Consider the following 144,179-nt stretch of genomic DNA (forward strand, 5'->3'; position numbering starts at 1 on the left):
GCAGACATCTTGCTGGTTACAGAGAGCTCCTCAGAGGAGGATTCAGAGACTGATGACCAGTCCTATTTCCCCCCTGAGGTCTATGCTCAAACTTGGCAGGGTTATATTACCCATGTCATGCATGTTGTCTTGCATTGCTTAGTTTTTACATCATATATGGATTGCCATCTGCTTACTTGCTTACTATATAAATCATATATTGGAATTATATCATGCCATCATGTTTACATAGTACATACATATCATCTATCCGAATTATGGCATGGCAACCCATTTAATAAAGACATCATATAGTTATATCCTGTTTAGGGTTTACAGTCATCATATTTTGAATTATGCCATTCTATCCGTGAATGTATGTGAATTATGGCATGCCAACCTATTTAATAAACACATTATATAGTTATGTCATGTCATCCTATTTACATAGTCTCATATTTTGAACTGTGTCTTTCCATCTTTTTTAGTTAGCCATCATAATGTGAAATTGTGTCATGCTATCCTGTTTAGTTAGCCATCATATATGTGAAATTGTGTCATACTATCATGTTTGGTTAGACAACATAAATATGAATTATTTCATGCCCTCTTTTATTCCCCACTATCCATTGCACCTGTCTATCATACAATGTCTATACTTTCAATTACTTTTCTTGTTTATCAGCCATTTCAATTGGAGAGCGTGATGGCAGTATCTAAGGGAGTAACAACACGGTCTTCAGAAAAGATAGTGATAGCAGTTGATGCAGATAGAACCACGGTTGTACTTTCCCAAGGACCAGATCCACCACACATAACCCAGACTCTCGCAGATTGTACCCCTACCCAGTTGGACAGAGAACTAGCTACACCCCTTCTAACCCCAACCCCGGCAGATAGTAACCCAGCTCCAATTGACACAGCACCGTCTCCACCATAGAGCACAAACACGAGCAGTTAGTAAGGGAACTGCAGTGCCCAAAGCACGTGGACCACCACTCCGAATCCCAACTCAACCCTTAAAGGAGAAGAAGATTTGTTCTCAGGTCAGTTTCTGTAGCTATGGTTCATACTCCTTTGCTCTTGCATTACTGTATTTACTCATACCAACTATTTTCAAATTTGAAGGATGGAATTGAAACTCCAATGGCGCAACAGGTATGTTTTAAACCTGTTTCTTTAACTGGTTTGCTGTTGTAACCTGCTCTATGTTGATTTCAGTTTCAATTGAATAAACAGTTATGTTCTCATGTCATGCACATTACAAGTGTTGTTATTGCTCTATAGTTACCCACACTTATATTCTGTGTATTCTGCTTTGTCTTGAACAAATATTATTTGAACTGTGTCTTTATCTTGATTTGGCAACAAAAACTAGAATGATATAGACAATAAAGTGACCATCGTACATAGATATATGTTTGTTTCATGCTGTTATCCTGTCCACTTTACTACTGAACTCATTTACCAAAATGAGTTTCATATACAACATGGTAAACATGTGATGTGTCTGCTTGTTTCTCTTTTAGAATGGGGAAAAAATATTGAAGAACAGTACTGCGTTATCCAATGGTAAAGGAAGTAATGCAGATAAGGTTCAAGATAGTGAGACATCCCTATTGGTCTCCAAGAAAGCTGATAAAAACTATCTTGATGACAGTGAGGGAACCCAAAAGTCCTGTCTTGATGTAGTGTTCAAGTTACTGGCCACTACTGCTGGCACAAGCTCTTCGAACTCGCTGCCTGAATCAGTTCGTCTTCTTGAGTCTCAACTTCAAGTTGAAAGACATCGATCAGATGTGCTGCGACAGGAAGCTGAAGGACTGAGGAAGTCCCTGCAGAATTCAGATGCATATTTTCTGGTGCAACAGCAAGCGCTAGAGGATTTAAGCGCCAAACAAGAGAAAGTTAATAAGCTTGCTAAGCATCTTGCCAGCATTATGGGTACCCAGGATATTGTTTCTTGAGATCTTCTGAAGTGGTTTCAGTTCTGGATTTGTTTTGCTGTGGCGTTTATTTGTGTTGGTCGCCAACTTTGACAACCAGTGTATATGATATGCTGCTTTGTTCCCTATATTTGCACTGGTGGCGAACTTTGATGCCTAGTGGATGTAATATGTGTAATAGCCATGATAGCCTAGCGTTAGTTGCTTGCTTATTTATTTCCTTGTTGTCTTGTTTATTTGTTTGCTTGTAGTCATTGCAGTTCTTTTTCCGGGGTTAGCTAGTGGCTGCAATAACCTATTTTTTAAAACTAGGCCACAATAACCATGGGCTAATATTTACTGTAGTGACACTGGGCCTCCTACTGGCCATAGAAACAATGGGCCTTCTACGGGCCGTAGAAACAATGGGCCTTCTACGGGCCGTATCATCAATGGGCCTTACACGGGACGTATGATCGATTGGCCAAACATGGGCCAAACAGACCGCATTATGGCCGTAAACGGGCTAGAGTTGGAATCGTCTGTTCATGGGCTGACCTTAACGGGCCATCTTTAATAGGCCATATTTGATGACGCTATGAAAATGGCCCAACGTATTAACGGACCACAAACGGGTCGACTGCAACCACGGGCTGAATTTGGCCCACAAGCAGAAAATGACAGTAACGGGCCGTTAAGTAAACGAATGCTGGAAATGAGCCCAAGAATAAATGGGCTCTGAGAAGGCCGAAAGATAACATGGGCTGGAAATGGCCCAACGGAATAACGGGCCGTTAATGGGTATAAAGTGATACGCCGTTCATTACGGACCAGTTTCACCACGGGTCGTTAATGGGTGTAAAGTGATACACTGTTCATTACGGGCCAGTTTCACCACAGGCCGTTAATAGGCCAAGAGTTACATAGGGCCTCATATGGGACGAAAGACGTCATGGGCCATATATGGGATAGAAGTGAAAATGGGCTGGAATCATATTGGGTGGCCCAGATGATGCTACTGGGCCTAATTCAGATAGGGCGTAACGGGCCTTGGGTTAGCGGGCTGTAAATGGGCTATATGCGAACAGCCGTTAACAGGCTTTACATGGGCCGGCCCACCACCTTTTGACCAAGTCAAATGGGCCGGCCTTTTCACATGAATGGGCCTCTGTTGGGCCGTGCCACGTGTCGACGTATCATAGGCGCCTTCTGTCCAATGAGTGGATGACATCTATCCCAACGATGAGCTAACACGTGTTTCCTCCAGCCAATGATGATTTTACACATGGAAAATCCCCATTGGCCGGGCTGTTAACGGGTTATCCGATCCAAAACCCGACCCGATAGCTTAACGGCATTCCGTTATGGTGGAAGCCATGTGTCGGTCTCCCTTGACAAAAGCACTTCTGTGACGTGGGGTTTATCGTCATGGAAGTGGACACTTCCGTGATGATAATTTTGGTAATGTCATGGAACACTTCTACGACAGCACATGTATGACTATCTTGATTCTGTCATAAAATCATCATGGATGTACATGCATGACAGAAAATGCGACCTACTGTGACAAACACGTATCATCATGGAAATATATTTTTTTGTAGTGCGATTACATAGAAGGATCATAAAGCAAAACTCACAACTAGATCATACTAAGAACTTTTATTCTACTAGATCAAAATATTATCAAAAGGATCGAACTAAGAAAAGCGGTAAATATAAAAGTGATGGTGATACGGTACCGGGGCACTCCCCCAAGCTTGGCAGTTGCCAAGGGGAGTGCCCATACCCATGTGATTATGTCTCCTTCTTTGTTGGTGAAGAGGGTGTTGGTTTTGTTGATGCCGTAGGCTTCTTCCTTAATTTGTGCTTGAGGATAGAATTTTGACCCCTTAGGTCATCGATCTCCTGCTCAAGGCTTAATAACTTCTTGCATAATTCCTATTTGTTTTCCTGCAAAAGGCGAAAAGGGATAAACTCGATCTTAGGTTTCTTTGCTCTATCAAGGAGGCTTGACTTTTTGAACTCCACATGCATGTCCCCAAGTTGGGGTAATGGGACTTCATCTTCATTTGAGCTCGTCTCCTCCCTTCCCTTGGGTTCATAGTCCTCTTCTTCTTCCGTAGTCCAACCACAATGCTCCATGGCCCCATAGACCTTAGGATCTACAAGATAATCAGCCACATAGCTTTCTCCTTCCAAATCCTGGGATGACATATTGCTCTAATCTGCAGCAGGGACAACTCGAAACAAAGATAGAGGATGTCTGCGTGATACGGTGGTCAAAACCTTCGGAAGGTTATATAATGAATTTTTACCGACCAAAATATGTAACATGCAAGAAAACAGAGTCCGTAGAGCACACAAGGTGCCCACGAGGTAGGGGGCGCGCCCTCCACCCTTGTGGAGCCCTCGTGTCCTTCCCGGACTGCTTCTTATTTTTCTATTTTCTAAATATTCTAAAACGTAAGAAAATTGCCATTAGAACTGTTTTGGAGTCAGTTTACTTACCGTACCACATACCTATTCCTTTTCGGAGTCTGAAACGTTTCGGAAAGTGTCCCTTATGTATTCCTCCGGGGTTACAGTTTCGATAACATTGGTTTCAACATTTATAGGATTACCTGAGATATAATGTTTAATTCTTTGACCGTTCACCACCTTTGGATTTGTGCCTTCGAAGTTGTTGATTTTTATGGCACCGGAACGATAGACCTCCTCGATGACGTAAGGACCTTCCCATTTAGAGAGAAGTTTTCCTGCAAAAAATCTTAAACGAGAGTTGTATAGCAATACATAATCACCTACATTAAACTCACGCTTTTGTATTCTTTTTCATGCCATCTTTTAACTTTTTCTTTAAATAATTTGGCATTCTCGTAGGCTTGGGTTCTCCATTCATCGAGTGAGGTAATGTCAAATAACCTCTTCTCACCAGCAAGTTTGAAATCATAATTGAGCTCTTTAATAGCCCAATAAGCCTTATGTTCTAGTTCGAGAGGTAAGTGACATGCTTTTCCATAGACCATTTTATACGAAGACATACCCATAGGATTTTTAGAAGCAGTTCTATAGGCCCATAATGCATCATCAAGTTTCTTGGACCAATTCTTTCTAGATCTATTAACAGTCTTTTGCAAAATTAATTTGAGCTCTCTATTACTCAATTCTACTTGACCACTGTACTGTGGGTGATAAGGAGATGCAATTATATGATTAACATCGTATTTAGCAAGCATTTTATGGAAATCACCATGAATAAAATGTGAACCACCATCAGTCATTAAATATCTAGGGACTCCAAACCATGGAAAAATAACTTCTTTAAGCATCTTAATAGAGGTGTTATGATCAGCACTACTAGTTGGAATAGTGTAACGCCCTCGATGCGGCTATATCTCCCATGTGTCGAAGCATGACTTAGAGGCATAACCGCATTGAAATCAATGTCGCAAGAGAGGTCATCTTCGCAAACAACCCATGTAATACAATAAGGGAAAAGATACATAGTTGGCTTACAATCGCCACTTCACACAAATACATGAATAAAGCATTACATTCATCCAAATACACTCAAGGTCCGACTACGGAACCAAAATAAAAGAAGACTACCCCAAGAGCTACACAGATCCCCGATCTTCCCAACTGGGCTCCACTACTGATCAACTGGAAACGAAACAACATAACCAACACGATCTTCATCGAGCTCCTCCTTGAGCTTGGTTGCGTCACCTGCACGGTATCATCAGCACCTACAACCTGGTTTTGGAAGTATCTATGAGTCACGGTGACTCAGCAATCTCACACCCTCGCGATCAAGACTATTTAAGCTTATAGGAAGGGTAACAGGTATGAGGTGGAGCTGCAGCAAGCGACTAGCATATTTGGTGGCTAAGCATACGGAAATGAGAGCGAGAAGAGAAGGCAAAGCACGATACGATGAACTATGATCAAGAAGTGATCCTAGAACAACCTACGTCAAGCATAACTCCAACACCGTGTTCACTTCCCGGACCCCGCCGAGAAGAGACCATCACGGTTACATACGCGGTTGATGCATTTTAATTAAGATAAACTTTAGGTTTTCTACAACCGGACATTAACAAATTCCCATCTACCCATAACCACGGGCACGGCTATCGAAAGTTCAAATCCCTGCAGGGGTGTTCCAACTTAGCCCATCACAAGCTCTCACGGTCAACGAAGGATATTCCTTCTCCCAAGAAAATCCGATCAGACTCGGCATCCCGGTTACAAGACATCCTCGACAATGGTAAAACAAGTCCAGCAAGACCACCTGATGCGCCGACATCCCGATAAGAGCTGCACATATCTCGTTCTCAGGGCACACCGGATAAGCAATCCGTACAACTAAAACTAGCCCTCGAGTTTCCCCGAGGTGGCGCTGCAAGGGGCTCTAGTTTGGACCAACACTTAGACAAGCACTGGCCCGGGGGGTTAAAATAAGATGACCCTCGGGATGTGCGACTCCCAAGGGAAAAAGGCTAGGTGGCGAATGGTAAAACCAAGGTTGGGCCTTGCTGGAGGAGTTTTATTCAAGGCGAACTGTCAAGGGTTCCCATTATAACCCAACTGTGTAAGGAACGCAAAATCCGGGAACATAACACCGATATGACGGAAACTAGGGCGGCAAGAGTGGAACAAAACACCAGGCATGAGGCCGAGCCTTCCACCCTTTACCAAGTATATAGATGCATTAATTAAAATAAGAGATATTGTGATATCCCAACAATAATATCCATGTTCCAACATGGAACAAACTCCAATCTTCACCTGCAACTAACAACGCTATAAGAGGGGCTGAGCAAAGCGGTAACATAGCCAAACAATGGTTTGCTAGGATAAGGTGGGTTAGAGGTTTGGCTTAACAATATGGGAGGCATGATAAGCAAGTGGTAGGTATCGCAACATAGTCATAGCAAAAGAGCGAGCAACTAGCAAGCAAAGATAGAAGTGATTTCGAGGGTATGGTCATCTTTCCTGAAATCCCGCAAGGAAGAAGAACGAGTCCATGAAGAAGACGAACGGACGTAGTCGAACGGATCCTCACAAACGCGACATTATTGGAACTAACCCGAAGAAGCAACACCGGAAAGAAGCAAACAACATAGTAAAAAACCATCACATAAACATGGCATGATGCACAACCAAGTATGATGCATGTCCGGTTTAATGAAGCATGGCATGGCAACGTGCAACAAACAACACTACAAATTAAGTGGAGCTCAATATGCCACGGAGTTGCATATTGAAGAAAACACCACATGACTTATTTAGTTCTCTCTCGTTAGGTACTCAACAATATTAAATGTTGGTTAACATGGCAAGGGGTGAAGCAAAAGATAACTACCTATCTAGGCAAGTTTAAATGAGGCCGGAACAACAAAACAACATTTCTGGAAAAACCTCATATGCATATATTAGGTTTGGTATTGTTCTGTCCTAAACACAATTTTTGAGTTGTTAAACATGCAAAGCAAGTAAACCATGTTAAACTAGGCATTTTTCTACCCCATTTACATATAAAGTTTATTAAATTTGGAGTTACGGTTATTAAGTTATGAATTAAATCATTTTACATGGCAATATGGCAAAGTATATGCAAACATCATTTTTAAACATTTCAAACATGCAAGAAAGTTGGATATTATTATCCTACACAAAATTCTAAGCAACTTTCATATTAAGTTAGTTTTAAAATGATGCACCATTTGTGAGTAATGAAATGCATGAAGTCTAGGGGGCTTCCTATAAAACTGGTTTTTCACTGGAAAAATACTAAAAATGCAGATCTAAAAAAACAGGAACTGGGCCGAAACAGGGGGCGACAGGGCGCTAACCATGGGCCTTGGCCCGGAACTGTGGAGAGGAGGAGGCAGGCCGGGACGCTGGGCCTTGGGGAGGCGCTAGCCTCACGCGTGCGCGCTGGGCCTAGCGAAGAGGAAGATGCGGTCAACGCAGCGGTTGCCTCACTCGTCCTCCTCGCACACAGAGACGAGCGGGAGGAGCAGAAGCAGGGCAGGACGGCGGCAGGGGACTTGGTCCCGGGCGGCGATTGCGCGGATCCGACGAGGACGGCGAGAACCAAGGCGAGGAAGGGAATCGAGCAGGCGAGGTCAACGCGGCAAGAGGGGCGTGTCTTCGGCCTCGTTCGCGTGCAGAAGCAGGGGAGGCAGCGCACGATGCAGAGGCTGGACGGCGGCCACACTTGGCGTGAACTCTGGCAAGGAAGCGTCAGATCGAGGCGGAGAAGAGCAGATCCGATCGGTCCCGTACGGTTTCGACGAAAGAAGTGGCGGGGGGGACTTGAAGCTTGGCGCTGCATCGCTCGAAGAAATCCTCATGGTGAAGAAAAGCAGGGAACATGGCGACGACGAGCTCCTCGGAAAGCGCGGGCAGGACACCGGTTGATCCTTGGGGCCTCCATGGACGACTCTGTCGTGAGGGAAATTGGCGCCAGGGCGAAGTCTTAGGCGACGGACGGTGACGAGGAGGTCGTCCCTGGCGTCGGCCTCCTGTGAAGGTGAGCGAGAGAGAGAGAGAGAGAGAGAGAGAGAGAGAGAGAGAGATCGTGAGACGAGAGGGAGATGGAGAGGAAAAAAAAGGAAAGGGCGGGGGAACGGCCTGGCAGTGGTGGTTCCGGTAGAACTCCGGTGAGGTCGCCGGCCGGTGGTGGCGCGCGGGGTCGAGCGATGCTCTTGGGCGGAGGCAGTTGGATGGATGGATCGATGGAATAAGTGGCTGGTTGGCTCGGCGCTGAAAACAAAGAGAAAGAAGATTGCAGCGGCAGCGATGGGACAGGCTGCCTAAAATCTAGGGTTAGGCTGCTTATATAGGTAGGTTGGTTAGGTTAGGGGCTACTCGGTCCCTCCGATCCGAATCAGACGGACGGAAAAAAAATATGATAGGAGGACCAATTAGCAAAACGGAGACGTTTTGTAGATGTTTGGGGTTGATCCGAATCCAACGGTGACGACTGTCCGGGTCGGGTTCGGGACAGCTTCGGACACACGCGAGGGGTCGAAGCACTGTGCAAAGAAGGGTAGGCATGGGCCTAGGTGGATTTTGGAGAGCGGGTTGGGCTGAGAGAAGAGGCGAGAGATGCAGCCCGGCAGGGTTTCCGGAGACCGAAAACATCCGACGATTGACCAGCTATACTGCCGCTATAGTTTAACGGTTGGGCTATCAAACGAACTCCGAAAGCGATGAAACTTAGCAGGCGGCCTACTAACACTATAACAACACCGCGTGCCAACTTTCAACCCAATCCGAGAACATTTTCCGGCCACTTATAAAATAATATTTCGGAGGTGCCGCGAGCGCGTGCAAGTGTGTCTGGGCTCAGAACGGACAACGGACGGAACTGGGGAACCCGAACGGATGCAAGTTTGAAAACATGATGATGCAATGCACATGATGACATGACAAGATGCAACACGCAAGCCAATCACATGGCAACAACAATGAATAACTGGAAGACACCTGGCGCAACGGTCTCGGGGCGTGACAACACTCCACCACTACGAGAGGATCTCGTCCCAAGATCTAGAATGGCACCGGAGGGAAAACGGAAGAGAAAGATAAGAGGTAAAACTAAGTTGCTTCTTTGACAAATGAGTGAAACCACGAACCTTGAGAGGTTGAACAAATAGAAAGAAAGAAAGCAACGAAGAAGAACAAAATTGAAAGCACTCCGGTAGGGAAGAGTAACAAGGAAGAACAAATTTTGGCAGCACTCCGGTTGAAAAGTGATAAGGAACTTGATTAGATATAAAGAACTTGAGCAGAGGGCACAACACTCCGGTTAAATGGATAAGCATGAAAAGAACAAGATCCTGACAAAAAAACAAGAAGGGTTGAAGAGAGCAACATCACAATGCCTCTGGACGGAAGAAATAGAAGATAGATACTTGAAATAAAGGAATGGAGAAGAAAATGCCAATTTCTGCCACACTTGAGCTTGAAAAGGCATCCTTAGGAGAATGGTTGAATGGAGTTGTTGGAAAATTGACAACGAAAACAAAAGGCTGCTTGTGGGCTTATGAAAACATCTCAACACTTAAGGTGAAATTCTGCCACTAACGAAAACAAGATTGGATTGCTATCAACACTTATGAGAAGCTTATTTCACCAGTAGGGTAAGTGAAGAACTTGGGTCATTTATAAGAACCATAATAGCAACAATCCTTAGGGAAGGCTTAAGGTGAAATATAACCCAAGATAACTCCAAAGAAGAGATTGATTGGTTGAGAAGAAGTCTTGAGCGAAGAGAAAATGATGGATTTAGATATGTCACTCTTGAAAACTTGTGAATCATGAAACACGAAGGGAAATTATCAACAATGACATAACACCACCTCAAAAGATACGGTAGAAAGAATTGCACTTCGAAATGCAAGATGAAGAATGCTTGAACTCCTCTGAAAAGAATCTCGATGAACACTTCGAGAAGGAATTAAATCCTTGATGAACCATCATGTAGAGCCTCCATGAAGAACTCCGGTAATAAAAGAAACAATCAATTCGAAATGAATGAGAAGTAGAAAGCACAAGGTGAATACTTGCAATGATTAAATGGAGCTTCATGATGATGAGAGCTTGGAGCTCTGGGAAAAAGAAAAGATAAAGCATTTCGAACCGAGAATGTGATATGAAGAACCTCCGGAATAAGGAATTGAATTTACTCGATGAAACAAGGATAAGAATTACATTATGCTTATCCTTCACCAATTAAATTGATAACAATCAATGGATTGCATACACTTATTCTCGTCAAAAGGATTAAGATAGATATAGCGCCAACTTGAGAAAGTCTTCAACGAATCACTAGTCGGGTTGAAACAACGAATAAATTGATATGATGAACGAAGGAAGACAAAATCTTGGAAGAACCACCATAAGAATTAAAAATGAACGAAGTAAAGGGATGAATCACCGGAAAGAATTGGAAAACGAATGACGATACTTGATGGGATTTAGATACAAGTGAACGAAGAGATCATGAACTGATTAGATAATATTTGAGTGATGCACCGATAAGATTTGGAGAATGATAGCTGAAAGCTGAGATGAATACTTCTGGGATGATGGCCTCTGGAGAAATCAAACTGAAAAATACTCCTGAATTACTCCGGAAGGATGAAAAGAATATCTCACAATCGAAAACAATTATGAGAGGATGGCAACAAGCTAGCACCATGAATCTTGAGGAGAATGGAGCAAGATATGGAGGAAAAATTCTTCTTCGGTCTTCAATGTTGAGAATGACGACGAGAAACACCGTCATGAATTGTTGAGGCACTCCGGAATGAAAATTAGAAAGGTTGAACCAACGATGAAAAGAATTTGACAGAACTTGGAGAAACCATCTGACTAAAGATAATTCATTCTTACGTCAAACTTTAAAAGATTTGAGAATAGCTCCGGTAAAAATTAGAAGAGTCAGGTAAGATCCTGGAAAAAAACCTATGGGTTAAGGCCCACTCAAAAGAAACACCGTTGAACGATTACTTAGGAAGAGATAATGCACGGGTAAGATTTAGATGACTTGAATGAGATAACAACCTTGAGATATCTTGAACACTCCGGAACGATTGAATAGCGAGAAGTGGGTGATTAAGAGGTGCACCAGCATGAGAAAGCATTTGAAACGAGGAAAAGGGATATGATCAACAAATCTTGATTTTAAACCACCGGAGAAGAAAAATAATGAATAATGATGAACTAGTAGAACATCTTCATGAGAACCACCGGGTAAGAATATTGACGGAAAAGAATGGAGAGGCTTCATATTCATAAGATAGATACTTGATAAAGAAATCCGAGTCCTCGAAGAAAAAGGGTGGGAGGGTGGGAAAACAAAGGCAACTTGGGATGGATGAAACAATCACCGTTGAGAAGAAATGATAATTGATCTTGCTGATGTTGAAATGAACGGATCCGCTTGAAGAGAAACACACCGGTTGAAAAGGATTGACATGACAATCTCGATGATCAAGAGGGATTAGTATTCACATAGAAATATGAGAACACCATTTAGGAGAGGTATGGAATCAACACTTGACATTGAAGCAGCTCAAAAACCACAACTCAAAACAAAACAAAGGATTGGCTTGCAGAATAAGCCGGAACAAACATATGATAGATATTTCGTCCGAAGTTTTTGTGGTGGGGCCCACACGGGCTCGATCGTACAGCACCATCATGTACAAGGCAGTGCACATGACATACGAAGCGTCCCCGAGTCAGCATAGCCAAGGACTCTTTAAGACGCAACGAGACCACTGTAAAACCAACCGTGGATAGGCGGACCACTAGACGTCGAACCCCAATTTCATATCATACATCTGTCGGAAAGATATCCTAAGAGCTACTTGAATTCCCACTTATAAACTCCTAAAACATTCCGGTTATGCAATCAGGTGTTGGGGATACAGGGGAAGCATAATATCTCACCCAAAACTAGCAAATCCTACATCCAGCTGTATCCATGCTTCAACACATAACCAAGAAACCTTCGGAAATCGTTTACCTCAACCTTCGAAAAGCATCTGTTATACGAGTTATGGAAATACTCCCGAACTCCCGCCCCAGTACTGGGTGGCGTCGAGGTTATCTCACCAACAACTGCATAAAAGAGATTTTCGATGTCGGTGAAACTCAGGTATTCCAGAACTGCAACGCTGAAATTGTGACGACAACACCTCGAAGCTCAACTCCCCGGGACACTGGCACAACCCCTAAATGTCAGGAGGCACCAAGAACAATGTCTCGTCACAAAACCATCGGAATGATTCCAAGATACCCGCGTGATCCTAAATTTTTTTAATGAAATTTGAGAAGAGAAGAGTCAAAACTCTACGTCAGGATGCCTCACTAGAGCGACGAAGGGACCGAGGAGTAAAAAGAATCCTACTCTCCGATATATTGATGTAGGGTAGGAACCCTAGTGGCCCGATCTTTCACGAAAGGAGCGGATCCCGCGAAGAACACAATGAACGCGAAGAGGGGAACGAGGAAAAAATGGGGGAAATCACAAGAGGAACACTCAAACTAACAAGAACAAGTCACACATGTGCTAGATCCTCGGGTACATAGAATGATACACGAATCCACGGACAACTAAGGGCGATACAAAAGGGGTAGCCGGTTCTTCTCCGAGAGGAGGTCTTGAATCCACAAGGGGATCTTCCCGTAAAGGGGTCTTGAATCCAAGGTGGATCTTCTCCGTAGAGGGGCCGCGGTCTCTCTCATGGAGTAGATCCGATATGGATGAGCAAAGCTCTATCTCTCAATGAGCTAAACCAATGCTAACCCTAGAAAGTTGTACGGGATAGAGTATATATAGTCTAGGTGATGAAAGGGTACACGGGCCTCGGCCCAAGTGGCTGCGCGCAGGCAGGGCCGGAAGTTCCGGGCGCCGGAGATTCCGCGGAGGGTCCAGCCTAATCAGAGAGTTGGCGCGGTGGAGAGGTGCTGGCGTCCGGGGGCCGGAGGTTCCGGGCGCCGGAAGGTCCGGGATGGGGTCCGGGCTAACCCGAGAGTTGGCACGCCTGGGCTGGTCAAAGTCATCGGCGGCCGGAAGCTCCGGGTCGGCCGGAAGGTCCGGGGGCCGGAAGTTCCGGGCTGTCCAGAGTGTTGACGCCTGTCTCTTCTTCTACAGTCCTCAGCTCCGAGTCTTGAGCGTTGTACCTGGTGACACATAGTATCTCAGACTTTGGCAGTAGCCATGTCTCACTTGAAGTGGGGGGAAACTCAAGTAGGAGTGATGTCACCTCGGATTGAATAGCACGTGCCCTAGCCCTTGTGATTGGTCCACTTGGAGCTTGGATAGTTGAGGTGGCATCCATGTGGATGGTCGTGGGATGCTCCGCATCATCTCCCCTCCCTTGGGGAAGATCCGTCCTCGGATCGAGTTCTTCATCACCATGGAAGGGAGAGAGATCTTTGATGTTGAAGATGTCGCTCACGTTGTATTTGTCCTGTGGGAGGTCGATCTTGTAAGCGTTGTCGTTGTAGCGTGCGAGCACCTTGAAGGGTCCATCGGCTCGAGGTCGAAGCTTAGACTTGCGTTCTTGTGGAAAGCGCTCCTTGCGAAGGTGTAGCCACACGAGATCACCAATGTTGAAGACCATAGGTTGCTTGTTGACGTTGAGCTTGGTCGCAAGGCGTTGTACTTGGCGCTCGATGGTGTTTCTTGTATCTTCATGCACCTTCTTGATATGGGTCGCTCGTGCACTTGCGTCCAAATTGATTCGCTCTTGGGGTGGTAGAGGTAGAATATCCAATGGTGACAAAGGGTTGAATCCGTAGACAACCTCGAAAGGGGACTTGCCGGTTGTTGAGTGTCTTGCTTGGTTGTAGGCGAACTCGGCGATGGGTAGACACTCCTCCCACTCCTTGATGTTCTTCTTGATGAGTACTCGAAGTAGAGCAGAGAGTGTGCAGTTTGTCACCTCCGTTTGGCCGTCGGTGTGAGGATGGTATGCCGTGGAGAAGAGTAGATTGATTCCGAGCTTGGCGCATAGGGTCTTCCAAAAGTAGCTAAGGAACTTGACGCCGCGGTCCGAGATGATAGTCTTTGGCACACCATGTAGACGCAATATTTCCCTACAAAAGAGATTAGCCACATGTGAAGCATCGTCTATCTTGTTACAAGGAATAAAGTGTGCCATTTTTGAGAAATGGTCCACAACGACAAATATGGAATCTTTCCCATTGCGAGTCCTAGGCAAACCAGGTACAAAGTCCATGCTAATGTCTTCCCAAGGTTGGTATGGAATCGGTAAAGGCATATAGAGACCATGAGATTGAGCTTTGGACTTAGCTTTGCGACATGTAGAACACCAGTTGGTGAAACGATTGACGTCCCGAAACATCTTTGGCCAAAAGTAGCTCTTCGAGAGCGTGGCGAACGTCTTGTCGCGTCCGAAGTGTCCTATTAAGCCTCCTCCATGAGATTCCTGCAAAAGCAACAAACGAAGCGAGGACTCAGGAATGCAAAGTTTGTTAGCTCTCATAAGGTAGCCATCTTTGATGTAATAGCGTTCCCAAGATGTATTCGACAAACACTTGTCATAAGGAATGGCAAAAGTTGTATCATGCTCATGTAAGTCTTTGATATTCTCGAAGCCAATGACATCTAACTCAAGTTGCATGACAAGCATGCAAATGCGGGAAAGAGCATCCGCTACTATGTTTTATTTACCTTTGATGTACTTGATGACATATGGAAAAGACTCAATAAATTCACTCCATTTAGCATGACGCTTGTTCAACTTAGTTTGTCCCTTAAGATACTTGAGAGTCTCATGATCGGTATGAATGATAAACTCATGGGGACGAAGGTAGTGTTCCCATTCATGCAAAACGCGGACTAAAGCATATAGCTCTTTGTCATAGATGGGGTAGTTGAGTTGCGCTCCGGAAAGTTTCTCACTAAAGTAAGCTATGGGGCGCTTCTCTTGCGTTAACACACCTCCTATGCCATTACCACTAGCATCACAATGAATTTCAAAAGGTTTGTCGAAGTTGGGTAAAGAAAGCACGGGAGCATGACTAAGCAAATTCTTAAGCTCATTGAATGTGGTATCTTGTGATGGTCCCCAAACAAAAGGCGCATTCTTCTTGCTCAAAGCATGCAAAGGCGAAGCAATGGTGCTAAAATCCTTTACAAAGCGACGATAGAAACCCGCAAGGCCAAGGAAACTACGCACTTGATGCAAGTTGGTTGGTTGCAGCCAAGTCTTAATAGCATTGATCTTGGACTCATCTACATGAACACCCTTAGAAGAGACAACAAATCCTAAGAAAATGAGCTTATCAACACCAAAAAGGCATTTCTCCATATTAGCATAGAGACGCTCTTTCCTAAGAGTTTGCAAAACGGTGCGGACATGGGTGACATGCTCTTGGATAGATTTGCTAAACACAAGAATATCATGAAAGTAGACGACAACAAATATACCAATGTAAGGGCGAAAGACATGATTCATGAGGCGCATAAAAGTGCCCGGTGCTTCCGAAAGACCCATAGGCATGACTAACCACTCATACAAACCAAACTTGGTTTTGAAGGCGGTTTTCCATTCATCACCCTCTTGTATGCGGATTTGGTAGTAACCACTCTTAAGATCAATTTTGGAAAATATAGTGGCACCGCTAAGCTCATCAAGCATATCATCTAGGCGTGGAATGGGATACCTATAACGAATGGTGATAGCATTGATAGGTCTACAATCGGAGCACATGCGAAAACTACCGTCACGTTTTGGCACAAGAATGACCGGAACGGCACAAGGGCTCAAACTTTCACGCACATGTCCATGGTCTATGAGATGTTTTACTTGCCTTTGAATTTCTTTGGTTTCTTCGGGGTTGACGCGGTAGGGAGCTTTGTTTGGAAGTGGTGCTCCGGGGATGAGGTCGATTCGGTGCTCAATGCCTCATAGAGGAGGTAGTCCCGGAGGTAGCTCATCGCGGAAAAAATTTTGAAATTTCTGCAAAAGACAAGACAACACTAGAGGAAGAGTGTGAGAGGTGTTAGTTTGTGGTGCATTGTCCTTGCACACGATGACGTAGTGTAGGACACTAGATGGGTTCTCACACACTTCTCTCATCTCACGTTTGGTGGCAAATAGAACTAAGTTCTTGTTTTCGCTCATCGTGGAGGCACTCAATTTGGGCTTGTGGCACTCACTCTCTTTTTGGTGGCTCACTCTCTCACCATTCTCTCCATGATGGGTGGTATGCTTGTCAGCGATCACTTGACTTGGCGACATTGGACGGAGGACGTACTCCTTGCCCTTCATCTTGAAGATGTAGTGGTTCGTACGACCGTTGTGGATGAGTCCTCTATCGAATTGCCATGGCCGTCCAAGGAGAAGATGACAAACGGTCATTGGAACAACGTCGCACTCCAAGGTGTCTTCTTAGGCGCCGATCTTGAAGGAGACTTGTACTCGGTGCTCGACTTGGATGGTGCCGGAGTCACTAAGCCATTGCACTTTGTATGGATGTGGATGCTTTGTCTTGGGCAATTGGAGCTTGGAGCAAAGTTCTTCACTTGCGAGATTGTGACAACTCCCTCCATCGATGATGACCTTGACGGATCGTCCATTGATGCCGCGGCCTTGGTGTGGAATATGTGGCATCGTTGGTCTTCTTCTTGGTGATGTTGGAGAGTCAAGACTTTTGAGACAACAAGTGCGGGACTTGAGTCTTCATCACAAAAGACTTGTTCTTCTTCATTGTTCACTTGGCGGTGCATGGCGACTTGCTCAAGTGCTTCCATTTCACCTTCACTCATGGAGTCATAAGTGCCATCGTCGTTGAAGACCATGGTCCGCTTGTTGGTGCACTCATAGGACTTGTGGCCTCGGCCTCCGCAAGTGAAACACTTGAAGGAACTCGTCTTGACGGTCTCATCGGTTGGGGTTGATGATGATGAAGCTCTCGGCTTGAAGTTGCCCGTAGTAGGGTTGCTTGTAGTTGGCGAAGCTTTCTTGGAAGTCGACTTGTCGATGTTGGAAGTAGAAGGTCTTGTAGTCGGTGTTGGAGTCGTTGAAGCTTGGTTATTTGAGAAGTCATAGGACTTGGATGAGAACTTGGCGTATTTGAAATCATCTTGCACTTGGCGTTCCGCTTTGGTAGCTTGGTGCACTAGCTCGATGAGATTTGAGTATGGTTGGAAGTCGGCGATCTTCTTGATAGGATGATTGAGTCCATTCAAGAAACGTGCCATTGTTTGCTCATCATCTTCCGTGACATTGGCTCGTATCATGGCAATCTCCATATCCTTGTAGTACTCTTCAATGCTCTTGGTTCCTTGCTTGAGTTGTTGGAGTTTCTTGAAGAGGTCGCGGTTGTAGTAGGTAGGCACGAAGCGTGCTCTCATGACATTCTTCATTTGTGCCCAAGTAGTGATGGGTGGTTCACCTCTTGCCTCATGGCGCTCTATGATTTGTTCCCACCAAATGAGGACATAGTCTTGGAACTCAAGGGATGCCATCGCGATCTTCTTCTCTTCTTCATAATTGTGCAAACGGAAGATCTTGTCAACTTTCAATGCCCATGAAAGGTATTCTTCGGGATCGTTGCTTCCGTTGAACTTGGGCATGGTGAACTTGAGCTTTCCGTAGCGTTGCTCTTCATTGTGTTGGGGTCGGGGATGATGACGCCCATGTTGTAGATGATTGTTCAACTTGTGGTGCTCTTGTCGCGGAGGGTTGTCAACCTCGTGTTGCTCTTGTCGCGGAGGATTCCCATTGTTTTCATGCTCCTGATGAACTTGATGGTCTTGGCAAGCTTGTGGAAGAGCGCGTCGAGCTCGAGGAGGAATTAGACGATGCATGCGAGCTTGAAGTCGTCGTTCATGAATTTCTTCGTGAAGTGCTTCCTCTTCTTCACGGGCTTGACGGCCTCGGTCGGCAACGGCTCGACTCGCATCGCGTAGAGCTTGTTGCGCCTCAAGTGCTTGAGCGTCACGGAGTTGTTGTTCTTTACGTTGAGCCTTGGCATCTTGTGCATTTAGGTGTAGATGCGCGCGTTCTTCCTCTTCATGTTGGCGTTGTAGTTGTCGTTCTCGAGCTAGCGCAAAGGCTTCTTCGGCTTGACGTCGTCGGTGCTCTTGAGAGTCGGTGTCCCGACGTGGATTGAGGTTTGCTTGACGGTCGATGCGCGCGGCTCGACGAAGAGTGTTCGATGTCGGTGTACTTGAGCCGGAGAGGGTAAAGTCGGAATGGCGACTTGAACAACTCCTTCTTGAAGTGGAAGAAGAGCGGTTCAGCAACAAAGCACAAATCTCGTCCATCCTTGCGTCATTCTCTTGCTTGTGATCGTCGAGCTTGTGGTCAAAGTAGTCCCATGTACGTTGCTCGGAAAGTCGTAAGTCGGCGGCAAGGTTGTCGATGCGTTCACTCATAGCTTGTTGCTCTTGATGCAAAGCACGTTGTGCACCAAAGAGGTGACTCTTGGTGACGAAGGAGTTCATGTCGTCGTCTTGCTCCATGAAGAGTGGGTTGGTAGAAGTACTTGGCCTATCCATCATTCCAAGACAAATGTGAGTGGTAGAAAGAGAAGAACGAGTACCAAATGTACCTTGACCGAAGTTGAAAGTGGATCGAGGATCACTCCAATGTAGGACAAGGAAATAGCACAATTGGTACGAGTTCTTGTCGGTTTCTCACACCTACACAAGTAAAAGCTTTTGGTGGAGCTTGGTTAGGATGGTGGCACAAAATTTGATGTAATTGTAAGTGAGGTTCAATAATGTTGGAAAAGATTCGCAAGATGCAATGTAACAAGTAGACCAAGCATATAAGGTACACGGAAACACACATGCAAAAAGATAAGTGGGGTTGTGCAACCAAGGGTGAGCCAAAATGTGGAATCCACGAAAATGATCTTGTTGCACAACACTAGAGAGACGCTAGCACGATTGCACGATAGGCGGATACAAGAACTTGTGCACAACCTACTTAGAAAATGTAACGACTTTTATCCCAAATACTTTGTATGCAAGGTGTTGTTATGATATGATCCAAGATGATCGAGTATGACAATCTTAATGTTGTATGATGCTATGGTTCTTGCTTAAAAGCTCTTTGCTTATCCTTCCTCTTTGCTTAAAAGCTTGTTTGGCTCTTTGATGTTTGAGCTCTTTTCTCATGCAATCCTTGACGAACCAAGATAGCAAGTGAGTATGCGATGACAACTTTGTGACACAAGAGATGATACCAATATAGGCAACAATGATGTATGTATGCTATGGGAAGTATGATCACTAATGTGCACAAGTCTTGTTGCCGGCAATACTCAATGGCTAGTCTCGATGGGTAAGCAACGCAAAGGAGTAAGGCTATGATGGCTATCAATGTAATGGCAAGAGTGATATGTCCAATACCAAAATGAGGTTACCGGTCTTGCTTCCGGTATGGTGTCAAAATGGTGGCATGAATACCAAGTCGTAGTCGAGGTGGTCGTTGTTGATGACGCATCCGTGGCGAAAATGAGCAGCGGTGATGTCGATGTCGAACCGTACCTAGATAGCCGAAACACAAAAGGATACGGTACCGCAACTCAAATTCTCAAACCTCAAAGTAGCAATTGTGTCGGAGAGCTTCCAAAAATAGTTGGGTTATGCGGAAATGGTGGAGGTATGCGGAAGTATATATGGTATATGGTGAGCACCGGAACAAAATTTGGTGGAATTTGGGCGGAGATGTGGAAGTAGTGCAAACTTTCTGTCGAAGCCGGAAGTTCCGGGCAAGATGGAGGGTCCGGGGTCCGGAGGTTCCGGGGAAGGCTGGAAGGTCCGGGGGCCGGAATGTCCGGGCTGGACCGGAAGTTCCGGTGGTCGGGATTCTGCCAAGAACAGAGACATGGGGATCGTGGATTTGGGCGGAAAAACTTGGGGAAAAGCCCAAATCCGAAGGGGAAAAAGAAGAAATTGGAGGAAAAGAAGGTGGGGAGGCTAGATCTACGAGCCACACACAAACTTCACGGATCAAAACCAACAAAATCACAACACACGAACAAATCACAAAAAAAATTGGGGCTATTTTTGGTGGGGATTTTCGGATTAGGACGAAAAACAACAAAATTAGGCTAGAAACAAAACGGGGAGGCTCCGAAATCGTGATCAATGTGGCTCTGATACCAAGATGATGTAGGGTAGGAACCCTGGTGGCCCGATCTTTCACGGAAGTAGCGGATCCCGCGAAGAACACGATGAACACGAAGAGGGTAACGAGGAAAAAAACAGGGGAAATCACAAGGGGAAACACAAGAGGAACACTCAAACTAACAAGAACAAGTCACACATGTGCTAGATCCTCGGGTACATAGAACGATACACGAATCCACGGACAACTAAGGACGATACAAAAGGGGTAGCCGGTTCTTCTTCGAGAGGAGGTCTTGAATCCACAAGGGGATCTTCCCATAAAGGGGTCTTGAATCCAAGGTGGATCTTCTCCGTAGAGGGGCCGCGGTCTCTCTCGTGGAGTAGATCCAATATGGATGAGCAAAGCTCTATCTCTCCATGAGATAAACCAATGCTAACCCTAGAAAGTTGTACGGGATAGAGTATATATAGTCTAGGTGACGAAAGGGTACACGGGCCTCGGCCCAAGTGGCTGCGCGCAGGCAGGGCCGGAAGTTCCGGGCACCGGAGGTTCCGGGGAGGGTCCGGCCTAACCAGAGAGTAGGCGCGGTGGAGAGGTGCTGGCGTCCGGGGGCCAGAAGGTCCGGGCAGGCCGGAGGTTCCGGGCGCCGGAAGGTCCGGGACGGGGTCCGGGCTAACCCGAGAGTTGGCACGCCTGGGCTGGTTGAAGTCATCGGCGGCCGGAAGCTCTGGGTCGGCCTGAAGGTCCGGGGGCCGGAAGTTCCGGGCTCTGACCGGAAGTTCCGGGCTGTCTAGAGTGTTGACGCCTGTCTCTTCTTCTACAGTCCTCAGCTCCGAGTCTGGAGCGTTGTACCTGGTGACACATAGTATCTCGGACTTAGGCAGTAGCCATGTCTCACTTGAAGTGGGGGAAAACTCAAGTAGGAGTGATGTCGCCTCGGATTGAATAGCGCGTGCCCTAGCCGTTGTCAATGGTCCACTTGGAGCTTGGATAGTTGAGGTGGCGTCCATGTGGATGGTCGTGGGATGCTCCGCATCATATATATATAATCCTAAATGACTCCAAACATTTTTCTAGACTCAACAACGCCAGCGATTCGATCAACCAGGGGGCTCCTAAGGTCGGGGAAGGCTCTGATTACCAACTTGTAACGCCCTCGATGCGGCTATATCTCCCACGTGTCGAAGCACAACTTAGAGGCATAACCGCATTGAAAGCAATGTCGCAAGAGAGGTAATCTTCGCAAACAACCCATGTAATACAATAAGGGTAAAGATACATAGTTGGCTTACAATCGCCACTTCACACAAATACATGAATAAAGCATTACATTCATCCAAATACACTCAAGGTCCGACTACGGAACCAAAATAAAAGAAGACTACCCCAAGAGCTACACAGATCCCCGATCTTCCCAACTGGGCTCCACTACTGATCAACTGGAAACGAAACAACATAACCAACACTATCTTCATCGAGCTCCTCCTTGAGCTTGGTTGCGTCACCTGCACGGTATCATCGGCACCTACAACCTGGTTTTGGAAGTATCTATGAGTCACGGTGACTCAGCAATCTCACACCCTCGCGATCAAGACTATTTAAGCTTATAGGAAGGGTAACAGGTATGAGGTGGAGCTGCAGCAAGCGACTAGCATATTTGGTGGCTAAGCATACGCAAATGAGAGCGAGAAGAGAAGGCAAAGCATGATCGATGAACTATGATCAAGAAGTGATCCTAGAACAACCTACGTCAAGCATAACTCCAACACCGTGTTCACTTCCCGGACCCGCCGAGAAGAGACCATCACGGTTGCATACGCGGTTGATGCATTTTAATTAAGATAAACTTTAGGTTTTCTACAACCGGACATTAACAAATTCCCATCTACCCATAACCGCGGGCAAGACTTTCGAAAGTTCAAATCCCTGCAGGGGTGTTCCAACTTAGCCCATCACAAGCTCTCACGGTCAACGAATGATATTCCTTCTCCCAAGACAATCCGATCAGACTCGGCATCCTGGTTACAAGACATCCTCGACAATGGTAAAACAAGTCCAGCAAGACCACCCGATGCGCCGACATCCCGATAGGAGCTGCACATATGTCGTTCTCAGGGCACACCGGATAAGCAATCCGTACAACTAAAACCAGCCCTCGAGTTTCCCCGAGGTGGCGCCGCAAGGGGCTCTAGTTTGGACCAACACTTAGACAAGCACTGGCCCGGGGGGTTAAAATAAGATGACCCTCAGGATGCGCGACTCCCAAGGGAAAAAGGCTAGGTGGCGAATGGTAAAACCAAGGTTGGGCCTTGCTGGAGGAGTTTTATTCAAGGCGAACTGTCAAGGGGTTCCCATTATAACCCAACCATGTAAGGAACGCAAAATCCGGGAACATAACACCGATATGATGGAAACTAGGGCGGCAAGAGTGGAACAAAACACCAGGCATAAGGCCGAGCCTTCCACTCTTTACCAAGTATATAGATGCATTAATTAAAATAAGAGATATCGTGATATCCTAACAATAATATCCATGTTCCAACATGGAACAAACTCCAATCTTCACCTGCAACTAACAACGCTATAAGAGGGGCTGAGCAAAGCGGTAACATAGCCAAACAATGGTTTGCTAGGACAAGGTGGGTTAGAGGTTTGGCTTAACAATATGGGAGGCATGATAAGCAAGTGGTAGGTATCGCAGCATAGGCATAGCAAAAGAGCGAGCAACTAGCAAGCAAAGATAGAAGTGATTTCGAGGGTATGGTCATCTTGCCTGAAATCCCGCAAGGAAGAAGAACGAGTCCATGAAGAAGACAAACAGACGTAGTCGAACGGATGCTCACAAACGCGACGTTATCGGAACTAACCCGAAGAAGCAACACCGGAAAGAAGCAAACAACATAGTAAACAACCATCACATAAACATGGCATGATGCACAACCAAGTATGATGCATGTCCGGTTTAATGAAGCATGGCATGGCAACGTGCAACAAACAACATTACAAATTAAGTGGAGCTCAATATGCCACGTAGTTAGCATGGCAAGGGGTGAAGCAAAAGATAACTACCTATCTAGGCAAGTTTAAATGAGGCCAGAACAACAAAACAACATTTCTGGAAAAACCTCATATGCATATATTAGGTTTGGTATTGTTCTGTCCTAAACACAATTTTTGAGTTGTTAAACATCCAAAGCAAGTACACCATGTTAAACTAGGCATTTTTCCACCCCATTTACATATAAAGTTTATTAAATTTGGAGTTACGATTATTAAGTTATGAATTAAATCATTTTACATGGCAATATGGCAAAGTATATGCAAACATCATTTTTAAACATTTCAAACATGCAAGAAAGTTGGATATTATTATCCTACACAAAATTCTAAGCAACTTTCATATTAAGTTTTTTTAAAATGATGCACCATTTGTAAGTAATGAAATGCATGAAGTCTAGGGGGCTTCCTATAAAACTGGTTTTTCTCTGGAAACATACTAAAAACGCAGATATAAAAAAACAGGAACTGGGCCGAATAGGGGGCGGCTGGGCGCTCACCATGGGCCTTGGCCCGGAACTGTGGAGAGGAGGAGGCAAGCCGGGACGCTGGGCCTTGGGGAGGCGCTGGCCTCACGCGTGCGCGCTGGGCCTCGCGGAGAGGAAGATGCGGTCAACGCAGCGGTTGCCTCGCTCGTCCTCCTCGCGCACAGAGACGAGCGGGAGGAGCAAAAGCAGGGCACGATGGCGGCAGGGGACTTGCTCCAGGGCTGCGGTTGCGCGGATCCGGCGAGGACGGCGAGAACCAAGGCGAGGAAGGTAATCGAGCGGGCGAGGTCAACGCGGCAAGAGGGGCGTGTCTTCGGCCTCGTTCACGTGCAGAAGTAGGGGAGGCAGCACACGATGCAGAGGCTGGACGGCGGCCGGACTTGGCGCGAACTCCGGCAAGGAAGCGTCAGATCGAGGCGGAGAAGTGCAGATCCGGTCGGTCCCGTCTGGTTCCTACGAAAGAAGTGGGGGGGGACTTGAAGCTTGGCGCTGCATCGCTCGAAGAAATCCTCATGGTGAAGAAAAGCAGGGAACATGGCGACGACGAGCTCCTCGAAAAGCGCAGGAAGGACACCGATTGATCCTTGGGGCCTCCACGGACGACTCTGTCGCGAGGGAAATTGGCGCCGGGGCAAAGTCTCAGGCGACGGACGGTGACGAGGAGGTCGTCCCTGGCGTCGGCCTTCTGTGAAGGTGAGAGAGAGAGAGATCGTGAGACGGGAGGGAGATGGAGAGGGAAAAAAGGGAAGGGTAGGGGAACGGCCTGGCAGTGGTGGTTCCGGTAGAACTCCGGTGAGGTCACCGGCCGGTGGTGGCGCGCGGGGTTGAGCGAGGCTCTTGGGCGGAGGCGGTTGGATGGATGGATCGATGGAATAAGTGGCTGGTTGGCTTGGCGGTGAAAACAAAGAGAAAGAAGATTGCGGCGGCGACGATGGGACAGGCTGCCTAAAATCTAGGGTTATGCTGCTTATATAGGTAGGTTGGTTAGGTTAGGGGCTACTCGGTCCCTCCGATCCGAATCGGACGGACGGAAAAATATATGATAGGAAGACCAATTAACAAAACGGAGATGTTTTGTAGATGTTTGGGGTTGATCCGGATCCAATGGTGACGGTTGTCCGGGTCGGGTTCGGGACAACTTCGGACACACGCGAGGGGTCGAAGCACTGTGCAAAGAAGGGTAGGCATGGGCCTAGGTGGATTGTGGAGAGCGGGTTGGGCTGAGAGAAGAGGGGAGAGATGCAGCCCGGCAGGGTTTCCGGAGACCGAAAACGTCCGACGATTGACCGGCTATGCTGCCGCTATAGTTTAACGGTTGGGCTACCAAACGAACTCCGAAAGCGATGAAACTTGGCAAGCGACCTACTAACACTATAACAACACCGCATGCCAACTTTCAACCCAATCCGAGAACATTTTCCGGCCACTTATAAAATAATATTTTGGAGGTGCCGCGGGCGCGTGCAAGTGTGTCTGGGCTCAGAACGGACAACGGACGGAACTGGGGAACCCGAATGGATGCAAGTTTGAAAACATGATGATGCAATGCACATGGTGACATGACAAGATGCAACACGCAAGCAAATCACATGGCAACAACAACGAATAACTGGAAGACACCTGGCGCAACGGTCTCGGGGCGTTACAAATAGCTTCTACCCACTTAGTAACGTAATCAACAGCAACTAAAATATGTGTGTATCCATTGGAGGTAGGAAAATGTCCCATATAATCAAAGCCCCAAACATCAAATGGTTCAATAACAAGTGAATAATTCCTAGGCATTTCTTGACGTCTACTAATATTACCAATTCTTTGACATTCATCACAAGATACAACAAACTTACGGGCATCCTTGAAGGGAGTAGGCCAATAAAAACCGGATTGCAATACCTTATGTGCAGTTCTATCTCTAGCGTGGTGTCCTCCATAAGCTTCAGAGTGGCACTTGCGTAGGATCTGTTCCTAGTCATGCTCAGGCACACAACGTCTAATAACACCATCTACTCCTTTTTTTATAAATATGTGGGTCATCCCAAAGGTAATGTCTCAAATCATAGAAAAACTTTTTCTTTTGCTGGTATGTGAAACTAGGTGGTATGAATTTAGCAAAAATATAATTAGCATAATCATCATACCATGGAGCAGTACGAGAAGCATTTATGACATTTAATTGTTCATCAGGAAAGCTATCATCAATAGGTAGTGGGTCATCAAGAACATTCTCTAGCCTAGACAAGTTGTCTGCAATAGGGTTCTCAGCTCCCTTTCTATCAATAATATGCAAATCAAATTCTTGTAGCAAGAGAACCCATCTAATAAGTCTAGGTTTAGCATCTTTCTTTTCCATAAGATATTTAATAGCAGCATGATCCGTGTGAATAGTTACTTTAGAATCAACAATATAAGGTCTAAACTTATCACATGCAAATACAACTGCTAAGAATTCCTTTTCAGTAGTAGCATAATTTCTTTGAGCATTGTCTAGAGTTTTACTAGCATATTGAATAACATTTAATTTCTTATCAACTCTTTGCCCTAGAACAGCACCTACAGCATAATCACTAGCATCACACATAATTTCAAAGGGTAAATTCCAACCGGGTGGCTGAACAATAGGTGTAGAGATCAATGCTTTCTTAAGTATTTCAAATGCTTCTACGCAATCATCATAAAAAACAAATGGTATATCTTTTTGTAATAAATTAGTCAGAGGCTGAGAAATTTTTGAGAAGTCCTTAATGAACCTCCTATAAAAACCGGCGTGACCAAGGAAACTTCTTATACCTTTGATGTCCTTGGGACATGGCATCTTTTCAATAGCATCAACCTTAGATTTATTAACTTCAATACCTCTTTCAGAAACTTTATGCCCCAAGACAATACCTTAATTAACCATAAATTGGCACTTCTCCCAATTCAAGACAAGGTTAGTTTCTTGACATCTTGCAAAACTCGATCAAGGTTGCTCAAGCAATCATCAAAAGAGGATCCATAGACGGAGAAATCGTCCATCAAAACCTCACAAATCTTTTCACAAAAGTCAGAGAATATAGCCATCATGCATCTTTGGAAGGTAGCAGGTGCATTACATAAACCAAAAGGCATACGTCTATAAGCAAAAGTATTGAACGGGCAAGTAAAAGTGGTCTTATATTGATCATCAGCTGACACAGGTATTTGAGAGAAACCAGAATAACCATCTAGAAAGCAAAAATGTGTATGTTTGGATAATCTTTCTAGCATTTAATCAATAAAAGGTAAGGGTGATGATATTTTTTAATAGCCTTATTTAATTTGCAGAAATCAATTACCGTCCTATAACCTGTAATAATTCTTTGCGGAATCAATTCATCTTTATCATTAGGAACGACAGTAATACCTCCCCTTTTAGGGACACAATGGACAGGACTTACCCACTAACTATCAGCAACGGGATAAATTATACCTGCCTCAAGAAGCTTTAGTATTTCCTTTCTTACCACTTCTTTCATCTTAGGATTCAGCCGTCGTTGGTGATCACGAACTGGTTTGGCATCTTTCTCTGAATTTATTTTGTGTTGACATAGTGTGGGACTAATGCCCTTAAGATCATCGAGAGTATATCCAATAGCAGCACGGTGCTTCTTCAGAGTTTTCAATAATCTCTCTTCTTCATGCTCTGAAAGGTTAGCACTAATAATAACAGGATATATCTTTTTCTCATCATGATAAGCATATTTACGAGTATCAGGTAACGGTTTGAGCTCAAACACGGGATCACCCTTGGGTGGAGGAGGATCCCCTAGGATTTCGACAGGCAAATCGTGTTTCAGGATGGGTTCCTGTTTAAAGAATACTTCATCTATTTCCCTTCTTTCATTCATATACATATCATTTTCATGGTCTAGCAAATATTGTTCTAAAGGATCACTAGGAGGTACGGCAATAGAAGAAAGACCAATAATTTCATCTTTACTAGGAAATTCTTCTTCACGGTGTTGTCTATGAAATTTAAAGAAATTAAACTCATGAGACATATCACCTAAACCAATAGTAACAACATCCTTTTCGCAATCTATCCTAGCATTAACTGTGTTCAAGAAGGGTCTACCAAATATAATGGGACAAAAGCTATCTTGTGGCGAACTAAGAACGAGAAAATCAGCAGGATATTTAGTTTTCCCACACAAGACTTCAACATCTCTAACAATTCCAATTGGTGAAATAGTATCTCTTTTGGCAAGTTTAATTGTGACATCAATATCTTCTATCTCAGCAGGTGCAATATCATGCATAATTTCTTTGTATAAGTCATGAGGTATAGCACTAGCACTGGCACCCATATCACATAAGCCATGATAACAATGATATCCTATTTTAACAGAAATAGCAGGCATGCCTACCACGGGTCTATGTTTATCTTTAGCACAAGGTTTAGCAATTCTAGCAGTCTCATCACAAAAATGAATAACATGCCCATCAATATTATCAGACAAGAGATCTTTAACAATAGCAATATTAGGTTCAACTTTAACTTGCTCAGGAGGTGTATAAGTTCTAATATTGCTTTTACGAACCACGGCTGAAGCTTTAGCATGATCTTTTATCGTAACAGGAAAAGGTGGTTTCTCAACATAAGCAGTAGGAACAATAGGATCATTATAAGTGACAGTCTTTTCTTCGACTTTAATAGGTGCAGTTACTTTTACTTCTATGGGAGGATGATATTTAAACCACTTCTCCCTAGGGAGATCAACATGAGTAGCAAAAGATTCATAGAAAGAAGCTACTATTTCAGAGTCAAGTCCATATTTAGTGCTAAATTTACGGAAAACATCGGTATCCATAAAATATTTAACACAATCAAACTTAGGTGTCATACCTGACTCCTTACCTTCGTCGAGGTCCCAATCTTCAGAGTTGCGTTTAATTCTTTCCAATAAATCCCATTTGAATTTAATAGTCTTCATCATAAAAGAGCCAGCACAAGAAGTATCGAGCATGGTGCAATTGTTATCAGAAAGCCGAGCATATAAATTTTGAATAATTATTTCTCTTGGAAGCTCATGATTGGGGCATGAATATAACATTTATTTAAGCCTCCCCCAAGCTTGAGCGATGCTTTCTCCTTCGCGAGGCCAAAAATTATATATATAATTGCGATCATGATGAACAAGATGCATAGGATAAAACTTCTGATGAAATTCCAATTTCAATCGTTTGTAGTTCCATGATCCCATATCATCACATAGCCTATACCATGTCAATGCATCTCCCTTCAAAGATAAAGGGAAGACCTTCTTATTAATAACATCATCGGGCACACCTGAAAGCTTAAATAATCCAAAAACTTCATCCACATATATTAGGTGCTCATCAGGATGCATTGTTCCGTCTCCTGCAAAAGGATTAGCTAGCAGTTTTTCTATCATACCCGAAGGAACCTCAAAGTAGACATTTTCATTTTCAGTAGGTTCAATAGTTTGAGGAGCAACTCTTTGCTCTACTGGTCAGGGTGAAGATACCCCGAACAAGCCCCTCAGAGGATTGCTTTCCATAGTAACAAGTGACAGTAAATTTCAGCACACTATATAAATTTTTCCTTACCAAATTCCACCTACCAAAGGCGCTTCACTCCCCGGCAACGGCGCCAGAAAAGAGTCTTGATGACCCACAAGTATAGGGGATCTATCGTAGTCCTTTCGATAAGTAGGAGTGTCGAACCCAACGAGGAGCAGAAGGAAATAATAAGCAGTTTTCAGCAAGGTATTCTTTGCAAGCACTAAAATTATAGGTAACAGATAGTTTTGTGACAAGATAATTGGTAACGAGCAACAAGTAACAAAAGTAAATAAAGTGCAGCAAGGTGGCCCAATCCCTTTTGTAGAAAAGGATAAGCCTGGATAAATTCTTATATAAAGAAAAGCGCTCCCGAGGACACATGGGAATTATCGTCAAGCTAGTTTTCATCACGTTCATATGATTCGCGTTTGGTACTTTGATAATTTGGTATGTGGGTGGACCGGTGCTTGGGTACTGTCCTTACTTGGACAAGCATCCCACTTATGATTAACCTCTATTGCAAGCATCCGCAACTACAACAAAAGTATTAAGGTAAACCTAACCATGGCATGAAACATGTGGATCCAAATCAGCTCCTTACGAAGCAACGCATAAACTAGGGTTTAAGCTTCTGTCACTCTAGCAACCCATCATCTACTTATTACTTCCCAATGCCTTCCTCTAGGCCCAAATAATGGTGAAGTGTCATGTAGTCGACGTTCACATAACACCACTAGAGGAGAGACAACATACATCTCATCAAAATATCGAACGAATACCAAATTCACATGACTACTAATAGCAAGACTTCTCCCATGTCCTCAGGAACAAACCTAACTACTCACAAAGCATATTCATGTTCATAATCAGAGGGGTATTAATATGCATATAGGATCTGAACATATGATCTTCCACCAAATAAACCAACTAGCATCAACTACAAGGAGTAATTAACACTACTAGCAACCCACAGGTACCAATCCCGGACTTAGAGACAAGAATTGGATACAAGAGATGAACTAGGGTTTGAGAGGAGATGGTGCTGGTGAAGATGTTGATGGAGATTGACCCCCTCCCGATGAGAGGATCGTTGGTGATGACGATGGCGATGATTTCCCCCTCCCGGAGGGAAGTTTCCCCGGCAGAACAGCTCCGCCGGAGCCCTAGATTGATTCCGCCAAGGTTCCGCCTCGTGGCGGCGGAGTCTCGTCCCGAAAGCTGGCTTATGATTTTTTTCCTCATCGAAAGACTCCATATAGCAGAAGATGGGCATCGGAGGGCCACCAGGGGCCCACGAGGCAGGCGGCGCGCCCAGCGGGGTAGGGCACGCCCCCCCACCCTCGTGGGCAGGGTGTGGCCCCCCTCCGGAACTTCTTGCGCTCAATATTTTTTATATATTCTGAAAATGACTTCCGTGAAGTTTCAAGACTTTTGGAGTTGTGCAGAATAGGTCTCTAATATTTGCTCCTTTTCCAGCCCAGAATCCCAGCTGTCGGCATTCTCCCTCTTTATGTAAACCTTGTAAAATAAGAGAGAATAGGCATAAGTATTGTGACATAATGTGTAATAACAGCCCATAATCCACTAAATATCGATATAAAAGCAAGATGCAAAATGGACGTATCATATTGCAATGCGTTGAAACAAGGCCTAGGGTTCATACTTTCACTAGTCCAAGTTCTCTCAACAATAATAACATAATTGGATCATATAACAATCCCTCAACATGCAACAAAGAGTCACTCCAAAGTCATTAATAGAGGAGAACAAACGAAGATATTATTGTAGGGTACGAAACCACCTCCAAGTTATTCTTTCCGAACAATCCGTTAGGCTATTCCTATAAGTGTCACAAACAGCCCTAGAGTTCGTAGTAAAATAACACCTTAAGACACAAATCAACCAAAACCCTAATGTCACCTAGATACTCCATGTAACACCCCGGATGTAACTTTCCCAATATGTATTCCAACTCTTGCCGTTTTCGGCCTTAAGTTATTTTATTTTCTGGGGTTCGGGTTTTTGTCTCCGTGTGTTGTTGTCATTGTCATGCATCTCATATCATGTCATCATGTGCATTGCATTTGCATACGTGTTCATCTCTTGCATTCGAGCATTTTCCCCGTTGTCCGTATTGCATTCCGGCGCTTCATTCTCCTCTGGTGGTCATTTCTACCTTTCTTTCATGTGTGGGGATTAAACATTTCCGGATTGGACCGAGACTTGCCAAGCGGCCTTGGTTTACTACCGGTAGACCGCCTGTCAAGTTTCGTACCATTTGGACTTCGTTTGATGCTCCAACGGTTAACCGAGGGACCGAAAAGGCCTCGTGTGTGTTGCAGCCCAACACCCCTCCAAGTTGGCCCAAAACCCACCAAAACCCTCTCCATCATCTAGAGCGTTCGATCACGATCGCGTGGCCGAAAACCGCATCTCATTTGGACTCTCCCTAGCTCCCTCTATGCCTATTTAAAGGCCCCCCGAAATTTCTCCTTCCCCTTCCTCCCGAAACCCTAGATCCAACCTCTGTTGCCGCCGGACATGTCCGTCCCTGGCCGGACGCGCCGCGCCGCCGCGCCCAGCCAGTAGCCGCACGCCACGTGTCCGCCGTCAACCGCCGCCGCCGCGGCCCGCGCGGCCCACAGGGAGCCCGCCCCGGGCCGGATCGGGCCCGAGCGTCCCGCGCGCATAGCGCGCATAGCGCCGCCTGAGCGCCTCGCCCCGCCGCCTCCTTCCTCCGGGCCGGCCGCTGCCGCCTGCGCGCCGCCTCCTCGCCGGCCGCCACCACCGGACCTCGTCGCCACCACGGGTGCTCGCAGAAGCCGCCTCCCCGCGCCGCCTCGCCTCCTCGCCGCCGGATTCGGCCGTGACAGGCCGGAGCGACCTTCCTCTCGCCTCCCCACCGCTCCATCAAGCTCGCCGGAGCCGAGGGAGCTCGCCGGACTTGCCTCGGGCCGCGTGCCCACCGAACCCTAGATCTGGATCCGGATCTCGTCTGGGTTGACTTTCTATCCCCGAAACCCTAATTATTTGCTCATGTTCATCGCATCGTAACTTTGCATCCGTAGCTCCGTTTTGGGCATATAGCATATCAAAATGTTCGTCTTAGAGAGTACATCATTTAATCTCATTGCATCATTTTCAGTTGAGTTCATCTTGATGCCCGAAATGCTGTTAGAGGAGGGCTAATTGAGATAATTGTCAGATCTGCTACTCCATTTAGATATTTGTCATTTTTGCCATGATTATTGTGTGCATGATATGCCCATGAGCTCTACATATGTTTTGTTAAGGGTTTTGCCATCTTTCCAGAGGTGCAACCCATGTATTTTTGTGATGTGTGTGGTGACTAGCACAAGCTTGCGAAGTGAGGCACTTGGTAATGCTGATTTCAGGGACATAGCATTTCCACCAAGTCCTTGACCTGTTTATCTCATATGGCCATATGTTCATGCTGTTTCCTAGTGATCCGTGCCTCTTTTGAGGATGCTCAGTAATGATGTTTTGTTAATCTTGTAGTGCTATATCCATCCATGTCTTTGTTTGCAATTATGGAGCACCCTAGCTTGAGTCAATCAAGCTCTACTTTTGCTACTTCATGAATCTGGGCAGATTGTCTACTTGTTAGCGATTTTGCCGAGGATGTTGTAGTTGATCCGTGCATGCTATGCTATTGTTCTTGCCATGTCTAGCTTGAATTTTGTGTATTCTTGATGGATGTATGCTTCGCTTGTCATGACTTGCCCCGTAGTGAGTGCATCGAGCTCGTAAACATGCCTACTTGATATCTGTTTTCAGCATGCTCCAGTTTTCACTAAGTCTGAGAACTGATTATGTTTTTGCCATGTTCACATGCTTGCAAATGTATTTTCTGATCCCTTTTGGCTCAAGGTCACTAAGGGACTTTTGTTAAGCTCTTTGAGTAGCTCCATTCAATGCTTTACTTTGCCATGTTCAGGTCCTGTAGAATATAGTTTTGTTGCTCCGAAGAGTGCTATCTGATCTGAAATTCCAGACAAGTGTTAATTTCACTAAGTCTGAGATCTGTTTGCCATATGCATTTTTTCCATGCTTGTTTGAACCTGTTAATGGATGAATTGGCCGTATCTCAGTGCTAGACTTTTGTTAAGCATCATGAATGCATCCCTGCCATGTATTTTTATGCCATGTTTGAGTGCTGTAGCATGATCATCTCGTTGCATTTAGATGGCTACTTGCTGTAAATCGCAGACCGGTGTCATATTTGAATTGCTTGCCATTTCCAAACCGTAACTCCGATTCCGGCGTTCTTTATATCATTTTCAAGCGATTTCATCTCATATTTCCAGTGGCACACTTGGTTTTCCAAGTTGAGGCCAGTTTCATGTATCCCTTGTCAAATCTTGCATATGCATCCCGCATCGCATCCCGCATAGCATACCATCCTTGCATCATATTGTTTGATCCTTGCACGTGGTTGATTGTGTTCCGTTTGCTTGTTTGTCTTGTTTGGGTAGAGCCGGGAGACGAGTTCGCTAACGAGGAGCCCGTTGAGTTTGCTTTCGAGGATCCAGTCAACTCTGACAACTTTGCAGGCAAGACGATCATACCCTCGAAATCACTACTATCTTTGCTTTGCTAGATGCTCGCTCTTTTGCTGTGCCAATGCTACGATGCCTACCACTTGCTTTCAAGCCTCCCAAATTGCCATGTCAAACCTCTAACACACCATGTCCTAGCAAACTATTGATTGGCTATGTTACCGCTTTGCTCAGCCCCTCTTATAGCATTGCTAGTTACAGGTGAAGACTGGAGACCGTTCCTTGTTGGAACATTTATTTACTTGTTGGGATATCATTATATTATCTTGTTATCTTAATGCATCTATATACTTGGTAAAGGGTGGAAGGCTCGGCCTCTCGCCTAGTGTTTTGTTCCACTCTTGCCGCCCTAGTTTCCGTCATATCGGTGTTATGTTCCCGGATTTTGCGTTCCTTACGCGGTTGGGTTATAATGGGAACCCCTTGATAGTTCATATTGATTAAAGCTTTTCCAGCAATGCCCAACCTTGGTTTTACCATTTTCCACCTAGCCTCTTTTTCCCTTGGGTTTCCGGAGCCCGAGGATCATCTTATTTTAACCCCCCCCCCCCCCGGGCCAGTGCTCCTCTGAGTGTTGGTCCACCTGTCTGCTGCCGGTGGCCACCAGGGGCAACTCTGGGCTGGCCTACCCGTACCTAAGACAATCTGAGTGTGCCCTGAGAAAGAGATATGTGCAGCTCCTATCGGGATTTGTCGGCACATTCGGGCGGTGTTGCTGGTTTTGTTTTAACCTGTCGAAGTGTCTTGAAGAACCGAGATACCGAGTCTGATCGGAACGTCTCGGGAGGAGGTCTATTCCTTCGTTGACCATGAGAGCTTGTCATGGGCTAAGTTGGGATTCCCCTGCAGGGTTTTGAACTTTCGAAAGCCGTGCCCGCGGTTATGGGCAAATGGGAATTTGTTAATGTCCGGTTGTAGATAACTTGAACCTTAACTTAACTAAAATGAATCAACTGAGTGTGTTACCGTGATGGCCTCTTCTCGGCGGAGTCCGGGAAGTGGACACGGTGTTGGAGTAATGTTTGCGCAGGTTGCTCTCTAGTTTCTCGCTCGCGCTTTGCCTCCTCTTCTCGCTCTCTTTTGCGAACAGGATAGCCACCATATTTGCTAGTCGCTTGCTGCAGCTCCACATATTTACCTTGCCTTACCTATAAGTTTAAATAGTCTTGATCGCGAGGGTGCGAGATTGCTGAGTCCCTGTGGCTCACAGATTACTATTACACCAGATGCAGGGCCTGATGATTCCGCTCCAGGTGACGCGCTTGAGCTCAAGTGGGAGTTCGACGAGGACTCTTAACGTTACTACGTGTCTTTTCCTGATGATCAGTAGTGGTGTCCAGTTGGGGGTGATCGGGACCGTGTCGCATGTTGGGTTATCTTTTATTTTGGCGCCGTAGTCGGGCCATGAGTGTTTGGATGATGTAATGTTATTTATGTACTTGATTGACGTGGCGAGTGTAAGCCAACTATGTTATCTCCCCTTTTGTTATCTACATTACATGGGATGTTGTGAAGATTGCCTAACTTGCGACATATGCCTTCAATGCGATTATGCCTCTAAGTCGTGCCTTGACACGTGGGAGATATAGTCGCATCGAGGGTGTTCTAAGTTGGTAATCAGAGCCTTCCCCGACCTTAGGAGCCCCATTGCTTGATCGTTATTAGCGGCCGAGTTGTGTCTAGAAAAATGTTTTGAGTCATTTAGGAGTTATATATCGGAGAGTTTAGGAATTCTTTTTACTTCCCAGACTCCTCATCGCTCTGGTAAGGCATCCTGACGTAGAGTTTTGACTCTTCTCTTCTCAAATTTCACTAAAAAAAAATTAGGATCACGCGGGTATCTTGGAATCGTTCCGATGGTTTTCTGACGAGAACATTGTCTTGGTGCCTCCTGTCAGGGGTTTTGTGGAAGTGTCCCGGGGAGTTGAGCTCTGAGGTGTTGTCGTCATAATTTTATCGTTGCAGTTCTGGAATACCTGAGTTTAGTACGCCGACATCGAAAATCTCTTTTATGCAGTTCGTTGGTGAGATAACCTCGACGCCACCCAGTACTGGGGCGGGAGTTCGGGAGTATCGCCATAACTTGTATAACGGATGCTTTTCGAAGGTTGAGGTAGATGGTTTCCGAAGTTTTTCTCGGTTATGTGTTGAAGGATGGATACAGCTGGATGTAGGATTTGCTAGATTTGGGTGAGATATTATGCTTCCCTTGTATCCCCAACACCTGATTGCATAACTGGAAAGGTTCGGGAGTTTCATAGGTGGGAATTCTTGTAGCTCTAGTTCTTCTTCCACGGATATTGGTTTGAGATTGGGATTTCTTACCGATTATTCGTTCTTGATCCATACCTTGTTGATTTATTTCTCTACCTAAATTCTACGTGGCTTCTCAATTTATGGATATGTGACCATTTCAAGAGGAATGCATTCGTTCATTTTGTTCGGATGTGAAGACTATATGTTGCAATTTTCATTCTGTTGGATTCAGCTTCATTTATCTATCTATGTGCTAACGGTGGTCAACCTCTTCAGGATGGCTCCTGCTAAGAGCACCAGTCAGAATCAGAATCAAGATCAGCCACCACCTCCACCTCCTCCGGAGGCATGGCAAGCTGTGATGGCCGCAACCAATGCAAACACACATTTGATCATGCAAATTCTCCAAGAGCGCAATCAAGGCAACCAAGGGAATCAAGGCAACAATCAGAATCACTTTGCTACACTCAACCAGTTCCTTGCTAACGGGCCAAAGACTTTCAGCAATTGTGTTGAGGCAACCGATGCTGACGATTGGCTTGTGGATCTGTGCAAGCATTTTGAGTGCAGTAACGTCAGGCCTGAGGACTTTGTCAAGTTCGCTTCCTTCCAACTCAAAGATCAAGCTGCAGAATGGTTCCAGCAATACAAGGATTCCAGAGGTGGACGTGTTATTACCTGGGATGAATTCCGTCAAGATTTCAGAGCTCACCATATCCCTCAGAGCGTGGTTGAAAGCAAGCGTGAGGAATTCTGCAACCTGAAGCAAGGCTCTTTGTCTGTCTATGACTACAACAAGTTGTTCCAGAAGCTCGCCCGCTTTGCCAAGCAGGACGTCCCTGATGAGAAGAGCATGATATACCAGTTCAGGGGTGGTCTCAGAGAAGAAATTCAACTAGCTCTTGTTCTCTTCGAGCCCTTGAGATACGATGAGTTCTACAACATGGCATTGAAGCAAGAGGCTGCTCAACTGAGGTGTGATGCTTCCAAGAAGCGAGTCAGAGATGCTACTCCTTCTTCCTCTACTCAAGTGGCCAAGCAGCAGAAGTATTGGCTTCCTCCTCCTCCGTTCCATTAGCCGTATCAGCAGAAGAGCAAAGGTGGCAGTGGTTCTTCCCACCCACCCAACCCTGGCTTTCAGAACAAGACTTCGTCTCAAGCTCCAAGATCGAGTGCTCCATATCACCGTCCGCTTTCAGAGGTCACGTGCAACAAGTGCCAACAGAAGGGTCACTATGCCAACAAGTGTCTCAACCAGAGACGTCTTCCTCCTCCTCCTGTCAGATCGGCATGTACAATTGTGGTCAAGCATAACCCCAAGCACGCCAAGGTCAACTTGATGAACACAGCTCAGGCAGAGGACTCATCAGATGTCATCATGGGTAACCTTCCTGTTAACGATGTTCCTGCAAAAGTTCTTTTTGACACGGGTGCATCGCATTGTTTCATCTCGAGACCGTTTTCATCTAAGCATGGTTTGGCTTTGCAATTTTTGCCTAGTCCATTAGCAGTTGTCTCTCCCGGTAGGCGCATGCATGCTAACTCCATTGCTCCGGATGTTACTATCACTTTGGGAGACTACAAGTTTCTATCTTCTCCTACGGTTCTTGGTGACTCAGATATTGATCTTATTCTCGGAATGGATTGGCTTTCTAAGCACAAGGCGCATCTTGATTGTGCTGCCAGGCAGATACAATTAACTCATTCGTCTGAGGATGTAATTGTCTTTGCCGCTCGGGATAATACCATCCGTCTGTTTTCTCTCAATGAGAAGGGTGAACTAGATGCTATCTTGCAAATTCCAGTCGTTTGTGAATATCAAGACGTCTTTCTAGAAGAGCTTCCAGGAATGCCTCCGCACCGGCCAGTTGAATTCGTTATTGATCTTGAGCCCGGCACAGAACCTGTGTGCAAGCGTCCTTACAAGCTCGGACCTGAAGAGTTGAAGGAGCTGAAGAAGCAACTCGATATTCAAGAGAGAATGGGTCTCATCCGGCCTAGTTCTTCTCCGTGGGGTTGTGGTGTTCTTTTTGTGAAGAAGAAGGATGGAACGGACCGACTTTGTGTTGATTACCGTCCATTGAACAAGAAGACTATCAAGAACAAATACCCACTTCCCAACATCAATGAGCTGTTCGAACAACTCAAATGTGCCCAAGTATTCTCCAAGCTTGATCTCCGTATGGGTTATCATCAGATTCGAATCCGTGAGCAAGATATTCCCAAGACGGCTTTCAGGACAAGCTATGGTTCATATGAATACAATTTCATGTCTTTTGGCCTCGTCAACGCTCCTCCGACGTTCTCTCGCATGATGAACTTCATCTTCAACGCCTACACCAATGACTTCGTTTTGGTCTATCTCGACGACATTCTGGTTTTCTCGAAGAACAAGGAAGATCATGCCAAGCACTTGCGTTTGGTACTCGATAAGCTGAGGGAACACAAGTTCTACGCCAAGTTCTCCAAGTGCGAATTCTGGCTCGATGAGGTTCTTTATCTTGGTCATATCATCTCTGCCAAGGGCATTGCCGTGAATCCTAAGAAGGTGTCTGCAATTGTGAATTGGGAACCTCCTCGGAACATGAAGCAACTCCGTAGCTTCCTCGGTCTCGCAAGCTACTGCCGAAGATTCGTTGAAAACTTTTCCAAGATCGCGAAGCCTCTCTCAAATCTTCTCCAGAAGCACCTCAAGTACGTTTGGTCTCCGGAGTGTGACATTGCTTTCAACACTTTGAAACAGAAATTGATCACTGCTCCAGTTCTGACTCCGCCTGATGAATCCAAGCCGTACGAGGTCTTTTGTGATGCATCTCTCCATGGTATTGGCGCAGTGTTGATGCAAGAGAAGAAAGTTATTGCTTATACCTCTCGACAGTTGAAGCCTAATGAGAAGAACTACCCCACTCATGATCTCGAGTTGGCGGCAGTTGTGCATGCTCTTTTGACTTGGAGACATCTCTTATTGGGAAGAAAAGTGGACATTTTCACTGATCACAAGAGTCTCAAGTACATCTTCGCTCAGCCTAATCTCAACCTCAGGCAAACCCGATGGGTCGAAATGATTCAAGAGTATAATCCGAGTATCGAGTATACTCCAGGCAAGGCCAATGTGATTACTGACGCATTGAGCAGGAAGGCTTATTGCAACAGCCTGATTCTCAAGCCTTATCAACCCGAGCTTTGTGAAGCTTTCCGCAAACTTAATCGCAAGTTGTTCCTCAAGGTTTCCTCGCCAACCTTCAAGTCTCACCTACCTTGGAAGACCAGATTCGCCAAGCTCAGCTCCTTGATGCTATGGTGAAAAAGGTGAAGATTGGGATTGCCAGGAGTCAGCCCAAGTACAAGTGCTACCGCCTTGATGACAGGGATACTCTTTTCTTCGAGGATCGTATTGTGGTACCCAAAGGTGACCTCCGTAAAGTGATCATGAACGAGGCTCACAATTCTCTCCTCTCCATCCACCCTGGGAGCACGAAGATGTATTAGGACCTCAAGCAGGCTTATTGGTGGACTCGAATGAAGCGCGAGATTGCTCAATTCGTGAATGAGTGTGATGTCTGCAGAAGAGTGAAGGCAGAACACCAAAGGCCAGCTGGTCTCCTCCAACCTCTTGCCATTCCAGAATGGAAGTTTGACCACATTGAGATGGACTTCGTGACTGGGTTTCCAAAGTCCAAGCATGGCAATGATGCTATATTCGTTGTCATCGACAAACTCACCAAAGTGGCTCACTTTCTGCCTATCAAAGAGTCAATCACTGCAGCTCAATTGGCGGAACTCTATACCTCTCGAATTGTCTCTCTGCACGGTATTCCACAAGTGATCTCTTCAGACCGTGGTAGCATCTTTACCTCCAAGTTTTGCGATTCTTTTCAGAAGGCCATGGGCACCAACATCCGCTTCAGTACAGCTTTCCATCCTCAAACTAGTGGTCAAGTCGAGCGTGTCAACCAGATTCTTGAAGATATGCTCAGGGCTTGTGTGATCTCCTTCGGCATGAAGTGGGAGGATTGTCTTCCTTATGCTGAATTCTCCTACCACAACAGTTTTCAAGCAAGTTCGGGCAAGGCCCCATTTGAAATTCTGTATGGTAGGAAGTGCCGTACCCCTCTCAACTGGTCTGAAATCGGTGAACGTCAGCTACTGGGTAATGACTTAATCATAGAGGCAGAGAAATGTGCAAAGTCATTCGAGATAACCTCAAAGCAGCCCAATCCCGCCAGAAGAGCTACTATGATAGTAAGCACTGTGATTTGGCTTTCGAGATCGGAGATCATGTTTACCTCCGCGTCTCTCCTATGAAAGGTACTCGTCGCTTCGGTATCAAAGGGAAGCTTGCCCCCAGATACGTGGGACCTTTCAAGATTGTCAGCAAGAGAGGTGATCTCGCCTATCAACTCGAGCTTCCTTCAAACTTTGCAAATGTTCATGATGTGTTCCATGTCTCTCAGCTCTGAAAGTGCTTCAAGACTCCTGACCGCACCGTCAACTTCGAGGACATTGAGCTCCAAGAAGATCTCTCCTATCGTGAGCACCCCGTTGCTATTCTTGAAGAGACCGAACGCAAGACTCGCAACAAGCCAATCAAATTCCTCAAAGTCAAGTGGTCACACCATTCCGACCGTGAAGCTACCTGGGAACGCGAGGATCACCTCCGTTCTGAATACCCAGCATTCTTTCAATCCTAGATCTCGGGACGAGATCCTTTCGTAGTGGTGGAGTGTTGTAACACCCCGGATGTAACTTTCCCAATATGTATTCCAACTCTTGCCGTTTCCGGCCTTAAGTTATTTTATTTTCTCGGGTTCGGGTTTTTGTCTCTGTGTGTTGTTGTCGTTGTCATGCATCTCATATCATGTCATCATGTGCATTGCATTTGCATACGTGTTCATCTCTTGCATTCGAGCATTTTCCCCGTTGTCCGTATTGCATTCCGGCGCTTCATTCTCCTCCGGTTGTCATTTCTACCTTTCTTTCATGTGTGGGGATTAAACATTTCCGGATTGGACCGAGACTTGCCAAGCGGCCTTGGTTTACTACCGGTAGACCGCCTATCAAGTTTCGTACCATTTGGACTTCGTTTGATGCTCCAACGGTTAACCGAGGGACCGAAAAGGCCTCGTGTGTGTTGCAGCCCAACACCCCTCCAAGTTGGCCCAAAACCCACCAAAACCCTCTCCATCATCTAGAGCGTTCGATCACGATCGCGTGGCCGAAAACCGCATCTCATTTGGACTCTCCCTAGCTCCCTCTATGCCTATTTAAAGGCCCCCCGATATTTCTCCTTCCCCTTCCTCCCGAAACCCTAGATCCAACCTCTGTTGCCGCCGGACATGTCCGTCCCTGGCCAGACGTGCCGCGCCGCCGCGCCCAGCCAGTACCCGCGCGCCACGTGTCGGCCGTCAACCGCCGCCGCCGCGGCCCGCGCGGCCCACGGGGAGCCCGCCCCGGGCCAGATCGGGCCCGAGCGTCCCGCGCGCATAGCGCCGCCCGAGCGCCTCGCCCCGCCGCCTCCTTCCTCCGGGCCGGCCGCTGCCGCCTGCGCGCCGCCTCCTCGCCGGCCGCCGCCACCGGACCTCGTCGCCGCCACGGGTGCTCGCCGAAGCCGCCTCCCCGCGCCGCCTCGCCTCCTCGCCGCCGGATTCGGCCGTGACAGGCCGGAGCGACCTTCCTCTCGCCTCCCCACCGCTCCATCAAGCTCGCCGGAGCCGAGGGAGCTCGCCGGACTTGCCTCGGGCCGCGTGCCCACCGAACCCTAGATCTGGATCCGGATCTCGTCTGGGTTGACTTTCTATCCCCGAAACCCTAATTATTTGCTCATGTTCATCGCATCGTAACTTTGCATCCGTAGCTCCGTTTTGGGCATATAGCATATCAAAATGTTCGTCTTAGAGAGTACATCATTTAATCTCATTGCATCATTTTCAGTTGAGTTCATCTTGATGCCCGAAATGCTGTTAGAGGAGGGCTACTTGAGATAATTGTCAGATCTACTACTCCATTTAGATATTTGTCATTTTTGCCATGATTATTGTGTGCATGATATGCCCATGAGCTCTACATATGTTTTGTTAAGGGTTTTGCCATCTTTCCAGAGGTGCAACCCATGTATTTTTGTGATGTGTGTGGTGACTAGCACAAGCTTGCGAAGTGAGGCACTTGGTAATGCTGATTTCAGGGACATAGCATTTCCACCAAGTCCTTGACCTGTTTATCTCATATGGCCATATGTTCATGCTGTTTCCTAGTGATCCGTGCCTCTTTTGAGGATGCTCAGTAATGATGTTTTGTTAATCTTGTAGTGCTATATCCATCCATGTCTTTGTTTGCAATTATGGAGCACCCTAGCTTGAGTCAATCAAGCTCTACTTTTGCTACTTCATGAATCTGGGCAGATTGTCTACTTGTTAGCGATTTTGCCGAGGATGTTGTAGTTGATCCGTGCATGCTATGCTATTGTTCTTGCCATGTCTAGCTTGAATTTTGTGTATTCTTGATGGATGTATGCTTCGCTTGTCATGACTTGCCCCGTAGTGAGTGCATCGAGCTCGTAAACATGCCTACTTGATATCTGTTTTCAGCATGCTCCAGTTTTCACTAAGTCTGAGAACTGATTATGTTTTTGCCATGTTCACATGCTTGCAAATGTATTTTCTGATCCCTTTTGGCTCAAGGTCACTAAGGGACTTTTGTTAAGCTCTTTGAGTAGCTCCATTCAATGCTTTACTTTGCCATGTTCAGGTCCTGTAGAATATAGTTTTGTTGCTCCGAAGAGTGCTATCTGATCTGAAATTCCAGACAAGTGTTAATTTCACTAAGTCTGAGATCTGTTTGCCATATGCATTTTTTCCATGCTTGTTTGAACCTGTTAATGGATGAATTGGCCGTATCTCAGTGCTAGACTTTTGTTAAGCATCATGAATGCATCCCTGCCATGTATTTTTATGCCATGTTTGAGTGTTGTAGCATGATCATCTCGTTGCATTTAGATGGCTACTTGCTGTAAATCGCAGACCGGTGTCATATTTGAATTGCTTGCCATTTCCAAACCGTAACTCCGATTCCGGCGTTCTTTATATCATTTTCAAGCGATTTCATCTCATATTTCCAGTGGCACACTTGGTTTTCCAAGTTGAGGCCAGTTTCATGTATCCCTTGTCAAATCTTGCATATGCATCCCGCATCGCATCCCGCATAGCATACCATCCTTGCATCATATTGTTTGATCCTTGCACGTGGTTGATTGTGTTCCGTTTGCTTGTTTGTCTTGTTTTGGTAGAGCCGGGAGACGAGTTCGCTAACGAGGAGCCCGTTGAGTTTGCTTTCGAGGATCCAGTCAACTCTGACAACTTTGCAGGCAAGACGATCATACCCTCGAAATCACTACTATCTTTGCTTTGCTAGATGCTCGCTCTTTTGCTGTGCCAATGCTACGATGCCTACCACTTGCTTTCAAGCCTCCCAAATTGCCATGTCAAACCTCTAACACACCATGTCCTAGCAAACTATTGATTGGCTATGTTACCGCTTTGCTCAGCCCCTCTTATAGCATTGCTAGTTACAGGTGAAGACTGGAGACCGTTCCTTGTTGGAACATTTATTTACTTGTTGGGATATCATTATATTATCTTGTTATCTTAATGCATCTATATACTTGGTAAAGGGTGGAAGGCTCGGCCTCTCGCCTAGTGTTTTGTTCCACTCTTGCCGCCCTAGTTTCCGTCATATCGGTGTTATGTTCCCGGATTTTGCGTTCCTTACGCGGTTGGGTTATAATGGGAACCCCTTGATAGTTCATATTGATTAAAGCTTTTCCAGCAATGCCCAACCTTGGTTTTACCATTTTCCACCTAGCCTCTTTTTCCCTTGGGTTTCCGGAGCCCGAGGATCATCTTATTTTAACCCCCCCCCCCCCCCGGGCCAGTGCTCCTCTGAGTGTTGGTCCACCTGTCTGCTGCCGGTGGCCACCAGGGGCAACTCTGGGCTGGCCTACCCGTACCTAAGACAATCTGAGTGTGCCCTGAGAAAGAGATATGTGCAGCTCCTATCGGGATTTGTCGGCACATTCGGGCGGTGTTGCTGGTTTTGTTTTAACCTGTCGAAGTGTCTTGAAGAACCGAGATACCGAGTCTGATCGGAACGTCTCGGGAGGAGGTCTATTCCTTCGTTGACCATGAGAGCTTGTCATGGGCTAAGTTGGGATTCCCCTGCAGGGTTTTGAACTTTCGAAAGCCGTGCCCGCGGTTATGGGCAAATGGGAATTTGTTAATGTCCGGTTGTAGATAACTTGAACCTTAACTTAACTAAAATGAATCAACTGAGTGTGTTACCGTGATGGCCTCTTCTCGGCGGAGTCCGGGAAGTGGACACGGTGTTGGAGTAATGTTTGCGCAGGTTGCTCTCTAGTTTCTCGCTCGCGCTTTGCCTCCTCTTCTCGCTCTCTTTTGCGAACAGGATAGCCACCATATTTGCTAGTCGCTTGCTGCAGCTCCACATATTTACCTTGCCTTACCTATAAGTTTAAATAGTCTTGATCGCGAGGGTGCGAGATTGCTGAGTCCCTGTGGCTCACAGATTACTATTACACCAGATGCAGGGCCTGATGATTCCGCTCCAGGTGACGCGCTTGAGCTCAAGTGGGAGTTCGACGAGGACTCTTAACGTTACTACGTGTCTTTTCCTGATGATCAGTAGTGGTGTCCAGTTGGGGGTGATCGGGACCGTGTCGCATGTTGGGTTATCTTTTATTTTGGCGCCGTAGTCGGGCCATGAGTGTTTGGATGATGTAATGTTATTTATGTACTTGATTGACGTGGCGAGTGTAAGCCAACTATGTTATCTCCCCTTTTGTTATCTACATTACATGGGATGTTGTGAAGATTGCCTAACTTGCGACATATGCCTTCAATGCGATTATGCCTCTAAGTCGTGCCTTGACACGTGGGAGATATAGTCGCATCGAGGGTGTTCTAAGTTGGTAATCAGAGCCTTCCCCGACCTTAGGAGCCCCATTGCTTGATCGTTATTAGCGGCCGAGTTGTGTCTAGAAAAATGTTTTGAGTCATTTAGGAGTTATATATCGGAGAGTTTAGGAATTCTTTTTACTTCCCAGACTCCTCATCGCTCTGGTAAGGCATCCTGACGTAGAGTTTTGACTCTTCTCTTCTCAAATTTCACTAAAAAAAAATTAGGATCACGCGGGTATCTTGGAATCGTTCCGATGGTTTTCTGACGAGAACATTGTCTTGGTGCCTCCTGTCAGGGGTTTTGTGGAAGTGTCCCGGGGAGTTGAGCTCTGAGGTGTTGTCGTCATAATTTTATCGTTGCAGTTCTGGAATACCTGAGTTTAGTACGCCGACATCGAAAATCTCTTTTATGCAGTTCGTTGGTGAGATAACCTCGACGCCACCCAGTACTGGGGCGGGAGTTCGGGAGTATCGCCATAACTTGTATAACGGATGCTTTTCGAAGGTTGAGGTAGATGGTTTCCGAAGTTTTTCTCGGTTATGTGTTGAAGGATGGATACAGCTGGATGTAGGATTTGCTAGATTTGGGTGAGATATTATGCTTCCCTTGTATCCCCAACACCTGATTGCATAACTGGAAAGGTTCGGGAGTTTCATAGGTGGGAATTCTTGTAGCTCTAGTTCTTCTTCCACGGATATTGGTTTGAGATTGGGATTTCTTACCGATTATTCGTTCTTGATCCATACCTTGTTGATTTATTTCTCTACCTAAATTCTACGTGGCTTCTCAATTTATGGATATGTGACCATTTCAAGAGGAATGCATTCGTTCATTTTGTTCGGATGTGAAGACTATATGTTGCAATTTTCATTCTGTTGGATTCAGCTTCATTTATCTATCTATGTGCTAACGGTGGTCAACCTCTTCAGGATGGCTCCTGCTAAGAGCACCAGTCAGAATCAGAATCAAGATCAGCCACCACCTCCACCTCCTCCGGAGGCATGGCAAGCTGTGATGGCCGCAACCAATGCAAACACACATTTGATCATGCAAATTCTCCAAGAGCGCAATCAAGGCAACCAAGGGAATCAAGGCAACAATCAGAATCACTTTGCTACACTCAACCAGTTCCTTGCTAACGGGCCAAAGACTTTCAGCAATTGTGTTGAGGCAACCGATGCTGACGATTGGCTTGTGGATCTGTGCAAGCATTTTGAGTGCAGTAACGTCAGGCCTGAGGACTTTGTCAAGTTCGCTTCCTTCCAACTCAAAGATCAAGCTGCAGAATGGTTCCAGCAATACAAGGATTCCAGAGGTGGACGTGTTATTACCTGGGATGAATTCCGTCAAGATTTCAGAGCTCACCATATCCCTCAGAGCGTGGTTGAAAGCAAGCGTGAGGAATTCTGCAACCTGAAGCAAGGCTCTTTGTCTGTCTATGACTACAACAAGTTGTTCCAGAAGCTCGCCCGCTTTGCCAAGCAGGACGTCCCTGATGAGAAGAGCATGATATACCAGTTCAGGGGTGGTCTCAGAGAAGAAATTCAACTAGCTCTTGTTCTCTTCGAGCCCTTGAGATACGATGAGTTCTACAACATGGCATTGAAGCAAGAGGCTGCTCAACTGAGGTGTGATGCTTCCAAGAAGCGAGTCAGAGATGCTACTCCTTCTTCCTCTACTCAAGTGGCCAAGCAGCAGAAGTATTGGCTTCCTCCTCCTCCGTTCCATTAGCCGTATCAGCAGAAGAGCAAAGGTGGCAGTGGTTCTTCCCACCCACCCAACCCTGGCTTTCAGAACAAGACTTCGTCTCAAGCTCCAAGATCGAGTGCTCCATATCACCGTCCGCTTTCAGAGGTCACGTGCAACAAGTGCCAACAGAAGGGTCACTATGCCAACAAGTGTCTCAACCAGAGACGTCTTCCTCCTCCTCCTGTCAGATCGGCATGTACAATTGTGGTCAAGCATAACCCCAAGCACGCCAAGGTCAACTTGATGAACACAGCTCAGGCAGAGGACTCATCAGATGTCATCATGGGTAACCTTCCTGTTAACGATGTTCCTGCAAAAGTTCTTTTTGACACGGGTGCATCGCATTGTTTCATCTCGAGACCGTTTTCATCTAAGCATGGTTTGGCTTTGCAATTTTTGCCTAGTCCATTAGCAGTTGTCTCTCCCGGTAGGCGCATGCATGCTAACTCCATTGCTCCGGATGTTACTATCACTTTGGGAGACTACAAGTTTCTATCTTCTCCTACGGTTCTTGGTGACTCAGATATTGATCTTATTCTCGGAATGGATTGGCTTTCTAAGCACAAGGCGCATCTTGATTGTGCTGCCAGGCAGATACAATTAACTCATTCGTCTGAGGATGTAATTGTCTTTGCCGCTCGGGATAATACCATCCGTCTGTTTTCTCTCAATGAGAAGGGTGAACTAGATGCTATCTTGCAAATTCCAGTCGTTTGTGAATATCAAGACGTCTTTCTAGAAGAGCTTCCAGGAATGCCTCCGCACCGGCCAGTTGAATTCGTTATTGATCTTGAGCCCGGCACAGAACCTGTGTGCAAGCGTCCTTACAAGCTCGGACCTGAAGAGTTGAAGGAGCTGAAGAAGCAACTCGATATTCAAGAGAGAATGGGTCTCATCCGGCCTAGTTCTTCTCCGTGGGGTTGTGGTGTTCTTTTTGTGAAGAAGAAGGATGGAACGGACCGACTTTGTGTTGATTACCGTCCATTGAACAAGAAGACTATCAAGAACAAATACCCACTTCCCAACATCAATGAGCTGTTCGAACAACTCAAATGTGCCCAAGTATTCTCCAAGCTTGATCTCCGTATGGGTTATCATCAGATTCGAATCCGTGAGCAAGATATTCCCAAGACGGCTTTCAGGACAAGCTATGGTTCATATGAATACAATTTCATGTCTTTTGGCCTCGTCAACGCTCCTCCGACGTTCTCTCGCATGATGAACTTCATCTTCAACGCCTACACCAATGACTTCGTTTTGGTCTATCTCGACGACATTCTGGTTTTCTCGAAGAACAAGGAAGATCATGCCAAGCACTTGCGTTTGGTACTCGATAAGCTGAGGGAACACAAGTTCTACGCCAAGTTCTCCAAGTGCGAATTCTGGCTCGATGAGGTTCTTTATCTTGGTCATATCATCTCTGCCAAGGGCATTGCCGTGAATCCTAAGAAGGTGTCTGCAATTGTGAATTGGGAACCTCCTCGGAACATGAAGCAACTCCGTAGCTTCCTCGGTCTCGCAAGCTACTGCCGAAGATTCGTTGAAAACTTTTCCAAGATCGCGAAGCCTCTCTCAAATCTTCTCCAGAAGCACCTCAAGTACGTTTGGTCTCCGGAGTGTGACATTGCTTTCAACACTTTGAAACAGAAATTGATCACTGCTCCAGTTCTGACTCCGCCTGATGAATCCAAGCCGTACGAGGTCTTTTGTGATGCATCTCTCCATGGTATTGGCGCAGTGTTGATGCAAGAGAAGAAAGTTATTGCTTATACCTCTCGACAGTTGAAGCCTAATGAGAAGAACTACCCCACTCATGATCTCGAGTTGGCGGCAGTTGTGCATGCTCTTTTGACTTGGAGACATCTCTTATTGGGAAGAAAAGTGGACATTTTCACTGATCACAAGAGTCTCAAGTACATCTTCGCTCAGCCTAATCTCAACCTCAGGCAAACCCGATGGGTCGAAATGATTCAAGAGTATAATCCGAGTATCGAGTATACTCCAGGCAAGGCCAATGTGATTACTGACGCATTGAGCAGGAAGGCTTATTGCAACAGCCTGATTCTCAAGCCTTATCAACCCGAGCTTTGTGAAGCTTTCCGCAAACTTAATCGCAAGTTGTTCCTCAAGGTTTCCTCGCCAACCTTCAAGTCTCACCTACCTTGGAAGACCAGATTCGCCAAGCTCAGCTCCTTGATGCTATGGTGAAAAAGGTGAAGATTGGGATTGCCAGGAGTCAGCCCAAGTACAAGTGCTACCGCCTTGATGACAGGGATACTCTTTTCTTCGAGGATCGTATTGTGGTACCCAAAGGTGACCTCCGTAAAGTGATCATGAACGAGGCTCACAATTCTCTCCTCTCCATCCACCCTGGGAGCACGAAGATGTATTAGGACCTCAAGCAGGCTTATTGGTGGACTCGAATGAAGCGCGAGATTGCTCAATTCGTGAATGAGTGTGATGTCTGCAGAAGAGTGAAGGCAGAACACCAAAGGCCAGCTGGTCTCCTCCAACCTCTTGCCATTCCAGAATGGAAGTTTGACCACATTGAGATGGACTTCGTGACTGGGTTTCCAAAGTCCAAGCATGGCAATGATGCTATATTCGTTGTCATCGACAAACTCACCAAAGTGGCTCACTTTCTGCCTATCAAAGAGTCAATCACTGCAGCTCAATTGGCGGAACTCTATACCTCTCGAATTGTCTCTCTGCACGGTATTCCACAAGTGATCTCTTCAGACCGTGGTAGCATCTTTACCTCCAAGTTTTGCGATTCTTTTCAGAAGGCCATGGGCACCAACATCCGCTTCAGTACAGCTTTCCATCCTCAAACTAGTGGTCAAGTCGAGCGTGTCAACCAGATTCTTGAAGATATGCTCAGGGCTTGTGTGATCTCCTTCGGCATGAAGTGGGAGGATTGTCTTCCTTATGCTGAATTCTCCTACCACAACAGTTTTCAAGCAAGTTCGGGCAAGGCCCCATTTGAAATTCTGTATGGTAGGAAGTGCCGTACCCCTCTCAACTGGTCTGAAATCGGTGAACGTCAGCTACTGGGTAATGACTTAATCATAGAGGCAGAGAAATGTGCAAAGTCATTCGAGATAACCTCAAAGCAGCCCAATCCCGCCAGAAGAGCTACTATGATAGTAAGCACTGTGATTTGGCTTTCGAGATCGGAGATCATGTTTACCTCCGCGTCTCTCCTATGAAAGGTACTCGTCGCTTCGGTATCAAAGGGAAGCTTGCCCCCAGATACGTGGGACCTTTCAAGATTGTCAGCAAGAGAGGTGATCTCGCCTATCAACTCGAGCTTCCTTCAAACTTTGCAAATGTTCATGATGTGTTCCATGTCTCTCAGCTCTGAAAGTGCTTCAAGACTCCTGACCGCACCGTCAACTTCGAGGACATTGAGCTCCAAGAAGATCTCTCCTATCGTGAGCACCCCGTTGCTATTCTTGAAGAGACCGAACGCAAGACTCGCAACAAGCCAATCAAATTCCTCAAAGTCAAGTGGTCACACCATTCCGACCGTGAAGCTACCTGGGAACGCGAGGATCACCTCCGTTCTGAATACCCAGCATTCTTTCAATCCTAGATCTCGGGACGAGATCCTTTCGTAGTGGTGGAGTGTTGTAACACCCCGGATGTAACTTTCCCAATATGTATTCCAACTCTTGCCGTTTCCGGCCTTAAGTTATTTTATTTTCTCGGGTTCGGGTTTTTGTCTCTGTGTGTTGTTGTCGTTGTCATGCATCTCATATCATGTCATCATGTGCATTGCATTTGCATACGTGTTCATCTCTTGCATTCGAGCATTTTCCCCGTTGTCCGTATTGCATTCCGGCGCTTCATTCTCCTCCGGTTGTCATTTCTACCTTTCTTTCATGTGTGGGGATTAAACATTTCCGGATTGGACCGAGACTTGCCAAGCGGCCTTGGTTTACTACCGGTAGACCGCCTATCAAGTTTCGTACCATTTGGACTTCGTTTGATGCTCCAACGGTTAACCGAGGGACCGAAAAGGCCTCGTGTGTGTTGCAGCCCAACACCCCTCCAAGTTGGCCCAAAACCCACCAAAACCCTCTCCATCATCTAGAGCGTTCGATCACGATCGCGTGGCCGAAAACCGCATCTCATTTGGACTCTCCCTAGCTCCCTCTATGCCTATTTAAAGGCCCCCCGATATTTCTCCTTCCCCTTCCTCCCGAAACCCTAGATCCAACCTCTGTTGCCGCCGGACATGTCCGTCCCTGGCCAGACGTGCCGCGCCGCCACACCCAGCCAGTACCCGCGCGCCACGTGTCGGCCGTCAACCGCCGCCGCCGCGGCCCGCGCGGCCCACGGGGAGCCCGCCCCGGGCCAGATCGGGCCCGAGCGTCCCGCGCGCATAGCGCCGCCCGAGCGCCTCGCCCCGCCGCCTCCTTCCTCCGGGCCGGCCGCTGCCGCCTGCGCGCCGCCTCCTCGCCGGCCGCCGCCACCGGACCTCGTCGCCGCCACGGGTGCTCGCCGAAGCCGCCTCCCCGCGCCGCCTCGCCTCCTCGCCGCCGGATTCGGCCGTGACAGGCCGGAGCGACCTTCCTCTCGCCTCCCCACCGCTCCATCAAGCTCGCCGGAGCCGAGGGAGCTCGCCGGACTTGCCTCGGGCCGCGTGCCCACCGAACCCTAGATCTGGATCCGGATCTCGTCTGGGTTGACTTTCTATCCCCGAAACCCTAATTATTTGCTCATGTTCATCGCATCGTAACTTTGCATCCATAGCTCCGTTTTGGGCATATAGCATATCAAAATGTTCGTCTTAGAGAGTACATCATTTAATCTCATTGCATCATTTTCATTTGAGTTCATCTTGATGCCCGAAATGCTGTTAGAGGAGGGCTACTTGAGATAATTGTCAGATCTACTACTCCATTTAGATATTTGTCATTTTTGCCATGATTATTGTGTGCATGATATGCCCATGAGCTCTACATATGTTTTGTTAAGGGTTTTGCCATCTTTCCAGAGGTGCAACCCATGTATTTTTGTGATGTGTGTGGTGACTAGCACAAGCTTGCGAAGTGAGGCACTTGGTAATGCTGATTTCAGGGACATAGCATTTCCACCAAGTCCTTGACCTGTTTATCTCATATGGCCATATGTTCATGTTGTTTCCTAGTGATCCGTGCCTCTTTTAAGGATGCTCAGTAATGATGTTTTGTTAATCTTGTAGTGCTATATCCATCCATGTCTTTGTTTGCAATTATGGAGCACCCTAGCTTGAGTCAATCAAGCTCTACTTTTGCTACTTCGTGAATCTGGGCAGATTGTCTACTTGTTAGCGATTTTGCCGAGGATGTTGTAGTTGATCCGTGCATGCTATGCTATTGTTCTTGCCATGTCTAGCTTGAATTTTGTGTATTCTTGATGGATGTATGCTTAGCTTGTCATGACTTGCCCCGTAGTGAGTGCATCGAGCTCGTAAACATGCCTACTTGATATCTGTTTTCAGCATGCTCCAGTTTTCACTAAGTCTGAGAACTGATTATGTTTTTGCCATGTTCACATGCTTGCAAATGTATTTTCTGATCCCTTTTGGCTCAAGGTCACTAAGGGACTTTTGTTAAGCTCTTTGAGTAGCTCCATTCAATGCTTTAGTTTGCCATGTTCAGGTCCTGTAGAATATAGTTTTGTTGCTCCGAAGAGTGCTATCTGATCTGAAATTCCAGACAAGTGTTAATTTCACTAAGTCTGAGATCTGTTTGCCATATGCATTTTTGCCATGCTTGTTTGAACTTGTTAATGGATGAATTGGCCGTATCTCAGTGCTAGACTTTTGTTAAGCATCATGAATGCATCCCTGCCATGTATTTTTATGCCATGTTTGAGTGCTGTAGCATGATCATCTCGTTGCATTTAGATGGCTACTTGCTGTAAATCGCAGACCGGTGTCATATTTGAATTGCTTGCCATTTCCAAACCGTAACTCCGATTCCGGCATTCTTTATATCATTTTCAAGCGATTTCATCTCATATTTCCAGTGGCACACTTGGTTTTCCAAGTTGAGGCCAGGTTCATGTATCCCTTGTCAAATCTTGCATATGCATCCCGCATCGCATCCCGCATAGCATACCATCCTTGCATCATATTGTTTGATCCTTGCACGTGGTTGATTGTGTTCCGTTTGCTTGTTTGTCTTGTTTTGGTAGAGCCGGGAGACGAGTTCGCTAACGAGGAGCCCATTGAGTTTGCTTTCGAGGATCCAGTCAACTCTGACAACTTTGCAGGCAAGACGATCATACCCTCGAAATCACTACTATCTTTGCTTTGCTAGATGCTCGCTCTTTTGCTATGCCAATGCTACGATGCCTACCACTTGCTTTCAAGCCTCCCAAATTGCCATGTCAAACCTCTAACACACCATGTCCTAGCAAACTATTGATTGGCTATGTTACCGCTTTGCTCAGCCCCTCTTATAGCATTGCTAGTTACAGGTGAAGACTGGAGACCGTTCCTTGTTGGAACATTTATTTACTTGTTGGGATATCATTATATTATCTTGTTATCTTAATGCATCTATATACTTGGTAAAGGGTGGAAGGCTCGGCCTCTCGCCTAGTGTTTTGTTCCACTCTTGCCGCCCTAGTTTCCGTCATATCGGTGTTATGTTCCCGGATTTTGCGTTCCTTACGCGGTTGGGTTATAATGGGAACCCCTTGATAGTTCATATTGATTAAAGCTTTTCCAGCAATGCCCAACCTTGGTTTTACCATTTGCCACCTAGCCTCTTTTTCCCTTGGGTTTCCGGAGCCCGAGGATCATCTTATTTTAACCCCCCCCCCGGGCCAGTGCTCCTCTGAGTGTTGGTCCACCTGTCTGCTGCCGGTGGCCACCAGGGGCAACTCTGGGCTGGCCTACCCGTACCTAAGACAATCTGAGTGTGCCCTGAGAAAGAGATATGTGCAGCTCCTATCGGGATTTGTCGGCACATTCGGGCGGTGTTGCTGGTTTTGTTTTAACCTGTCGAAGTGTCTTGAAGAACCGAGATACCGAGTCTGATCGGAACGTCTCGGGAGGAGGTCTATTCCTTCGTTGACCATGAGAGCTTGTCATGGGCTAAGTTGGGATTCCCCTGCAGGGTTTTGAACTTTCGAAAGCCGTGCCCGCGGTTATGGGCAAATGGGAATTTGTTAATGTCCGGTTGTAGATAACTTGAACCTTAACTTAACTAAAATGAATCAACTGAGTGTGTTACCGTGATGGCCTCTTCTCGGCGGAGTCCGGGAAGTGGACACGGTGTTGGAGTAATGTTTGCGCAGGTTGCTCTCTAGTTTCTCGCTCGCGCTTTGCCTCCTCTTCTCGCTCTCTTTTGCGAACAGGATAGCCACCATATTTGCTAGTCGCTTGCTGCAGCTCCACATATTTACCTTGCCTTACCTATAAGTTTAAATAGTCTTGATCGCGAGGGTGCGAGATTGCTGAGTCCCTGTGGCTCACAGATTACTATTACACCAGATGCAAGGCCTAATGATTCCGCTCCAGGTGACGCGCTTGAGCTCAAGTGGGAGTTCGACGAGGACTCTTAACGTTACTACGTGTCTTTTCCTGATGATCAGTAGTGGTGTCCAGTTGGGGGTGATCGGGACCGTGTCGCATGTTGGGTTATCTTTTATTTTGGCGCCGTAGTCGGGCCATGAGTGTTTGGATGATGTAATTGCTGGAAATATGCCCTAGAGGCAATAATAAATTAGTTATTATTATATTTCCTTGTTCATGATAATCGTTTATTATCCATGCTAGAATTGTATTGATAGGAAACTCAGATACATGTGTGGATACATAGACAACACCATGTCCCTAGTAAGCCTCTAGTTGACTAGCTCGTTGATCAATAGATGGTTACGGTTTCCTGACCATGGACATTGGATGTCATTGATAACGGGATCACATCATTAGGAGAATGATGTGATGGACAAGACCCAATCCTAAGCCTAGCACAAGATCATGTAGTTCGTATGCTAAAGCTTTTCTAATGTCAAGTATCATTTCCTTAGACCATGAGATTGTGCAACTCCCGGATACCGTAGGAGTGCTTTGGGTGTGCCAAACGTCACAACGTAACTGGGTGGCTATAAAGGTACACTACAAGTATCTCCGAAAGTGTCTGTTAGGTTGGCACGAATCGAGACTGGGATTTGTCACTCCGTGTAAACGAAGAGGTATCTCTGGGCCCACTCGGTAGGACATCATCATAATGTGCACAATGTGATCAAGGAGTTGATCACGGGATGATGTGTTACGGAACGAGTAAAGAGACTTGCCGGTAACGAGATTGAACAAGGTATCGGGATACCGACGATCGAATCTCGGGCAAGTATTGTACCGATAGACAAAGGGAATTGTATACGGGATTGATTAAGTCCTTGACATCGTGGTTCATCCGATGAGATCATCGTGGAACATGTGGGAGCCAACATGGGTATCTAGATCCCGCTGTTGGTTATTGACCGGAGAGTCATCTCGGTCATGTCTGCATGTCTCCCGAACCCGTAGGGTCTACACACTTAAGGTTCGGTGACGCTAGGGTTATAGAGATATTAGTATGCGGTAACCCGAAAGTTATTCGGAGTCCCGGATGAGATCCCGGACGTCACGAGGAGTTCCGGAATGGTCCGGAGGTAAAGAATTATATATAGGAAGTGCTATTTCGGCCATCGGGACAAGTTTCGGGGTCACCGGTATTGTACCGGGACCACCGGAAGGGTCCCGGGGGTCCACCGGGTGGGGCCACCTGCCCCGGGGGCCACATGGGCTGTAGGGGGTGCGCCTTGGCCTATATGGGCCAAGGGCACCAGCCCCAAGAGGCCCATGCGCCAAGAGAAGAGGGAAAGGAAGAGTCCTAAAAGGGGAAGGCACCTCCGAGGTGCCTTGGGGAGGAGGGACTCCTCCCCTGGCCGCACCCTTCCTTGGAGGAAGAGCCAAGGCTGCGCCTCCCCCCTCTCCCTTGGCCCTATATATAGTGGGGGGAAGGGAGGGCAACAAAACCAAAGCCCTGGCGCCTCCCTCTCCCTCCCATGACACATCTCCCTCCTCCCGCAGCGCTTGGCGAAGCCCTGTTGGAATCCCGCTACTTCCACCACCACGCCGTCGTGCTGTTGGATCTCCATCAACCTCTCCTTCCCCCTTTCTGGATCAAGAAGGAGGAGACGTCGCTGCTCCGTACGTGTGTTGAACGCGGAGGTGCCGTCCGTTCGGTGCTAGGATCATCGGTGATTTGGATCACGACGAGTACGACTCCATCAACCCCGTTCTCTTGAACGCTTCCGCGCGCGATCTACAAGGGTATGTAGATCCACTCCTCCCTCGTTGCTAGATGACTCCATAGATAGATCTTGGTGACACGTAGGAAAATTTTGAATTTATGCTACGTTCCCCAACAGTGGCATCATGAGCTAGGTCTATGCGTAGTTTCTATGCACGAGTAGAACACAAAGTAGTTGTGGGCGTTGATTTTGTTCAATATGCTTGCCGTTGCTAGTCTTATCTTGATTCGGCGGCATCGTGGGATGAAGCGGCCCGGACTGACCTTACACGTACTCTTACGTGAGACTGGTTCCACCGACTGACATGCACTAGTTGCATAAGGTGGCTAGCGGGTGTCTGTCTCTCCTACTTTAGTCGGATCGGATTCAATGAAAAGGGTCCTTATGAAGGGTAAATAGAAATTGGCATATCACGTTGTGGTTTTTGCATAGGTAAGAAACGTTCTTGCTAGAAACCCATAGCAGCCACGTAAAACATGCAAACAAAAATTAGAGGACGTCTAACTTGTTTTTGCAGGGTATGCTATGTGATGTGATATGGCCAAAGGATGTGATGAATGATATATGTGATGTATGAGATTGATCATGTTCTTGTAATAGGAATCACGACTTGCATGTCGATGAGTATGACAACCGGCAGGAGCCATAGGAGTTGTCTTTATTTATTTATGACCTGCGTGTCAACTTAAACATCATGTAATTACTTTACTTTATTGCTAAAGTGTTAGCCATAGTAGTAGAAGTAATAGATGACGTGACAACTTCAAGAAGACACGATGATGGAGATCATGGTGTCATGCCGGTGACGATGATGATCATGGAGCCCCAAAGATGGAGATCAAGAGGAGCAAAGTGATGATGGCCATATCATGTCACTATTTGATTGCATGTGATGTTTATCATGTTTATACATCTTATTTGCTTAGAACGATGGTAGTAAATAAGATGATCCCTCATAATAATTTCAAGAAAGTGTTCCCCCTAACTGTGCACCGTTGCGAAAGTTCGTCGTTTCGAAGCACCACGTGATGATCGGGTGTGATAGATTCTTACGTTCACATACAACGGGTGTAAGCCAGATTTACACATGCGAAACACTTAGGTTGACTTGACGAGCCTAGCATGTACAGACATGGCCTCGGAACACAAGAGACCGAAAGGTCGAGCATGAGTCGTATGGTAGATACGATCAACATGAAGATGTTCACCGATGTTGACTAGTCCGTCTCACGTGATGATCGGACACGGCCTAGTTGACTCGGATCATGTAATCACTTAGATGACTAGAGGGATGTCTATCTGAGTGGGAGTTCATAAGATGAACTTAATTATCCTGAACATAGTCAAAAGGTCTTCACAAATTATGTCATAGCTCGCGCTTCAGTTCTACTGTTTAGATATGTTCCTAGAGAAAAAATTTAGTTGAAAGTTGATAGTAGCAATTATGCGGACTAGGTCCATAGACTGAGGATTGTCCTCATTGCTTCATAGAAGGCTTATGTCCTTAATGCACCGCTCAGTGTGCTGAACCTCGAACATCGTCTGTGGATGTTGCGAACATCTGACATACACGTTTTGATGACTACATGATAGTTCAGTGCGTAATGCTAAATGGTTTTGAATTGAGGCACCAAAGATGTTTTTTGAAACGTCGCGGAACATATGAGATGTTTCGAGGGCTGAAATTGGGATTTCAGGCTCGTGCCCACGTCAAGAGGTATAAGACCTCCGACGATTTTCTTAGCCTGCAAACTAAGGAGAAAAGCTCAATTGTTGAGCTTGTGCTCAGATTGTCTGAATACAACAATCGCTTGAATCGAGTGGGAGTTGATCTTCCAAATGAGATAGTGATGTTTCTCCGAAGTCATTACCACCAAGCTGCTAGAGCTTCGTGATGAACTATAATATATCAGGGACATATATGATGATCCTTGAGATATTCGCGATGTTTGACACCACAAAAGTAGAGATCAAGAAGGAGCATCAATTGTTGATGGTTGGTGAAACCACTAGTTTCAAGAAGGGCAAGGGCAAAAAGGGATGCTTCATGAAACGGCAAATCAGCTGCTGCTCTAGTGAAGAAACCCAAGGTTGAACCCAAACCCGAGACTAAGTGCTTCTGTAATAAAGGGAACAGCCACTGGAGCAGAATTACCCTAGATACTTGGTAGATAAGAAGGCTGGCAAGGTCGATAGAAGTATATTGGATATACATTGTGTTGATGTGTACTTTACTAGTACTCCTAGTAGCACCATGGTATTAGATACCGGTTCGGTTGCTAAATGTTAGTAAACTCGAAATAAAAGGCTACGGAATAAACGGAGACTAGCTAAAGGTGAGCTGACGATATGTGTTGGAAGTGTTTCCAATGTTGATATGATCAAGCATCGCACACTCCCTCTACCATCGAGATTGGTATTAAAACCTAAATAATTGTTATTTGGTGTTTGCATTGAGCATAGACATGATTGGATTATGTCTATCGCAATACGGTTATTCATTTAAAGAGAATAATGGTTACTCTGTTTATTTGAATAATACCTTCAAATGGTCTTACACCTGAAATGAATGGTTTATTGAATCTCGGTCGTAGTGATACACATGTTCATGCCAAAAGATAGTAATGATAGTACAACCTACTTGTGGCACTGCCACTTAAGTCCTATCGGTATAAAACGCATGAAGAAGCTCCATGTTGATGGATCTTTGGGCTCACTCGTTTTTGAAAGGTTTGAGACATGCAAACCATGTCTATTGGTGTGTATGCATGAAGAAACTCCATGCAAATGGACCGTTTGGACTCACTTGATTTTGAATCACTTGAGACATGCAAATCATACCACATGGGCAAGATGACTGAAAGCCTCGTTTTTCAGTAAAATGGAACTAGAAAGCAACTTGTTGGAAGTAATACATTTTGATGTGTGCAGTCCAATGAGTGCTGAGGCATGTAGTGGATATCGTTATGTTCTTACTTCACAGATGATTCGAGTAGATGTTGAGTATATTTACTTGATGAATCACGAGTCTGAATTATTGAATGGTTCAAGTAATTTCAGGGTGAAGTTGAAAGATCGTCGTGACAAGAGGATAAAAGATCTATGATATGATCATAGAGATGAATATCTGAATTACGAGTTTGGCACAGAATTAAGACATTATGGAAATTGTTTCACAACTAATACAGCCTGGAACACCATAGTGTGATGGTGTGTCCGAACATCATAACTGCACCCTATTGGATATGATGCATACCATGATGTCTCTTATTGAATTACCACGATAGTTTATGGGTTAGGCATTAGAGACAACCACATTCACTTTAAATAGGGCACCACGTAATTCCGATGAGATGACACCATATGAACTAGGGTTTAGAGAAACCTAAGCTGTCATTTCTTAAAAGTTTGGGGCTGCGACGCTTATGTGAAAAGGTTTCAGGCTGATAAGCTCGAACCCAAAGCGGATAAATGCATCTTCATAGGACACCCAAAACAGTTGGGTATACCTCCTGTCTCAGATTCGAAAGCAATAAGGGATTGTTTCTAGAATCGGGTCCTTTCTCGAGGAAAAGTTTCTCTCGAAAGAATTGAGTGGGAGGATGGTGGAGACTTGATGAGGTTATTGAACCGTCTCTTCAACTAGTGTGTGACAGGGCACAGGGAGTTGTTCCTGTGGCACCTACACCAATTGAAGTGGAAGCTTATGATAGTGATCATGAAACTTCAGATCAAGTCACTACGAAACCTCGTGGGATGACAAGGATGCGTACTACTTCAGAGTGGTACGTAATCCTGTCTTGGAAGTCATGTTGCTAGACAACAATGAACCTACGAGCTATGGAGAAGCGATGGTGGGCCCGGATTCCGATAAATGGCTCGAGGCCATAAAATCCGAGAGAGGATCCATGTATGAAAACAAAGTGTAGACTTTGGCAGAACGGCTCGATGGTCGTAATGCTATTGAGTACAGATGGATTTTAAAAGGAGGACGGACAATGATGGTAGGTATCACCATTAAGAAAGCTCGACTTGTCATGAAGATGTTTTCCGACAAGTTCAAGGAGTTAACTACGATGAGACTTTCTCACTCGTAGCGATGCTAAGAGTCTGTTAGAATTATATTAGCGATTACTGCATTATTTATGAAATCTTGCAGATAGGATGTCAAAACATTGTTTCCTCGACGATTTTCTTGAGGAAAGGTTGTATGTGATACAAACCGGAAGGTTTTGTCAATCCTGAAAGATGCTAATAAGTATGCAAAGCTCCAGCGATCCTTCTAGGGACTGGAGTAAGCATCTCAGAGTTGGAATGTATGCTTTGATGATGATCAAAGATTTTGGGTTTATACAAAGTTTATGAGAAACTTGTATTTCCAAAGAAGTGAGTGGGAGCACTATAGAATTTCTGATGAATATATGTTGTTGACATATTGTTGATCAGAAATGACGTAGAATTTCTGGAAAGCATATAGGGTTATTTGGAAAGTGTTTTTTCAATGGAAAGCCTGGATTAAGCTACTTGAACATTGAGCATCAAGATCTATAAGGATAGATCAAAAATTCTTAATGGTACTTTCAAATGAGCACATACCTTGACATGATCTTGAAGGTGTTCAAGATGGATCAGTCAAAGAAGGAGTTCTTGCCTGAGTTGTAAGGTATGAAGTTAAGACTTAAAGCTCGACCACGGCAGAATAGAGAGAAAGGACGAAGGTCGTCCCCTATGCTTAAGACATAGGCCCTACAGTATGCTATGTTGTGTACCGCACCTGAAATGTGCCTTGCCGTGAGTCAGTCAAGGGGTACAAGAGTGATCCAAGAATGGATCACAAGACAACGGTCAAAGTTATCCTTAGTAACTAGTGGACTAAGGAATTTTCTCGATTATGGAGGTGGTAAAAGAGTTCGACGTAAAGAGTTACGTCGATGCAAGCTTAACACCTATCCGGATAGCTCTGAGTAGAGATACCGGATACGTATAATGGAGCAAGAATTTAGAATAGCTCCAAGTAGAACAGTTATTTGAAATGGCTCCAAATATAGCGTAGTAGCTGCATCTACAAGATGACATAGAGATTTGCGAAGTACATACGGATCTGAAAGATTCAGACCCGTTGACTATAACATCTCTCACAAGCATAACATGATCAAACCCAGAACTCATCGAGTGTTAATCACATGGTAATGTGAACTAGATTATTGACTCTAGTAAACTCTTTGGGTGTTAGTCACATGGGGATGTGACCTTGAGTGTTAGTCACATAGCGATGTGAACTGGATTATTGACTCTAGTGCAAGTGGGAGACTGTTGGAAATATGCCCTAGAGGCAATAATAAATTAGTTATTATTATATTTCCTTGTTCATGATAATCGTTTATTATCCATGATAGAATTGTATTGATAGGAAACTCAGATACATGTGTGGATACATAGACAACACCATGTCCCTAGTAAGCCTCTAGTTGACTAGCTCGTATATCAATAGATGGTTACGGTTTCCTGACCATGGACATTGGATGTCATTGATAACGGGATCACATCATTAGGAGAATGATGTGATGGACAAGACCCAATCCTAAGCCTAGCACAAGATCATGTAGTTCGTATGCTAAAGCTTTTCTAATGTCAAGTATCATTTCCTTAGACCATGAGATTGTGCAACTCCCGGATATCGTAGGAGTGCTTTGGGTGTGCCAAACGTCACAACGTAACTGGGTGGCTATAAAGGTACACTACAGGTATCTCCGAAAGTGTCTGTTAGGTTGGCACGAATCGAGACTGGGATTTGTCACTCCGTGTAAACGGAGAGGTATCTCTGGGCCCACTCGGTAGGACATCATCATAATGTGCACAATGTGATCAAGGAGTTGATCACGGGATGATGTGTTACGGAACGAGTAAAGAGACTTGCCGGTAACGAGATTGAACAAGGTATCGGGATACCGACGATCGAATCTCGGGCAAGTATTGTACCGATAGACAAAGGGAATTGTATACGGGATTGATTAAGTCCTTGACATCATGGTTCATCTGATGAGATCATCGTGGAACATGTGGGAGCCAACATGGGTATCCAGATCCCACTGTTGGTTATTGACCGGAGAGTCATCTCGGTCATGTCTGCATGTCTCCCGAACCCGTAGGGTCTACACACTTAAGGTTCGGTGACGCTAGGGTTATAGAGATATTAGTATGCGGTAACCCGAAAGTTGTTCGGAGTCCCGGATGAGATCCCGGACGTCACGAGGAGTTTCGGAATGGTCCGGAGGTAAAGAATTATATATAGGAAGTGCTATTTCGGCCATCGGGACAAGTTTCGGGGTCATCGGTATTGTACTGGGACCACCGGAAGGGTCCCGGGGGTCCACCGGGTGGGGCCACCTGCCCCGGGGGCCACATGGGCTGTAGGGGGTGCGCCTTGGCCTATATGGGCCAAGGGCACCAGCCCCAAGAGGCCCATGCGCCAAGATAAGAGGGAAAGGAAGAGTCCTAAAAGGGGAAGGCACCTCCGAGGTGCCTTGGGGAGGAGGGACTCCTCCCCTGGCCGCACCCTTCCTTGGAGGAAGGGCCAAGGCTGCGCCACCCCCTCTCCCTTGGCCCTATATATAGTGGGGGGAAGGGAGGGCAACAAAACCGAAGCCCTGGCGCCTCCCTCTCCCTCCCATGACACATCTCCCTCCTCCCGCAGCGCTTGGCGAAGCCCTGTTGGAATCCCGCTACTTCCACCACCACGCCGTCGTGCTGTTGGATATCCATCAACCTCTCCTTCCCCCTTGCTGGATCAAGAAGGAGGAGACATCGCTGCTCCGTACGTGTGTTGAACGCGGAGGTGCCGTCCGTTCGGCGCTAGGATCATCGGTGATTTGGATCACGACGAGTACTACTCCATCAACCCCGTTCTCTTGAACGCTTCCGCGCGCGATCTACAAGGGTATGTAGATCCACTCCTCCCTCGTTGCTAGATGACTCCATAGATAGATCTTGGTGACACGTAGGAAAATTTTAAATTTATGCTACGTTCCCCAACAGTAATGTTATTTATGTACTTGATTGACGTGGCGAGTGTAAGCCAACTATGTTATCTCCCCTTTTGTTATCTATATTACATGGGATGTTGTGAAGATTGCCTAACTTGCGACATATGCCTTCAATGCGATTATGCCTCCAAGTCGTTCCTCGACACGTGGGAGATATAGTCGCATCAAGGGTGTTATACTCCAATGTCACCTCAAGTATCCGCAGGTATGATTATACGATATGCATCACACAATCTCAGATTCATCTATTCAACCAACACAAAGAACTTCAAAGAGTGCCCCAAAGTTTCTACCGGAGAGTCAAGATGAAAACGTGTGCCAACCCCTATGCATAAGTTCACAAGGTCACAGAACTCGCAAGTTGATCACCAAAACATACATCAAGTGGATCACGTGAATATCCCATTGTCACCACAGATAAGCACATGCAAGACATACATCAAGTGTTCTTAAATTCTTAAAGACTCAATCCGATAAGATAACTTCAAAGGGAAAACTCAATTCATCACAAGGAGATAGAGGGGAGAAACATCATAAGATCCAACTATAATAGAAAAGCTCGCGGTACATCAAGATCGTGCCATATCAAGAACACGAGAGAGAGAGAGAGAGCTCAAACACATAGCTACTGGTACATACCCTCAGCCCCAAGGGTGAACTACTCCCTCCTCGTCATGGAGAGCGTCAGGATGATGAAGATGGCCACCGGTGATGATTCCCCCTCTGGCAGGGTGCCGGAACAGGGTCCCGATTGGTTTTTGGTGGCTACAGAGGCTTGCGGTGGCGGAACTCCCAATCTAGGTTTCTTTTCGGGGGTTTCTTTATTTATAGGAATTTTTGGCGTCGGTCTCACGCCAGGGGGGTCTCCGAGTTATCCACGAGATAGGGGGGCGGGCCTAGGGGGTAGGGTGCGCCCTCCACCCTCGTGGATGGCTCGGGACTCTTCTGGCCCAACTCTTTCACTTCCGGGGCTTCTTTTGGTCCATAAAAATTCATTAAAAATTGGCACATCAATTGGACTCCTTTGGTATTCCTTTTCTGTAAAACTCAAAACAAGGAAAAAACAGAAACTGGCACTGGGCACTAGGTTAATAGGTTAGTCCCAAAATCATATAAAATAGCATATAAATGCATATAAACATCCTAGATGGATAATATAATAGCAAGGAACAATAAAAAATTATAGATACATTGGAGACGTATCAACTTCCAATCCAAATGATAAACAGAACGGACGCCGAGCGGGCGGCCGAGACAAACAGATAAAAAGCGGACAAAATCGTCGTCCGTTTGGGTCGGCGCATTGGACCAACGCGCCGACCCATTTGGCGCGCGCGTGTCCGTTTGGGTCGGCGTGGACAGAAAAGTCGGTCCAACGCGCGGACCCAAACGGACGCGCCTCCACTTTTCGTCCGCCTGCCGACCCATTCCCGGTCCAATTTTGAGTCTCATTTGCAACAGACGCGCGCGACGCCCGCCTACTTCTTCCCCTAGCCCGCTAGTCGGTGGCACATTGGTCATCCTCTCCCACCCCAAGATCGACAGCAAACCCTCGCCCGCCTCCGCCGCGTCGCCGCCGCTGCTCATTTTCCGATGCCTCTGCCAGCAGCCGGCGCCGACAAATCTCCCCCCAACGTCGCCACCTCCCACGTCGCCGCCACCACCGTCTTGCTTTCGGGGCACCGAAGCTTCCCACCCCACCTCCCTGACGCCGCTGTGAGCAGGAAGCCGCCTCGCCGCCCCGGCCAGCTCCGTCGTCCTGACGCCGGCAAGCTCGTCGGACGCCTCCAGGCCAGACACCTGGTCCAAGGGAGGCACGTGCCCCTTTTGCAGCCAGCTCCTTCGTCGACGCCCACAAGCTGTTCGACAGTTTGCCAAGGTACAAAATGGACTCCGCCGACGAGTTCTTTTTTCCATAATTTTCTTTGTGACTCCAACGATTCCTTGTCCGATGAGGAGGAGGAGATCTTGGCTGCCGTGTTGGTCCATCACCACCTTAATAGCTAGCGGTCGTTGTTTCGTGGCTCCATCCCGGGGCACCTTCTGGCGTTGAATCGCAACCGAGAGAGCGGCCATTTCCTTCTTTGGAAGGACTACTTTGAGACAACCAACCCGTTGTTCAAACATCAGAAATTCCGGTGGTGTTTTCATATGAGTAGGCATATTTTCAACCGTATTAGAGAGGTGGTGGTCGGATACGATGACTATTTCGAGTGCAAACATGATGCCCTCAGAAAATTTGGCTTCTCATCTTATCAAAAATGCACTGCAGTTGTCCGGATGCTTGCATACGGAGTGCCTGGTGATCTCATTGATGAGTACGTTCATATGAGTGAGTCTACATGCCTATACTCCATGTACAATTTCTGCAAGGCTGTGGTTGCTGTGTTTGGCCCTGAGTACTTGAGAGAGCCGACTCCTCAAGATACAGCCCGCTTGTTGGCGATGAATGCCAGTAAGGGCTTCCCAGAGATACTTGGCAGCATAGACTGCATGCATTGGGAGTGGAAGAACTGCACTGTCATACTTGAGGCCGTGGCCTCGCAAGATCTCTGGATTTGGCACTCTTTCTTCGGCATGGCCGGATCACACAATGATATCAAGGTGCTTCAACGCGCACCGGTGTCTGCAAGGCTTGCCGAAGGCAACAACCCGCCAGTGAATGTTACCATCAACGGCCACAACTGCGACAAAGGATACTACCTAGGTGACGGTATCTATCCTCACTGGACCACTATTGTGAAGACAATCCCCAACCTTGTTAGAGAGAAGAGGAAAAGATTTGCTCAAGAGCAAGAGGGTGCTAGGAAGGACGCCGAGCATGCCTTTGGTGTTTTGCAATCTCAATGGAGCATCGTTCGGTATCCTGCTAGGACTTGCAGCACGAAGAAGCAGTGGGAAGTGAAGACTGCTTGTGTGATCATGCACAATATGATCGTAAAAGATGAGCGTCCGGAACGTATCTACAATCAAGGGTTTCCGTTTCAGGGTGAGAATGTTGTGCCTGAGCATGGAGGAGCGGCAACGTTTGAACAGTTCACCCAATTTCATCATGAAATGCGTGATTGGAAAACTCACATGCAGTTGTAAAATGATTTGGTTGAGCATATGTGGTCTCATGTTGGCAACCAATAGATGTGTCTTTTTTATTCGGCTTGTAAAATTATGTGAGACAATTTAATTTTTATTCGGCTTGTAAAACTATGCTTTATTTGGTTGTGAAATTATACTTTATTTGGTTGTGAAACTATATGTTTGTTTGTGAAATAATGCAAAATGCGTACATATTTGTTGAAAAAGGGTGGCCAGCCAGCCACGCCGGCAAATTTGGGTCGGCGGGTTGGGCACGCTTCTGATCTAAATGATAAACTGAGCGGACATCGAGCAGGTGATCGAGTCAAACGGACGGCGCGTTGGAGTTGCTCTTAGGGATGCAATTATATGCAGAATTGCCTTATTTCTTGCGAGCACACGGTCGCCTTCAAGTATATGTGACTGAGTTGGATCAGATGGCGTACGTATAGAAAAAAAATGATGGTCTGGTCGCGCTAGCAGTAGCAACGCAGCAGGAGCATGAAGACTGACTGGGCTATAGAGCCAGCCGAGCCGAGAGCGTGTGGACGCCATCCATTGCTCCCGGCTGACTGGGTCCGGGATTTGACCGGTGGCAGGAGCTGCTGGGCGTGGGCAACAAACACAAGGACCGGAGGAGGAGCGAGCCCGCCCACCACGCACGTCCGGCTCGGGTCCGTGATACGGACAGGAGACCGACCGAGTCTACTCATCATACCCCGTCCGTCCATTCCGCGCCGGACAACTCCGCTCGCTCCCTCGCGGGCTCCACTGCCAGCCTTGCCTTAAATCCCCTCCCCGTCTTCTCCCACAGGAACGAGCAAGCAAACAAACAAACGCATCACCCACCCCCCCGCCCCCTCACCACTCCACCAGCAAGCACAAGCACAGGCAGGGCACCACCGCAGGCAGAGCCCAGCAGAAGCATACATACTCTTCAACCAAGGCAAGGCAAGGTAGGTTTCACTCTTCCTCTCTCTGCGTGAACGGAAACAATCGGTCGATTCTTGCCCGGTTCTTGTGATTATCGTGGAGTAGTACATGTGAAGCCAACTGGTTTGATTTCCGTTCAGGGAGGGAGCGAGGGATCTGCAAGATCGATCAGAGGATGAACGAGGAGGCGGAGGGGAGGGGGGCGCGGCCCGGCGTGCTCAAGGTGGTGGTGGCGCAGGGGACCAACCTCGCCATCAGGGACTTCACCTCCAGCGACCCCTACGTCGTCGTCCGCCTCGCAGACAAGGTCTGCCCTGCCCACCCAGTCTTGCATAAATTACATCCTACGCCCTGTCTGTTTGCTTGAGTTGAGCACCTACTCAACAATACATGGATGGATTCTAGTGCCTTCTGTTTGTTTGCTTGATTCACCTCTTTTACAGATAGGTAGATAGTCCAAGCACGTGCTTTCTCTTGGGTCCAACGTTGAAGTTGAACATTGTTTTGGTTGGCCTGTCAGTCGGCATGCCATACTTAATTCAGCGCCCTTGTGTTAAACCATTCTTACACATAACTTCACTGTCTATACAAGTAAAAGCAAAGAATCTTGTGAAGAGAGTGGCAAGTGTGTTTATCAATCTTAAATAAATCCAACTGCCAGCCTAAAGCGAAACATTTTGTCAAAAGCTTTTTCCTCAATAATACAGTTTACGACTTACATACCCTTCTTTTTTACCAGCCAATTCAACTTTCGGTTTTTCAGACATCTTACGTTGCCAAATCCACTCGCGCATTTGTTAATCATGTAATGACGACGACAATCACGCGCATGTTTGTCTGTCTTCGTGCGTGGCACCTTTGATTGGAGCGAATTTTCTTCATCCTTTACCAAGCCAATGCTCACTTGTTTTTTTTCCTTCATCTCCAAAGCGTTTTGGCTTCAACTTGGGTCTCTTTTCCTTTTTACCAAATTTATTCGTTTTGACCACATGTCCACATTTCAAATTTTCTAAGAAAAAGTATAGTTCAAAAGCAAGAGTGTGAGATTATGATGAGAAAACCCTAAACTGCTGACACTGAATACTCAATGATGTCAGCAAACAGGAAAGTTCTCAACTTGCATGAGGCTCATTGAATGGTTTTATACTTATCTATGTATACTGCTGCCGGTCATATATAAAAACTGAGAGCTCTCAGTCGCCACTCAATAGTTCTATACATGTTACAAGGATATCTCACTTTGAGCTAGTAATTTGGTTCGGTACATGTGAAATCTATCAAGCAAGTGTGCATTTCTTTATGGGTGGACAATGTCCTTTGTCGACCTCTAATACCGTTCGTTATTCGTTACCTTTTTTACCTGCAGAGTGCAAAGACAAAAGTCATCAACAGTTGCCTCAATCCAGTTTGGAACGAAGAGATGGTCTTCTCCATCAGGGAACCTCTAGGGATCATCAAATTTGTAAGTTGCCATGTTTCTTTGGCCCATCGGTTTCTTTCTCGAATAAAAGAACCTGACTATTTAGTATGATTGTGTTCGACATGCCTTCAGCTTCCTCGAAGCATGTTTCAGCTCTGAATAAGCATCATATGTTTTTTTATTTTCTATTAGCAAGTCTTTCTCGTTTGTCGGTATCTTCATGAAGACAAAAAAGTCTAGTATATATTGCTTGTATAAGACATACATGAAGTGTGAACAGACCAATGCTTACTAAAAACTATTAGTCCACAAGCATATGCAGTCCCATAATTTAATCCGGTATGGCGTCAAAGAAAATTGGAGGTCCGGTCAAAGAATAGAGAGCATGTGGCCTTATTTTTCTTGTGGCCTCTTCCCCTTATAAGCTGAGACTTTCCTTTGACCCTCGTTTGAGCGTGTGGCGTATTTTCTTTGCTGCTGAGCATTTTTCATTACAATTGATGGAACTACACGTATTTTGGTCAAATGTCAGAAAGTTAAACTAGACAATCTTGTCCAGACCTCTCGCTTTAGGGTATTCCTCTCCCATTTTATGGATTCTAACCAACTAGGTCACTGGAGCATTGCGAGACGGATTTCAAGTGGGCCTAGATGGTCAGTGTCTGGAGCTAAATAGGGTCACTGGAGTGGCTCCTTGCAAATCCCTTGGTAAATTAGTAATGATTACTATCAGTAATTAGTACTCCCTTCGTTCCAAAATAATTGTCGTGGTTTTAGTTCACACTACTGCAATTTGAGGTGCGTGTGGTGACTTGCTTGTGCTGGGTATGCTAGAGATGTGTAGCATCATTGGGAGACATACCTTGTACCGTTGAGCCCGAGTTTTTACCAACCATTCGATTTCCGGTGCAAGTTGCATAACCGATGTTGATCGACAGTACGTTCAGCGTGAGGTTTCATCGGCATCTGCGATCCTCCATTGTTTTTCTGAGCAGATAGTTTTCCCAAAAACATCATTTTCGAGCTTCGTCATCATCAGGCACAAACAGCGACAGTGGCCTGACAAAGAAATGTCACCTACAGCAGCAGCCCAGCTACCGAAACTTTTCTTCAGACACTTCTTGCTAGCTTGTGAACCAAATACCACCAGAGTTAACAAGACCTTAAGGCTACTTTGAACTGACATTACAACTTTCTTGGCCTGGTCGACTGAACAACCGTGCGTGATTGCGTTGGTATTGGCAGGAGGTGTTCGACCGGGACCGGTTCAAGTACGACGACAAGATGGGCCACGCCTTCATCGACCTGCAGCCGGTGGCGGCCGCGACGAAGCTGCGGCGCGCGCTCAAGCTCACCACAGGGGAGACCAGGCTCCGGAAGGTGGCGCCGACCGCCGACAACTGCCTGCTCTCCGACAGCTTCGTGACCTACGCCGACGGCGAGATCGTGCTCGACTCCCGGCTGCGGCTGCGCGACGTCGAGTCCGGGGAGCTCTTCGTGACCGTCAAGTGGATCGACGCCGGCGCCACGTGACGCAGCTGCCGCAGGTAGATGAGACGACGATGACGATGGTGTAGGACTGTAGGGAGCTGTTGCATGTCTGTGTGAGCGTGTGCTGCTGTTACTGTCTGTTATGTATCTGAAGTTTTCAGGCAGTTCTTAACGGAACAATTTTTTCTTAGATTGGGTACGGGACCTCTTTTTTTTTTAGAGATATAAGGGCTTAAGGAGATATACAACGCGGCGCTTGCGTTGGAGGTATGGACTCCCAATACAGCCGCTAAGCCAAAATCTATTTATTTATTTTCCTGTAAACGCCCATCCAAGCGCTTGCCATCGTAGATGGCCTAAGGCACTCAGTAGCCGGTAAGCGCTTACGAATGACCATCCACAAGAACACCTTAATCTTGGGAGGCACATGAGCCTTCCAAACTCGTTTGAACCTCGAGAGCAATGCCCCTGCATTAGCTTAGCTTAGAGCGATTTGATTGAGAAATTCCCACAGGCAGAGTGAGGCCATTGTGAGGCCATTGTAAACCGAGAGAGAGAGAGAGAGAGAGAGAGAGAGAGAGAGAGAGAGAGAGAGAGAGAGAGAGAGAGAGAGAGAGAGTTGGGAAGATGACAACAAGATCTTGCCGCCTAGATAACTTCACCGTGAACTGCGAGCGGCGAAAGCCAAGGTCCAAACTATTAAGGGAGAGCTTCCTAATGGAGATCTCCGGATTGAAGCAATAAGAAAACCGAGTGGGGAAGGAAAGGCTGAGGGGGCTTCCTCAGTGATAAGGGACTCATGAAGTTTTTTGTTGGCAACTCATTTAGTGAACGGAGAGGGCCCCCTCAGTGACAAGAGCAACGATTTAGTTAACTTTCTCCGGATGCAGATGTTCAATGACTGCATCGCCGATCTCGGCCTGAGGGAATTAGATAGGCTTGGTGCCAGATTCACGTGGACCAATCACCAGGCAGACCCGACCCGCTCCGTGCTCGACCGCGTCTTGGTTTCGCCTGAGTGGGAGCTTCGCCGCCCCCTTGCCTCCCTCCGAGCCATCACCCGTATAGGCTCGGATCACATCCCTCTGCTCCTGTCCTCCCAGGATGATCGCCCACCCACCGCGCTCAGGTTTCGCTTCGAAACTTACTGGCTTAACCAGAATGGTTTCGCTGAGGCCGTTCGGGCCTGCTGGTTGGAGGCCTGGCTCGCCCCCCACAGGTCCATCTCTGCGGTGGATGACTGGCACTTCTGTGCCAAGCGCTCTCGCCAGTTCATGAAGGGTTGGGGCGCGAACCTTGGACGGGACCTGTGGGATCGCAAGAAGGCCCTCCTCACCTCCATCCAAGCGCTAGACTTCCAGGCCGACTCGGTGGGACTAGCCCCTGATGAGTGGATGCTTCGTTATGACCTTGAGGACCAACTCATATGGTCATCTACTCCGACGAGGAGGCCTACTGGCGCCTACGGGGGACCCAAAAGTGGGTCCTCAAGGGTGACGCCAACACAGCCTACTTCCAGGCCATCGCCAACGTGTAGGGAAACGTAGCAGAAAACAAAAATTTCCGACTTACGCACCAGCCCAGGACCACTATGGAGACTGCATACAAGGTTTGATCTTTTTCGTTACCGACTCGTAGCGCAGTAGAAGTAGAGTCGATGACGAACGGCGGTGTAGATCCCCGCAGTTAGGATTTACAACCTCCCAACCGCGAGGATGTATACCCTCATCCGCCCTACGGACAGCCCTCCCGGAGGCAGTCGGACAGTCCCTCGGACGGTGTCGCGGACAGCCCCTCGGGAGGACCCTCAAAACTCAGACGGTCACTCAGACAGCCCTTCGGGAGGACTCACAGAACTCGGACAGTCACTTGGACAGCCCTTCGGGAGGCACTCCCGAACTAAGACCGAAACTACGATCTCTATAGAGTTGCACATATACGGTGTCATCTATTCGGCAGGGCTTCGCCGTCCAGAACTAGTTCCTGCTGGAACCCAGACAACCTTTTGGCTCTACGAAACTATTTCATTGGGAGGGAGAGAGAGAGCCAGATCATGCATGACATTTGTATGAGAGTAAGGAGTGAGTGTGGAGAGTGCCTCTCCACCTCTATTTATAGGAAAACCCAAGGGGTAGGGGACACATGAAAAAACCCCAAAAATGCCCACACTTTATGTCACACATAAAGGGCATAAAGGGCATAAAGAGATGACAAGTGGAGCCCCATGGAGGAGCTGCACCCTCCAACGTCCCACCTTCATGCCCCCCCCCCCCCCAAAGGGGGTTCCTTGATCCCAATGTCCTTCTAGAAGCCTTTTGGGAAAAGCCCCAAAAGGTGGCTTTCCATAAATATCCCAAAAAGCACTTTCACTATTCACGACAACGTTTTTCAGCGTCCGTTCGAACTGAAAATATTTATGTGGGCTTAGAACATTTCCAGTACCCACTCAAATAATTTTCAACGCGTTCCGAAACAACTCCGGATTAGTGATTTTCATCTGCGAAAAGCATCTGAAGTGGTTCCGGTAGCTCCGGAGCAATTCCAGCTTTTATCCCGAAAAATTCCAGAAAGTTTCCAGAATGACTCTGGCACCCTCCAAGAATTATCAGGCATGTGCCGAACCAATTTGACTTAATAGTATATCCCGAAACAACTTTTCGGTTTCACCAAAACTCATCCGATGACCTCTCTCTGCGGAACTTTTCCACTATCCGAAACTTTTTCGGTGATTTTCTCTCAGACTCCCTGTCTAGTATTCAGCAGATAGATGACCCTTAAGCGGGTGACCCTATAGGTTCGGTGAAGTATAGACATGACACGGAACCACTTCCGATCAATGATCAACATCGGAGCCGTGGACACCCATATTGACCCCTATACCCACACGAATGAATATTCGAGTGAACCTCCAGTTGCAGTGAGCTATACCTGTTGCTTCACGATATGTCACAAACACCCGAGGTGAGATTTATTGCATCCCCATGGACGAACAATTTGTCCACCATGCAAGTTACCTCGTTACCGGTTTTGTTCTCTTTTCTCGTTTCCATGTTTCGGCATCCCAGTGATCAAATCACAAGGTGTCTGGCCAGGCGATTATGGATATCGTAACACCGAGAGGGCCCGAGAATATCTCTCCATTGTCGAAGGAGCAAATCCCAATCTTGAGCTATCAAGTTACTTGACATACTTTTCCATGAACCCGTAAGCCGCCGTAATAGCCACCCATTTACAGATGACGTTTAACAAACCCCAAAGTTCATGAAGCAAGCATGAAGAAACTTGATACTCTCACGGTCTAAGGAATCATGCAAACGTTAACCATCTCTGTGTTATGTACCATTAACTTGTGACGAATGAATCTCATAGCATAACATCAATCCGGGTCGATTCAACACAAATGTTCTCTTAACATTGTGCCCTCAAAGTTGATGGCATAGACATGCCCATGATCAGGAAAACAGAACCATCATGCAACACTTGAGCTAGTCTTAGAGGCCAGACTAGGAATACTTCTTACCGTTTATTATTCCACACGTGCATATGAGTCTCCCTCCGAGCCTCGTGGATATTGCAAACTCGAGAATCATTGCAGTTATAGCATGGAACATAAACATAATTATGAACTTGGAGATAAATAATATCATTTATTATTGCCTCTAGGGCATATCTCCTACAGACTCCCACTTGCACTAGAGTCAATAATCCAGTTAATGCTAGTGCATTTTACACCTATGGCATACCGGTGTAAAAAATGCTTCACATGTGGTATAGCCTGATGTCCATCGGATCTGACAACTTCAGCTCCATGTGTATCTCTGCATATCCTCGCGTTTTCACGCTTTCACAAAATTCATATTTTGTGCGGACTTGGCTTTGTATATATGTGAATCATTGGTCGAAACCTGATTCCTCAGACTGAGTTATGGAGCAACTATCTGCAATAGTGTCCCATTGACCAAAGCCTTCTTGGAACCATACCAAGTTCATGAATGAACTATATGATTCAACATCTTTGTCTTTGTCGCTCTAAATCGGCAACATACTTCGCCTCTGTTATAGAATTCGCCACAGTAACTTGTTTGGAACAATTTCCAACTAACTGCACAACCATATTGTGTGTTACACAAAACCCTCAATTTAAATCGAAAATCGCATGGTGAAATGATGAAGATTGTATCGATGTAACCTTTTACAACGAACTCTTCATGATCTCCACTTGCGATAAAACATGTCATCAGTGCTACTTTAGTACTCAATGATCCTTTTTTTCACTATTGTCCCATGATCAGTACTTTTGATCACTTTGGTATCTATACTCGCAACAGCTTGGGAGTATTGGACATATCTAGTTGTTTTACATACCATGGAATACATGATTAATCCAAACACATGAGTGTGTGGAATCTCCATCATGTATTTTGCTCATCAGTGTTTTGGGACACCGATTCTTGCAAAAACTCTTTCCATGCGACTTTAGCAAGAATCACTCCTTGTCGTTCTTAGTGCTAAATGGTTTTAGTATCGTGTCGATATGTATTTTTGCTCAGCCCTATTAGGTAAATCTATCTCCATAGATCATTATGCCTAATATCAAGGATATTTAGCCCAAGCACTTCATCAAAAAACTATTTTCAAATGAAGTCCTAATTCGTGTCAAGAAATTTATTTCCAATTAACAATGTGTGAAGCACACAAGGTTTTCAGAAATATTATTATGCTCCCACTTAGTTTCTTGAAACCACAAGCATCTTCATTACCCATTGATGAAGTCAAACCCCTTTGACCATTCCATCAAAAACGAAGATTCCAACTCCATTTTGCTCTCTTCTGTCCATTGCTGGAACTCTGAAGCTAGCAGACTTACTAGCATCCTCTGGACCGACAAAATACTTTGGATTGTATCACATACAAGTCCTAGCTTGTATTTCCATTTCATGGAAATTCTTTTGTCATCCATGTTTCATATCTCACGTTTTGAAATATGTATTAATTGCTAGTTTAACCCGAACCAACTTTAAGCATTGCTATGATGAGACAATCTCATTGTAGTCAACTCCTTGAACTTGTTATTGCAACAAGTCGAGCTTAATGGATAAAACATTTTTATCTGTATTAGTTTATAGTCCTGTTACAGTCCGTTAGACTCCAAGTCTTTCGGAGGGTTTATCAAGATTTAAATCTTGAATCATTTATGGAAACTATCTCGGATTATATTGGCATTTAACCAATTCCGGAGTCAGGGCCCATCAACGCTTCCTCGTGCATCACAGGTATAATGTTGTCTAACAACAATATCTCGTTTGTGCACCTGAGAGGTTTGCACGAGCTTTGCCTACGTTGTTCAGCTGCAAGTTCGACTGAAGTCCATACATCTAATGTAGAGGCTTCCGTATCAGTCGCAGTAGGAAACTCTGGAATCACTTCCAAGGTTCCTTTCCTTTGACCTGATGACGAAGATACTTGTTATCTCGTCGAGTTGCACTGTCCTCCCACTTACCCTTTTGCAAGAACTATTCTCTTTAAAAGCATACCGTTTTGTGGCAAAAAACCTTTGCCTCGGTATAGTGGTGGGGGAATACATAATGACTTGGGATAACTTACAAAGTAGCACTTTTCTGATTTGGAATAAGTTTGTAACCTTTTACACAAGCCCCATATTCCAAATGTTAAGAAAAGATATAACATGGTTGGGCGTACCATACCATGCCGTCATTTCAACAGACCTGATGGAGCTCCTTTCGGTGTAAAAGCCGCAGTCCCTAAAGCATTACTCTTCAAAAGTGTTAATGACAAATTTATTTATGGCATCTTTGATCTTACCATGTCATAAATTGTTTGATTACATCTTCACAGACATTCCACCCATAGTGGTGTTCCGGGAGTTGTAAGTTATGAAACTCTTTTCACAACTCATCAGACATTCGCTAAACTTGTAACTCAAATATTCCTTTCTGCAATCAAATTTCAGAAACATAATTTCTTGTTTACAATAACTTCTACTTCAGTTTTGAAAAACCTTTCGATTGATTTCAAAAGATCCAGTCTTACGTCTCATCAAGCAAATATCATATATCTACTTGATTCATTTCTGAAGATAGATAAATCCACTACTTGCAACAACATTTATTGAACTACACACATCAGAATGTATGATCACTAATAAGTTTGTTGCTCGTTCCTTATGGCCTGTGAACGGTATTTCAGTCACTTCACTTTTCGAAGGAAAGTTGCAAGTGTCAGATGATTCAAAATCAAACGACTTCAAAATCCATCATAATGGAATTTTTCTGTGCGGGTTTCTCCAATGTGACCAAATGCAGTGCTACACATGTGTGGTATTCTCATAGTCTTGCGACATTTAGTGTCAGTGTTATGGTTGTATCATTTTACCATCTATATTCATAACATACATCCCATCTTGGATGGAAGCATGGCCCTTCATGTTATTCATAATACTGAACAACAATTGTTCTTTTATGAACAACCCTTTTGCAATAAACATTGTGCAATGGGCTAGAGTGTAAGAAACTCTGAAATGAATTATGAAAGTAAACACAGAGGTAATATATTAATATCATTATTCATAACATATATCTCATTCATAATGAAAGTATGGCCCTTAATGTTTATTCATAATACTGAACATCAAAAGTTCTCTTATGAACAACCTTCTTGCAAGATACCTTATGCAAATGGCTAGAGTGTGTAAAGCTCTAAAATGAATTATGAAAGAAAATACATAGGTAATACACCAATGGAAGGTATAGTAACTTTTACTATGTTCCCATCACGTATTAGAACCTCATTCCTGGCTAGTCGTTTTTAGGCCATAGTAGCTCTTACATTGGTTCTCAACAGAATGCAATCGAGCGGGTATCTTTGTGATTAACTCACAATACCCAAGAATTAGTGATTAACATGTTTAACCATAATTCCCAAGAACTATATCTTTGACCAGACTTCTATACATCAAAAACTTGTATGACATTCATACATGAGCTGGATATTCCAGTCATCTTTCTTTCTGCCTTTATACTTCTAACAGTTTAACTTTTAGTATTTCCTACTCGCAAAAGAAGCACCCAACTTAAGAGTGGCGTTAGTCCCAGACTTCCTAGGCATGTAAGTCATACTAACACCCTTTGGACACTTCCTTTCTCTTTAAGTTGTTGTTTTATTCACCTTTCATCATATGACAGGCGGTCTTCTGGATCCCTCTCTTATCAGTCTAATGCATAGTAAACACTTCACTAATAATTTACAAACAAACATTGCTTTGGATATTTTATATCTTTCAGCCTTTGTTTGTATCTAAAAATTAATTTTCAGTTCCATGAATATCACATAACTATCCCAAAATTTCAAAGTTCAAGTTTCATGGAAGCAAACATATTGCACTTGACCGCAACGGAATTCTAGCTTTTGGATCGAAGGACGAGAGTCTCATCATCCATTGCATTTAGCGGGAGTATACGGAAAGCATGCGATAGGACAAAGTCCTTCTCGGCACTTTTGAGGACAATCCTCACATTACGTTACCAATCGTAAAGTTTTAATCAGATATTTAACAGCTATCCAATTTTAACAGGGAAGGTGGAAACGCGAGCCATTATTCTACAACTATTTTGCAAGAAACACTTATACAGTGTTCATAATTAATTGCACTGAGAATTAAACATGTTAATTCAACAGTGCGCTCCCACTCAAATCAATATCTCTCATAATTGATTTAGAGTGATTCAAGATCCATATTTCTATTCGATGCCATTGACCGGTTCATCACCGATGACACGAATTTCAATCGGTGGGCCAACTTGTCGATCACATCTCTATGTGGTTCTTGTTCATCTTTCGATGGGCGTGTTCTGAGCTCAAGACTCTCCTGCCTGAACGTCAAAGACAACCAAGTGATCTTGCTGCGAGGTCTGACCTCACCCGCCTCATTCCTCTCGATTTGTTCGTGCTCATGTGTACATGGCGCACCCCGAAAAGATACGAATTTCAGATGGTGCTACACTTGGGTGAACACAAACTACTTTGATATTTTAAGTGAGAGATCACGCTAATAAAAGGCGACTACCGCGCAATCAAGAAGGGTGCATCATAAGGGATAAACATCTTAGGAAATTCATAATAGCATGATATGGTATAGCCCTTTCTGACGGAGAAGTATTTCATTTCTTCGTCTCTGGCATTTGCGTCGGCGTTCACCTTCCCGAAGATTGCCACCACCTTGTCGATGCACCAGACAATATTGCTATCTCTATAGCTAATAAAATAAGTGCATTACTTAAGGTTGACACGCAAGTCATTAAAGTGACAATCATATAGCTCCAGCCATCATGCCGAATCATGACATGCAGGTCATGTTAATCAATTTACATCATACAGTCATTTCATACATAATCAAATTATTATGAGCACTGCTATACCACATCACATGCACATGCAAAACCCTCATGCAAAACCAAGTTAGACGTTTCTAATCGGTTCATGCAAAAACTTGTTTTTCGTGGCTTCTAAGGTTTCGAAACAAACTGAAGCTACCAACGTCCATCATCAAGTATGATAGTTCGTGTCGCTATATTAACTTTGCGGGTTGTATGAAGCACGAGATAATAAAATCTCGAACCCCATACTAAACTTCGTCATACGCATGACCCCCGTGCAGATCATATCTGCATTGCCCTTTTGTCTGCTAAATTTCATCTTTCTTTCTAACTATGGTGGATTTCAACGAACTGTTAGCACTTCATTGATCAATCAGGATCACGGATTGCCAGACCATTGAAAATCCACCATGCCATTATCAAGATCGGAAATATGCAAATTCCAGGGAAGCAACAAGAACATCGGGTAACATATTTCATCTGCTACCCGCACAAATAATTTTCAGTAATAGAACTCATCTACTACAAATTATATTGTGCAACACCCATACATCTCTATGTATTCTAGATCGCAACCTGCATCTACGCATAGCATGGCTCATGATGCCACTGTAGGGAAACGTAGCAGAAAACAAAAAAAATTCCGACTTACGCTCCATCCCAGGACCACTATGGAGACTACATACAAGGTTTGATGTTTTTCGTTACCAACTCGTAGCGCAACAGAAGTAGTCGATGACGAACGGCGGTGCAGATCCCCGCAGCTAGGATTTACAACCTCCCAACCGCGAGGATGTATACCCTCATCCACCCCACGGACAGCCCTCCGGGAGGCGGTCAGACAGTCCCTCAGACGGTGTCGCGGACAGCCCTTCGGGAGGACCCTCAAAACTCGGACGGACACTCGGACAGCCCTTCGGGAGGACTCACAGAACTCGGACCGTCACTTGGACAGCCCTTCGGGAGGCCCTCCCGAACTAAGACCGAAACTACGATCTCTCTATAGAGTTGCACACATACGGTGTCATCTATCCGGCAGGGCCTCGCCGTCCAGAACTAGTTCCTGCCGGAACCCAGACAACCTTTTGGCTCTATGAAACTATTTCGCTGGGAGGGAGAGAGAGAGAGAGCCAGATCATGCATGGCATTTGTATGAGAGTAAGGAGTGAGTGTGGAGAGTGCCTCTCCACCTCTATTTATAGGAAAACCCAAGGGGTAGGGGACACATGAAAAAACCCAAAAATGCCCACACTTTATGTCACACATAAAGGGCATAAAGGGCATAAAGGGATGACAAGTGGAGCCCCATGGAGGAGCTGCACCCTCCAACGTCCCACCTTCATGGGGGCCCCCTAAAGGGGGTTCCTTGATCCCCAAGTCCTTCTAGAAGCCTTATGGGAAAAGCCCCAAAAGGTGGCTTTCCATAAATATCCCAAAAAGCACTTTCACTATTCACGATGACATTTTTCAGCGTCCGCTCGAACTGAAAATATTTATGTGGGCTTAGAACATTTCCAGTGCCCACTCAAATAATTTTTAACGTGTTCCGAAACAATTCCGGATTAGTGATTTTCATCTATGAAAAGTGTTGGGAATATAGCTACCAGGTATGACCCGCCCAGGAGGGGCCGGGTCAACCCCAATGGCAGGTTACAAAAGAAGCCAGGTAATATTCAAGGTGACAGTTTATTAAGACTTGTAGAAGGCCTAAAGCCGAGAGGCGGCTTGAGGCCCAATATTGTAAACCGCCGTAAAGAAAGACTTGTAAAGAAAGGCATATAAAAGAAGTCACCGAGCCGGACACGTTTTATGAGCCGGCCGGGACTCTGTAGGCCGCCAGGCGTCAACCCATGTATATAAGGGGACGACCCGGTGGCGGCTTAGGATAGAAAAACAACAACTCAAAGCCAGGCAAAGCGGATTCACTCCCTGGTCATCGAAACCCCAGCAATTCCAACACAACTAGACGTAGGTTTTTACCTTCATCGTAAGGGGCCGAACTAGTATAAACCACTCGTGTCCTTTGTCCCGATTAACCCCTTTAAGCTTCCTAGTTGCGATTGCCCTACGACTAAGTCCTTTTGCTAGGACATCTGCCGTGACAATTCCACGACAGTTGGCGCCCACCGTGGGGCCAGCGCATGGTGGATTTGAGTTCTTGAAGGGCAACTTCGAAGGGCTCAAGGGATACACTGTGGGCCGGATGACCAAGAGTCGTCGTGGCAAGCTCTACATCGATGACGAAGGCTGGGGCCCCGAGGCCGGCTCAATTGAGTACGGGTACCGGGTCCCCTTCGGCGGAATCCATGTCTTCATCGGCCGGATCGGCGAGTTAGGCCCTAAGCCGGACGTCTGCACCAACCTCATCGAGACGGCTCAGCGCGCGAGATCCGCCCGGGCCCAACCTGCTGTAAAGCATGGCTTCGTGGGTTGCATCCATGGAGGCGAGTTCTCTGAAGGATCAGTGGATGGAGGTGAGACGGCCATCTGTTCCGACGGTGAGTCATCCTCGGGCGAGACAGATTCTTTGTATCAGCTACAAGACGGCGTGCTTGGGGGCTGTTCCGATGGCAGCAGTATTCCGGACCTCTCTGAGCCGCCGAATCGAGCCATAGTTTTCATGGCTAGCACTCAACCTGGGCAGAACTCTATAGCTGCGGCAGCAATAACCACCGGGTCGGCAGCAGTCAGGTCAGGAGACCCCGCGCGCCCCCGGCTCAGATGCTAATGGACCTCATGGATAAGTTGACGGCTCTATTGACTGCTGTAGTGGAGCCGGCGGATAAGGTTCAGCATGACGCGGAGGTGGCACGATTACACGAAGAGATGGCACAGGCTAAGGAAAATTTAGCAGCAGAAAAGGTCAGGATGGCCGCGGAGCGGGAGACTTTGGATGCTCGTGCTCAGCAGCTTCAAGCGGAGACTTTCCGGCTCTCGGTGGATCTGAACGCGTCAAACGAACTCAGTCATGTCTACCTCTGACGTACGATCCTAGGAATCTTTTCCACACACCCGGGGCTGGTCCAAGTAACCCGCCGGAGGCAAACCGGATCACGACACCCGGGGCTGGGGTGCCGGTTCAACCGCGGACCATGGAGCCACCTCGTATGAATACTGCTCCGCCTCATTACACACCAATGCCACTGGGTCACTTTTCTAACCCTTTGGAGAATCTCATTACTGCCTCGGCCCGTTTGGCGGCTCTCCCAATGGAAGGCGACTCTTCGACAGCAATTGAAACATGAAGGGTGAGAGAACTTCTTCAAACGGCTCTGGCGCAGCAGGATGCGTACTCTTACAGCCGAGACAGAATCCATTCAACCCCTCGCCCAAGCCGGAGCCCGAGCTATAGCAGGCATATGGACTCGGCCGCTATGTCGAGCAACGCTCAATGCCGTAACCAGCCGCGTAGACATGAGCCAGCGTAGGCTGGAGCCCTTAACTTGGCGGATCAGGAGAGAATCTGTCGAGAGGCTGAGCGGGAGGTTCAACTAGCAGCTGAGCAGGTGGCTCATCAAGCTTTTCCGACTTATCCGACAACCTCTGTTGAGGCAGGAGTAGCCACAAGAACAGGAGGTGTCCCTTGCCTGGTGCTGGCTATACGTAATGAGCACTTGCCAAAAGACTTTAAGGGGCCTCGTAAGGTGCCTAATTACACGGCTGACTTGCAGCCTGGGGCATGGATTGAAAGTTATGAGATGGCGATGGAGCTGTTGGAGGTCAGCGATGCAGCAATGGCTAAGTATTTCACTATGATGTTAGATGGAACGGCTCGCACTTGGTTGAAAGGGTTGCCACCTGTCGGTGTCAAAACCGGCGGATCTCGGGTAGGGGGTCCCGAACTGTACGTCTAAGGCAGATGGTAACAGGAGGCAGGGGACACGATGTTTACCCAGGTTCGGGCCCTCTTGATGGAGGTAATACCCTACGTCCTGCTTGATTGTTCTTGATGATATGAGTATTACAAGAGTTGATCTACCACGAGATCGTAGAGGCTAAACCCTAGAAGCTAGCCTATAGTATGATTGTATCTTGTCCTACGGACTAAACCCTCCAGTTTATATAGACACCGGAGGGGCTAGGGTTGCATAGAGTTGGTTACAAGGGAGGAGATCTACATATCCGTATTGCCTAGATTGCCTTCCACGCCAAGGAGAGTCCCATCCAGACACGGGACGAAGTCTTCAATCTTGTATCTTCATAGTCCAACAGTCCGGCCAAAGGATATAGTCCTGCTGTCCGGAGACCTCCTAATCCAGGACTCCCTCAGTAGCCCCTGAACCAGGCTTCAATGACGATGAGTCCGGCGCGCAGTTTTGTCTTTGGCATTGCAAGGCAGGTTCCTCCTTTGAATACTCCATGGAAGATTTTGGACCCAAGGATAGTGTCCGGCCCTGCAAAATAATTTCCACATACCACCGTAGAGAGAATAATATTTCCACAAATCTAATCTGCTGACGCGTTTTGACAGCACGACGTTACATCATGGCCCGGTCATTATTCGAACCGTTTTTCTAAACCAGCACCGCACATATCGCGAGGCGGTTTTCTTGACACGTCTTGTCGAAGCAGATATCGTGTTCCCCTTATTATGGGATTCTCATCAATACGGACGTGGGTAACCCACTCGTGCCCGTTGGTATGACTCCTCGATTTTAGGCGAGTCCAAAACGGTCGCGAGGAGGACGCTTGACATTCACCCTTTTTATAAAGAGGCCAAGACCTGTCCCTTTTTCCTCTCGTGCTCAATCGTATCCTTCCCCCACCTCGAGTTCCAACACCCCAGGCTCAGGTCAAGCGCTTCGGATCTTCAACCATGTCCGGATCCAACCTCCAAGGTCGGTGGATGCCTTCCTCTGTCACAGAGGAGGACATCAAGAAGTTGAGAGAGGCCATATATCTGACCGCCGAAATCTCGCACAGGTTGCCCGCCTGAGGGCAGGTCATCCCCACTCCCGAACCCAATGAGAGTGTTGTGTTCGTCTCTCACTTCCTGTGAGGACTAGGCCTCACTCTGTACCCCTTTGTTAGGGGGCTAATGTTCTATTATGGGCTGGATTTCCATGATCTGGCCCTGGATTCCTCCTTCACATCTCGTCGTTTATCATCGTATGTGAGGCCTTCCTTTGCATTACCCCTCACTTCGGCCTGTGGCTCAAGACCTTCAATGTGAAGCCGAAGATGATCGAGGGGCGGCATGTAGAGTGCGGAGGTGTAGTAATGAGCAAAAGCGTTGATGCTCCACGGCCAGAGGGTTCCTTCCCAGAGGTATCCAGTTTGTGGCAGCGGGAGTGGTTTTATATCACAGCTCCCCGGAGTGCCAAGTGGGTAGCCGCCCCTGCCTTTCGCTTGGGCCCCCCACCACAACTGACGTCATGGATCAGCGAGGGGCTAAACTGGGGTCCAGTAAAGGATGTGCCGATATTGCAAAGTCGCATCTGAGATCTCATTGAGAGAGACGTCAACCTGGTCACAGTGATGCAGATCATGCTAGTTCTCCAGGTCCCGCCTTGCAAACGTAGACCTCTTCGTTTGTGGGAGTTCAACCCGGAGGGACCGTGAATCATTCAGCACTTCCTCGACATGACGCTCGAGGAGATGTACAAGTTGTTATTCGGACCACAAATAAAGTTTCCGGACACCACCGAGGATGCGGGTCTGAGCTGTAATCACCCGGATACCCAAGTAAGTAATCCCGTGGCCGAACACACTGTTTCTCTTATTTATCATAACATCATTCTGAAAAGTCGCCCTTTGACCAGGACTGGATAACAAAGGCGAAGATGATCAGGTGTCCGGCCCCCCTTCTCGAGGGCTTGGCCAATCCGGTACTACACAGAATGCTGGAGTTGGCGCCTTATCAGGCGCCCTCGAAGGAAGATAAAGGGGGGAATAAAGAGGCCGAAAGCGAGCCTTACTCACTACTCGCCCCAACCGGGGGAATGAGTGCCTCCGTGAAGGAGGATAACCAGGGAGAAGAATCTGGCACTCCCTCTCCCCAAGGAAGGAAGAGGACCATCTCTGGAGATCTGGAAACAGAGGTTTCCAAACGAGGGAAGAAATCTTCGCCAGAGGGTCCTGCCCCAGGTGGTACCCTTGCCGCACGGTGTCCGCAAGGGAATCAGCCCTCTACCGAGCTGTAAGTAATCGAAAAGTACTTAGTAGTGAAAATATCCTACCTTACTTCTGAAGACAATAACCGAAGCTTATATCTTGTAGTTCGGACCGTAGCCCTTCTCGACGGAGTTCGTCTTTGGGGGATCTTCTTCTGGAGATGATGGAGAGCGAAACACCTCCCCCTGCCACCCCACCTCATGAGGCGGGCGACCCTAAAGTGTCATCGCGGAGGGTTTCTCCTGATCCGCCAAGACCAGGGGGTAATCCCTTGGCCACCTGGAGTCCTCAGTATTCGGCTCCTAAACAGAGCAACAAAAAGAGTCCGGAACCACACAATGTGCGGTCGGACGCACTGAAGGATCTTCTGGAGCAAGCGGCCATCTCAGAAGCGCATCGTACGCTAATGAGTATGGTAGTTGAAAGGATTTCATCTGCTGAAAGTGGATTGCATGAAGCCTTTATGAGTCTACTGAAAGGCTTTGAGGTACGTGACATAGTGTATGTTTTTGACAGTACCGCACATGTTAGGTGTCCCCTATGCAGATAGTAGCCCCTGAGACTCTGGTTGTCATCGAAAACGGCGGCGAACAGAGGATCATAGTCCCAGGTAATAACTAGACCGCCTTTATGTGCAGGTGGCTGAAGCTCCGGTGGCTAGCCGGACTGATGGGTTTGCCGAGCTAAAGCGGCTACTTGATGCGGCAGATGCCGACATCTTGCTTGTCAACAAGCGGCTTGACGAGGCACAGGGTAAGGGATTTCCCCGGTGATCAACGCATAGTAAGAGGAGCATGATGCCAGTATCTTTAATATGTTGTGACTGCAGATGGAGCTGCCACCGTGGAGACCCTTTGGGCGGAACTTGCCCGAGCCAAGGAGCAAGCCAGAATTAGCGATGCGGCCGCTCTAAAGGCGGTCGAAGAGCTGACGGCCGAACAGGCCGCACATTGCCTGAGCAAGGAAAGAATGGCCAAGATGGCCATTGAGTTGAAAGATGCCACCGACTGTTACCAGCTTCTTGAAGAAGAAAACCGTGCGAAGGCGACGGACCTGGAGAAGGCCATGGTAGCATCCAAGGAAGCCCGTTCCAAAATACGAGCGGCGAAGGAGGAGCTGCATCAAGCTGGAGATATCGCAGCTGGGAAGCCCTTTTTGTTCCAGACTAAGTTCGGAGATCCGAAGTATGCACCTCTTGATCAACTATGGAGTTCTACGGACGCCTACGTGGATTTGGCGGCAAGTGCTGCTGATGCGGCCGAGTACTTCAAGGATCAAAAAGATCGCGAAGTGGAAAAGCTGTTCTGGTCACAGTTCCATGCTTCAGTGCGTCCGCTGCTGTTGAATGAGCAAATGGCCGAGTGGGCTGAGCCCCATAGGTTGTCCGGACTTGCCATGAGGTCTGTTGTGGATCATTTGTCGCCGGGAGGGCCAAGGCCGAATAGTTACTTTAGTTTGGTGCAACAATTCCTTGGTGCTGTGCTGCACATTGATGCTATGAAGAGGTCGGCGTGCATAGAGGGTGCGCGGATGGCCTTTGCCCGTGTCAAGAAATACTGTGCGGAGATGGAGGCCACCACTGTTGCAACACAGGGTTCGGCCGTGGGCCGAGTGGCTGCCGAGCACTACTTTGAAGAAGTTCTTGAAGGCGCTCGTTCGATAGAGGCTCAGTGCTCAAAGAATATTATGTTCTAGTGACATGTACTCCCATTGTAAAAACAATGTTTTATTGAGCTATCAAGGCTATGTTTATACTTTTGCCTGAAAGTATTGTGATGCCTCCTGTGCGGCCGTTTATGTAGATATGTATATAATCTGAAAGTTTGCAGTCGTCGGCTTCCACCCCCACGCATATAATGCGAGGGTGTTCGCAAAAAACACATATTCACACTTGATCCAACGTCTTGGTCCATTAAGGAGGTGGTAGCGCAGCGAACGAGGCAATCAGACTATATTGCTTTAACACTTTCACTTAGCCATAGGAGTTTGACGGTGGGGCTACTATATAGCCCCTAGTACTTCTACGCTCGTCCGAATACGGGGCACGTACGTACATGAATGAGAAACGGACCTTCGTTAATATGGAGGAATCCTGAAGATTCCGTTGAGTCATCGAGTGGCTGACCAGTCTCGTGCTTTATCATGACAGTCAGTTTTCGGCTTTCTCTACTGAGGTGCTCATCCGGATGAACCAGGGCACAATCGCAGTAGTTCTCCCAGTGCTACCTTAGCCGATATAGCAGAACGTAAGGTACCAAAACATGGGAGCCGGGCAAACCCAACATTTGACCAAAGACATGATTCAGAGCTGATGCATATAAGGCCAAACTCACGACGCCAAACACTCCCTAAGGTATTCGGTCTTTATAACATATGCCGGGCTGAACGAGGCCCTTAATAATAAATCTCGGGTGTCCAGGTACGTGCAATATCCTGGCGTGGCCACATGCCAATATGTCGGCATCCTTCTCGGTTGTATTGAGTATCCGAAGGATGTGAACAACAAGAGACAGTAAAAAGGTTTACGCATGGTCTTAATCTAAAAATAAACCTTTGAGCGGGTCCCTGCTGCACGTCTGCGCCTGTGTCTCCATTGTGCCGTGTCCTGGATGGGTGTAGCATGATTGTCATCTGTAAAAGAGAAGAACTTAGGTGAAAGTTGCCGTGCCAGAAAATTGGTTATTATCAATAAACCATTAAAATTCAAGATAAGTTAAGTTGAGCCGGACTAGCCCTGATTACACGTGGGAAGCCCCTGGTACCATCTAGGAGGGTTTGATCATCAAACCAGTCTCATGTATATGTAGTGGTGCACCGTACTCGTCTAACCGTGTCCGTGGTCTTGACGACCTGTCATTTTTTCTGGTTGGTGAGGCCGTCTAGTGCTCGGCGGCTAAAGCCGCCGCACATTCTTCCGCGTGTAGAGAACGCTTAGTGTTTCCGCTAACTGTGATGGTGCCACGTGGACCGGGCATCTTAAGCTTGAGAGAAGCGTAATGTGGTATTGCATTAAAACGAGCGAAAGCTGCTCTTCCGAGTAGTGCCTGATAGCCACTTCGGAATCGAGCGATGTAGAAAGTTAACCTTTCGCTTCGGAAGTTGTTGGAAGAACCAAATACAACCTCTAGTAATAGAGAGCCCGTGCAGCGGGCCTCTAGGCCTGGTATTACTCCCTTGAAGGTAGTAGTGCGGTGGCTTATTTTTGTCGGGTCTATCCCCATTTTGCGGACTGTGTCCTGATATATAAAATTTAGACCACGTTCGCCGTCCATGAGGACTCGTGTGGGATGGTATCCATTTACTATTGGGTCTAACACCAAGGCAGCCAATCCTTCATGCCGGATGCTTGTCGCGTGATCCCCGTGATCAAAAGTGATCGGGCAGGCCAACCAGGGGTTGAACCTAGGGGTGACGGGATCTATGGCGCGTGTCTCGGAGTGCATGTTTGCTTCTCCTCTTCATGACATGGATCATGTTGACTGTTTTAACCTCTGGTGGGAATTTTTTCTGTCCTCCAGTGCTTTGCTGGCGAGGCTTGTCCTCGTCTTCGCTTGGTGTCTCCCCCCCTTGTGTTCGGTGTTTAGCTTACCGGCCTGCTTGAAGACCCAGCATTATTTGTGGGTGTGATTTGCAGGATTATCGGGGGTGCCATGAATCTGACATAGTTTGTCAAGAATCTTGTTTAGGCCAGACAGTCCGTCTCTGCTGGCTTTGAAAGGATTTTTCCGCTGACCTGGTCGAGAGCCCCTGAATCCGGCATTTACCGCCGTATTATCTGGGCTATCTTCTTTATTTTGACGCTTGCTTTTATTGCATCGTGGTTTTCCATTGCCATCCCTGACTTCGGATGTGCTTAGATCGCTGGTGCTACTGCGAGCTAACCAGTTGTCTTCGCCCGCGCAAAAGCGGGTCATGAGACTTGTTAGAGCTGCCATTGTTCTCGGTTTTTCTTGGCCAAGGTGTCTGGCGAGCCATTCGTCTCGGACGCTGTGTTTGAAAGCTGCTAAGGCTTCGGTGTCCGGACAGTCGACGATTTGGTTCTTTTTGGTGAGAAACCTGTTCCAAAGCTTTCGGGCGGACTCTCCGGACTGTTTAATTATATGACTTAAATCGTTTGCATTCGGAGGTCGGACGTAGGTCCCTTGAAAATTAGCCTGAAAAGCGTCCTAGAGGTCCTCCCAACTTCCAATTGAGTTTTCGGGGAGGCTTTTTAGCTAGTGCCAAGCTGGTCCTTTAAGCTTGAGGGGAAAGTATTTAATGGCATGGAGATCGTCTCCGCGAGCCATATGGATATGGAGGATAAAGTCCTCAATCCAGACCCTAGGGTCTGTGGTCCCGTCGTACGCCTCTATGTTCACTGGTTTGAATCCTTCTGGGAATTCGTGGTCCAGCACCTCATCATTGAAACATAGGGGGTGTGCGGCACCCCTGTACTTGGATGTACCATGGCGTTCAGACAGTTTTGGTATTTGGTTTTGAATTTGTGCTGGTCGTACAGGATTTTTGGTGCAAGTCCCCACGTACATCATGTGTTGACTTATGTGCATGTTTGTTATCCGCTCTATAGCGGTCACAAGATGGTGGATCCGGCCGGTTGGCTGTTTCATTTTTGGCTGTGTGGGCTCTAAGGCCTCGTCGTCGAATTCAGGTAATAGCTTGCGCTTTGGATAGTTCTTTGTGTGGTAATTTCCACCATACTTTGCTTCGTTGTCGAGCACTTTGTTGCACCTGCTGTTGAGTGTATTTTGTGCGGCCTTAAGCCTTTGCTTCTGCTTCTTCAGACTCCTCGCTGTGGCAATAAGCCTTATGCGGAGGTTCTCTTGCTCCAAGTGCGTTTCCGGGATGATGTGTGCATCTTCGTCCGGACAGTTTTCCTCCCCAGAGGGGGTTTAATGAGGTTTATACTCGGCGTCGCCGTGTTCGGGCATCGGATCCGCACTATGTTCGCCACTTGCATCCACATTGTGCTCTGCCGTCGGGGCAATGTGATCGTCGTTTCCTCTGGAATCGACTGGAGTGTTATTTTCTCTTGCGCTGTTATCGCTGTTTTTGTGATGTCTACTACACAACCTTCTTCTTGTAGACGTTGTTGGGCCTCCAAGTGCAGATGTTTGTAGGACAGTAGCAAATTTCCCTCAAGTGGATGACCTAAGGTTTATCAATCCGTAGGAGGCGTAGGATGAAGATGGTCTCTCTCAAGCAACCCTGCAACCAAATAACAAAGATTCTCTTGTGTCCCCAACACACCCAATACAATGGTAAATTGTATAGGTGCACTAGTTCGGCGAAGAGATGGTGATACAAGTGGTATATGGATAGTAGATAATAGTTTTTGTAATCTGAAAATATAAAAACAGCAACGTAACGAATGATAAATGTGAGCGTAAACGGTATTTCAATGCGTTGAAACAAGGCCTAGGGTTCATACTTTCACTAGTGCAAGTTCCCTCAACAATAATAACATAATTGGATCATATAACTATCCCTCAACATGCAACAAAGAGTCACTCCAAAGTCATTAAGCGGAGAACGAACGAAGAGATTATGGTAGGGTACGAAACCACCTCAAAGTTATTCTTTCCAATCAATCCGTTGGGCTATTCCTATAAGTGTCACAAACAGCCCTAGAGTTCGCACTAGAATAACACCTTAAGACACAAGTCAACCAAAACCCTAATGTCACCTAGATACTCCAATGTCACCTCAAGTATCCGTGGGTATGATTATACGATATGCATCACATGATCTCAGATTCATCTATTCAACCAACACATATGACCTCAAAGATTGCCCCAAAGTTCTACCAAAGAATCACGATGAAAACGTGTGCCAACCCCTATGCATAGGTTCATGGGCGGAACCCACAAGTTGATCACCAAAACATACATCAAGTGAATCACGTGGTATCCCATTGTCACCACAGATACGCACGGCAAGACATACATCAAGTGTTCTCAAATCTTTAAAGACTCAATCCAATAAGATTACTTCAAAGGGGAAACTCAATTCATTACAAGAGAGAAGACGGGGAGGAGAAACATAAGATCCAACTATAATAGCAAAGCTCGCGATACATCAAGATCGTGCCAAATCAAGAACACGAGAGAGAGAGAGAGATCAAACACATAGCTACTGGTACATACCCTCAGCCCCAAGGATGGACTACTCCCTCCTCGTCATGGAGAGCACCGAGATGATGAAGATAGCCACCGGAGAAGGATTCCCCCTCCGGCAGGGTGCCGGAACGGGTCTAGATTGGCTTTCGATGGCTATGGAGGCTTCTGGCGGCGGAACTCCCGATCTGTTGTGTTCCCCGGAAGTTTTAGGTTATATGGAGATATATAGGTGGAAGAAGTACGTCAGGGGGGCCACGAGGGGCCCACGAGGGTGGAGGGCGCGCCCCCTACCTTGTGGCCTCCTTGAAGCTTCCCTTACGTGCACTTCAAGTCTTCTGGGCTTCTTCTGATCCAAAAATAAGTTCCGTGTAGTTTCAGGTCAATTGGACTTCGTTTGATTTTCCTTTTCTTCGAAACCCTAAAACAAGGTAAAAACAGAAACTGGCACTGGGCTCTGGGTTAATAGGTTAGTCCCAAAAATGATACAAAAGTGTATAATAAAGCCCATAAACATCCAAAATAGTAGATAATATAGCATGGAGCAATAAAAATTTATAGATACGTTGGAGACGTATCAGCATCCCAAGCTTAATTCCTGCTCGTCCTCGAGTAGGTAAATGATAAAAACAGAATTTTTGATGCGGAGTGCTACTTGGCATAATTTCAATGTAATTCTTCTTAATTGTGGCATGAATATTCAGATCCGAAAGATTCAAGATAAAAGTTCATATCGACGTAAAAATTATAATACTTCAAGCATACTAACTAAGCAATCATGTCTTCTAAAAATAACATGGCAAAAGAAAGTTCATCCCTACAAAATCATATAGTTTAGTCATGTTTCATTTTCGTCACACAAGCATGCTCTCATCATGCACAAGCCCGATGACAAGCCAAGCAATTGTTTCATACTTTAGTTATTTCGAACTGATAAACTTTCATGCAATACATGAGGGTGAGCCATGGATATAGCACTATGGGTGGAATAGAATATGATGATGGGGGTTATGTGGAGAAGACGAAAAGGAGAAAGTCTCACATCAACGAGGCTAATCAATGAGCTATGGAACTGTGCGTCTAAGGCGGATGGTAACAGGAGGCAGGGGACACGATGTTTTACCCAGGTTCGGGCCCTCTTGATGGAGGTAAAACCCTACGTCCTGCTTGATTTATTCTTGATAATATGAGTAGTACAAGAGTTGATCTACCACGAGATCAGAGAGGCTAAAACCCTAGAAGCTAGCCTATGGTACGATTGTATGTTGTCCTACGGACTAAAGCCCTCCGGTTTATATAGACACCGGAGAGGGCTAGGGTTACACAAGGTCGGTTACAAAGGAGAAGATATACATATCCGTATTGCCTAGCTTGCCTTCCACACCAAGTAGAGTCCCATCCGGACACGGGACAAAGTCTTCAATCTTGTATCTTCATAGGCCAACAGTCCGGCCAAAGGATATAGTCCGGCTGTCCGGAGACCCCCTAATCCAGGACTCCCTCAGTAGCCCCCGAACCAAGCTTCAATGACGATGAGTCCGGCGTGCAGTGTTATCTTCGGCATTGCAAGGCAGGTTCTTCTTCAAATTTTGAATGTTCGTAAAGTAGTGTCCGGCCCCATAAATGTTGAACCTCTTGGCTTCTGCGCCGAATAAGGGCTATCCTCCACGCGTTGAATGAATACGAGGAGCCAGGGAGTTTTTACATTCGCCCCCCTAGCCAGATAAATAAATTGTCTATTAAAGGGATATGGATTCTCAGTCCAATCCATATCACCCTCCCCCAGCGAGAATCCATCGGAGCGCACTTCGGAAAAATCCACTCCAGCATGGCCGACAACCGCAGCTCCTCCTCCCGCCCCCGTAGCCCTAAGCCCGGTGATTGGGAGAGGTGTTCTGTCCCACACAGTCGACTAGTCGAACTGCAGACTAAGGGATTTCTCCCTCCAGCGTATATGGTTCCCGTCCGAGCCGGGCTCGCCACCTAGAATGGTGGGGAGCAAGCGGAGAGCCTCCCCAGTCCCTCTACGGGGGAGCGGGTATGCCTTGTTCCTTACTTATTGAGGGGACTCGTATTTCCAATTCATCAGTTCCTCCGCGGGCTCCTGGAGTTTTACGGCCTCCAACTGCATAATTACACCCCTGCTTCCATATTACACATCGCTGGCTATGTTGCCCTCTGCGAGTTATTCCTGGGCTGCGAGGCTCATTTCGAGCTATGGAAAAGGTTATTTTGCCTCGTCCCTCGCACACAGAAGGGGTCACTTTATCAAGTGGGCGGAGCCGAAATATGGCGCATCACCGAAACCGGGTACCTGTCCGGTACTCCGAAGAGGACGTCCAAAGACTGGCCTTAAGAATGGTTTTATATGGAGGACGTCCCCCTTTCGGATCCTGTTCGGCGGGGTCTTCCTGAGTTCAACAATACTCCTCTGAAGAAACGCCGAAGTTGGCGCCCACGGACCCCCCAGGAGGAAGACAGCGGAGAAGTCCTTTACCTGATGAACCGGATTAAAGCGCTGGCTCAAGAAGGATTGACAGTAATTGAGGTTATGTCAATATGCATAATGCGGGGAGTGCAACCACTTCAATATCAAGGGCACCCCCTGTGGTGTTTTAACGGGGAAGATGACGCCACCCATTGCGGGCGTAAGGGTTCGGACAGCGATGCAGCTTTAGCAAAAATTCTGTCCGAATTGTTCAAAGGAGAGGAAGAGGAGTTCATCTGCATCAAGCCACGGGATGGAATCTCCATGTACAACCCTCCAAGCTGGGTGAGTTATATCTCCTTACTCCCATTCTTCCCGCATTCTTTGTCGTAGTCACTCACTTTGCCATTTTGTGGCAGGAACTGCGAAAAGCCATAAGGGAGGTCAGCAGCCCATCTCCACAACCAGAGGACCCTAACCGGGCCCTCGGTCCCGGACTCGAAGAAGATCCGAACATATTCGTGGAGCTGATAGACCGGCAGTTCTATCAATTAAGCTGCGATGACGCCATGCTGGCCATTACGGCCGACTATCCCAGACTGCTTCCTGCGTCGCACGTAAGAAAAACCAAAAATCCCAACTCCAAAAACTAGGATCCCCTTTTAGACGCTTCACCTACCATATACATATGGTATTTTGCAGGGAAGACATTCGGGACGCCATGCCGAACCCGCAGCAACTCGCCAACAAGAGGCACCAAGGCCGGGCAGGCCAAAAAGGAAGGCGGTCAGGATGGAGACTCCGGCGCAGAGGTATGACAGGAACACCGCTCCATGGTTGTCGTCTTTCTTGAAATATAATGACGTCCATGTTTCTTTAACAGAAAAAACGCTCACCGGAATGTGTCCGGTGCAGCTTCCGATCACGCTTCCACCAGTCGGGCTCCAGGGCCGGACATAGAGGCGGAAGCCGACATGGGGCGGACGCCGGATACCCCCCTACAGAGGATGCGGATAGGCTATCCGCTACAAATTCAGAAGTGGAGAGCGCCATGAATCATAGGCGTCGCCGGGCCGTACTCCGCGACGCTTGCTTCTCACCAGAGGCATTTGATGCCTTTAATTCTGGAGAGGCGTACCTCCGTGCTGCTCAAGATGGTCTAGCCAGAGCCATGGACCAGTATGTAAAGGATGTACGGGTAAGTAAATCTGACAATTATATGTATCAGTAGCCCCTGAGACTTGAAACAGTTAGCAGAACTAATTTAAGGATCATCTTATTGTGCAGGTTCTTACAGAGAAGAATACTCGACTGTCACAGGAGCTGGAGGAATGCAAGACCCAACTGCGGGCCGCTGTTGCCGCATTGAAGGAACCTAAAAAGTCCCCAGCTGGTAACATTTGTTTCAAAGAATGATGGTTACCATATAGCGTGCGGCGTGGCTGCAGATCTAACAATAGATGATGCAGATGAATCCGGAGGACCAGCATGTCGTACGACAGCTAAAGGCTGGCGAACGCGTGCTGACTGAGGTCAGGCAGGAGAAAAGCAATCTCCAAGACGCCAATACCAAGCTGAGCGTGGAACTGAAAGATGTTCGCGCCCAGCTTGCAGACTCCGAGAAGGAGAATAAGCGGCTTCGACGCGGCATTTTCAGTAAGTGCTTGAACGAACCCTTTTGAAGGAGTTCGGCGAAGAAGCCGGCTAACAGAGTGATGTCTGCAGGTATGCTGACGGGTCGTCCCGCGGAGGAGATGCCTGGGTCTGCGGGTGATCTTCTACCTGAGCTTTCACAACTGCACGGACAGTATCGGCAGGTGATGCAAGGTATTGCTCAGGCCTTATGACCATCCGTCTCCCTGCCAGAAGGCATTGGAGAGCTTGCGGAGAAGCTCAAGGGATCACGGCGGCGCTTCCGCTTATGGAAGATATCGGCCTGAAGGTGCCAGGGAAGCCTGGGCCATGGTGAAGACGCGGTATACCAAGGCTGACCCAAACCACATGGCCGAGGTCGGACCTGTGGGGCCCGATGGGAAAGAGATCCCCGTTAGCTTAGTGTATGGGCAAGTAGAGTTAGCCGCAAAGTATTCCCAACAGGATTGTATGTTAGACCGCCTGTTGGATGGTATAGAAGAGGAATTTAGTCAGTCTACATGACTATGTAATTAAAGTGACATGTATAATGCCTTCTAGCCGGATTGTAGATCATTTGTCATGGCGGACCTTTTTGCTTCAACCTCAGGACCCGATAGTCCGGAGTGTATCCGAATACCCGCTCAGTTATATAAGAACCGGGGTATGCGTGGAGACCAGGCGTAGGGGTCATTAGTGCTTGAACAGACAAGTCCCCAACTAGTTATGTTATATTACATGGGTAGTAAGAAACATCTTACAGGGAGAATAGTTCCCTTAAGGGTTCCTTTCCCTGGGTACGCATGCCCTAAAGTGCATGTCCGGACTGCGAGAGGAAACGCAGGAAAAAACATTTGGGGGCATGTATGGAAAATAAAAATCATCTTTTGTTCACTGACCGAATATTCCCTTAAGAACGCTAGCTTTCGGCTTCACCCAGTCTGAGGTACACATCCGGCTAACCCGGCAGTAACAATCGCAGAGGTGCTCCCCTTATGCCCTAGCCGAATTAACGGGAACGTGGGGCATAAATACAAGAGCCAGTCAACCCAGCTTGGCCAAAACTTACGTCATATCGATGCATATAATGGCGAAGACAAGGTACATGCGGAAGAATAACACATGTGCGGGGCATGAAGCCCAGATAAATAATTAAGCTTCTATGTAAGAAGCCCACATGTATGATGGGCGCAGTTAGCGCATCTATAATGTGCAAGCGAGGCACATGTTGGCCCTTGAAGGCCTAGAGAAAGAATAAAAGAAACAAAGAGAAACAAGACAGATAATGTATATGCAAAAAATGGACAGAGGAAGGAGACGAACATAGAGTCCGGTGCTAGGCGTAGAATCTTCAGAGCCTGGCTGCGTTCCATGGGTTCGGCTCAAGTCGATTATTCGATGCGTCCCGCAGACGGTACGCTCCATCGGTCAGAACTTGGTCAATAATGAAGGGTCCTTACCATTTGGGCTCGAGCTTGGACTTTTTCTTCTCCGGCAGGCGTAGAACAAACTCCCCAACGTTATAAGTTTTGGCCCGTACTTCTCTGCTTTGGTATCTGCGAGCCTGTTGCTGATAAAATGCGGAACGGGCTTTTGCCACGTCGTGCTCCTCCTCCAGGGTGTCCAGACTGTCCTGCCGATCGAGCTTGGCTTCTCTTTCTTCGTACATGCGCACTCGAAGTGAGTCATGAATTATGTCGCAGGGCAGAACTGCCTCTGCGTCATACACCATAAAGAAGGGTGTATATCCGGTAGTACGGTTCGGCGTGGTCCGCAGCCCCCAGAGTATGGAGTCGACCTCCTCTACCCAGTGCGTGCGAGACTCCTTTAAGGAGCGCACTAATATGGGTTTAATGCCGCTCATGATAAGACCATTTGCACGCTCAACTTGGCCGTTGGTTTGTGGGTGATAGACGGAAGCATAATCGAGCTTGATGCCCATTTTGCTGCACCAGAGTTTTACCTCATCGGCCGTGAAGTTCGTGCCGTTGTCAGTGATGATGCTGTGGGGGATGCCATAACGGTGTATGACCCCGGATATGAAGTCTATCACCAGTCCGTATTCGGTTGTTTTAACAGGTTTGGCTTCTATCCATTTGGTGAATTTATCCACCATGACCGGTAAGTATTTTTTCTTATGGGTTCCCCCTTTAAGGGGTCCAACCATGTCAAGCCCCCAGACCGTGAAGGGCCAGGTAATGGGGATTGTTTGGAGGGCGGTGGGTGGCATGTGGCTTTGGTTTGCAAAAAGCTGGCAACCGGCGCAGCGTTGGACCAAGTCCTGTGCGTCTGCCCGGCCGTCGGCCAATAAAACCCTGTACAGAAGGCCTTGCTTACAAGGGCCCGGGCTGCGGCGTGGTGGCCGCCAAGTCCGGCATGAATTTCTGCCAAAAGCTTCCGCCCTTCCTCTTCGGAGATGCACCTTTGAAGGACTCCAGTAGTGCTTTTTTTATACAGCTCTCCCTCGTGGACCCTGTAGGCTTTAGATCGCCGCACTATGTAGCGTGCCTTATTTTGGTCCGCGGGAAGTTCCTGCCTAGTTAGGTAGGCCAAGAATGGTTCTGTCCACGGGGCAATGATGGCCATTATGACGTGCGCTGAGGGTGTTATTTCGGTGGTAGAGCCTCCGATTATGTCAGAGTGTTCGGTATCGGGCATTTTGGCCGGGTCCGAACTAATGTTACCGGTGTCCCCTTCCCATACCACGGATGGCTTAAACAACCTCTCCAAAAAGATGTTGGGGGGGGACTGGATCGTGTTTTGCACCGATGCGGGCGAGGATATCCGCCGCCTGATTGTTTTCCCGAGCCACATGGTGAAATTCGAGCCCCTCGAACCGAGCTGACAACTTTAGGACGGCGTTTCGATAGGCCGCCATCTTCGGATCCTTGGCATCGAAGTCTCCATTTATTTGGGATATTGCAAGGTTCGGATCCCCACGCACCTCCAGGCGTTGAATGCCCATGGAGACTGCCATCCGAAGACCATGTAACAGGGCTTCGTATTCGGCTGCATTGTTGGATTCTGTGTACAGTATCTGCAGTACGTATTGAACTGTATCTCCGGTTGGGGACGTCAGGACGACGCCAGCCCCCAGACCCGCCAGCATTTTGGAGCCATCGAAGTGCATGATCCAATTAGAGTATGCGCCGTACTCTTTAGGGAGTTCGGCTTTCGTCCATTCGGTGACAAAGTCGGCCAATACTGGCGATTTAATGGCTCGCCGAGGTTTGTATGTTATGTCGAACGGGAGGAGCTCAATGGCCCATTTGGCAATCCGGCCCGTGGCATCGCGGTTGTGTATAATATTATTGAGTGGCACCTCCGAGGCTACTGTAATCGAACACTCTTGAAAGTAGTGTCGCAGCTTCCGGGATGCCATGAATACCGCATAGGCTATCTTTTGATAATGTGGGTACCGTGATTTGCATGGAGTGAGGACAGTGGATACATAATATACCGGCTTTTGAAGAGGGAATTTATGTCCGTCCGCTTCTCGTTCGATGACGAGCACTGCACTTACAACTTGATGAGTTGCCGAAATGTATAATAGCATTGGTTCGCCGATGTTTGGCGCAGCCAGGATTGGGTTGGTTGCCAGTATGGCTTTTATTTCTTCCAATCCGACTGTGGCAGCGTCCGTCCACTCGAAGTGTTCGGTGCGCCGAAGGAGGCGATAAAGGGGTAATGCCTTTTCTCCTAAGCGGGAGATAAAGCGGCTTAGAGCCGCCACATCTCCAGTTAGTTTCTGGATTTGTTTGAGGTCTGTTGGGGTAGCCAACTGTGACAAAGCTCGGATTTTGGCCGGATTAGCTTCAATACCTCTACTGGAGACAATGAAACCCAGGAGCTTTCCGGCTAGTATGCCGAAAACGCATTTTTCCGGATTGAGCTTGATGTCGTAGGTTCGGAGGTTGTCGAATGTGAGCCTCAAGTCGTCTATTAGAGAGTCGACGTGTTTGGTTTTGACGACCACATCGTCTACGTATGCCTCTACTGTTTTGCCGATCTGTTTCTCCAGACATGTCTGAATCATGTGCTGATATGTTGCGCCGGCGTTTTTGAGCCCAAAAGGCATTGTGTTGAAACATAAGGGGCCGTATGGTGTGATAAATGCCGTTGCGGCTTGGTTGGACTCCGCCATCTTGATTTGGTGGTAGCCGGAGTATGCGTCGAGGAAACACAATGGCTCGTGTCCTGTGGTACCATCGATAATTTGATCAATGCGGGGGAGGGGGAAGGGATCCTTTGGGAAAGCCTTGTTGAGGTCCTTGAAATCGACACATAGGCTCCAGGATTTGTCCTTCTTTGGTACCATCACCAGGTTCGCTAGCCAGTCCGGGTGTTTTATTTCTCTAATGAATCCGGCCTCTAATAACTTGGCTAGTTCCTCTCCCATGGCCTGTCTCTTAGGTTCGGAGAAATGTCGAAGAGCCTGCTTGACCGGCTTGAATCCCTTTAGGATATTGAGGCTGTGCTCGGCCAGCCTGCGTGGGATTCCTGGCATGTCTGAGGGGTGCCAGGTGAATATGTCCCAATTCTCGCGCAGGAACTCTCGTAGTGCGGCGTCCACAGCGGGGTTTAACTGTGCCCCGATGGAGGCCGTTTTTGTAGGGTCCGTTGGGTGGACTTGGAATTTGACTATTTCATCCGCTGGTTTAAAAGAGGTGGACTTGGATCTCTTGTCAAGTATTACGTCGTCCTTGTCCAATGTGGAGCGTAGCGCAGTTAATTCCTCGGCCGAAAGGGCTTCGGATAATTCCTCGAGGGCCAATGCGGCTATTTTGTTTTCGGCGCGGAGCGCTGTGTCCGGATCACTAGCGAGAGTGATGATTCCATTGGGCCCGGGCATTTTGAGCTTCATGTACCCATAATGGGGTATGGCTTGGAAGATCGTGAATGCCTCCCGTCCTAAAAGGGCGTGGTATCCACTACTGAACGAGGCCACTTGGAATGTAATTTCTTCGGACCTATAGTTCTCCGGCGTGCCGAATACCACATCTAGTGTGATTTTCCCAGCACAGCGTGCTTCCCGACTGGGGATGATTCCTCTGAAGGTTGTGCTGCTTTGCTCAATGCGGTTCCAGTCTATTTCCATTTTTTGAAGAGTTTCCTCATAGATGAGGTTTAATCCACTGCCGCCGTCCATGAGTACTTTGGTTAGTCGAAAGCCGTCCACAATTGGACTGAGGACCAGTGCAGCTGGTGCTCGGGCAGTTCGGAATTTAGGTTCGTCACTAGCATTGAAGGTAATAGCCGTGTCACTCCATGGATTCATTGCTGCCACGTGGCAGATTTCGGCGAGGCTGCGGAGTGTTCGCTTGCGCCTATTATTTGATGCGAAGGTTTCAAAAACTGTTAATACAGTATTGTTATCTGCGGGATGGTGCTCTGTGGCGTTTGGGATAAGAAGATCCTCACCACTTTTGGCCACCTGCCGGAGTATCCAACATGCTCTAAGGCTGTGTGTTGGTATGGTATCCATTGTACTATGAACTTTGCAGGGTCCGTTAAGCCATCCCTCCACTACAAAAAAATACACTTCCATGATGGTACGTGTTTGTCACAGTAGGTCGCGTTTTTTGTCATGCATGTACATCCATGACAAATTTATGACGGAATCAAGATAGTCATACCTATGCTGTCGTAGAAGTGTTCCATGACATTACGAAAATTATCATCACGGAAGTGTCCACTTCCATGACGATAAATCGTGCGTCACAGAAGTGCTTTCGTCAAGGGTGACCGACACGTGGCATCCACCGTAACGGAACGCCGTTAAGCTATCGGGTCGGGTTTTGGATCCGATAACCCGTTAACAACCCCGACCAATGGGAAATTTCCACGTGTAAAATTCTTATTGGCCGGACGAAACATGTGTCAGCTCGTCAGTGGGTCAGATAGGCGCCTATGATACGTCGACATGTGGCACGGCCCAACAGAGGCCCATTCCTGTGAAAAGGCCGGCCCATTTGACTTGGTCAAAAGGTGGCGGGCTGGCCCATGTAAAGCCTGTTAACGGCCTGTTCGCATATAGCCCATTTACAGCCCGCTAACCCAAGGCCCGTTACGACCTATCCGAATTAGGCCCAGTAGTGTCATCTGGGCCATCCAATATGATTCCAGCCCGTTTTAACTTTTGGCCCATGCATGGCCCATGACGTCTTTCGGCCCATATGAGGCCCTATGTAACTCCTGGCCTATTAACGGCCCATGGTGAAACTGGCCCGTAATGAACAGTGTATCACTTTACACCCATTAACGGCCCGTGGTGAAACTGGCCCATAATGAACAGTGTATCACTTTATACCCATTAACGGCCCGTTATTCCGTTGGGCGTTTTCCAGCCCATGTTATCTTTCGGCATTCTCAAAGCCCATTTATTCTTGGGCTCATTTGCAGCATTCGTTTACTTACTACCCGTTACTGTCATTTTCTACTTGTGGGCCAAATTCAGCCCGTGGTTACAGTCGGCCCGTTTGTGGTCCGTTAATACGTTGGGCCATTTTCATAGCGTCATCAAATACGGCCTATTAACGATGGCCCGTTATGGTCGGCCCATGAATGAACGATTCCAACTCTACCCCGTTTACGGCCATAATGCGGCCTGTTATTGGCCCATGTTTGGCCAATCAATCATACGGCCCGTATAAGGCCCATTGATGATATGGCCCATAGAAGGCCCATTGTTTCTATGGCGCGTAGAAGGCCTACTGTTTCTACGGCCCATAGAAGGCCTACTGTTTCTATGGCCCGTAGAAGGCCCACTATTTCTATGGCCCGTAGGAGGCCCAGTGTCACTACAGTAAATATTAGCCCATGGTTATTGTGGCCTAGTTTAAAAAAATAGGTTATTGCAGCCACTAGTTAACCGCAGAAAAAGAACTGCAATGACTACAAGCAAACAAATAAACAAGACAACAAGGAAATAAATAAGCAAGCAACTAACGCTAGGTTATCATGGCTATTACACATATTACATCCACTGGGCATCAAAGTTCGCCACCAGTGCAAATATAGGGAACAAAGCAGCATATCATATACACTAGCCGTCAAAATTGGCCACCAGTGCAAATAAACGCGGCAGCAAAACAAGAGAATAACTGAAACAACTTCAGAAGAGCTCAAGAAACGTTATCCTGGGTATCCACCATGCTGGCAATAAGCTTAGCAAGCTGATTAGCTTTGTCCTGTTTGGCGCTCAAATCCTCCAATGCTTGCTGTTGCACCAGAAAGTATGCATCTGAATGCTCCAGGGACTTCCGCAGTCCTTCTGCTTCTTGTCGCAACACAGCTGATCGATGTCTTTCAGCTTGTAGTTGAGACTCAAGAAACCGAACTGATTTAGACAGTGAGTTTGAATAGCTTGTGCAAGCGGTAGTGGCCAGTAACTCCAACACTAAACCAAGATAGGATGTGTCACTATCCTGAACCTTATCTGCATTACTTCCTTTACCGTTGCTTAATAAGGCACTCTTCCCCAATATTCTGTCAACATTCTAAAAGAAGAAACAAGCAGACACATAACAAGTTTAGCATGTACTAGTATATGAAACTCATTTCGGTGAACCAGTTCATTAGTAAGGTGGACAGGATTAAACTACCAAGTCTTCTATTGCCAAGTACTAGTACATAATAAAAGCATCAAACAAACATATATCTATGTCCTATGGTAGCAATGGAATCTTAAATTAGAACAATTGTTCTTCAGGTTTAGGCACTTGTTCTACATGAACAGAGTACAGTAAGACGCAAGAATATAATACTTAAAAATAGAAAATGATCTCATAGACCTTACCACATTCTTGGTTCGGGACTAGTACAGAACAAGGCGTTCCCAGTCATCGTCCAGTAAATGTGTCTCAGGAGAACGTAAGGGAATTTGATGAGTTTCTTTGACGGTGAAGTACGTTTTCTTCATGTAATTCCGATACTGCCACCAAGCATTCTTGAAGATAGCAGAGGTATTAGCACAGGTTACCTCATCCTGAGTTTCCAAATTGGTCCTTCTCTATAGAGAAAAATGTGAAAATTTGCTGTATTATAACCATCATGGAGGTAGGATGTATGGGACGAAGCAAAGTAATTGCCATGAATAACATTACTTACACATAACTCTTGGATAAACACCTGCAACTGGCATTTTCCTTCATCTTCAGTATAATATTTCCAAGATGGGAAGATACGCACATATGATTTAACAACATCAAATGCGATAGATGCTAAACTACGACTAGCTGGTTGTGCATCCTCCACAGGAATAGGCGTACTAACTGGTGGAATTGGGGTTCGCCGTGATAGTACTGGCCCTTTGGGCATTGGAGCTGCCTTACTAACTGCTCTTGTTTGGGAGCTTTGTGGTGGAGATGGTGATGTGTCAACAGGAACTGGGTTACTATCGGCTGGGGTTGGGGTTAGATTGGGTGAAGCTGGTTCTCTGTCCATCGTAGTAGGGGTACAATCTGCGAGAGTTTGGGTTATGTGTGGTAGGGCTAGTTCTTGTGCATGTACAACCGGGGTGCTATCTCCACCAAGAGGTAGCACTGTTTTATTTGAAGACCGTGTTTTTAGTCCGCTAGATACTGGCATCACCCGCTCCAATTCAAATGGCTGATAAACATGAAACATAGTTGAATGTACAGACATTGTATAGAGACGAATGCAATAGATAGTGTGGAAAAAAGAGGGCATGAAATAGTTGACATGTATATTGTTTAATTAAAACGGATAGCATGACATAATTTCACATATATGATTTCTATCTAAACTGGATAGCATAGCATAACATAATTCAAAGATATGATGAATAACTAAACATGATCGCATGACATAATTCACCTACATGTTATCTAAGTAATCAGGATTGCATCATTTAATTCACATATGTGATTTATATGCTAAACAGAGGGCATTCGATATGATGTCTGAACTAAGAACATGGTGTTGAATATTGTGTATATGATGTCTAAACTATGCAATGCAAGACACCGTATGCATGATATGAGCAGTATAACTGTGCCAAGTTAGAGCATACACCTCAGTGGGGGAATAGGACTGGTCATCTGTCTCTGAATCCATCTTTGAGGAGCTATCGGGACCCAACAAGAGATCTGCTTCGACAGGAAGCACTGTCTGCTCTGAAGGCCTTGTTTTCACTCCAGATTTTTCCATCTCCCACCCAAATGGCTGATTCACAGGAAGAGTAGTTTAATGTACAAACATTGTCGACAAATTGAAATATAATGAAGAAAAGGATGGGCAAGATATCATTCAAATATATGATGCCTGGTTAAACAAGATGGCATTGCACATTTCACATATATTATGGCTGGCTAAAAGACATGAGACTGCATAATTCCCATATTTGATATAGAAACTAAACAGGTGGCATTACAGAACATGTCTAAACTAAGCAGATGACATATATGATGTCAAAAGTAGGCACTACAAGGCAACATATGCATGATATGACTAACATCATCATGCCAAGGTAGAGCAAACACCTTGGGGGGTAAATAGGAGTGGTCAGCGGCGTCCGAATCCGCCTCAGAACAGATATCTTCCTCTGGATTACAATCTGGAGAGGGGTGGGGAGGGTTTGCCATTGAACCCACCATGGAGCGATGTCTGCATGACATTGTATTGCCGCGCAAAACTCTTCTCTTTTTCTCTACATGTTCAGCATGACTGTGTACAATATCTGACATGCATACGAAAAAAATATGGTGAGATTATGTAAGGAGAGCATGTCGAAATTTAGAGTGATGGTAACAACCAGTGGATCGATGTTTTTCCGTTGAACCAAAATAGCCCTAATGGATCGACGTTAATGTATAGTAATAAGTGATGCAACAAGTGTACAACCTCTTTGCCATAGCCGTGTCGACCTCAGCATCATTGGGTTGGTCACTGAAGCAGTTGAGGCAGAGGTGGCTGTCGGAGGTGTGGAGGAAGATCTGAGGAATCTGTAGACGGCGTCCAGGGCACTGCTCTGTTGTGATGGATCGTTCTGTCGTTGGAGCAGCTCCGGTGAGCCGTAAGACATCAAGGCTGAAGCAGCACAAGACAGACATCGTCAATCTCAAGTGGGATTCTAATAGCATCTCCAATAGATGATGTAAAATGTAAAATTAACATCACCAAAAACCACCTGACTACAATAGATGAGGTAAAAACTTTTGACTCTAAACTTAACTGTCGAAACTGAAATTTACTGTGGAATCTGAATGCTACTGTCGAAACTGAACGCAATGGTAGCAGAGAGGCACTTGACATGTAGTTTAGGGAGGGCCTGCAGTTCATCTTCAACCTGCACCCCCCTGAGCCGCCAGCCACCACCGGCCGAACCGCCGGCCCCAGCACCGCCTCGCCGCCCCGAAACAACTCGCCACTGCCGCCCCGGCCAGCCCTCTAGGCCCCCCGCCCCACCCTGAACCCTAAGATAAACAGCGGGGTACCTCTCCGGCGAGCCCCCGTCCCCACTACGGGTGGTTCTTCCTTAACTCCGGCGAGCCCCCCCCAACCCCTGAAAATCGACTGACCCAAAAGTCGATTCAGTCGACTAAAGTGTGGCTTAATCGGAGCAGAGCAGCAACACGAGCGAGGGGGAGAGTAGCACCAGCAGCTGGGCGAGCGAGCGATCGAGCGAGAGCCGGAGCAGCAGCAGCAGATCCAACTGGTATGGACGCCGCTGCCGAAGGGGCCTCGCACTGGGGAGAGCCGCCGTGGAGATGTCGCCCGCGGCGCCGGCTTCAAGGTAGTCGTTCCATGGGGGTGCGGGATGGAGCACCGTCGGCGCCGGGAGGTCGAGTTAAGGAGAAGGTGCGATGCGATGAGTGTACAACCTCTTTGGTGGCACCGAGTAGGCCTCGGCTTCGTCCAAGGAGTCGGTGAGGATGCTGTGGTTCCGGTGGAGCAGGTTAAGGCGGCGCTGTGGGGATGGAGCAGCCGCGATAGACGAGGCGATCGTCGGAGCAGCTCCTTGGAGGTGGAGGACGGGACGGCGAGATGGACGACGAATCATCATCCGAACAGGTGGACGAGGGACGTCGAGCTATTGCGGTGGACGACGTCGTCGGCGAAGAGGCTCCGGCTGGGCAGCGGTGACATGGCGGACGGAGGAGGGTGGGGTTTCGCGGCTGGAGCGGAGAGGTTATGGCGGCCTGGGATTTCGAATGGCGAAAAGGGGGCGATGGGAGGGGGTGAAGCATGACTTAGGAACGCGCTTGTCCAAAATGTAGGGTGTGTTACAAAAGTACCCCCCACCGATTTGAACTAGCGGCCCTTTCGGCTCAGGGTTAGAAGGGGGATTTCGCGTGTCGGGATTTGGCAGCTGGAGGGAGTTTTCACGTGCGTTGTAATTTCGGGATAGCAAGGCGCTGGTTGTGAAGGCGCCAGTTTTGGGAGCACGATATCTGAATTTTCGGGATATAACAAGACACGGGTTGAATTTTAGGGACAAGCCTAACGTGTAGTAATATTGAACTTGTACGTACCAAATCAATTCGCACTTCCCTCAACCAAAAAGAAAAAGAAAAAAATAAAACTATTCACACCACACAAAGAGAGAGTCTTGCCCCGTTTTACTATACAAATGCTATTCAAAGCTACTCCCTCCTTCCATCTATATAGGCCTAATGCGTTTTTCGATGCTAACTTTGACCAAATATTAGAGCAATGATATATGACATGCAACTTACACAAAGCACACCGTTAAATTCGTCTGTGAAAGGTTCTTTCAATGATATAATTTTCACATTGTGCATGTCATGTACTATTAATCTTGTCAATAGTCAAAGGCGGTCTTAGAAATCTCATTACGCCCTATATAGATGGAAGGAGGGAGTATGAATCCATGTTATGTCCGATTAAATTCTTTCGCTTGCTGTATAATGCATGTAACCTACTCATACCAACATTTTAGTGCATTCCAAATGTGTATACTACCGCTGCAATTCGAACTAAATTTGAATTCGTTTCTCTATTTCAATAAGAATCTACAATCATGATTGTTGCCAACTTCAACCATCATAGTTTCCTTGCTATCCTCCAGATATAAATCAGACGGCCTATAATGCAGGGTGGCAGGCACACCATCATCAACAACTCCGTTTTTTATAAGAGTAGAGATAAAATATATTAAATGTAGTATACCATGTTCATAACCACACCATGTGTATCACCGTTATATATATTCACACATCCGTCGGTTTGAAACACTATGATAAATTCTTCAAATATCCGAATTCGCTTTTTATAATGAAGTATATATGATCTCTATTCATCTTTTACACCCACACAACCCTCTTAACTTTGTAGCTAGCGCTAACTTTCTCTTGTGCATGCACACGCCCGCATCCCTCTCACCCTCCCTCAGCATTCTCTAGCTCCATCGCGCAAATTCGTCTTTTCACTTTAGGTCGTTCACCCACGGTGTGTGTAGGTCCCCCAGTTCCTTCTTTACGGCACACATCGATCGATATGCCTCTCTAGCCAGGTGTGCCTAGCACAAACACAAGCATCCCCTCTTCTCTTGTCACCGTCCATGCCTCACTCCCACCACTCTTTTCATTGTTCTCGTACTCGCACACTCCTCCCCCTTGATATAGTATGCCTCTCGTACCACCTCCTACATGCATCCCTCTCTCTCTATCCTTCTCCTCGTGCCTCATTTGCTTCTAACACACACATGCATGTATACCAATCGTTCTCCCAACATATACCTAGATCGACTTTAACTACCCCCCCCCATCGATCGACGTACCTCACAAGTTATGTCTCTCCTTTCTCTTACAAAGGGCGATTGATCTTCCTATGTAGTTACGTCTGCTTACCACAGCCACATCGCCCCCTCATCATTCGTGCATGCCTCCTGACCCGTCTCTCACACGCACGTGCACAGACAACAAGCAACCATCTCCTCTCTTATTGATATTGCGGGCGTGCCCTCCGTTTGTCTAGCAAGCCTATCCCACCATTTGTTAGAAGCAACTCCACTACCACCCCCTCCAACACTCTAGCTCTCTCTCTCTCTCCCAACCTTATTCATCTCCTGCACATATGCATGGATGCCGATGAATCTTCCTTAATACATGAGGCAGATCGATCTCCTTAATACATGAGGTAGGCCTCTCTCCTCCTCCACACATATACCAGCCATTGTACCTCTATAGTTAATTGGGCCTCCCTCTTCCCCCACCACACACCGATAGTCGAGCGCTGCAGGTAGGTATCCATGCCACCGAGACAAACTGCACATGTCCCATCTCACGTTCCAGTAGGCTAGCCACTCTATATCTTTGACGTGGGCACACACAAATTCGATGGCACTCTTTATCGATCGCGCGTGCGCCCACACACACACATCATCCCTCTCTTCGATTCTATGGACACCTCAAGCCGATGATACCTCCACTCTCTTCTTGTGGATCGCCCCATCTATATATATGTTATATCCAGGACTCTATTTCACACACATTCCATATGTTAAATTTTTTGATTGACCCCCCCCAAAAAAACTCTCAAGTACCCACACACTATATCTCTCTAGGTTTGTATCTCCCTCACACAACCCCACGTAGGTGGTGTACGTATACAAGAAGAGAATAGGTGCACCGTGCATGTACTCACGCTTCGTGCCCAGCCACACCCGCGCGGGTACACAGTGGAGCTCATTTCTCCGCAGAAGCTGAATTTGTTTTTGAAACATCAACTGGCCAGAGACTCAAAAACTTATTTGCCCATTAGTGACTTGTCAGGGCGGTGGATTTTAGTTTGTACGATAATGCTGCATCCACCTAAAGTAAAGAAAGTTCTTACGTAAACTTCCTAGTAATTCCCTCTTCGTAGGTGCAGCATTACTCCTCACATTTGTAATATCAGTTTGAAACTTGTAATATTGCTGTGTCCTATTCCTGCGTTTTCAAAATCATGCGAATCAAACAGGTCCTGATTTGGTGATGATGTTGTGCCTCCCATCTTTCACCAATAGCCGTCGGATCTAGATCTGACGCATACAAACCAAGCTTCTCCATTTTTTCAAAAACATGCCTGCACTTGTTCCCTATTTACAAACAACTCCTTGTCTCTCACAATCTAGGAGTATAAGCCCATGGAAAAATCTGGCGCGATGGCCGCTGCCGGAGCCGTCCACCCCCAATCTTGGTGTTCCGTGCAATGCACGGGCATCTACGCATGGGAAATTATGTCGAACAGGGCTAGTTGTAAGCAGGCTAGCTCTACAGCCATGATGATAGTGACTGCAGACGGTGAGGCTGACTATGGTATGCCAAACACGGCACCTATACTCAGGTGTCATCTCCGGTGCAGGGTCTTGTCACTTCACTGTGAGGAGCAGCACGCAATAATTTGACCAACGGGTAGTACAGTGCTAGTACTCCTACTACTACATTGGTAGTACTACTACTAGTACTAGTAGCACCACCGTCTAGATTTAGGAGTACTACCACGTCCACTGGCACCGAGGAACGTCTCCAGGTAGTATTTCTTGAGGCCGCCAGGGCGAGGGGCCGCTTGGACGACAACTTCGTCTCCTTGTTCGACGAGGTCCTCATCGGTTTCCTCGACAAGTTCACCGTCGTCAAGAAGCTTGCGGACGACTTTGACGCAAGCCTCCAGCCGACACGCCTAGGCTCTGCGTTGCCCGCCACCCTTAACGACCACTATGGTAACAACCTCTTCGACGCACTGGTGGCCCTGCGACTACCCACCGTCGCGCCGGAGAATGTCCACCTCGAGGTCGCGCTTGCCGCGCAGCGCCTGGCGCAGCAAGACACCATCGACATAATCACCCACGTCTACGCGCAAATCGTCCACAAGGACTACTACATGCAAGAGGAGGACGATAGGACGCTGGCCTTCTTGGAGCGCAGGGCAACCTTGGACGGCACTGTTCAGAAGCACTGTAACACCCCGGATGTAACTTTCCCTAATTGTACTCCAACTCTTGCCGTTTTCGGCGTTAAGTTATATTTATTTTCTCGGGTTCGGGTCTTTGTCTCCGTGTGTTGTTATCGTTGTCATGCATATCATATCATGTCATCATGTGCATTGCATTTGCATACGTGTTCGTGTCATGCATTCAAGCATTTTTCCCGTTGTCCGTTTTGCGTTCCGGCGCTTCGTTCTCCTCCGGTGGTCATTTCTAGCTTTCTTTCATGTGTGGGGATTAAACATTTCCAGATTGGACTGAGACTTGCCAAGCGTCCTGGGTTTACTATCGGTAGACCGCCTGTCAAGTTTCGTACCATTTGGACTTCGTTTGATACTCCAACGGTTAACCGAGGGACCGAAAAGGCCTCGTGTGTGTTGCAGCCCAACACCCCTCCAATTTGGCCCAAAACCCACCAAGCTCTGCTCCATCTCCTAGAGCGTTCGATCACGATCGCGTGGCCGAAAACCGCACCTCATTTGGACTCTCCTAGCTCCTCTTATGCCTATAAATAGACCCCCTCCGTTTTCGGATCTCCCCTCTCCCCGAAACCCTAAAAAATTCATCCCTCCGCCGCCGGACATGTCCGCCTCCTAGCGGACGAAATCGCCGCCGCCGCCCCGCGCCAATCGCGCGCCGACACGTGGCCGCCGCGTCCCTCACCCGCCGCCGGCCCGGGAGGCCCAGGAGGGGCCCCCGCGAGCCCATCCACGCGCCGCCGCCCGAGGCCGCCATCCCCTCCGCCTCTTCCAACTCCGGCGGCCGGAGCCGCCATCGCCGCCGCCTCGCCCAGCCGCCGCCTTGCCGCGCCGCCCGCCGCCGCCTCCCGGCCCCGCCGCCCGCTGCCGGCGACCACCCCGGCCGCCTCCTCCACGCCAGCCTGCCGGCGAGCGCCGGATCCTTCGGTGAATAGTGCGCGAGATCCGATCCGGTTCGCAGCTACAGTAACCCTAGATCTAGGTCATTTTTTTTGCTAAGTCCTGAAATTCTTGATCCAAGTTGCTCTGTTCGAGGCCCCGTAACTTTGCATCCGTAGCTCCGATTTGGACATATAGTATATCAAAATGTTCGCCTCGATGAGTACATCATTTCATTCCATTGCATCATTTTCATTTGAGCTCATCTTGATGCCCGAAATGCTGTTAGAAGAGGGCTTCGTGAGTTAATTGTCAGATCTGCTAGTTCATCTTAGACTTTTGTCATTTTTGCCATGATTGTTGTGTGCATGATATGCCTGTGAGTCCTTCATATGTTTTGTTAAGCATCTTGTTATCTTTCCATAGGTGCAACCCATGCATTTTTAGGATGTGTATGGTGACTTGTGCAAGCTTGCAAAGTGAGGCACCCGGTAAATCTGTTTTCAGGGACTTGGTAGTTTTCACTAAGTCTGGGATTATTTACTTCATGATGCCATATGTTCATGTTGTTTGCTAGTGATCCGTGCCTCTTTTGTGGATGATCAGTAAAGGAGTTTTGTTAATCTTGTAGTGCTCTATCCATCCATGTCTTTGTTTGCAATTATGGAGCACCCTAGCTTGGGTCAATTGAGCTCTACTTTTGCTTCGTTGCGGATCTAGGCAGATCGTCAACTTGTTTGCGATTTTGCCGATGTTATTATAGTTGATCCGTGCATCCTATGCTATTGTTCTTGCCATGTACAGCTTGTATTTTGTGCCTTCTTTATGGATGTATGCTTGTCTTGCCATGACTTGCATCGTGGTGAGCGCATCGAGCTCGTAAACATGCCTTCGTGAGTTATATTTCAGCATGTCCCAGTTTTCACTAAGTCTGAAAACTGATTATGTTTTTGCTATGTTCGTGTGCTTGTTAGTATATTTTGTGATCCCTTTTGGCTCAAGGTCACTAAGGGACTTTTGTTAATCTTGTTGAGTAGCTCCATGCCATGTCTTTCTTTGTCATGTTCAGGTCTTGTAGTCTGAAATCTGTTTTGCATTTGCATTTTTGCCATGCTTGTTTGAACCTCATAATAGATGAATTGGCCGTGGCTCAGTGCTAGTCTTTTGTTAAGCATCTTGTGTGCATCCCTGCCATGTATTTTGTTGTCATGTTTGGGTGCTGTAGCATGTTCATTTCATTGCATTTAAATGCCTACTTGTTGTAAATCGCAGACCGGTGTCATTTTTGAATCGCTTGCCATTTCCAAACCGTAACTCCGATTCCGGCGTTCTTTATATCGTTTTCAAGTGATTTCATCTCATCTTTCCAGTGGCACCCTTGGAATTCCAAGTTGAGGCCAGGTTCATGCATTTCCTGTCATATCTTGCATTTTTGCATCCCGCATCGCATCCCGCATAGCATATCATCATTTCATCATATTGCTTGGTCTTGCACGTGGTTGATTGTATCCTTTTTGCTTGTTTGTCTTGTTGGGTAGAGCCGGGAGACGAGTTCGCTAACGAGGAGCCCGTTGAGTTTGCTTTTGAGGATCCAGCCAACTCTGACAGCTTTGCAGGCAAGATGATCATACCCTCGAAATCACTACTATCTTTGCTATGATAGTTTGCTCGCTCTTTTGCTATGGCAATGCTACGATGCCTACCTTTTGCTTGTCAGCCTCCCAATTGCCATGTCAAACCTCTAACCCACCATGTCCTAGCAAACCATTGATTGGCTATGTTACCGCTTTGCTCAGCCCCTCTTATAGCGTTGCTAGTTGCAGGTGAAGATTGGAGGTCGTTCCTTGTTGGAACATCTTTTATTTACTTGTTGGGATATCATTATATTGCTATGTTATCTTAATGCATCTATATACTTGGTAAAGGGTGGAAGGCTCGGCCTCTCGCCTAGTGTTTTGTTCCACTCTTGCCGCCCTAGTTTCCGTCATATCGGTGTTATGTTCCCGGATTTTTGCGTTCCTTACGCGGTTGGGTTATAATGGGAACCCCTTGATAGTTCGCCTTGTTTAAAGCTTTTCCAGCAATGCCCAACCTTGGTTTTACCATTCGCCACCTAGCCTCTTTTTCCCTTGGGTTACCGGAGCCCAAGGGTCATCTTATTTTAACCCCCCCGGGCCAGTGCTCCCTCTGAGTGTTGGTCCGAACTGAGCTACCTGCGGGGCCACCTCAGGGAAACTTGAGGGTTGGTTTTACTCGTAGCTAGTCTCATCTGAGTGTGCCCTGAGAACGAGATATGTGCAGCTCCTATCGGGATTTGTCGGCACATTCGGGCGGTGTTGCTGGTCTTGTTTTAACCTGTCGATGTGTCTTGAGTGACCGAGATACCGAGTCTGATCGGAACGTCTTGGGAGGAGGTCTATTCCTTCGTTGACCGTGAGAGCTTGTCATGGGCTAAGTTGGGACTCCCCTGCAGGGATTGAACTTTCGAAAGCCGTGCCCGCGGTTATGGGCAGATGGGAATTTTTTAATGTTCGGTTGTAGATAACTTGAACCTTAATTAATTAAAATGAATCAACTGAGTGTGTTACCGTGATGGCCTCTTCTCGGCGGAGTCCGGGAAGTGGACACGGTGTTGGAGTAATGTTTGCGCAGGTTGCTCTCTAGCTTCTCGCTCGTGCCTTGCCTCCTCTTCTCGCTCTCTTTTGCGAATAAGTTAGCCACCATACTTGCTAGTCGCTTGCTGCAGCTCCATTCATATTTTACCTAGCCTTACCTATAAGCTCAAATAGTCTTGATCACGAGGGTGCGAGATTGCTGAGTCCCTGTGGCTCACAGATTACTATTACACCAGATGCAGGGCCTGATGATTCCGCCCCAGGAGACGCGTATGAGCTCAAGTGGGAGTTCGACGAAGACTCTCAATGATACTATGTTTCCTTTCCCGACGATCAGTAGTGGTGCCCAGTTGGGGGTGATTGGGACCGTGTCGCTTGTTGGGTTCTCTTTTATTTTGGCGCCGTAGTCGGGCCATGAGTGTTTGGATGATGTATGTTATTTATGTACTCTGATGTGACGTGGCGAGTGTAAGCCAACTATGTATTCCCCTTTTTATTCTATATGTTACATGGGATGTTGTGATGATTGCCTAACTTGCGACATTGCTTTCATTGCGGTTATGTCTCTAAGACGTGCCTCGACACGTGGGAGCTATAGCCGCATCGAGGGCGTTACAAGCACGTTGAGCTCACCGCCAACGCCGCTGCTCCTCACACGTCGGTGGGTGACCCGGCGCACTAGGGCGTGAGGATGTCGTTGAACGTTGATGGATCCGTATGTATTTTTATCTTTCCGTCAAATCCATGTAGTAGTATATAATACTACAGTAATTATCTTACCTTTCACATCAACTTCATAATTTTCATACGTACTCCATGCATGAACGGCGCCAGAACCAAACTTCTCATTACTCTAGGCAAAATCGTTATTTTCTATCTATCAGTCGTGCCATGGAGCAGAACAAAATTTTACAAGTTACGAGTTCAAAAGGAAAAGCCTGACATGTTCGCGTCGCACCCCCACACGGTTGGTCCGGCACGCCGCTCAAGCGGGAATGCGTGCGGTGTTGCATTTTCACTTACAAGTGGGACCGCAGTTGAGCAAACCGACTATCGGCAAACCCCCACCCCGCCCACCGCGCGATGGCAGAGAAAACAGGAGGGAGAAGAGATGGTTGTAGCACGGACTCCAAGAAAATTGGTGTCAGATGGGATTCGTGTGGGTGGCGTGTGCCGTACTGCTAGACATGAATGCTACTGAGTTATGGCCCATGCCACCCCACTATATCGAGCCTATATCGAGGTACGTAGAACAAATTTCCTGCAGTCCGTGCTCAGCCCTCCTCTATCTCTCTTCTCAGCCAGCCAGCGGACGCACGGAGCCCATCGTCTGTTTGCTCACATGCGACCCCACATGTCAGTGAAAACGTAAGAGGACCCACTAAACCTGCACATCTTTCACCTCGACGTGCTGGTGATGAAAAACAAATCCAATAAAGATCTTCGGTGGCCACTTTTGGAGTTACTCAAGAGTAGTAAGATTCTATTTACAGTTTAACCCAAGATGCACATCTCGTGGCTTCAACTACCACTCTATTTCCTTTCATGACACGACCTGGATGCTGGATGTCCCACGTGTCGGCAAAAGGAGGAAGAACCCGACCAAATCTTCGGTTCTGCTCTCGGATGAGATTAGTGCACTTGTTGATACTCCTACTAGAATAGTGGCTAGACATGAGACTAGATGCGAGGAAGCAACGTCTACTTCTTTACACTCGAAGAAGAAAGAAGCACGCAAGATCGAGCCTCCGCAGATCAACAATGAATGCATTGAGAAGGCACAAATCCAACTTACAGGAGTAGTAAAATGTATTCTTGTGGTTCTTGTTTTCTTTGGTCTTGCTTTTCTAGTCAAAATTATCGTTGGAGTTCGTGCAAAATGGAGGTCCGTTTGGGGTCGTGCATTGGAGTTGGCCTTACAAGTGGGACCGCAGTTAAGGAAACCGACTATTGGCAAACCCCCACCTCGCCCGCCACGCGATGGATGAAGTTAGAGAAACGACGAGGTTGAAGAGATTGCTCTAGCACAGACTCCAAGAAATAATATGGTGTCAGATGGATGTCGTGGTGGTGGCGTGTGCCGTACTCCTGGACGTGAATGCTTGTTCTGGCCCATGCCACCCTACTACTCCTACTACTTACTCCTACTATACAGTACTAGTATCGAGGATTTGAGGTGCTGGTTAGATACAGCGAACACATTAACATATGGCTACAGTAAAAACACCCGCCCGACGCGCGAAGCATGTGAAGCTAGTACAAATAGTGTACTACTATTGTTGATTGGCCTCATCTGATAACCTGTTGCAATGCACGTACAATTATGTATTTGGAAAATATTTTTTTACCTCATCGCACCACTCACTCAGAGAAGCGACTCGAAAGCCATTCATAAATTTAGTAAGTTTATCACACGCATATCATTTTATTACATACAACAGGTCATCAACCCACATCGACAACGAGGATACATTATAAATACTAAAGTTTTCACCACACAACAAATAACAAGCCATGAAATGAACTTCAACTCAACCATTCCGTGGCGTTGGAAATGCTTGCTTCACAAGTGATTCTTTGGGACGGGCCATCCGTTGTCGATCTGGAGACCAACGCAGGACTGATCATCCAGGCTGAAGCGGCCTACTATATCAGTACCAGGGTAGGGAACCACCCAAATGTCCAAGGTATAGACACAGTTGCTTCTCATAAATGTGTCAACAGCAGTTGGATCGCCTTTCACCATCATTGGATAGTTTTGTCCAAGGAAGAGCGAGTTTTCTCCAAGACTATCAATTCTGTGCCAGGGAGAAGGAGTTGGCGCTAGCACACTAGTATCCATCCCGAATACCATGCAACAGGTGTTGGAATAAGTCAGGAGAGTGCGACCATGGGAGACACCTGCTTCCTTAGCAGTAACATCATTAGTGGGCTGTATACACACAAGAAGAGGTGATCCATCGGAATTAGTTTCCAGGCGCCACAGAGTATATCGGCGCTGCTCGTGATCATCACCATCGGCATCTCCCCCTTGGTTATAAAATTTTTCAAGTATAGGTGGTGGGATGTTCACAGGACCTTGGAAACACAGGAAGAAGGTTAATTAGTAAAGGGAAACTTGCTAACTCGCATGCATGTGGATGAAACAATTATAATTACGGTGGAAGACAAACGTACCGAAACTACGAGGATACCATGCAAAAAGAGTGCCACGAGTGGTGGCAGCAAACACAAGGCCCTCATATTGAATTGCATCACAGTACTCATTCGTGCATAGAAATTGATTTTTGAGCAATGTCCATCGAGTCAAACCACTAAGGATGGCAACAAGCTTGTCGAAGATAGCAACAACTTCATAGTTGTTGTAATTCCAAGAGCGGTTGGGAACTCGACAAATTGCTATCTTCCGTAGAAGATAGTCACCATGATCGTATTTGAACGCGCGTACATTACCAGTGTGCTCAACCTCTGGGCAGTGTGCTGAGATTTTTGGAAGTGGAACCCGGTGGTGAGTGTACACATTCACAAGTTCCCACTCACAGTTGGACCCAATGTAAACAACCCAATATCCATTTGCGCCCGCCCAAGCCTTGCCCTCAAGCGATGGCATCTTAACATCATACGTATCATTATCAAGCGGCATCAACTTGCACAGGGCGAGGCCTCCGTCGTGCCGGCGCCAGACATTAGGGTCACGGCAAAGAAGATAGAGGAGATCAAACCGCTCCTTGACTCTTGGGTTCTTTGTAATGATTTTATTAGTTGAGTCGAGAATGGGCTTGAACGAACCTGCCATGCTAGCCGAGGTGATGACGTCGCACTGATCAATGAGTTCCTCCACCACGTCATCTTTCAGATCGGGGCAAGAATAACGGGGTCGTTTCTGGCCTGTTCCCTCCATGGAGAAGACAATCAAACAATGGCAGAAGAAAGGGTGAAGGACTGAAGCAAAATGGAGGAGGGAGAGGAAGAGCGTGCGACAGCAGTTCCAAATCGAGAGGGAAAGGCGAAGAGTCGGTGGACAGTTCCGAGTTTGCCACGGTTCATGAAGAGGCGCCCCGGCCTACACGTCCATTCGGAAATACTCCTACTACTCGCCGTCGTCTCACTGATATGTTGGAACGGGACCACATTTCAAAGAAACATGGTGTGTAATTTCTCGTGCAAAATGCGATCTGGCCGCGTTAGCCCGAGGTGCCGCATTAGTTATCGACCTTTATTTTTTTAATGGCGTGCCGATCAGTTTTGAAGCACGACTAACTGGTACTGTACGTGGAGAGGATGACAGCAGGGACCCACCAAGGTCATGGCAGTACGCAAGCAAGTGCCTCCTTATTTCAAGCCAATAAAAAAATGGCTCCTCCTAATGGATTTCTGACATCTGGGTCCCATGCCATTGTCAACGTAGTCAATAAACGAGAGAATTGCACAACGAGCGGCTGACACCAGGGACCCAGCAGCTCGCCCAGTTATTTTTGTTTTGGGTTAATTTGATAAATGCCACTCCAAATCTGGTGTATCCGAGAAATGCCACTGCAATTTCCAAACTTTGAAAAATGCCATTTCATGCCGTTTCTGTGGCATTTTTCGAAGTCTGGAGTGGCGTTTTTCAAAGTTTGCAAACTGCAATGGCATTTTTCAAAATTTGCAAAAATTGTAGTGGCATTTTTCAAAGTTTGGAAATTGCAGTGGCATTTTTATGAATCGTCATAATTGGAGTGGCATTTATCTAATTTGTTTTTGAGACGGAAGTAGGGTGTCAACTGGGCTGTGCGGGACACTCTGGCCTGTCTAGACAGCCTTTTCTTTTATGTTTACCACATACCAGCCCAGTAGTTTTTTTTCTTTCTGAAAATGGCTAGCCCAGTTCTTTTGTGATTTGTCAAGTAAGTCGCTTTATCAGGCCTGCTGGGCTACAAATCTTTCAAGACGAGGAGAGCTTCATTCGGCTGGCCGAGAAAATGGCCTATCAGTAATGAGAAATGGGTTGTACATTTTTAAAACACATCAAACCGGCAATTATTTTCAAATATCTTTTTTTCATTTCGTTATTTTAAATTGCATTGATTTTTATGCGTGGACAATTTATTGGATTTTATATTGATATACATTTATTTTGAAAATCTGTCTGAATGTGACTCGAAATTTCGAGATTAAAAACAGTTCAGACCGCATAGACATATGCAAAATTTCGTATAATTTTTTAACCATGGCCACAATATGGGATGTAAAGCTAACATAAATAATATGGGCTCCAAAAAACCCATAAGAATTAGCAAATGGGCTGTAAATTATTTGAAATAATGGCAGATGGGCTGTATGCTGTTTTCCACAGATTTGAGGCTTTCCACAGATGGCCTGTATACTGTTGGATGTCCATCCAACGGCCGTCGTACTTCTTCAATCTCTGCTCTTCCTGCTCCAGCCGCTCAAACAAGCGCCGACAGGAATGCCTGCTCCCTCCTCCCCGTGGCCGGCTGTGCTGCCGTGCAGGCCTCACCGCCGCACCGTACTCCCATCGCTGGCCTAGCCATCCCTCTACTCACCCACACCTGCTGTTATTCTCCGGCGACGGTAAACGAACCAGTAAACCCTCGTACAGTCGTACTCCCCTCCGCGTTGGAAACAAAAACAACGGCCGAGTCTTCCCTGCCTCCGTGTCTTTCCCTTCCTAGGCCTCGCCGTCTTCCACCGCCCTGGTGCTCTCGGCGTGGCATGGTCAGCGTGGTCAACGACCGACATGCATCTGAAGTGGACTGTACATGGAGAGGCTGACAGCTGGGTCCACGGCCGCACGCAAGGAAACGCCTCCTTATTACGCGCAAAATAATGATTTCCTCCACCTGACATCTGGGACCCACCAAAACGGCCTCTGTATTTCACGAAAAAAACATTACCGCCGCTGACAGGTCGGACCCACCAAACGTGCATGCTACAAGACTTGCAAACTTCAACACAAGCATTTCTCAATTTCACAACTACTCAACTAGCACGAATTTGATATTATTACCTCCATATCTCAAAACAATCATCAAGCATCAAACTTCTCTTAGTATTCAAAACACTCATAAGAAAATTTTAACTATTCTTTGAATACCAAGCATATTAGGATTATTTAAGAAAACTACCATGCTGTTTAGGACTCTCAAAATAATATAAGTGAAGCACAAGAGTTCATCTATTTCTTCAAAATAAAACTACCACCATGCTCTAAAAGATATAAGTGAAGCACTAGAGAAAATGACAAACTACTCCGAAAGATATAAGTGAAGATCAATGAGTAATTGAATAATTATGCAACTATGTGAAGACTCTCTAACATTTAAGAGTTTCAGATCTTGATATTTTATTCAAACAGCAAGAAAAACTAAATAAAATAAAATGACGCTCCAAGCAAAACACATATCATGTTGTAAATAAAAATATAGCTCCAAGTAAAGTTACCGATGAACGAAGACGAAAGAGGGGATGCCTTCTGGGCATCCCCAAGCTTAGGCTCTTGGCTATCCTTGAATATTACCTTGGGGTGCCTTGGGCATCCCCAAGCTTAGGCTCTTGCCACTCCTTATTCCATAGTCCATCAAATCCTTACCCAAAACTTGAAAACTCCACAACACAAAACTTAACAGAAAACTCGTAAGCTCTGTTAGTATAATAAATCACCACTTCAAGGTACTGTAATGAACTCATTATTTATTTATATTTGTGTTAAACCTACTTTATTCCAAATTCTCTATGGTTTACAAATTATTTTACTAGCCATAGATTCCTCAAAATAAGTAAACAACACATGAAAAACAGAATCTGTCAAAAACAGAACAGTCTATAGTAATCTGGATCAAACGTATACTTATGGAACTCATAAAGTTCTCAAATAAATTGATGGACCTGAGGACTTTATCTATTGACCATCTTCAAAAAGAATTAACCAAATAGCACTCTCCAAATAAAAATGACAGCAATTCTCGTGAGCGCTAAAGTTTCTGTTTTTACAGCATGATCAACAAGACTTTCCCCAAGTCTTCCCAACGGTTCTACTTGGCACAAACACTAATTAAAAGCATAAAACCACATATAAAAAGAGGCTATATGAATTATTTATTACTAAACAGGAATAAAAAGTAAAGAACAAGAATAGGATTGGCTTGCCTCCCAACAAGCGCTATCATTTAACGCCCCTAACTAGGCATGATGATTTCAATGATGCTCACATAAAGGAGAAGAATTGAAACATAAAGAGAGAATCATGAAGAATATGACTAGCACATTTAAGTCTAACATACTTCCTATGCATAGGGATTTTGCGAGCAAACAACTTATGGGAACAAGAATCAACTAGCATAGGAAGGTAAAACAAGCATAACTTCAAAACTTTAAGCACATAGAGAGGAAACTTGATATTATTGCAATTCATACAAGCATATATTCCTCCCTCATAATAATTTTCAGTAGCATCATGAATGAATTCAACAATATAACCAGCACCTAAAGCATTCTTTTCATGATCTATAAGCATAGAAATTTTATTACTCTCCACACAAGCAAAATTCTTCTCATGACTAATAGTGGGAGCAAACTCAACAAAGTAACTACCATGGGATTGAAAATTGAAATCAAGATGACAGGTTTCATTGTTATTATTATTCTTTAAAGCATACGTATCATCACAATAATCATCATAGATAGGAGGCATGCTTTCATCATAATAAATTTGCTCATCAAAACTTGGGGGACAAAAAATATCATCTTCATCAAACATAGCTTCCCCAAGCTTGTGGCTTTGCATATCATTGGCATAATGGATATTCAAGGAATTCATACTAACAACATTGCAATCATGCTCATCATTCAAATATTTAGTGCCAAACATTTTATACATTTCTTCTTCTAGCACTTGAGCACAATTCTCCTTTCCATCATACTCACGAAAGATATTAAAAAGGTGAAGCGTATGACACAAACTCAATTCCATTTTTTTATAGTTTTCTTTTTATAAACTAAACTAGTGATAAAACAAGAAACTAAAAGACTCGATTGCAAGATCTAAAGATATACCTTCAAGCGCTAACCTCCCCGGCAATGGCGCCAGAAAAGAGGTTGATGTCTACTAGACAACCTGCTTCTTGTAGACGTTGTTGGGCCTCCAAGTGCAGAGGTTTGTAGGACAGTAGCAAATTTCCCTCAAGTGGATGACCTAAAGTTTATCAATCCGTAGGAGGCATAGGATGAAGATGGTCTCTCTCAAGCAACCCTGCAACCAAATAACAGAGAGTCTCTTGTGTCGCCAACACACCCAATACAATGGTAAATTGTATAGGTGCACTAGTTCGGTGAAGAGATGGTGATACAAGTGGTATATGGATAGTAGATAATAGTTTTTGTAATCTGAAAATATAAAAACAGCAAGGTAACGAATGATAAAAGTGAGCGTAAACGGTATTTCAATGCGTTGAAACAAGGCCTAGGGTTCATACTTTCACTAGTGCAAGTTCCCTCAACAATAATTACATAATTGGATCATATAACTATCCCTCAACATGCAACAAAGAGTCACTCCAAAGTCACTAATAGCGGAGAACGAACGAAGAGATTATGGTAGGGTACGAAACCACCTCAAAGTTATTCTTTCCAATCAATCCGTTGGGCTATTCCTATAAGTGTCACAAACAGCCCTAGAGTTCGTACTAGAATAACACCTTAAGACACAAATCAACCAAAACCCTAATGTCACCTAGATACTCTAATGTCACCTCAAGTATCCGTGGGTATGATTATACGATATGCATCACACAATCTCATATTCATCTATTCAACCAACACATAGGACCTCAAAGAGTTCCCCAAAGTTCTACCGGAGAATCACGACGAAAACGTGTGCCAACCCCTATGCATAGGTTCATGGGCGGAACCCGCAAGTTGATCACCAAAACATACATCAGGTGAATCACGTGGTATCCCATTGTCACCACAGATACGCACGGCAAGACATACATCAAGTGTTCTCAAATCTTTAAAGACTCAATCCAATAAGATTACTTAAAAGGGGAAACTCAATTCATTACAAGAGAGAAGAGGGGGAGGAGAAACATAAGATCCAACTATAATAGAAAAGCTCGCGATACATCAAGATCGTGCCAAATCAAGAACACGAGAGAGAGAGAGAGATTAAACACATAGCTACTGGTACATACCCTCAGCCCCGAGGGTGGACTACTCCCTCCTCGTCATGGAGAGCACCGAGATGATGAAGATAGCCACCAGAGAAGGATTCCCCCTCTGGCAGGGTGCCGGAACGGGTCTAGATTGGCATTCGGTGGCTACGGAGGCTTCTGGCGGCGGAATTCCCGATCTATTGTGTTCCCCGGAAGTTTTAGGGTATATGGAGATATATAGGCAGAAGAAGTACGTCAGGGGGGCCACGAGGGGCCCACGAGGGTGGAGGGCGCGCCCTAGGGAGGTGGGCGCGCCCCCCTACCTCGTGGCCTCCTCGAAGCTTCCCTTACGTGCACTTCAATTCTTCTGGGCTTCTTCTGATCCAAAAATAAGTTACGTGAAGTTTCAGGTAAATTGGACTCCGTTTGATTTTCCTTTTCTTCGAAACCCTAAAACAAGGTAAAAACAGAAACTGGCACTGGGCTCTGGGTTAATAGGTTAGTCCCAAAAATGATATAAAAGTGTATAATAAAGCCCATAAACATCCAAAACAGTAGATAATATCGCATGGAGAAATCAAAAATTATAGATACGTTGGAGATGTATCATTTTGCTATGGCGGGACTTAGAGCGGCGCCGCTGACGTTGGCGCTTGGGTTGCCTCTTGGAGGGGCATCCTCCGCTGTCTCTTCGCCATTGCCTTCTTTGGGTGTATCCACCATGTATATGTCATGTGATGAAGTGGCTGTCCGGCGCCCTATAGGCGCTGGTTCCTATTCGTCTCCGGCATCTTCGTCCATGCCGTTGATGTCTTCGGAGTTGAAGTTGAGCATGTCGGTTAAGTCATCGACAGTGGCTACTAAGTGGGTGGTGGGCGGGCAGTGAATTTCTTCGTCGTCCGTATCCCATTCTAGCCAGACATAGTTCGGCCAAGGTTCTCCTGACAAGGAGAGAGACTTTAATGAATTTAGCACATCGCCGAAAGGCGAGTGCTGAAAGATATCTGTGAGGTGAACTCTATGATCGGCGCCCAGTCGGATTCGATGGGCACAGATGCAGGCGGCTCGGAGTCCATGGCCGGAGACGAATCCAGTGATTTGCCGACACGGCTCTCGTAAGGAGTGAAGTCAGTATTCGGCTCCATCGCCACTAAGAGTGTGGTCTCCATGGCGGGGTCTATCCCTCCGTCCTTGGATGGCGCAATTTGCTCCGGATTGAAGGTCAGAGTAGTTGCAGGTGTGATCTCCCGAACACAGTCCGACGGCGGAGTTAAGTCGTGCTCGTTGCGACTGTGCGGCGCACCTGACACGGGCTCGAATCCGTTGAAGATCAAGTCTCCGCGGATGTTGGTGGTGTAGTTTAAGTTTCTGAATCTGACCTGATGGCCAGGGGCGTTGCTCTCGATCTGCTCCAGATGGCCAAGCGAATTGGCCCGCAGTGCGAAGCCGCCGAATACAAATATCTGTCCGAGGAGGAAAACCTCACCCAGGACCGCATCGCTATCGATGATCGAAGGAGCCATCTAGCATTATGGTGACGACACAGTGGAACTCTCAATGAAAGCACCAATGTCGGTGTCAAAACCGGGGGATCTCGGGTAGGGGGTCCTGAACTGTGCGTCTAAGGCAGATGGTAACAGGAGGCAGGGGACACGATGTTTACCCATGTTCGGGCCCTCTTGATGGAGGTAATACCCTACGTCCTGCTTGATTGTTCTTGATGATATGAGTATTACAAGAGTTGATCTACCATGAGATCGTAGAGGCTAAACCCTAGAAGCTAGCCTATGGTATGATTGTATCTTGTCCTACAGACTAAACCCTCCGGTTATATAGACACCGGAGGGGGCTAGGGTTACATAGAGTCAGTTACAAGGGAGGAGATCTACATATCCGTATTGCCTAGCTTGCCTTCCACGACAAGGAGAGTCCCATCCGGACATGCGACAAAGTCTTCAATCTTGTATCTTCATAGTCCAACAGTCTGGCCAAAGGATATGGTCCGGCTGTCCAGAGACCCCCTAATCCAAGACTCCCTCACCACCCAATTCCATCGACTCATAGGCGGAGTTAAAGGCCCGGTTCATACAGAACTTCAAGGACACATGTAAACAACCTATGTCAATCGTGGACCTGACTAATTGTAAGCAAGAGGAAGGTGAGTCCACGACCCATTGGGTGTGCCGGGTCAAGGAGATAATACATTCATCTGATAAGATGGATGCCGGCTCTGCAGTCTTAATGTTGGAGAAAAAATGCCTTTTTGAACCTCTGAAGCAGAAGCTGGGGCGGCTCAAGCGTGACTGTAATGAGATGGGCCAATTGATGGCGGCCCTGGTCAAATATGCTGATTCTGACAGTACCAAGGATCTCGTGTCTGATGAAGAGAAAATAGGGAATGGAAAGAAGAACGGCAACGGCAAGGGTCACCAGCATAACCCGGCGAATCAAGGAGATAATAAACATTAGGCTGACGAGTTTGTGGCTAATACCAATACACAGGGCAACAACCAACGGCGCAAGGGTAGTCCACCTCCTCGGTCAGGTGGGTCAGGTCCCACCCTCGAACAACTGTTGAATGAACCTCGTCCAAGACACGACACCCGGGAGAAGCTAGCTACCCATCTGTGGAAGGACTGTACGATCATGAAGGCATTTAAAAATTCCAACATGTTTGATGGTAGCCACGGACCTGGCGGCGGTTCAGGCGGAGGCGGCTTTCATGGCCCGGGCACCGGTTCAGGCGGAGGCGGTTTTCACGGTCAGGGCCATCCGGCTAACCATGGTGGTTATAATCAGCAACCCGGCCAAAATAATAAGCAGCAACAGCAGCAATAGTCCGGGTATCAGAGCAACCCAAAACAATTGAATAGTGAGCAGTACCATGTATTTACCACTAGTTAATTTATGCAAGAGGGACCAGAAGCTTCATACGAGGGCTGTCAATGTCGTTGAGCCGGCGATTCCATGTTATTTGAGGTGGTCAGAACAGCCTATTGTGTGGAGCAGGGAAGATCACCCTCCCCGGGTTGATAATCTGGGTCACTTGGCCTTGGTGGTGGCACCTCAGGTTGGTGGATATAAATTCACTAAGGTGCTCATGGATGGAGGTAGTAGCATCAACATCCTCTATTATGAGACATTTCATCGGATGGGGTTGACTAATAAGAGTCTTAAACAATCCAACTCTGTTTTTCATGGTGTTGTGCCTGGTAAGTCGGCATACCCAGTTGGTAAGATTGAACTGGAAGTAGCCTTTGGGGATGAATATGATTCCAGGGCTGAGAAGTTAACTTTTGAGGTGGTTAAGATCAAAAGCCCATATCATGCTCTGTTTGGACGGCCGGCTTACGCCAAGTTCATGATCGGCCGTGTTATGTATATCTGCAGCTCAAGATGCCGGGTTATAAAGGCACCATCACAGTACATGGAAGCCGGAAAATAGCCCTGGAATGTGAAGAAGGGGATGCTGCTTATGCTGAATCTGTCCGTGCGACAAAGGAGTTAATGTTTTATAAAGATAATGTTGACCCGGCAGACATGACGTCTTTGAAGAAGCCAACTACGGAGCATGAACAGGTGCCGAAATTCAAGTCGGCTGATGACACCAAGATGGTTGATTTTGTGCCTGGCGACTCATCCAAACAGTTCATCATCAGTGCCAACTTGGATCGAAAATAGGAAAGTGTGCTCATCGAGTTCATCCATGAGAACCGGGACATCTTTGCATGGAAGCCTTCTGACATGTCGGGTGTCCCGAGAGAACTCGCTGAGCACACTCTTAACATTGATCCGAAGTTTAAGCCAGTCAGGCAGTTCCTTCGGCGATTTAACAAGGAACGGCGCAAGGCCATCGAAGAAGAGGTGGCCCGGCTCTTGGCGGCCGGGTTCATTGTGGAGGTTTTTCACCCAGAGTGGTTGTCTAACCCGATGCTTGTACTCAAGAAGAACGGCACCTGGCATATGTGTGTGGATTACACCGATTTGAACAAAGCTTGTCCGGCTGACCCTTTTGCTCTCCCTCGTATTGATCAGATCATTGATGCTACAGAGGGTTGTGAGCATTTGAGTTTTTTGGATGCCTATTCAGGTTATCATCGGATCAAGATGGCAACTAAGGACCGGGAGAAGACAGTTGTCATCACTCCATTTGGAGCCTTCTGCTATGTGTCTATGCCTTTTGGGCTTAAGATTGCCCAGGCGACTTATCAACGGTGTGTGCAGAATTGCCTTCACAATTAGATTGGGTGTAATGTTCATGCTTATGTGGATGATATAGTGGTGAAGTCCAGAAAAGAGGAAACCTTGGTAATAGATCTGAAGGAGACCTTTGATAACCTCCAGGTCTACAAGATGATGCTTAACCCGGTCAAGTTTGTTTTTGGAGTCCCAACTGGCAAACTCTTGGGTTTTTTGGTGTCTAACAGAGGTATTGAAGCTAACCGGAGAAAATTAAAGCAATCACATCTCTGGCCAAACCGGTGTGCATCAATGACGTTCAACGGCTGGCAGGTCGCGTCGCTGCCTTAAGCCGGTTCATAAGCCAGTTAGGGGAGAAGGCGATGCCTTTGTATCAAATGATGAAAAAGGCAGATGAATTTGTCTGGAGTGACGCTGCTAACTCTACTTTTGAGATCTGAAGAAACAGCTCGCTGAGCCGCCGGTTCTTGCTGCTCTAGTTGAGAAAGAGCCGTTGTTATTATACATAGCTGCTAACTCACGGGCTGTCAGTGTGGCCATTGTTGTGGAGTGCAAGGAGGCTGGCAAAGAACATCCGGTCCAACAGCTGGTTTACTACGTCAGTGAGGTGCTGATTGAATCTAAGCAAAGCTATCCACATTGGCAGAAGCTCATTTATGGGGTGTTCATGGCAAGCCGGAAGCTCAAACATTACTTTCAGGGTCACCCAATCACTGTGGTTAGCTCTGCTCCTCTAGGAGACATCATTCAAAACAGAGAAGCCACAGGACGAGTCGCCAAGTGGGCTATTGAACTTGGGTCTCATGGTTTCAAGTATATTCCATGTACTGCGATCAAATCTCAAGCGCTAGTTGAATTCATTAATGACTGGATAGAGTTGCAGATGCCAGAGGAGAAACCAGACAACACATATTGGACGATTCATTTTGATGGGTCCAGACAGTTGGAAGGATCAGGGGCTGGAGTTGTTTTAACTTCTCCTCGAGGGGACAAGTTTTGTTATGTGTTGCGATTGATGTTTCCTTGTACTAACAATGCAGCAGAATATGAAGCCTTGCTCCATGATCTTCGAATGGCTAAAGAGATGAGTCTGAGCCGGGTCCGGTGCCTTGGCGATTCAGATTTGGTGGCTCAACAGGTGTCAGGCAAGTGGGATTCCAAGGATCCTCTCATGGTGGCTTATCGCCGCGAGGTCGATGCTGTTGCAGGGCATTTTAAGGGTTATCAAGTGGAACACATTTACCGCAGGAAAAATGAAGCGGCCGATGCCTTAAGCCGGTTGGGATCTCAACGTAAGCCGGTACCCCCTAACACCTTTTTGGATGTTTTACATAACCCGTCGGTTAAGCTGCCTACAGAAGAAGGTTTGGCCATTCCCGACCCAAAGGCACAGTTAGTAGCGGCTACTCATGTTATTCCAGATTGGACAATACCATTCCTGGCTTACATGACCCGGGGCGAGTTGCCAAAGGACGAGACCCTGGCCCAACAGATAACCCGGTGGTCCAAGTCAATGACGATTTCTGACGGAGAGTTGTATCATCGCAGCGTCACTGGAGCGTTTCAGCGTTGTGTTTCGCCTGAAGAAGGTCAAGAAATACTTTGTGAGATCCATGAAGGGGATTGTGGTCATCATGCCGGGTCAAAGTCTCTTGTGGCCAAAGCTTTTCGTCATGGTTTTTACTGGTTAACGGCTCACGCTGATGCAGAGGATCTGGTCAGTAGGTGTGATGGATGTCAAAAATTTGCACGACGAGCGCATGTGCCGGCTCAAGAGTTGCGGATGATTCCAATCACTTGGCATGGTTGGACCTTTCAAAAGGTCTAAGGATAAAAAGACACATCTTTCAGTGGCAGTTGACAAATTCACTAAATGGGTTGAGGCAGAGCCAGTGAGTAAGTGTGATGCAGCCACGGCGGTTCAGTTCATGGAAAAGGTGATTTTTCGCTTTGGTTTCCCACACAGCATTATCACTGACAATGGCACTAATTTGTCCCAAGGTGCTATGGAGGAGTTTTGTCAACGTGAGCATATCCGGCTTGATGTTTCTTCCGTAGCTCACCCTCAATCTAATGGTCAGGCTGAGAGAGCAAATCAGGAACTCTTAAAAGGTGTCAAGCCCCGGCTTATGGTTCCCTTACAACGGACGCCAGGTTGTTGGGTAGAGGAATTACCCTCGGTGCTGTGGAGTATCAACACCACTCCTAACAGGTCTACAGGTTATACACCTTTCTTCATGGTTTATGGAGCGGAAGTGGTGCTGCCCAGTGACATCCGTCATGACTCGCCCCGCGTGGCGGCTTACGTTGAAGCTAATAATGAACAAGCCCGACATGATGCACTTGACTTGTTAGATGAGAGAGACTCGGCGGCGGCTCAATAAGCAATTTATCAACAGGACCTGCACCGTTATCACAGCCGCCGGGTCAAGTCCAGGACCTTTCAAGAGGGTGACCTGGTGCTCCGGCTCATTCAGGATTTGTCAGATGCACACAAACTATCCCCGCCTTGGGAAGGACCATTTGTGGTCAGTAAGAATTTAAACAATGGGTCGTATTACCTCATTGACATTCGAGAGCACAAAGACTCGCGTAAGTCAGAGGAGTAGACCCGTCGGCCGTGGAACATTGCTCAACTTTGGCCATACTACACCTGAGCTACCGGCTCTCGTCATGTACATACTTTGATGTTGTATATACTATGATAAGTAATAAAGCAGGACCTCTGTCTTTTTCCTCTTCAAATATCATATATCTTTACTATTTTCATTATTTAAATGACTATTAAGGAGCTGATCATATCTGAATCTAGTTTAACCTTTTTGGTCCGGCTTATGATTGTATTCGAATCCAGCTGTAAACCTCATGATTACTTGGGGGCTTCCTGTTCAAACATAGGTCGTATTCGAACCAAAGAGAACATAGATGTCAAAACCCTCTTGATCGGCTCAAAGCCAAACTCACTAGGGGGCTTCTTGATCATATCCGAATCATAGCTTAACCCTTTTGGGTCCGACTTGGATCGTATTCGAATCAGGGTCGTTAAAAACCTCTCAAGGTCATTTGGGGGCTTCCTGTTCAAACATAGGTCGTATTCGAACCAAAGAGAACATAGTTGTCGGTACCCTCTTGATCGGCGCAACGCCAAAGCCACTAGGGGCTATATGATCGTATTCGAATCTTAGCTTAACCCCTTTGGTCCGGTTTACTGATCGTATTCGAATCAGAAACCCCCAACTTTCAATTAAAAAGATAATTTTTATTGTTTGAAATCTGCTATTGTGTCTTACTGGTCTTTGTTGTCTCAACTTTAAACGATTAGCATGGTTTTTTCACCGGCTTGACTATTTGACAATAAGCTGCCAAGGCATGATAGTCGTCAGGCATATAGAAGCATTGACTTCTCAAAAAAAGATTGGGTCATCAACCTCATCAACCGGGTCATATAAACTGGTGGTCTAGATGCAAAGGATACAGGTATGACTGTTATTTATGAACAGTTTCTTCTGTGTCTTTTCGTTAATCAACGGTTGTTTCAACCTTGTTTATTTTCACGTCTGTTTCTGTTTTTTCTCCTATGATAGAACCATTGGTCATGTACCGGGTGTTCTGACCCGTTCGGTGCTAAACCGCCAAGCCAGTTTTTTTCCTTTTCTAAAGGAACAGAGCTGAAATATTACAGATATAACCATAGATGGGACGCATATATTGACATCAGGAAGCAAAGAGTCACACACGACATCTTATGCACGATGGCATAGGCAAAATATGCAATTGTTTCAAGCTAAATCTATTACAAGGCTTGAAAGAGCCCACAAGATCGTTATGACTCTCCCCTCGCCGGTTCACCTCCTTCTGCTAATTGGAAGCTGGGATTGGACCAGTAAAAGCTGTTTAGGGCAATGAACTCTGCTTCATCATCAATCAGGCCGGCCGGATCAACTTCTGGAGCAAAAGTATGTTGACGAACCGGCGGGATAAAATCTGTCACCTTATAAGAGGGAGTCGCCATCTTATTCTCCAAATCAAAACCCGGCTGGTATTTGTCAATGTTGGTATCGTCTCCAAGAATGGTAGCTTGAGGTCGAACTCCCCTCACGCGGGCAATGAAGTCATCTTGCTCAAATAGGGTCCCGTCTTCCTTCACGGTAGGGTACCCCTTAGCTACATCTGTCGGGTCTAGATCTGGCACCCAGGCTTTGGAGCGGCTCAGGGCAGTCAGGGCTCTGGCTCTGTCACAGGATCATTTGACCTCTTGAAACCTGGCGGGTAAGATTGACAACTTCTTCAAGACATTGCTCAACCGATTGGGTCCTTGGTTGGCAGGGGAGATGGTGGCAAGAGCTCGTTGAGCGCCAGTATACAATTGTTCCACCAAGGTATAAACCGCCTTCAGTTTGGTCACACTATCTTGACTCAGATTTTTTGCTTCGTGGACCTGCGAGTGTTTTTAAACAAAGTCTCAGCAGGCGGCTTATATTCCAAGTCAAAAGAAGGTATAAGTGATTAATACAGATGACTTACCAAAGATGGCAGAAACCATTTGGGAGACCTAGTTCTTTAATCCGGTGAGCTCCGTGGTTACCTCCTCAAGAGCTGCTTCAGCTTTTTCAGCACGTTGTATCAGCAATGTCTTTTCTTCGGCCCAGGATTTCTTCTTTGCCGTCAAGCTACTTATTTGGAGTTTAGAGTCAGCAGTCTTGATTTCGGCCTCTTGATCCGTCAGCCGGGTCTTTGCATCAGTTAATTGAGAGCCCAATTCAGATAGGGCGTTCTACAAAACATACACAGTGTCAAGGCTTAAACTAAAAGTTATAAGGGTTCAAGTCTCAAGTACTATGCACTGCAATACCACTTGACACTTGGGGGCTAATGTCCGCCAAAGCAATTTTTTATGACTCTTATATATTTCAAGTCCCAAGTGCCTTACAAAGTAACAGAACTTGGCACTTGGGGGCTAATGCATGATATTCAGAAAGTTTCTCAAGATTAAGCCGGATTACAATATTTATTGGGACTGGTAAAAGATAGTTATGAAGTTAAGTACTGGTTCCTTTATGATAAATTGAGCTGGCCCTTGGGGACTACAGGTGAATCTTACACTATTTGGTTGGAGTTTTGAAAAACTTAGAGAGAAAGTATCAATCTATATCATAAAGTCTCCGGATCATTCAGGTTCATCATCTGAAGACTTGGGGGCTGGTAGAGTATGAGTAAACCGGAGAACATAACTCATATTTCAGCTGCAATTGCTTGACCATCTCAATTTCTGACTCACGGCTGGAATGAACATGACTGAGATAGCCGGACAATATGTCACTAGCATTCAGATGAGTGTAGTGAGAGATATCAAAACGCACTTTCTGCTTCTCCAAGGCTTCTTGTTTCGCAGTGTGCCGGGCTAACACAGTGGGGGTCCCGGTTCAACAAATCTGCTGCCAGTGATCAGAACGTCATGATCAGAAGATGTTGGCGGGTTAGCTGAACCGGATGGTCTGGCGGTAGAAGGATTAACAATGGTATCATCGGCTGACGGTTCAGGAGGGTCCAATTGAGTATCAGCAGCTGGGTCCTCTGGTGTTTCAGTTCGAGGGGGAGAAGTCAGCATGGCCGGTTCAGGTGCAAGAACTGACGGGTCTTCCGCCGTTTAATCACTTTGGCCTTCTTGGACTTGGCTTGACCACTAAGGAAGATTTTATGAGACAGTTAGTGCAATGATGCAGTTTTAAAAGACACAGAGGAAAGATGATTTTTTTTTCCTTACCCAGGGGCAGTCTTGGAGGCTGGAAATTGCGTCTGAGATGAGTCGCCAGAAGAGCAAGAAACCTCCTGCAAAGGTAAAATAAAGTTAGTAATGCAAGAGAATAGACTCATTAATAAAGCAGAAGATGAAGATAAAAGAGACCCCATTCTGCCGCTTTCAAGGAGTTTGTTGTAAAACGGAAGGCGGTTCATCGTTGTTCCGGGCCTGACGGCGGCTCTCATGTTGCTGCTTTTTCCAAAGAAAATGAGGGTCTAAATAAGAAAAAGGGTGCGAAAACCTTACTTTCCGGGTTACCAGTCGAAGTTTCTGTCTTGGCAAATGGGCTGAGTCGGAGGAAATAGTTACCTCTTCTTCTACGGCCTGACTGGCCCCCGTGTCATCCTGGCAATAGTCAGTGTCAATAAGGTTATTAAAAAACTGGCCAAGGGAGTCAAGGGCTACCTCCGACTCAGAATCATCGTCAAGCTTTAACAGGTCCTCAGCAGTGCTCTTTTTCTTCTTGGACCTCCGGGTCGTCTTCCTGGCGGCTATGGCGGCAGCTCTAGCCTTCTTGGCAGCTTCATGGTCATACTTGGCTTTCCAGAAGTCAGATTTGGCATGTAAACAAATAAACAAGATAAAAGGTCATGCAAGTATTTAAAACTGCTGAGGAAAATACAAAGAGAAAGAGGTCAGGGTTTTTTTACCTCTGGCGCCGGGTTAAGTTTGTAGAAGGGGTTTAACCCGACTTTACTGCAGACTTCATATTTGCCGTTCACCAGGAGGGTTGACATTGAAACAATATCTTCTTCAGTTAGTTGAACGGAGCTGTGACGAAGAGAGTCATCTGGGCCTCCGCCATAGTCATACATCAATTTGGATCGGCGGCTTAGATGGATGACCCGCCACGAGATCCAGCAGCGGGTCAAGTCAACTCCAGTTAAGCCATTCCCCAATAAGGCGTTAATCCTTTTGATAGATGGAATAAGCTTCTTGCATTCAACGGCAGTAAGCTTATCAGGGAGTACAAACTTGGAATCTAGACGCTCCGCGCGATAACCTGGCAGTGGTTTTTCGTTGGCTCTGGAGACGTGTCTTGGCAATAGAACTAGGTCTGATTCCAATCATTGGGATGACTCGGTAAGACTATTAAAGGAAAGACGGCGCCTTGTCGGTGCTGAATTGAGATTCCACCGAGTTCCAAGCTAGGGCCGTTGGTACACTCATTCTGGCAGTTTAGATAAAAGTACTCTCTGAAGAGTTCCACAATCGGCTCTTCTTGAAGATACACCTCACAGAGAACTTGGAAATTGCAGATATTGGATATGGAATTGGGTCCAAGATCTCGAGGGTGAAGTTTGAAAAAAAATGAAGAACGTCTCTGAAAAACTTTGAGCCGGGTGGTGAAAAACCCCGATTCATGTGGTCAGAGAAGACAATAACCTCACCATCTTTGGGATTAGGTCGTTCCTCGTCCGGGTCAGGTGCACAGTAAGACATAACATTTTTCCCTGTCAAAAATCCTATGGTGAAGAATTCCTTCAAGTTATCCTCAGTTACTGTGGAAGGGACCCAGTTGCAGACAGTCGGTGATTTTGATGGCATGATGATCAAAGGACAAAATGAAAAGAAAGTAACGTGTCGGTTAAATTTAATGGTGAAGTTAAAAGTTAAATGAGGATGGTGCAAATGAGTAATGGCGGCTTAAAGTAAGGGCTAATGTCATATAAGGGAAAAGTGAGCCGGTGTAATAAGCCGCCATGTCTAAAGACATTTGAAGGAAACCAGAAGCAGAATTGGCTAAGTGTTAAGGCAAAAAACTTCCCTAAATTTTTGATATTATTGTGGATCAAATGATTGTTCAAAATGGAAAATATTCTAGATCTAAAAATATAGCACAGAATGAGTTCGTGAAGTTCTAATGAAGCCTTTGTACCGGAAAAAGGGATCTGCTGGTATCAAGAATGGGCACAAAACAACTACCGCATGAGTATATGTTCTTTTTGGATCAAGAGGAAGCGGTAGTAGAAGAAGTGCGAAGAAACTGTGATGAACTGTGAAGAACACGCAGAAACCTAGAAACCCTAATGCGGATCTGAGGAGCAGGAAGGTAAAACACTTACGGCCACGGATCTTCTGCAGAAGGTCGCCGTCGTTCTCTGGACCGATTTAGGTTGATGTAGTAGCCAAGGTCGATGAAGACGAGGTGCTCTACGACGGCGGCGGAGCTCGAGCCGCGGTCGGGTTGCGAGAGGAAGAAGACAAAGAGAGGGAAGAATGAGAAAGACCAGGTCGTGCCTATTTATAAGGGGATAAGCGAACGTGCGGGCGTGAAAATTGTGGAAGACCCAAATAATGGTTATCCAACTAAACGGATGCCTCGATTCTCGGAAGACATTAAAAGATAAAAGATCCGTTGAGGATGAAGTCATAGCCGTTTTTTGTGTTTTCAGAAGATGACGTCATGGCGGGTTATAGAATGTTTACAAGGAGAGGAAGATGGATTTCGTCTAAGTATGGAAGATTGACAAAGAACAAAGTTCAAGTCAACCTGGGGCCTAATGTTAGGAATATAGCTACCAGGTATGACCCACCCAGGAGGGGCCGGGTCAACCCCAATGGCGGGTTACAAAAGAAGCCCGGTAATATTCAAGATGACAATTTATTAACACTTGTAGAAGGCCTAAAGCATAGAGGTGGCTTGAGGCCCAATATTGTAAACCGCCGTAAAGAAAGACTTGTAAAGAAAGGCATATAAAAGAAGTCACCGAGCCAGACACGTTTTATGAGCCGACCAGGACTCTGTAGGCCGCCAGGCGTCAACCCACGTATATAAGGGGATGACCCAGCGGCGGCTTAGGACAAAAAAACAACAACTCGAAGCCATGCAAAGCGGATTCACTCCCTGGTCATCGAAACCCCAGCAATTCCAACACAACTAGACGTAGGCTTTTACCTTCATCATAAGGGGCCGAACTAGTATAAACCACTCGTGTCCTTTGTCCCGATTAACCCCTTTAAGCTTCCTAGTTGCGATGGCCTTACGACTAAGTCCTTTTGCTAGGACATCTGTCGTGACAATTCCAAGACAAAAAGCATCTAAAGTGGTTCCGGCAGCTCCGGAGAAATTCCAGCTTTTATCCCGGAAAATTCCAGAAAGTTTCCAGAATGACTCTGGCACCCTCCAAGAATTATCAGGAATGTGCTAAAACCAATTTGACTTAATAGTATATCCCGAAACAACTTTTCGGTTTCACAGAAACTCATCCGATGACCTCTCTCCGCGGAACTTTTCCACTGTCCGAAACTTTTTCGGTGATTTTCTCTCAGACTCCCTATCTAGTATTCAGCAGATAGATGACCCTTAAGCGTGTGACCCTATAGGTTCGGTGAAGCATAGACATGACATGGAACCACTTCCGATCAATGATCAACATCGGAGCCGTGGACACCCATATTGACCCATATACCCACATGAATGAATATTCGAGTGAACCTCCAGTTGCAGTGAGCTATCCTTGTTGCTTTGCAATATGTCACAAACACCCGAGGTGAGATTTATTGCATCCCCATGGGCGAACAATTTTTCCACCATGCAAGTTACCTCGTTACCAGTTTTGTTCTCTTTTCTCGTTTCCGTGTTTCGGCATCCCAGTGATCAAATCACAAGGTGTCTGGCCAGACGATTATGGATACCGTAACACCGAGAGGGCCCGAGAACATCTCTCCATCGTTGGAGGAGCAAATCCCAATCTTGAGCTATCAAGTTACTTGACATACTTTTCCATGAACACGTAAGCCGCTGTAATAGCCACCCATTTACGGATGACGTTTAACAAACCCCAAAGTTCATGAAGCAAGCATGAAGAAACTCGATACTCTCATGGTCTAAGGAATCATGCAAACGTTAACCATCTCTGTGTTATGTACCATTAACTTGTGACGAATGAATCTCATAGCATAACATCAATCCGGGTCGATTCAACACAAATGTTCTCTTAACATTGTGCCCTCAAAGTTGATGGCATAGTCATGCCCATGATCAGGAAAACAGAACCATCATGCAACACTTGAGCTAGTCTTAGAGGCCAGACTAGGAATACTTCTTACCGTTTATTATTCCACACGTGAATATGAGTCTCCCTCCGAGCCTCGTGGATATTGCAGACTCGAGAATCATTGCAGTTATAGCATGGAACATAAACATAATTGTGAACTTGGAGATAAATAATATCATTTATTATTGCCTCTAGGTCATATCTCCTACACGACGGTCGTAGGAGACGGAATACCATCCCTTTGCTTTGGGATGGGGATGCTGTCCTGTCGTGTTCGGACGACATCCATGACCATGTCGATGGCTTCTGTAAAGCCCTTTTTTCCACCACCCCTAGGGGAGGCTTGGCCCTCGCTATCGACTTCTAGGTTGGACCTTAGTGCATCTCGGAAGCGGAGAATGCCATGCTCACGACTTCGTTCATTTAGGATGAAGTATGGGCGGCGATTAAAGGAATGAATCCTTCGTCCGCCCCTGGCCCCGACGGCCTACCGGTGAAGTTCTTCCAGACCTTTTGGACTACCATAAAGCCCGAGGTCATGGCCCTCTTTGAAGAGTTCTATGTGGGCACCATCGACCTACATCTCCTTAACTACAGGATCATCACTTTGATCCCCAAGGTTCCTGGGGCCTCGGATGTTCGGCAGTTCCACCCGATTACAGTGATCAATGTGATATTGCGCATCCTGGCCAAAGGGTACGCCAATTGGGTGGCCCCTCTGGCTGACCGCATCACCCATCCGGACCAGTCCGCCTTCATCCAAGGCCGGTAGATTCTGGATGGGGTCCTTGTCTTTCATGAAGTTCTGGACGAGGTCCGGTCCAAAAACCTCAAAGCAGTCTTCCTGAAAATAGACTTCCACAAAGCTTACGACACGGTTAGCTGGTCCTTCCTTCAGGAGGTGTTGCTCCAGAAAGGGTTTGACGACCGTTGGGTCACTCGGGTCATGCAGATGGTGTCCTCTGGACACACCGTAGTTAACATTGATGGGGAGATTGGGCCATATTTCCCCACCTTATGTGGAGTTAGGCAGGGGGCCCCTTTTCTCCGTTTCTGTTCAACATGGTGGTTGACGCCCTGGCATCGATTCTTGATAAGGCTAAGGCCGCTGGACACATCCACGGCATAGTACCGCACCTCATGGAGGGAGGTGGTGTATCCCTCCTCCAATATGCTGATGACACCATTATTATGGTGGAAGGCTCGGTGGCCGATATCTCAAACCTAAAATTTTTGCTGCTATGCTTCCAGCAATTGTCGGGCCTCAAAATAAACTTTGATAAGAGTGAGGTCATGGTCCTTGGCTACTCCCGCTCCGATAGCCAGAGTATCGCTAATCGACTCAACTATCGGCTCGGGTCCTTCCCCACCACTTACCTGGGGATCCCCATTAGCGACTCTCAGCTCTCCGTGGCGGATCTAAGGCCCTCGGTGCTCAAGCTTCAGCACCGTATCAAGCCTTGGAAGGGCCGATGGCTGTCTAAAGCGGCTCGGACGATCCTCATCAAGTCGTCCTTGTCCATCCTCCTCTTGTTCATCATGAGTTTCTACAGCCTTCCCGAAACATTGCACCATGAGATCGGCTCTGTCCAGGCACACTTCTATTGGGTTGGTGATAACCCACAAGTATAGGGGATCGCAACAGTTTTTGAGGGTAGAGTATTCAACCCAAATTTATTGATTCGACACAAGGGGAGCCAGAGAATATTCTCAAGTATTAGCAGCTGAGTTGTCAATTCAACCACACCTGGATAACTTAATATCCGCAGCAAAGTAATATGATAGTAGTGGTAACGGTGGTAAAAGGTAATGGTAGCAAAAGTAATATTTTTGGTATTTTTTAGTGATGATAACAATAGCAGCGGAAAAGTAAATAAGCGAAGAACAATATATGGAAAGCTCGTAGGCAATGGATCGGTGATAGAGAATTATGCCGGATGTGGTTCATCATGTAACAGTCATAACATAGGGTGACACAGAACTAGCTCCAATTCATCAATGTAATGTAGGCATGTATTCCGAATATAGTCCTACGTGCTTATGGAAAGAACTTGCATGACTTCTTTTGTCCAACCCTCGCGTGGCAGCAGGGTCCTAGTGGAAACTAAGGGATATTAAGGCCTCCTTTTAATAGAGTACCGGACCAAAGCATTAACACATAGTGAATACATGAACTCCTCAAACAACGGTCATCACCGGGAGTGGTCCCGATTATTGTTACTTTGGGGTTGCCGGATCATAACACATAGTAGGTGACTATAGACTTGCAAGATAGGATCAAGAACTCACATATATTCATGAAAACATAATAGGTTCAGATCTGAAATCATGGCACTCGGGCCCTAGTGACAAGCATTAAGCATAGCAAAGTCATAGCAACATCAATCTCAGAACATAGTGGATACTAGGGATCAAACCCTAACAAAACTAACTCGATTACATGATAAATCTCATCCAACCCATCACCGTCCAGCAAGCCTACGATGGAATTACTCATGCACGGCAGTGAGCATCATGAAATTGGTGATGGAGGTTGGTTGATGATGACGACGACGACGGATTCCCCTCTCTCGAGCCCCAAACGGACTCCAGATCAGCCCTCCCAAGAGAGTTTAGGGCTTGGCGGCGGCTCCGTATCGTAAAACATGATGAATCCTTCTCCCTGATTTTTTTCTCCCCGAACACGAATATATGGAGTTGGAGCTGAGGTCGGTGGAGCTCTAGGGGGCCCACGAGGCAGGGGCGCCCAGGGGGGCAGGCGCGCCCCCCACCCTCATGGCTAGGGTGTGGGCCCCCTAGCCTTGATTCTTTTGCCAGTATTTTTTATTATTTCCAAAAATAATCTCCGTGGAGTTTCAGGTCATTCCGAGAACTTTTGTTTCTGCACATAAATAACACCATGGCAATTCTGCTGAAAACAGCGTCAGTCCGGGTTAGTTCCATTCAAATCATGCAAGTTAGAGTCCAAAACAAGGGCAAAAGTGTTTGGAAAAGTAGATACGATGGAGACGTATCAACTACCCCAAGCTTAAACCTTTGCTTGTCCTCAAGCAATTCTGTTGACAAACTGAAAGTGATAAAGAAAAACTTTTACAAACTATGTTTGCTCTTGTTGTTGTAAATATGTAAAGCCAGCATTCAAATTTTCAGCAAAGATTATGAACTAACCACATTCACAATAATACTTTGGCCTAATGTTTACTCATATCAATGGCATAATCAACTAGCGAGCAATAATAATAAATCTCGACAACACTTTCTCAAAACAATCATGATATGATATAACAGGATGGTATCTCGCTAGCCCTTTCTGAGACCGCAAAACATAAATGCAGAGCACCTTTAAAGATCAAGGACTGACTAGACATTGTAATTCATGGTAAAAGAGATCCAGTCAAGTCATACTCAATGTAAACTAACAGTAATGAATGCAAATGACAGCAGTGCTCTCCAACTGGTGCTTTTTAATAAGAGGGTGATGAGTCAACATAAAAGTAAATAGATAGGCCCTTCACAGAGGGAAGCAGGGATTTGTAGAGGTGCCAGAGCTTGATTTTAAAGCAGAGATAAATAATATTTTGAGCGGCATACTTTCATTGTCAACATAACAACTAAGAGATGGCGATATCTTCCATGCTACACACATTATAGGCGGTTCCCAAATAGAATGGTAAAGTTTATACTCCCCCCACCAACAAGCATCAATACATGGCTTGCTCGAAACAACGAGTGCCTCCAACTAACAATAGTCCCAGGGGGAGTTTTGTTTGCAATTATTTTGATTTGATTTGCATAAAGCATGGGACTGGGCATCCTGGTGACCAGACATTTTCTCGTGAATGAGGAGCGGAGTCCACTCCTCTTGAGAATAACCCGCCTAACATGGAAGATACGGACAACCCTAGTTGATACATGAGCTATTCGAGCATACAAAACAGAATTTCGTTTGAAGGTTTAGAGTTTGGCGCATACAAATTTACTTGGAGCGGCAGGTAGATACCATATATAGGTAGGTATGGTGGACTCATATGGAATAACTTTGGGGTTTATGGGATTGGATGCACAAGCAGTATTCCCGCTTAGTACAGGTGAAGGCTAGAAAAAGACTGGGAAGCGACCAGCTAGAGAGCGACAACAGTCATGAACATGCATTAAAATTAATCAACACCGAATGCAAGCATGAGTAGGATATAATGCACCATGAACATAAATATCGTAGAGGCTATGTTGATTTTGTTTCAACTACATGCGTGAACATGTGCCAAGTCATGCCACTCGAATCGTTCAAAAGAGGATACCACCCTATCATACCACATCACAACCATTTTAATAGCATGTTGGCACACAAGGTAAACCATTATAAGCTCCTAGCTAATTAAGCATGGCATAAGCAACTATAATCTCTAATTGTCATTGCAAACATGTTTATTCATAATATGCCGAATTAGGAACGATGAACTAATCATATTTACAAAAACAAGAGAGGTCGAGTTCATACCAGCTTCTCCCATCTCAATCAGTCCATCATATATCATCATAATTTCCTTTCACTTGCACGACCGAACGATGTGAATAATAGTAATAGTGCACGTGCATTGGACTAAGCTGGAATCTGCAAGCATTCAATAAACAGGAGAAGACAAGGCAATATGGGCTCTTTTGTTAGATCAACAATAATGCATATAAGAGCCACTTTAACAATTTAATTCTGGTCTTCTCCTATCGACCCCCAAGGAAAAGAAAAGAAATAAAACTATTTACACGGGAAAGCTCCCAACAAGCAAAAGAAGAACAGGAAATATTTTTGGGTTTTCTTTTTAATTACTACTACAAGCATGGAAATTAAAACTAGCTAAAAGCTACAACTAATTTTTTTGATTTTTCTTAAGGTTTATTAAACACACAAGAAGAAAGCATAAAAAGAGAAAATAAACTAGCATGGATATTACAGTGAAAGAGTATGAGCACCGACATCTAGCAATGAGTGTGTGAACATGAATGTAATGTCGGTGAGAAATACATACTCCCCCAAGCTTAGGCTTTTGGCCTAAGTGGGTTTATTGCCACGGATGGCCCGACGGATATCCAAAGTTGTAACTGGGGTCGTACTGTGATGGATACTCAGATTGCCACTGGCTGGCAATCACCTTCGGATCCCATTGGTAATCAGACTGTCATGGAGGATCAAATTGTGGTTTCGGCTCTCGCTCTGCAGCTGATGTAGGGTTCCGGTAGGCGTGAATGCCCTCGAACGGAACAAGGTACTTGCCTGCAGATAAATCAAACAAGGAAGGAGCAGGTAGGGTAATAGTCTCAGCATCATGTTTATCAAAGAGCAATTTGTATTTAAGCTCCCTTTCCCTATTCTTTACAATAAAATCATGCGCTACCATACTCTTATAATCTAAATAAGCAGTAGGCAACAATTTTTCTTCTTTTTCATAGTGCCTAACAGGTATGTTATAGTATGCAGCAAGGCGTGAAGCATAGACACCTCCAAAGATGGGGCCCTTTGTACGGTTCAGACTTAACCATTTGGCAATAATACTGCCCATACTAACAGAGTCGTCACGGAATAAACCATGGAACAAAATAATAATATTAGGAACACTAAGGTTTCCACAGTTTCCGCGAGCAATTAAGCAACGACTTGCAAATATTGCAAAGTAGCGTAAAACAGGAAAATGTATGCTAGTGATTCTTGCATCGGAAACCTTCCTAGTTTCCCCTACAGTAATAATGTTAATAAACCCGTCCACATCTTTACGATGTGGTTCCTCTAAGCTACCCTCGAAAGGTATTTTGCAAACCCTGAAAAATTCATATAGTGACATCTTCTTAACCACATCATATAAATGAAACTCTACTGAAGGAGGTGATTCCTTAGGATAATAGTAGAAGTTTTGCACAAAAGTATTGGTGAGTAAGAGATATTGTTCGCGTTGGTCGCAGAGGAAGTCGGTGAGGCCTGCATTCTTAGCCAATTCATAAAAATCATCATAAATCACGGCTGCTCTCAAGAAATCATTGGAAGGCCATTCACATGGCCGAACCTCCGCGGTGCGAGGCAGATTATATTTGGGCCTCTCTGCTTCTTAATTTTGATTTTCCTTTGAGCTTCGGCTCGATGAGCCCCTCAAAAATCTCTTCATTATTTTCTGAAAAATTCTGAAATTTTTAGTAACTTCAAATAAAAGTAAACCAAACTCAACAAAATTGATAGCAACTACTCCTACAAGTGCCTAGAGCCTATATCCTGCATTAGAACTTCTTGGAACCATATAAATTTGATATGCAAGCTCAAGAACATGGTCACCTAGGCATCACAAATTTTCAATGAATAAAGCACTAGAACAAAATCTAATTGGACCAATGGAGGAGTCACATACCAAGGAACATTCCCCTCAAAGCAGTTTTGTGAGAGGTGCTTTGAGCAAGGAGATCGAAAATCGCAGCAAAATGAGCTAGAACTCGTGCTTGAGCTGGCTGGTGATTTTTTTTGGGAGGAAGAAGAAGTGTGTGGGTGCAGGAATAAGTGGAGGGGAGCCGCCGTGGGCCCGCGAGGCAGGGGGTGCGCCTTGTAGGGGTGGGTGCGCCCTGGACCCTCGTGCCGAGGTGCTTGCTCACCCTGCTGTGTTCTCGGTGCCAGATATTCTCAAATATTCCAAAAAAATCATATTTAAATTTCAAGGCATTTGGAGAACTTTTATTTTCGGGGTATTTTTATTGCATGGATAATTCAGAAAACGGACAGAAATTACTATTTTTGCTTTATTTAATATAAATAACAGAGAGTAAAAGGAGGGTACAGCGAGTTGTGTTTTCTAAATTCATCCATCTCATGCCCATCAAAAGGAATCCACTAAGAAGGTTGATCAGGTCTTGTTAACAAACTCATTCCGAATAACATGGAACCGGAGAATTTCCGAATAACACTAGGTTACCTCAAAGGGGATATGCACATCCCCAACAATAAGAATATCATATTTCTTCTTGACAGTAGGTAGTGGAAATTCAAAACCTCCAAAAATAATCGATGACCAATAGAGTTTATGCTATGAACTTGAGGTTGTTTCCTCGAAAAGTGTATCGTATGCTCATTGCCATTAACATGAAAAGTGACATTGCCTTTGGTGCAATCAATAACAGCCCCTGCAGTATTCAAAAAGGGTCTTCCAAGAATAGTAGACATACTATCGCCCTCGGGAATATCAAGAATAACAAAGTCCGTTAAAATAGTAACGTTTGCAACCACCACAGGCACATCGTCGCAAATACCGACATGTATAGCAGTTGATTTATTAGCCATTTGCAAAGATATTTCAGTAGGTATCAACTTGTTCAAATCAAGTCTACGATATAAAGAGAGAGGCATAACACTAACACCGGCTCCAAGATCACATAAAGCAGTTTTAACATAGTTTCTTTTAATGGAGCATGGTATAGTTGGTACTCATGGATCTCCTAGTT

General features: G+C 46.3%; 1 protein-coding gene across 1 annotated transcript; it reads left to right on the top strand.

The window, feature by feature from the left end:
* Positions 1-67,409: 67,409 nt before the first annotated feature.
* Positions 67,410-70,644, top strand: LOC125508915 (Calcium-dependent lipid-binding (CaLB domain) family protein). Its single transcript, XM_048673724.2, has 4 exons — positions 67,410-67,566; positions 67,684-67,850; positions 68,910-69,005; positions 70,209-70,644. Exons 2-4 carry the CDS (start codon positions 67,719-67,721, stop codon positions 70,494-70,496), a joined length of 516 nt encoding a protein of 171 aa, XP_048529681.1. The 5' UTR covers positions 67,410-67,566; positions 67,684-67,718; the 3' UTR covers positions 70,497-70,644.
* Positions 70,645-144,179: the final 73,535 nt, after the last annotated feature.

Source organism: Triticum urartu, chromosome 5A (genome assembly GCF_056163025.1).
Source record: "Triticum urartu cultivar PI428250 chromosome 5A, HENAU_Tu73, whole genome shotgun sequence".
NCBI lineage: Eukaryota > Viridiplantae > Streptophyta > Magnoliopsida > Poales > Poaceae > Triticum > Triticum urartu.

Bases quoted from the DNA above. Each gene is read 5' to 3' on its own strand.
- LOC125508915 (XM_048673724.2), top strand. From the start codon at position 67,719: ATGAACGAGGAGGCGGAGGGGAGGGGGGCGCGGCCCGGCGTGCTCAAG. The intron at 67,851-68,909 runs GTCTGCCCTGCC...TTTTACCTGCAG, and splicing joins TCGTCCGCCTCGCAGACAAG to AGTGCAAAGACAAAAGTCAT. The intron at 69,006-70,208 runs GTAAGTTGCCAT...TGGTATTGGCAG, and splicing joins CTCTAGGGATCATCAAATTT to GAGGTGTTCGACCGGGACCG.